The sequence below is a fragment of the Hypanus sabinus genome, chromosome 2 (assembly GCF_030144855.1).
Source record: "Hypanus sabinus isolate sHypSab1 chromosome 2, sHypSab1.hap1, whole genome shotgun sequence".
In the NCBI taxonomy this organism is placed as follows: Eukaryota; Metazoa; Chordata; class Chondrichthyes; order Myliobatiformes; family Dasyatidae; genus Hypanus; species Hypanus sabinus.
The window spans coordinates 126206158-126319953 of record NC_082707.1 but is presented as its reverse complement, the minus strand read 5'-3'; the positions used below and the strand labels follow the sequence as shown (position 1 = coordinate 126319953).

General features: G+C 40.6%; 1 long non-coding RNA gene across 2 annotated transcripts; it reads right to left on the bottom strand.

Moving 5' to 3' along the window:
- Window positions 1–18462: 18462 nt before the first annotated feature.
- LOC132405416 (uncharacterized) lies at window positions 18463–96051 on the bottom strand. 2 transcript variants are annotated; one of them, XR_009515862.1, is made up of 4 exons: window positions 95961–96051; window positions 65851–65952; window positions 33116–33149; window positions 18463–19154 (listed from the first exon to the last, which is right to left on the bottom strand). It is a non-coding gene; the product is annotated as an uncharacterized LOC132405416 (long non-coding RNA). The 2 variants fall into 2 exon arrangements; XR_009515863.1 differs by lacking the exons at window positions 18463–19154; window positions 33116–33149 and adding an exon at window positions 34752–35238.
- Between the last annotated feature and the right edge of the window lie 17745 nt (window positions 96052–113796).

The following is a 113796-nucleotide window of genomic DNA, read 5'->3' as shown; positions in this document are numbered from 1 at the left end:
GTAACATCTCTCTTTGGCATGTTACGCGTGTCCTCCACCATGAAGACCAACACAAGTCTCTGCCATTTCCTCATTACCCCAAATCAATTCCCCCTTCTCGTCCTCCAAGGGACCTATGTTCACTTTAGCCACCCTTTTCCACTTTATATAATTATAAAAAGTTTTACTATTCATTTTTATATTTTGTTCTAGTTTGTTTTCATAATCTAGCTTCCCTTTCTTTTTTGCTCACTTGGTGGTTCTTTCTGGCTTTTTAAAGTTTTCCCAATCTTCCAGTTTCCCACTACTCTTGGCAACTTTGTATACATGAGCTTTTAGTTTGATGCCTTCTTTTATTTCCTTAGTTATTCAAGGCTACATTAATGATCTGGATGATGGGGTGGTAAATTGGATTAGTAAGTATGCAGATGACACTAAGACAGGTGACATTGTGGATAATGAAGTAGGTTTTCAAAGCTTACAGAGAGATTTAGGCCAGTTAGAAGAGCGGGCTGAAAGATGGCAGATGGAATTTAATGCTGATAAGTGTGAGATGCTACATTTTGGTAGGACTAATCAAAATAGGACATACATGGTAAATGGTAGGGCATTGAGGAATGCAGTAGAACAGAGTGACCTAAGAATAATGGTGCATAGTCCCTGAAGGTAGAATCTCATGTGGACAGGTGGTGAAGAAGGCTTTTGGTTTGCTGGCCTTTATAAATCAGAGCATTAAGTATAGGAGTTGTGATGAAATGTTCAAATTGTACAAGGCATTGGTGAGGCCGAATTTGGAGTTTTGTGTACAGTTCTGGTCACTGAATTATAGGAAAGATGTCAACAAAATAGAGAGAGTACAGAGGAGATTTACTAAAATGTTACCTGGGTTTCAGCACCTAAGTTACAGAGGAAGGTTGAACAAGTTAGGTCTTTATTCTTTGGAGCGTAAAAGGTTGAGGGGGGCTTGATAGAGGTATTTAAAATTATGAGGGGGATAGATAGAGTTGACGTGGATAGGCTTTTTCCATTGAGAGTAAGGGAGATTCAAACAAGACAACATGAGTTGAGAGTTAAGGGGCAAAAGTTTAGGGATAACTTCTTTATTCAGAGAGTGGTAGCTGTGTGGAATGAGCTTCCAGTAGAAGTGGTAGAGGCAGGTTCAACATTGTCATTTGAAAAAAATTGGATAGGTATATGGACAGGAAAGGAATGGAGGGTTATGGGCTGAGTGCAGGTCAGTGGGACTAGGTGAGAGTAAGCGTTCGGCAAGACTAGAAGGGCCGAGGTGCTTCTGTGCTGTAATTGTTATATGGTTATATGGTTATAAGGCTGGCTCTCCCTGTCCTTACTGTCCTTGATTTTAATTGGAATACCAGTTGTTGAGCAGCATGAAAAACCTCTTTGAAAATCTTCCACTCTTTCTCAACCATCCTACCATATAGCCTGTGTTCCCAGTCTACACTAGCCAAATCCTCCCTCATTCCATTGTAGTCTCCATTGGCTAGGCATAATACACCAGTTTTTCATCGAATTATTACACCCTTCAGTTGTATGAGAAACTCAGTCACATTGTGATAACTCTTTCCAAGAGGATTCCTGACTACAAGATCACTAATTTTACCCGTCTCACTGCACAGGACCAAATCAAAGACAACACATTACCTTGTAGATTCAGTAACATTCTAATCAAGAAAGCCATCACGGATGTATTCTATGAAGTCCTCCTCAAGACTGTCTCGACCATCTTGATTCACCCAATGTGCACGTTAAAGTCCCGCATGATCACTGCTGTTCCATTCTTATTGCCTCAGATATTTCTGTTAATTGTCTGTTCCACTGTAGGTTATTATTCGATGGCCGTCAGACAGCTCCCACCAGTGATGTTTTCCTTTTACTATTTCTAATCTCTACCCAGATGGATTCAACATTCTGCTCTTTAGATCTTACATCATCTCTCACTATTGCCCTGATCTCATCTATAATTAAGAGCGCTACCCCACCTCCCTTACCTTCTTGCCTATCCTTCCATATTACCTGATATCCTTGGATACTTAATTCCCAATCCTCTCCACCCTCCAACCACGTCTCTGTAATGGCCACTAAATCATACCTCTTTGTACTGATTTGAGCCACAAGTTCACTGACCTTGTTTTGAATACTACGTGCATTCAATTAAAGTGCTCTTACACTCATTGTGCTTTCAAAATCTTGTGAACTTTTACTCTTTTGCACTTGACTTTTCTTCACTCTTTTCTCTTTTTTATTGTTTGCTTTTTCTTTATCTTTATCCACACTTTTCTTCTTTACTTTACTTCTCCAATCTGTTGAACTCACCCCAACCCCCAACTATTTAGTTTAATGCCCTATCCACAGCCCCAGTTGTGTGATTTGCTAGGATCCGGGTCCCATCACAGTTTAGGTGGAGCTGTTTCATTGGAGCAGCACCCTCCTTCCCAATACTGCTGTCAGTTTCCCATGAATTCAAGCCCACTTTTCTCTCACACCAGTCCTTAAGCCACACCCTTAACTCTCTAATCTTCTTGACCCTATGCCACTTTGCATTGCCTCAGCTAGTAATCCAGAGATTACTACCTTTTTGGTTCTGCTTTTTAATTTAGTCCCTAGCTGCTCAAATTCCCTTAGTAGAACCTCTTTTCTCATCTACCTATGTCATTTGTACCCACATGGACCACAATAACTGGATCTTTCCCCTCCCACTGCAATTTCCTGTACAGGTCAGAAAAGATGTCCCAAACCCAGGAGCCAGGCAGGCAACACAGCCTTCCGATCACTCTATCCTCGCGATGGAGAATTCTGTCTATTCCCCTGACTACACTGTCCCCAATTACCAATACGTTTCTCTTCTTTCCCCCCTCTTGAATGGCTCCCTGAACTACGGTGCCACAGTTAGGTTGCTCATCCTTTCTACAGCCCCCACTTTCATCCACACAGGGAGGTAAGAATCCCAGATCTGTTGGACAAGCTCAGGGGCTGAGGATCCTCCAGCAATGTCTCTTGGATCCCACTACCTGACTCACTCGCGGTCACAATTTCTTGCCCCTAACCACTGACCAAATTTGAGGCAACTGATCTAATGGGTGTGACTACCTCCTGAAACAGAAAATCCAGATAACTGAGGTACTGCAGAGTTTGAGGCTCAGATTCCAGGTCATCAACTTTGATCCTTAGTTCTTTGAGCAGCCAACATTTGCTGCAGATGTGGTCACCAGGAACCACAATGGCATCCACCAGTTCCCACATCATGCAGCTACAGCACATCGCCTAATCCTGCATCATCCCTTTATCTAATTAGCTGTAATTTAGTGACTTTTTATTCAACCACTACAAAAGCCTTACCTGCTATTTACCTGTGACTCCTTGCTGAAGCCTCTTGAGCCAAAGCCTCAAGTTCCCACTCCTGCACTGGTCCACTCACACAATGGCCGCTGTGCTTTCACCCTACTTTACTTTATTTGTTCCTGCTAATGAATCGCCAATTGACTGGTCTGCCGCTAATGCACCAAGCCATGCAAAACACACCTTTTTACATTCTTGTCACTGGCCTTTGCAAAGCTCTCTCTCTCTCTCTCTCTCTCTCTCTCTCTCTCTCTCTCTGCAGATCGATCGGTCCACTGCTAATGTGCCGAACCCTGCAAAATGCTCCTTTTTTTAAACTCTTCTCCCTGACCCATGCAAAGCTCTCACTCTCTGTGAATCGATTGGTCCACTGCTAGCTGGTAGCTCTGTCTCACCAAGCTACATAAAAATAGCTAATGTCTTGCATAAACACACGTACATGCACACACACCACACTACTTTTATATCCACTAGTTCAGCTCTCTGCCACTTTCACGATGATACTTTGTGATCCCATGGTCACTGACCTAAGCTATTGTTTGGGACTGCATTTTATATTCACTCTACAATCCACGTCCATGTCTGAAGGTTGGTTGTTGATGAAGCTAACATATTCTGTATGCCCTGACTCCAGAATAGGCTCCAACAAAGTCAACCAGGTTCAGTTTTCAAATCATATATTTACGACATGTACTGTACATCGAACCATACAGTGTGATGTGTCATTTGATTTAATGGCCAACACAACCTAAGGCACCGCAAGCCCCCTAACATGGGTCTGGCCTTCTAGCATGGAGCACAGTCTAGACTCTGGTCTGACCTCTAACTACCCTACATCCCTGTCCCTAAACCACAACCTGACTCTTAACTCCCCTCTCTGTCCCCAAAACTATTCTTATGAACCTAAAAGAAACAACTAAGTCTGAGCCATGACCTCAGTGAGACCCCAGTTTAGCACCATCTTGAACAGAAGACTGGAAACCGAATTTCTGTCTGCATGTACTCAGCAACTAAACCTCAACAGACATCTTGGATAAGTTTCAAAGATTCTCTACTCTTCCTTGAGGAAATTTATTCTCACCTCAGACCTGAAAAGCTGACTTCTTAGCCTTTAGTTCTAAACAGCCCTGTCAGGAAAAATGGCTTCCCCAGATGTGCCTTAAGAAATAAATACCCAAAGAATTTTATGTACGTCAATGTGATTACCTCTTATTCTTATAAACTTCAGAGAGTGTTGGGCCATTTTACTTGGTATCTCCTCATAAAGCATCCCTACTTTTCCAAGAATTTGATGAGCATACATTGCATTCCCTCGCTTCTCAAATCTACTTCCAAAGTGATATTGTCCAGCACAGATACTGCCCCTTAGGCCCACCATGTCCATGCTGACCATTTTGGTCATCGACTCTATTCCCACAGGAGTTCTGCATTCTTCATGCCTTCTCTAGCACTCATTAAATATAATACTTGCGTCTGATTTCACCACCTCCTATGGTACACCTCTAGTCACAAGTTATCAAACAGAAAGTATGATTCCACTTGCCTTATATCACCAAATAGATTTCAGCTTCAGTTAGCCAGATCACCTTGAATTCCATGTGCCTCAGCATTCTGGACCAACCTGCCATGCAGCTTAACAGTCCCTGCCTGCAACCACCTCTGTAATCAGCTGCTCAAAAACTCATTTGACTTATAGTGGAAAGATTCCTCTCTGTGCAAAGGCATGCTGACTGTCCAAAACCAGCCCCAGCCTTTCCAATTAATCCTGTCAATTCTAAGTTTCCCCAATAATTACCCAACACTAATCTAAGACTCACTGTTCTTCAGTTATCTGAATTATGCCTGATACCCTTCTTAATTAAATACCCACTTTGGCTATCTCCAGACTTCCAGCAACTCACCTGAGCCTAACAAAGATGCAAAAGTTTCCATCAGGTACCCAGCTATCTCTGCAGTTGTTTCCTATAGCAACCTGGGACAAATTTCATCCTGCTCTGAGGAATCACCAACCCTTAGGAATCCAATGACAACTAACACTCCTTCCTTCTTAATACTGACTTGCTTCAGATTACTCCTACACTCCTCCCTGAAATTCCATTCTCCCATATCCTTCTCCTTAGTGTGCGTGGCTGAGAAGCATTTATTTAGGACCTCACCCAGTCTGTCTGACTCCTCACAGAGATTACTCATTTAGTCCCTAGTGGACTCACACTTAACCTGGGCTCCTGATTTACTTATAAGATATCTTGAAATTCTCCTGAATTTTACATGCCAAGAATAGTTTGTGGCCCCCTTTCTCAGACATAAGTCTCTTCTTGAGTTTTCTATATTCCTCAAGAGACTCCCTATACTGGTCCTGTATAGTTCCCATGTGCGCCCCTCCCACCCCTGAAGGAGTGCCGCAAACTTAGTTGCTTCAGTGGCTTTGCTCTGAAAGTCCAATCCCCACCTCCCCAAAAAGTATTCAAAAACTTAAACCTGTTTGACAAAACTTTGACCACAGAGGTCTCCTGAACTACCTGCCTGCACTTACTGCCCTGTCTGGTGGTCATCTGTGAACAGGAGACGATGGCACCAGCAAACAATGGGCAATACCCTCAAGATGGTCCATGAACCTGTCTCTTTCACCTCTTTTGCAGCTTCCTTTTCTTTCAAATGTGGTTCTGGTACTGTTGGAGCCTGTGTTGGTGTGTTTGCAGGTCAATCAAGAAATCTGGTGCTTTGTGGTCTTGAGAGGGTTCCGGGAGGCAGTCTCTCTCTCTCTCTCTCTCTCTCTCTCTCTCTCTCTCTCAGGTGGGGGTGGGAGTGTTGATGCTTTTCTTTGAATGGGTTCCATGGCTTTCTTTGTTTCGTCGCTGTCTGTGGGGAATACAAATCTCAGGGTTGTGTACTGCATACATACTTTAATAACCAATGCACTTTGAATCCTTTGAATCCTATCTCTCCAGGCCGGCAGCATGACTAACTCCTGAAGTGTAATGCCTATGACATATTCTGCATCCTAGATATTTTGTAGGAAATCCAGCTGCCATTCCAGCTGCTGCCTGCAGTATGACAGGAGTTACAGATGGACACACTTACTGTCGGATAATGACAAGCGACATTTCACAGCTCATGCAGAAGTTTACCATAGCCGTACTTCAATATCCTTTATCCCAACCCCATCTATCAAAAAAAGAAAAAAAAAATCTTACTTGGTCTTACCCACCTTCCTAACTGAAGCCTGATGCTTACCAAAGACTGCATTTGACCTTAACAGAAGTACTTTGATCTCACGGCCCTTCACAGAATGTTTTGTCCCATTCCGTCCACCTCCCTTTTTTATACCACAAACACAAGGAAATCTGCAGATCCTGGAAGTTCAAGCAGCACACACAAAATGCTGGTGGAACGCAGCAGGCCAGGCAGCATCTATCGACATTTCGGGCCGAGACCCTTCGTCAGGACTAACTGAAAGGAAAGGTAGTAAGAGATTTGAAAGTAGGAGGGGAAGGGGAAAATGCAAATTGATAAGAGAAGACAGTAGGGGGTGGAGTGGAGCTGGGAGCCGGAAAGATGATTGGTAAAACTGATACAAAGCTGGAGAAGGGAAAGGATCATGGGACGGGAGGCCTAGGGAGAAAGAAAGGGGGAGGGGAGCACCAGAGGGAGATGGAGAGCAGGCAGAGTGATGGGCAGAGAGAGAAAAAAAAGAGGAGGGGGAAGAAAAACTAAACATATTAGGAATGGGGTAAGAAAGGGAGGAGGGGTATTAACGGAAGTTAGAGAAGTCAATGTTCATGCCATCAGGTTGGAGGTTACCCAGCCGGTATATAAGGTGTTGTTCCTCCAACCTGAGTGTGGCTTCATCTTGACAGTAGAGGAGACCATGGATAGACATATCAGAATGGGACTGGGACGTGGAATTAAAATGTGTGGCCACTGGGAGATCCTGCCTTCTCTGGCGGACAGAGAGTAGGTGTTTCGCAAAACGGTCTCCCAGTCTGCGTTGGGTCTCACCAATATATAAAAGACCACACCAGGAGCACCGGACGCAGTATACCACACCAGCCAACTCACAGGTGAAGTGTCGCCTCACCTGGAAGGACTGTCTGGGGCCCTAAATGATGGTGAGGGAGGAAGTGTAAGGGCAGGTGTAGCACTTGTTCCATTTACAAGGATAAGTGCCAGGAGGGAGATTGGTGGGAAGGGATGGGAGGGACGAGTGGACAAGGGAGTCACGTAGGGAGCGATCCCTGTGGAAAGCAGAAAGAGGTGGGGAGGGAAAGATGTGCTTGGTAGTGGGATCCCGTTGGAGGTAGCGGAAGTTACGGAGAATTATGTGTTGGACCCGGAGGCTGGTGGGATGGTCGGTGAGGACAAGGGGAACCCTATCCCGAGTGGGGAGGCGGGTGGATGAGGTGAGGGCAGATATGCGGGAAATGGGAGAGATGAGTTTGAGAGCAGAGTTGATGGTAGAAAAATGGAAGCTCCTTTTTTTAAAAAAGGTAGGCACCTCCTTCATCCTGGAATGAAAGGCCTCATCCTGAGAGCAGATGCAGTGGAGATGGAGGAATTGTGAGAAAGGGATAGCATTTTTGCAAGAGACAGGGTGGGAAGAGGAATAGTCCAGGTAGCTGCAAGTCTGTAGGTTTATAGTAGATGGAGGCAGCGCCAATGCAGTCCCCTCTACCACCACTCTCCTCCGTCTAGCGGAATTAGTTCCTACCCTTAATAATTTCTCCTTTGGCTCCTCCCACTTCCTCCAAACCAAAGGTGTAGCCATGGGCACCCACATGGGTCCCAGTTATGCCTGCCTTTTTGTTGGCTTTGTGGAACAGTCCATGTTCCAAGCCTATATGGATATCCATCCCCCACTTTTCCTTCGCAACAGCAACGACTGCATTGATGCTGCCTCCTGTACGCATGCTGAGCTCGTCGACTTCATTAACTTTGCCTCCAACTTTCACCCTGCCCTCAAATTTACCTAGTCAATTTCTTACACCTCCCTCCCCTTTCGTGATCTTTCTGTCTCCATCTCTGGAGACGGCTTATCTACTATAAGCCTACAGACTCTCACAGCTACCTGGACTATTCCTCTTCCCACCCTGTCTCTTGCAAAAATGCTATCCCCTTCTCACAATTCCTCCACCTCCACCGCATCTGCTCTCAGGATGAGGCTTTTCATTCCAGGACGAAGGAGATGTCTTCCTTTTTTAAAAAAAGGGGCTTCCCTTCGTCCACCATCAACTCTGCTCTCAAACGCATCTCTCCCATTTCCCGCACATCTGCCCTCACCCCATCCACCCGCCACCCCACTCGGGATAGGGTTCCCCTTGTCCTCACATACCACCCCACCAGTCTCCAGGTCCAACATATAATTCTCCGTAACTTCCGCCACCTCCAATGGGATCTCACTACCAAGCACATCTTTCCCTCCCCCCTCTCTTTCTGCTTTCCACAGGGATTGCTCCCTACGTGACTCCCTTGTCCACTCGTCCCTCCCATCCCTTCCCACCAATCTCCCTCCTGGCACTTATCCTTGCAAGCGGAACAAGTGCTACACCTGCCCTTACACTTCCTCCCTCACCACCATTCAGGGCCCCAGACAGTCCTTCCAGGTGAGGCGACACTTCACCTGTGAGTCAGCTGGTGTGGTATACTGCATCCGGTGCTCCTGGTGTGGCCTTTTATATATTGGTGAGACCCAACGCAGACTAGGAGACTGTTCCGCTGAATACCTAAGCTCTGTCCGCCAGAGAAAGCAGGATCTCCCAGTGGCCACACATTTTAATTCCACGTCCCATTCCCATTCTGATATGTCTATCCATGGCCTCCTCTACTGTCAAGATGAAGCCACACTCAGGTTGGAGGAACAACACCTTATATACCGGCTCCAACCTGATGGCATGAACATTGACTTCTCTAACTTCCGTTAATACCCCTCCTCCCCTTCTTACCCCATCCCTAATATATTTAGTTTTTCTTCCCCCTCCTCTTTTTTTTCTCTCTCTGCCCATCACTCCGCCTGCTCTCCATCTCCCTCTGGTGCTCCCCTCCCCCTTTCTTTCTCCCGAGGTCTCCCGTCCCATGATCCTTTCCCTTCTCTAGCTCTGTATCCCTTTTGCCAATCACCTTTCTGGCTCTCAGATTCACCCCACCCCCTCTAGTCTTCTCCTACCATTTCGCATTTCCTCCTCCCCCTCCTACTTTCAAATCTCTTACTATCTTTCCTTTCAGTTTGTCCTGTTGAAGGGTCTCGGTCTGAAACTTCGACAGTGCTTCTCCCTTTAGATGCTGCCTGGCCTGATCCGTTCCACCAGCATTTTGTGTGTGCACCTTTTTATACCTCTTGCTTGCTGAGGGTCCCACCTGCTGCATCTTTAGGGCTGAATGTCAAGAAGATGAACAAGTCTTCTAAGTGTTATTTGCTGTGAATTTGCTTCATTGAATTGCAGGTGAATATGCTTCACGCTTCCATTTCAACTATGACACAGTGTAATTTCAACCCATTGTTATTAGCTCCATCTCAGTTTTGCCCATGAGAATGCAATTTAATTCACTGAATTGCTGTGGATGTTTTGTTATAAAATGCATTGACATATCCAATAAAGGAAGTCAACATGTACGGAGATGCAGACTGACTTTTACAAATACTCATATAAAACATTGCCCCACTGTTTGTTATTCATCATAATGATCCCACCATGAAGGTAGAAGAATGATTAGACTTATCATACTACTGTGAAATATAAAGTCAATTCACTTCTTTCAGTTGTATTAATTTTCATCAATCTCTCTCTCTCATTTAGTGCAATACCAGAAGGTTTAAAAAAAGATATTTTTCTGGAATGTGAACATCACTGACAAACCAAGCATTTATTGGCCATTGTTAGCATTTTAAAAATATTTTTTTAATATCTGGATAATATTGGCAGAGCTTGTGAAGTTAGTAGTGAGGACAATTTGATAGCCAATCCCAATATAAGACCATAAGACATAGGAGTAGAATTAGGCCATTTGGCCCATTGAGTCTGCTCCACCATTCAATCATGGCTGATCCTTTTTTATCCCTCTCAGTCCCATTCCCTGGCCTTCTCACCATAACCTTTTATGCCGTGTCCAATCTGGAACCTATCAAGCTCTGCCTGGCCTGGCATCCACAACTACCTGTGGTAATAAATTCCAGAAATTTACCACCCTCCGGCTAGTGGTTTTCTAGTGGTCCTACACCCACTCTCATCTCTCTTTTATTGTTTACATATTTGAAAAAGCTTTTACTATCCACTTAGATATTGTTTGCTAGCTTGCTTTTATATTTCATCTTTTCCATCCTAATAATTCTTTTAGTTATTCTCTGAGGATTTTAAAAGCTTTCAAATCCTCTGTCTTCCCACTAATTTTTGCTTTGTTATATGCCCTCTCTTTTGCGTTTACATTAGCTTTGATTTCACTTGTCAGCCGTGGCTGTTCCATGATCTCTGCCACCAGGAGGTTCAAGAACTACAGGTGGATGAACAAGCTACCTGATGCACCATCAATAACTCTCGGAAACGTGAGGCGAGATATAGGCTTTTATTGGCTGGAAGAAAGAACAAGCAGCAATTGACCACCACACTGCATCCTGGAGACTGAGGCCGGGGCAGTGTCTCCAATCACCTTTATACCGGGGTCCATGGGAGGAGTCACAGGAGCTGTCAGCGGTGGGGGGTGGGGGGGGGGGAGAGTGTCCAGGCAGGTATATGTAGCTCACCACACTACCACCAAAGTACACCCATTTTGTCTTGGGTATACATCACTGTCTTTCATTACTGAGAGGTGTAAATCCTGAAACTCCCTTCACCACAATTGTGCAATGATTCAAGAAGGTGATTCACTGCCACATTCTCAAGGGCACTTAGGCACTAGGAACAACAATTGGCTTTGCCTGTTTCATCCAGATCTCATATAAACTAATTCCAAAAAACTTCTTGTTAAGTACAGATTTCAGAATTCAGACCCAGCAACGGATGAGTATTTTGGAATACATATATTTCCCAATTAGGGAAGTGTGATTTAAGGTGAAACCAGTGGATGATGGCACTCTTCTGCCCCTTTTGCTCCTCTCTTTGTGGGCTGTTCAAATTCAAGTTTGTTATTGTCATAGGCATACATATGTGCAGCATAAATGCCATGAAGTTTAGGGTTTTTTGCAGTAGCATCACTGTACATTACAAGATGAGGACAAACACGTTAACATAAATTAACATAATTAACATAAATGTGAGATATTCACCATCCAAAAAAATATCAGAGTGTATATTATCCTTAGATGCAGAAAAAGCCTTCGTTAGGATTGAGTGGAATTATCTTTTTAAGACTTTAGAAAACTTTAATTTTTGGCCTAATTTTATTCATTGGGTTAAATTAATCTACTTGGCTCCTACCACTCAGGTTATTACTAACTCCCAAATTTCTAAGCCCTTTAAATTACAGCGGGGAACTAGACAAGGATGTCCTCTTAGTCCTTTACTTTTTGCTTTAGCTATAGAACCCTTAGCAATAGCATTTTGAGAATCTAAGGACATTTCTGGTATATTAAGGGAAGGTATGACTCATAAAATATCATTATACACTGATGATATTTTACTTTTTATCTCTAACACTGAAACTTCTTTACCTTTGGTTCTTTCTTTAATTTCCCAGTTTAGTTCTTTTTCAGGATATAAGCTGAACCTACATAAAAGTGAGCTATTTCCTTTAAATGACCTAATGTCATCAAATGCCAGATTTCCATTCCAAGTTGTTACAAGTCAATTTACATATCTAGGTGTAACAATGACTAAAAACTTCAAGAATTTATTTAACGAAAACTTAAACCCCTTATTGAAATATGTGAAAAAGACACTTTCTAAATGGTCCCCTCTTTCTTTATCCCTAATTAGCCGAATCAATTCGATTAAAATGAAGATTCTTCCTAAATTTTTATATCTTTTTCAGGCCTTACCTATTTTTATTCCTAAGACCTACCTACTTTGACTCTTTAGATTCAATTTTAACATCTTATATTTGGAATAAAAAACAAGCTCATTTAAGTAAAGTTTACATACTGTTATGAGTGATGGACAGACCTGATGGACAATGGGGTGCAGAGTTAACCATTTCCAACCCCCCTCCTGAGAACTACGAACTATTGCAGTTGTTATGCTGCTCATGAGAGAGAGATAAAGCCCAGGCAAGAACATTTGCTACAGATAAGAGGGGAAAAGAGACTGTTGATTTACTGTATTATGACTCTTCCTGGATTATTTACCTTCTACTACAAGGACTGTACTTGGCTTGTTAGCATTCCTCAGGGGACAGCAGGAGTGGCCTGATTTGATGGATACGGTCATTCAGAGCTGAGACCCCGTGAGTGGGGATAAAAGACAGTTCTGGGCAGACATCCTTCTGACTCACCCATGGACACTGACTGAGTGTTGGGAACTCACAGGAAAGGTGGGAGTTTCAGAGACCGAATCAGGAGATCGGTCAGTAAAGCTCACAGTGTTACAGCAGGGCCGGTGGAGACTTGTGTGTGTGTCCACTCATGCCAGAGTGACGAGTCCACCACAGAAGAACGGTCTAGCTGAAGACCAGAGGGGTCATAACTGAATGACCACAACGATACGACGGATTAAGAAAGCCACAAAAAGGTTTGGCTGCTGTTGCTGTTACATCTCGCTCGCTCTCTCTCTCTCTCTCCAACGATTTCAACACAACAACCATAACCACCTCAGCATTTATGAACTGAACTCTATACTTTCCTATGACAATTCATTTACCCCTAGACATCGATAGAGCTTGTTTATTATTGATTATTATTATTCCTACACAGTTAGGTTTATTACTGCTAACTTGTTTTATATGTATATTTGCATTTTTGATATTGTATTGTGTAGTTTACTAATAAACACCTTTAGTTTGGTACCACCAGACTCCAACGGATTCTTCTTTCTCTGCTGGTCAGACACCCAGTTACGGGGTACGTAACACTACAAAGAAATAAAGAGATGGGTGGATTAGCCCTACCCAATTTTAGGTTTTACTATTGGGCTGCCAATATAAGGAATATTACTTTCTGGTCCTATTATATTTATCATAAAGATTGCCCATCATGGGTCTCCTTAGAAGTTAATTCTGTAAAAAATTCCTCTAATGTCTCTCTTCTTGGATCATACTCTTCTTTTTCAGCAAATAAAATAACAGATAACATAATTGTTAAGCAAACTTTAAGGATTTGGGCTCAATTTAGGAAATTTTTTGATTTAGCAAATTTTTCATTATCATCTCCCATTCTCCTTATTTTTTTTTTATCCCTTCCATGACTGACAAAGTCTTTAAAGATTGGGTTGAACTAGGTATTAAGTGTTTTTGGGACCTGTTTATCTCAGGATCTCTTGCTTCATTTGACCAATTGTCAAATAAATTTGCACTCCCAAAACCACATTTTTACAGATACCTTCAAATTAGAGATTTCCTATGTTTCCAATTAACTACTTTTCCTATAGGTCCTGATAAAAATTTACTGGACAACCTTTTAAATTTTAAACCTTTTGTTAATGGTTCTATTACTGGTATCTATAACTTGTTGATTGATACTAAACAAGACTTTTTAGATAAAATAAAAAAAGCTTGGGAGGATGACATAAATTGTCAGATTTCTGATGATAGATGGAATAAAATTCTTAAACGGGTTAATAAATCATCTTTCTGTGCTTGTCATTCTCTTCTACAATTTAAAGTGTTTCATAGAGCTTACATTTCTAAACAGAAGCTGTCCAGTTTTTACCCGAATGTTTCTCCACTTTGTAATAAATGCAACTCTGCTGATGCCTCTTTAATTCATATGTTATGGTTTTGCCCTAAAATTGAAAAGTTTTGGCAGGAAGTATTTCATACCTTCTCACAACTTTTTAGAATCCAATTTGACCCATATCCCCTTACTGCCTTGTTTGGTATTATTGCAAATGAAGATATAACTTTAAATACTCCTAATCTACAGGTTTTAGTTTTGACCTCTCTTTTAGCAAGAAGTGAAATCTTGCTTAAATGAAAGGAGTCTACCCCTCCTACACATCTTCAATGGCTACATGATATTATGTCTTATTTAAATTTAGAAAAGATCCGCTGCTCAGTCTTAAATTCGAAACAATCTTTTTATGATACATGGGAACTTTCCTAAATTACTTTTCCAATTTATAAAGTTTAACAGTGGACAAACTTTTATGTATATTTGTATCTTCTCTTCTTAAGCGAATGATTTTTTTTCTAATTATCCATTACCATCCATCAGCTTTTTTCTTTGGTAGTTGGTAGGGGGTTGACTTTTTTTTAATATAAAAAATTTCTTTTATGATGTATGAGTTATCTTTAAATTTTTGATTACAGAGTGGTATACCTTTACATGATATGCTATAACATTTTGATCAATTTTATTACAATATATGAATGTACACAAGTTATGTTGAGATGTATCTATGTGTTGCACTCTGTAAATCTTGTTTTTTTTATTAAAAATATTGTAAAAAGAAAGAACATAAACTTAAATTAACATAAATTATACATAATTTGCACATGTAGAGACTGTGGTTTGTGAAATGTCATTTAAGTATTGTAGAAGAGGAATTATGATGTATTTTGCTACTGGTGCACACTGCAACTATGTGTTGGTGAGGGACAGGAAGTTTAAGGTGGTGGTTAGAATACCATTCATGCAGGCAGCTTTGTCATGCAACATCTAAAGGCTTTTAAATGTTGAACTCGTTCAAGCAAGTGACAAGAACTTGCAGTCCCAAATTTTGCTTTCCAGACAGTGAAAGGCTTTGGCGAGTCTCAAGAGTCTCAATTTGCCAAAATGTACAAAGACTCTATGTCTTTGAGCCTATTAGGTTTCTAATTAATGGTGACTAATTGTAAGATACTGATGGGCTAGCTTGACAATAATAATATTATTGAATGCCAAAGGGTAATGGTCAGATTTCTTGTTATCAATCTTTGCCTCACTGGAGGAAGTAGGCTGCTTTATTATCTGAGATGTTGCAAACAGGTTTCAAGTTAAATAGCATCTCTATTTTCAAAATCATGAAAGAGGGCTACTCATTGAGGAAGCAGTGAAAAATAGTTGGATTTAGGAGATGTCCAACAGACCATAAGCATCCTCATTGTGCTGATGAAATGTTTTCTCCAATTCCCAATTTACTTCAATCTTATCACAAGTCCTATTTTGATAAATGTGGCCATTATATTATATGTTTTTATTTCTGAATTCAGACTCTTATACATTGTTGAATCAAATTTGAAATTAAGTATGGAGCTGAGGCATCCATGCTGAACCCAAACTGAGCATCAGTGCAATGCAAAAGTCCTTGGCAGAGATATAGCCAGGGTGTCTAAAACTTTTGCACAGTACTGTAGAAATTTTATATATCGCACTGTACTGCTACCACGAAAAAAAAACAAATTTCATGACATACATGAGTGATGATAGACCTGATTCTGATATGGGTCTCTATTGTGCACTAAGAGTGGGAAGGGGTAAAGAGCAGGGAATCATGGTTGGGAAAAGGAGAAGGGAGAAGGGAGGGAATGGGAAGCACTAGGGAGACATTCTGCAATGACAATAAACCAATTGTTTGGAATCAAATGAACTTGTCTCGTGTCTCAGGGCTGACACCCAGTCTGCATTTGCACCATCCCTCCATACCATACACTCCTTCTCTGTCACCTGATCCACACCCCTCCCGCAGGGCTCCGTCCTCACCATTCCCAACATGCATTGCTCCCATTAGATTTACAAACTCACTCTCTGCTCCACATTGACAAATACAGTGCTGTGCAAAAGTCTTAGTCACTCTAGCTATTTATGTGTCCAAGACTTTTGCACAGTTCTGTATGTTAGTTGAGCTAGTGCCATTTGTTAAGACTGTCAGCACTTTCTCTTGCTTTTCGCATGGAATGATGGAATGTTGCTTTCGCTGGGTTGGCTTCCTGCTTCTAGGACATATTGACAGCCTTCTTATTTGTTAATTATACACTGATGTTGTAGATGTATTGGCTAAAGATTTGACTTTTCTGGAGCACATTCCCACAGTTATGTCTAGCATGTTGTAAACATCCTGTGTGCTCACTGGTTTCTTTGTATCTCATAGAGTGGTTTGCATTGACAAATAACGATGACAATAAAAGGGATTTGTATCCACAGTGATGATAACCTCATGAGGACTCTGTGATGGATCATCTTTTTGACATATCCTGAAGCCTTGAAATGTGTTCCTAATCAATATTATCAAATACATGTGGGTGTTGCATTGCATTTCCAAAAATCATTAACAGAAGATCTAACTTCAAAGGAATTTTAGAACAGCATATAATACTTAGTCAATTACTATGTGTGTGATTAGTGTTACTGACAAAGGAAGAATTTTTGCCCTTGCCTTCTGCATTTGTGCTTTGAATTTTCATATTTTGGGGTATGATGATGTTCATGGAGCTTCCTCCATTGTGACAGACGGCAAGACTTTGACTGAACTTTTCATTTAATCGCTTCCCCGTGCTGTTTATGGTGTTTAATGTGCACTTAGTTCTGTTTCTTACTGATATCTATTTTTAGCTACACCTGGTGCATCTCCTGGCATCTTTTTCTACATTGAAACAGGCTTGGATGGGCAGATCAATAGACAATAGACATTAGACAATAGGTGCAGAAGTAGACCATTCGGCCCCTCGAGTCTGCACCGCCATTCTGAGATCATGGCTGATCATTCACTATCAATACCCAGTCCCTGCCTTGTCCCCATATCCCTTGATTCCCCTATCCATCAGATATCTATCTAGCTCCTTCTTGAAAGCATCCAGAGAATTGGCCTCCACTGTCTTCCGAGGCAGTGCATTCCAGACCCCCACAACTCTCTGGGAGAAGAAGTTTTTCCTCAACTCTGTTTTAAATAACTGACCTCTTATTCTCAATCCATGCCCTTTGGTACTGGATCAGGTGGTTAACGGTTGAGGTGCAAAATTTAAAACCAAGAAGGTCGTGCTGGAAATGTAAAAATAAACCACAAGCTAGGCCACAGTTAAATATTGAATGCTTCTATCACCATGCTTCAGGGAAAATGCCTTAGCATTAAAGTGGATGCAGATGGATGTTGGCAGATCTGGAGAACTGAGGAGAACTGTGACTGTTTTCTCTGCAATAAGGAGGCAGGGAGTAGATCTTATTCAACCATTTGACATTGAACAAAAATGATTTCTTCTAGTAAAGATCAACAATTTGGAAGTTAATTGGCAGAAAGATCTGAACAAGGTTGAGAGAGCTTTCTTTTCACCCTAAACTAGTGATCAACAACTTGAACTTACTATTTGAAAGGGTAATCAAAACAGAAACATTCAAAACATTCAGAAAGTTTCTGAATAAGGTACACTCAGTCTACTGGGCCACACAGTGAGTATACCTCCATCTAAAGTCAGAAATGGAGAAAAAGTCACATGCCAAAACTGCAGCACTTTTATCTGAGTGCATTCTACATTTGTAACAAGATAGATGAATTAATGGCACACATAAAAATAAATGTGTATGGTTTAGTAGCTATTACAGAGATGTAGGTGGGAAGTAACTGAGTTTGGCAACTATTTATTCTAGGATATTTAAATTTTAGAAGAGATCGGTCAGCTACAAAGGAAAGGGTAGCTCATAATATTGGAAGGAATAAAGGCAATAGAAAGAAAGTCTCTTAGATTTGAAAATCAAGAAGTAGAATCTTTCCGAGTGCATCTAAGAAACAAGGAGCAGACTATATTGGTAGGAGTTGTCAATAGGCTCCCAAGCTGGTGTGGCAATACAAGTTCAAAGTAAGTTTATTCTCAAAGTACATATATGTCACAATATACTACCCAGAGATTCATTTTCTTGCGGACATTCACAGTAGAATAAAGAAATACAACAGAATTAATGGAAACACGGGTGAATCTGCAGATGTTGGAAATAAATAAAAACACAAAATGCTGGCAGAACTCAGCAGGCCAGACAGCATCTGTGGGAGGAGGTAGTGATGACGTTTGGTTTCGGTCCCGAAACATCGTCACTACCTCCTCCCATAGATGCTGTCTGGCCTGCTGAGTTCTGCCAGCATTTTGTGTTTTTATTAGAATCAATGGAAAACTGTACACAAAGACTGACAAACAATCAATGTGCAAAAGAAAATACACTATCCGGATACAAAAAAGTATGTAAATAAATACTACTGAGAACATGAGTTGTAGAGTCCTTGAATGTGAGTCTGTAGGTTGTGGACTCAGTTCAGTGTTGAGTGAAGTTCTTTACACTGGTTTAGGAGCTTGAGAGTTGGTGTTTCCAAGCTTGGTAATGTGAGACCTAAGGCTACTGTACTTCTTTCCCTTGAAGAGAGAATGGCCTGGATGGTGGGGTTCCTTGATGATGGGTGCTGCTTTTTGTGGCAATGCTCTTTGTACAGTAGATGTGTTCAATGGAGAAAAGGGCTTTTTCTGTAATGGGCTGGGCTGTCTCCATCACTTTCTGTAGGTCTTTGCATTCTTGGACATTGGTGTTTCCATACCAGGCCACGATGCAACCAGTCACTGTGCATCTATAGAAGTGTGTCAATGATTTAGATGATATGCTGAATCTGTGCAAGCTTCTAAGAAAGTAGAGGTGCTCTCATGCCTTCTTTGTAATGGCACCTACATGCTGATCCCAGGCCAGTTCCTCTGAAATGATAACACCAAGGAATTTACTGTCACTGACTGTCTCCACCTCTGATCCGTTAATAAGGACTGGCTGAAGAATCTCTGGTTTCTTCCTCCTGTAGTCAATAATCAGATAAAGTACAAATTATGAAATCAGAAGGGCATATAATAGGGATACTAAATAATCACAAAGAAACTTAATCAACATTTAAAATGGGCAAAGCAAGCAAGAAGGAATAGGGAAGATACACTCTTGACATGTTTAAATCGTATGTCGAGGAGCTAAATCGAGATCTGGCTAATGCACATCTAATATTGGGCAATAAATAATGACTGGAAATATGTCTAATAGGAGAAGTTAAAGGAAGTATTTCATCAAAGCAAAAGGTTCATAACGTTGCTAAAAAGAGCAGGAAGCTTTGGGATTGGGGCAATTTCAGATCTCCTCTGAGTAGGGCCTTGAGACTGATAAGGAAAGGTAAAGTAGAAGAGGAGAATAAAATAGTGAGAAATATAAAAACTAACTTCAAAAGTGAATAAACTCTTCTTGGGCTTCAAGCCAGGTACAATATCAATTTTAACCAACGCTTCAATGACAGGTTATGGCCATTGTGAATACAATGTTCTGCAATCACTGATTTATCCAGGTAACCCAAATGGATTCATAATGGCCATAGGATTGACTTTGATGGCACAAAACTACTGTGCCACGTCAATGGCCTTTGGGGCTGCCAGGTGAAGGAAGGTATTGAAATAAAACTAGAGGAAAATAATTTTGACAACGGTGAAGGTCTTGATCTAAGAACTGGAATTCGATTGTAAACAAAGTGAGACAATGGAAACCTGATTGGATGAGGACTAACAAATCAGGAGGGATAGATGATGGGGTATGAATACTACCGGACTAGGTATGCAAAGGCACTTTCCCTGATGAAGCTGGCAAAGTTTGTCTTCGAAACATTGGTTAAAATCGATACCCGTACCCAGCTTGTAGCCCAAGAAGAGTCATATACGCCATATACGCCAGTAAGGCACTAGATCCTTTTTTAACTTCAAAAATGGAAAGATCAGCTAATATTGACCCTTACAGACTGGCCCGAATAATTACAGGAATAAGGAAATGGTAGAGAAATTCAACAAATATTCCGTGATTATGTTTGCAAAAAAAAACACAAATCCCAGAAATAATGGGGAATGTGGCCAAAGTGAATAAACAGCTGGTGAATATGTTTATAGATAAAATATTGTAGAAATTAATGCAGCTGAGATCCAGTAAATCCTGAATGACCTGCATCCCAGAGCTTTGAAAGTGATGGCGTGGGATATAGTGGTTGTACTAGTTGTCTTTTTACAAAAAATAGAGGTGTTAGATTGGCTCCAACATACTATATTAGGATAGAAAAAACAGAGAACTAACAGCCATTTAGCCTGAAATCAATACGAGTAAGGATACTGGCATCATTATTATTAAGGAAGTGATAACTAGACCCTTAAAAATACTAATAGGATTAAGTAGAGTCTCAATGGATTTATGAAAGGAAAATCATGAAACAGTCAATATTCTGACTTTAGACTTTGAGAAGGTCTTTAATAAGGTGCTGCAGAAAAGATCATCAAACAAAATTAGAGCAAAATTGGAGTAATATACCTGAGTTTAGATTGAGAGCTACTTAACGTTCAGAACAAATAGGAGTTGATATGTCCTTTTCAGTTTGGGAGGCTTTAAACTAAGAAGGTGTATGAGGAATGGTGCTAGAGAAGCACTTGTTTACAATTTCGCTTGATGATTTGAGTTAAAGAACCTCATGTTGTAAATTCAGCTTCACCAATGACAGACACCTGGCTGCTTTTGGAAACTGGGGAGAATATGCAAAGGTTTCAAGGGGATAAAGAAATGACAGATGCAATGCAATATGAATATGTGAAGTCACCCACTTTGATAGACAAAAAACAGAAGACACAGAATACTTTTAAAATTATGGGAGTTTGAATGGTGTTGGCATTCAGAGAGACCTGGATGTCTCTGCACACAAAGTACCAAAAAATTAACGTGTAGATACAAGCAGCAACTGAAAAGACTAATAGCATGTTGGCCTTTATTGCTAGAAGATTTGTGTACAATAGTAAAGGCATCATACTGGAATTATAGAAGATTCTAGGGAAAATATATCTGGATTATTGAGCTCAGAACTAACTCCCTACTTAAAACTGAAAAGCTAGCAATACTGAGAGTGCAGTGAAGGCTCACCAGGTTGATTTATGGGAAACTGGACTTGCCTTATAGAGGAAAGATTAAACAGATTGGGCCTGTACTCTCCTGAGTTTTGAATGAGAAGTAGCTTTATAAAAATAGACAATTCTTATGGGATTTGACAGGATAGATGTGGTGATGATGTTTCCTCTACCTGTGGAAGTCACAAACTCAAAATAATCATCCAGAAAAGAAGAATTTTTTTTCCACTCAACAGGTGGTATGTCTCTGGAATTCTCTATGCAACAGGCCTGTGGGTGCTTTGTTGCTGAGTACATTCAGGGAAGTGTTTATAGGGTTTTGGATCTGAATTAATCAAGGAATATGATATTTGTTAAGGTAAAAGGTACTGAGGTAAATCACCAAATGTGATATTTTGAGTGGTGGAGTTGTAGGTACTCCTGCTTCTATTCCTTCTGTTCTTTGTAAAGTGATTTAGCTTAAATTTGGAGAAGTGTTATGTAGATGACTATTGACAGGCTTAGGGCCTGCTCTCAGTAGATACATTTGTTCATCTTGTGCAGCTTCCCCTTATCCAGCTATTTATAAAGTGGCTCACATATTAATTAAGTCAGTCTGTGACATTTATAGTCTTTAGCTGTGCAAAAAAAAATGTCACTAAATAACACTGAGTTAATCAGTAGCAGCAATATTCTGGTGAATACTGAAAGTCTAATGAATACCTTCCAGTTGAGAAATGCCATTCTGAGGAAGTGAGCAGTAAATCTTTCACTGAGCAGGCTGATGGTTTGGATTGTGGGGTCTTTAAAACCAGAGATATCTGAAGCTATCTGGAAAACTGTGAACAGATTCTAAAATCTGCAGACATCCGGAAACCGGATTTTACCCTTTTAAGGCAATGAAAAGACATGCTTTTTAATTGTTACTTATACAAAGGGCAATTTATTCTTAAAGTGGGACATAATATCTCTACGCATTTATGTTAATTCTCAGTAAAGGCTTTTCTTTCTGTCAGCTATTCCTGTTATAACTTTTGTTAAGCATGATACTGTGAAGCATCTGTCAGGTGATTTAATATCAAAATACTTTTGACCAAGAACTTGTGGCTGTGATAATGGAAGATATGAATACACAGGAAATGAAGCATAGCTCAAAAAAAAATCAAAGCTGAGCTAGAGATAAAAAGCTGTCAGTGAGTACATACACTGAAAATAATACTGAGGCTGAGTCCAATATGCGATTTCCAATATTATGTTAATTGTAACAAACTCCAGTAATAACTTTACATTCCTCAATATCATTTTTTTGTTAAATACAAGCAATTCTCTCAGGGTAATTGATGCGGACTGGGGTGTTTGGTGAAGAATGGCCATGAGCTTGCATTGGCTAGTGGTGTGGCACTGAACTGAACTAAATACTACTGGACTCCCGGTTTGATGTAAATATAACACATAAACACATAAACACATATTCTATGTGTTTTCACCTCACTTTTTGCCATCTGCGCAATTTGTTTTTATTTCACATGTTGGGTGTTTGAAGTTTTCTTGAATGGGTTCCAAGGTATTCCTTTGTTTCAAGGCTGCCTGTGAGAGAATGAATCTCAGAATTTTAATCTGTATGCATACTTTCATAATAAATGCACTTTGAGTCTTTGAATCTTACAGTGTCCTTTTAGAATAAAAAGAACCACACATGTTTTAATGTCATTGGCTAAATGTAAATGAAGGGAGGATTTCTGGACCTAGAAGACAGTAAAGTATCTTTTTATCTTTGTTCTACCATGCATACAGAGATGAAAGGGAAACTTTCACACTCCCAGTTACTCAATCATGTAATTTCAATTGGAACTGCAAAACACAGTGATGAAAGAAACAAATGGCAATGAGGTGCCAGGAGCAGCAATAATTAAAATTACAAAATAGAAATAGGGAAGGAACACAACCTAACTCAAGATAACCGTTGGCGACACGTGGTTGGCACAATGTTTTACGGTACCAGTGACCAGGGTTCAATTCCCACCTCTGCCTGTAAAGAGTTTGTACATTCTTCCTGTGACTACATGGGTTTCCTCCGGGTGCTCCAATTTCCTCCCACAGTCCAAAGACGTACTGGTTGATAGGTTAATAGGTCGTTGTAAATCGGGAGTTGCGGGGTGGAGCAGCTTGAAGGGCTGGAAGGGCCTATTCTGCGTTTTGCCTCAATAAATCAGTAAATAAATAGCCAATTTGATCCAAGATGTAAGTGCTTTTCATTCCTAATTGTCCATCAGGTTATCACTCACATCTTCCTGGTAAAAATTACAGATATTTTGTCTCCACTTTGCCAATCAAATAGATCACTCTCTGAAATAAGATGAACTTTCTGGCATCCAGTTTAGGAACCTTTGAAATAGCTTCCTTCTTCCTGAACCATGGCTTTTCCTCTACTCTTCTTGCCTATACTCTTAATCGCTTCTCATCCATTTCCTGAGCCCCTGCTCTTACTGCTTAGAACAAAGATAAAGTTCCACTGGCCATCATCATTCACCTCTCTCCAGCCTCTCCATTCAACAAATCATTCTCTGCAATTTAAACCAACTTCAAACAGATTCCAGCATAAGGTAGATCATACCCCACAACATTTCACAGGGACTATCTCTTTTGCAAGTTGCTGGTTCCCAGTTCTGTTCCCACAACCCACTCTCCTCCTCATGGCACGTTCTTTTGCAGCTGCAGACAATGCAACCAGTGTTACCAGTGTTGACAAATGCTTTCTGAACTGAAACATTAACTTTGTTTCTCTTCCCACCACTGCACACTGACCTCCTGAGTATTTCCAGCATTTTAAGGTAAGATATAAGAGAAAAGAGCAGAACTAGGCTATGTGGCCCATCGAGTCTGCACTGCCATTTCATCATGACTGATCCATTTTCCTCTTCAATCCCAGTCCCCTGCCTTTAGCCCATATCCCCTCATGCCCTGACTAATCAAGAACTTATCAACTATTGTCTTAAATATACCCAATGACTTGACCTCCATAACCACCCGTGAAAATTAATTCCACAGAGTTACCAATCTCTGGCTCAGGTGTTTCTGTCTTTATTTTAGGTTTCCAGCATATTCAGCTACTTCTGATTTTCATTTACTTCTCCTTTCACCTTTTCCTTCTCGCTCTCCAGGAATCCAAAGAGTCTTTCAAGGCAAAGCGGCAATTTACACGCAGTACACTACATCAGAAGAAATGCATTCAATGTTCACAATGTGTTCTCTCCTGTGTTGGAGAAACCAAATGCAGTCTGAGTTACCATTTTACAGAGTACCTGCAATCAGTCCACATGGGCGACCCTGGGTTTCCTTTGGCCTCCCACTTTAATTCTCGGTCTTACATCTACTTTGATCTATTTGCCTGTGGCCTCATTCACAGTACAATGAACAGCATCTCATCGTCCATCTGTGCTTTCTAGACTTAAAAGTGTAACAATTGCTTGTCTTTTTCCTGTTTTCTTTTTTTTGCTCTGGCCCTCTGAGGACGTGGTCAACTTGACCTACTGGGCATATCTTCCTGTTCTGCATTTCTAATCTCCTACGTTCTTTTGTCTATGTTCTTGTTTAATTAGTGAGGAACAGGCCCTTCCAGTCCTTCGAGCCATGGCGCCCACAACCCCCGAAAACCCCCAAATTATCACGGGACTATTGACAATGACCAATTACCCACCAAGTGATATATTTTTCGATTGTGGGAAGAAACTGGAGCATCCAGAGTGAACCCATGCATTCCAAAGGGGAGGATGTACAGAGTCCTTGTAGAGGATGCTAGGATTGAACTCCAAACTCCAATGCCCCAAATTGTAATAGCATCGTGCTAACCACAACGTTACAACGGCACCTGCATCCTTAAGCTCTAGTTGCTCACATTCACACATTGACTAGATAATTATACTTATAGCTTATCTCCATGAGATTTGTTAAAAGATTTGTTAAATCTTTCCCTAAGAAAGATTTTCACAGACAATATATAGAGAGTCCTACTAGAGACTGGGCAGATCTTCACTATATCTTATGAAATGAAATTGGGCAGGTAGTGAAAGTGTCAGTCGGAGAGCACTTTGGGAATAGTGACCAGATTTCCATACATTTCAAGGTAGTTTTGGAAAGGGATAAGGTTAGTCCTTAATTTAAATTCTGGAACTGGAGTAAAGCTAATTTCAATATTGTAGGAGAGTATCTGGTGAAAGTAGAATGAGAGTAGATGCTTACACATAAAACAACAGCTGAGAGGTGGAGTCTTTTGAAGAGAGTTACTAAGAATTCAGAAACTGTATCTTCCAGTCAAGGTGCAAGGCTAAAATAGCAAAATGGGGAAAACTTGTATGACAAAGGATACTGAAGGCTTGATTGGTTACAAAAGAAAATACTTGCAGATACAAATAACCAAGGAGAGGGAGTCTCTTGAGGGAGTTAGAGTGGGTAGGATAAAACTCAAGAAAGAGTACAGAAAAGGATCTCAAAGTACACTTTGTACTAAGGAAAATGTCAAGATATTTTTTAAGGATATCAGAAGGAAGAGGGTGGCCAGTGAAAGAGTGGATCTCCTGAGAGATGAAAGTGGCTATGAGTGGAGCAAGATTTAAACAGATACTTCTCATCTTTATTCATGAAGAAGGATGTTGGAGGTAGTGAGTCCAGTGATGGGAATGTGGGTAACCTGAAGCAGATTGGTAATAGGAAGGAGAAGGTCAGTGGGATACATAAGAGTAGATAGATCCCCAGCACCTGGTTGCTATGGGAAGCAAGGGAGGAGATAGCTGAGGAGCTAATGGATATTGTTGCATCTTCCTTAGTCGTAGATGAGATGCTAGAACACTGGTGAATAGCTATAATGGGTACCCTTACTTAAGAAGGGCAGCAAGAATAAACTGGATAACTACAGGCTGTTGAGCATTACATCGATGGTAGGGAAAGTATTAGAAAAAAATCCAAAGGGGTAGGGTTTATCAGCATTTAGAAAGGTGGATCCTGATCAAAGATAGTGAGCATGGCATGTATGGAGGAAGATTTTGTGTCATTAATCTGATTTATTTTTGACAAATTAACTAAAAATATTGATGATCGCAATGAGGCTGGTGTTGTGTATATGTATATGGACTCTAGTAAGACAATGTCTTGCATGGTAGGCTGATTCAGAAGATTACGGCACATGGCTTCGAAGGTGAGCTGACAAATTCGATCAGCTTTTGAATGACCTGAAACTTGCTGATGTTGTGGATGGAGAGGGTGCTTGCCTAAGGTCGTGCAGAGCACAAATCAGATGGAAATTTGGGTGGAGCTTTAGTAGGTGGAATTTAATTCTGACAAGGATGACATGATACATTTTGGGAAGTCAGATAGGGGTAGGATGCAAAAAGTAAATGATGGATTGCTAAGGAATGTTGATGAACAGAGGGGCACTGGGATTCAAGTCCATGGCTCCCAACAAGTGGCAACAGGTAGACAAGTAGGGAAGAAGGCATATGGTATGTTTGCTTTATAGGTCAGGGCATAGAATACAAAAACTGTTTATTATAATGTATCTTTACAAAACAATGGTTGGACTGCACTTAGAGTATTGTTTACAGATCTGGTCGTCACATTATTGGAAGGATGTAATTGCTCTGCAGAGATTTCAGATTTGCAGGCTCACCAGTATGTTGCCCAGATTAGAGGATTTTAGTTTTGGGCTTTGTTTCCCTGAAGCGTAGGAGGCTGAACAGTGACTTGACAGATGTAAGTACAATACATGCGTAGGGTTCCTCAGTAATATTAACTGCTAAGGCTAATGTAATGGCTTCTCTGTAACGTTAACTGCTGATGTAATGGTTTTTCTGTAGCAGTGATATTTGGGGGTGGCTAACCAAGGGGTGAAATGTTATTCTTTCTTGTATGTCTGAGATCCGGGGTTTTCGCAGAGAAGGAAGAGGAAGGACATGTGTGGAGAGCACTGGTAGACCACCGGATGGTGGAGACCAGAATCCAAGGAGCCTGTGGTTGGCAACGTTTTTGCAGAGGAATACCTGAGGCGTGAGCGCCAATGATTTTGTGCACAACTGTTTAGTAGAAGTGGCACATTTTTCTTTTATGTTTCGTTTCTCTACTAACCACATAGCTAAACTAAGAGTTATAAAGTGTAATCATTTAATCGCATATTGTGTACTGTCTGATATTTTGCATTGTGGGTTTGTACTGGGGTACATTATACAGCACCCACCAAATTTGAATACCCTGTTTGGCAGGGACGAAAGCTGATTCCCCTAGACGAATGTGAGCAGCAAGCCTGGTGGGCTACACATGGATAAGGTGGATAGGATATTTTTCCCATGATGAGGTATCACCTACAAGAGAACATAGATTTCAGGTGAAAGGAAGGAGTTTTAAGGGGGATATCAGGGTGGAGTTCTTTTACGCAGAGATTGATATCTGGAAGTTGCAGTCTGAGGAGATAATGTTAGATATAGTGTCTATGTTTAAGAGACACTTTGATTGCAAGACCTAAAAATGGCAACAACTTATGCACCTGACGGTTGCAAATGGGATCAGTACAGAAGGTTTGACATTTATGTGATGGGCTGAATGGTCCATTGCTGTGCCATACCATTTTGCAACTCTATGACTCAATGAGTGGAGACTCTGATAATTCACACTTGTCTAAGTAGCCTCCTATACAAATTAAACACTATTTCACTGTTTCTAAATACTGTATTCAGAAATATTCTCCTTACAAAGATTAAAGTTCTGTGCAAGATATCAGGACGGAAAGTACTTGCAGGGGTCAAGCCTGTTTGCAACCCTCAAGCTGAAAACCATTGTGGCCTGAGCATATTTGCAGTCTTCTTCTCAGAATTTAAAATGACTGGGAAGTGTTTTGGCTGTAAAATCAAAATTACTGTCTGGTAACTTCAAAAATTGTTTGAATTTCGCTCTTGGACATCATTCTTGGAACAAGCTCTCTGGCAGCCGTTGTTCCAGTTTTTTCCGAAGTGATAGTGGTAGGTACAGAATCCCACTGGAGCCTCTCTGACAGCATCAACCTCTGTGGCAATGAAAACTAGGATGGAACTAAAAAGAAAATGAACCTGTTGCAATGAGACATTGATGTTAGTTCTGGATCCCACTAAAGAAGAGATGTCACCACTACTCAGAACAAGTGAAGTAGTAATGGATAAGTGAGGTTTATCTCTGGAAGGCACCAGACCAGGGACAAGGAGAAGAAACAGGTGACTGAATATTCTGAAGTTTTACTTCAGTGCTCTCAGTGATGGAGAAGTACGTTTGCAAGGGCCTTGTGGAGGAGACCAAATAGACAAGTTGCATTCTCATAAGGCTAAGTTCTTGGTAGTCTATGGAATAAGCAACCTGATAAATAACACTTATTTTTGCATCTTTTGCTGCCAAGGAATGAAATCATTTTGTCTGTTCGAGATGGTACAATCGGAAACTCACCATGTGGGAAATTGCCTGCTTCAAACAAATAATTGCTCTGTCAGTCATGGAGAAAAGAAAATTGGAGACTGAGTCACCCAATGCCACAGCAGAACTGGCATCAAAGTTGTTCCTTTTGGTTGGACTGTCATGTGGTGCTAACAATTGATGCTTAGATTCAACGTGTAATTCTACAAACCGAGCATATAAATCTGCATCTGCCAAACTATTAATTTACACATCACTCAAAACTGATCCAATTAAAAGGGATTGGCAATGTGAAGAATATGTTACCATTCTGCTGACTAACTAATAAGAACTAACTGATGAAAACAATTCCTGTGGTGGAACAGACAGACCCAAAGGCTAATCTACATTATTTCTCATTAATTTATTTCAGATAGATGTAGCTGAATGCCACCAGGCAGCTTGGTAGCAAAGTAGATATTAATATCATGTGGTTGTCACTGGTAGGAGCACTTGAATATATACTGAGAGGTGATGATGGTGATTGGAAGAAAACCCTGAAAATCTGTAGGAACACTATGGTGTCAGCAAGAACATTTCTCCTCTTTCTGATAAGAAATATGTCATCAGTTAGACCTCATAGACCTAAGTACTATGAATATAGCTGGATCAGGATGGGTAAAAATCAAGCTGGCCAACTTCTGAAAAACATCCTAAAGTAGGCACATGGCCCCTCAGTGACATGAGCAAGGGAGTAAGAACTTAGTGCATCCGATTATCCTGCACCTAGCTCACTGACTAGATAAGTAATCTGCTTCCTGCAGCCTGGACTTCTCTTTCCTTGGTGTGCATTGAGACATGCCCCACAAATGAAAGCAGCTCTCAGGCTATGAGTAGGTTTTGGTATTTATACAAACCTTTTCAATGACCTTGAAACAGACTTAACTTATATATGTTCCTTGGAAGGTTCTTCATAGGCTTCCGCAGTTACCTTCCCACTTAACTTGTGTCCTCAGCAACTTTAGTACCTATAACTTGATGCCTTCATCCGAAGTATTTATATAAATAGAAAGTACCAGTCCCTGTGGCACACCGATAAATGTAGACAAGTAGAAAAAGTTCCATCTATGTCCACCGTCTGCTTCCTGTTAGCCAACCAAGCTCTTGTTCATGCTGTTATGATACTTACTGCATCATTAACTTTACTCACATTCCAGCCCCTCTTCTCAGGGGTTTAAAGACTTAGTGGTGAAGCAAGTGTCACAAACACCAAACTGTAGAGTAACGTAATTGGGAGAAATGTACATAATTCACAACCACCGACAATGAGTTGGGGTTTCACTTTAAGAGCCTGGTCTGACGTGATGATGTTATTATGTAAGAGGTTTTTAGCACACGTTTGTTGTGTAGGTTTTGAAGTTCAATAAAATATGTTCCAGGTATTGTTAAAGGAAGTCTAATTTCCAAGTGAGAAACTCTAAGAAAATAATTAAGAACTGTGGGATTGAATTTCAATGAGATTCCTCAACTATTCTAGACTCTGCCCAATGCTTCTTTACATTGAAGCTAAACAAAAAGAGAATTGGTTGAGTGTATGATAGGTTACTGATCTGATTCCACCTCTTTTGTACCCTTATTAAGTTAGAATTTCACTTCTTTGTTATGTGAGGGTACTATATTATAAGATCACAAGATGGTTATAGATAAATAAGACTATTGAACTTGACCTTATTGACCATAGGACTCTGTAAGATCTCAGCCTCTCCAATTAATGGATCTGATTCCAGCATTTGGAATCATAGATGTGCTATTGGGTTAACAAGATACCATTTGGCCTATTGAATCTATGTTGGTCCCGAGTAGACAATTCATTCTTTTACTCTTTCCCCATAGCCCACCAGGTCATTCAGTCTCATGTGTCTATCTAATTCCCTTTTGAGGAAATTGTTTCCAGCACCCCACAGGCAATAACCACAAATGCATCCTGAGAAAAAAAGGTGTTTATCCAAATATTTCTAGTACTTTTATCCAAAAATTTACAATTCTGTTCCATTATCCTTGAATTATTTGTTAATGGGAATGGCTTCCCTTGACCTAATCGACCTAAATCTGCCATACCCTTGTACTTGTCTCTCAAATCTCTTCTCAACCTTTCTTAGACCAATAATATCTAATTACTGCAACAGATCTATTCAGGATATAACCTGTGTTTATAAAAAGAAATTATGAACCCAACCTATCTTCTTTTTCCTCTGAATCCCACTTTGATGTTAATCTTCAAGCAGTAGCCAATAAATTAAAGGAACCACATCTTATATTCCACCTGAGTCATCTGCAACTGAGCAACATGAATGAAGAATTCTCCAACTTCTGATATCTGCTTCCCCTTTGTTCCTTTTCTCTTTTCTCACTCCTCCTGATCCACCTGACCCTATCATCATAACTATTTACTCCCACCTGCTCCTCCCACCATTTCCCCTTCCCACCTCTCTCCCTTTATTCCATTGTCCACCTTCCACCCATCACCTCCCAGCTTCTGACACTTTTGACACTCTCTATTGGCCTGCCAGCCCTCCTCAAATGGATCCTGCTATTGCCTGCCAGCTTTTGATCTATCCCTTCTTGGCACTTTTTTTTTTACTGCCTACTTCCCTCCATCTTTTGGTCCAGATGTATACTCTCAACCTGAAAAGCCAACTATCTGTTTCCACCCTTAGATGCAGTCAGACCTGATGAGTCCTCCAGCACTTTGTATGTTGCTCCAGATTTTAGAAACTGCAGTCTCTTGTGTACCTAGCACAGTCACTTGCTAGAAACTCTATGAAAATCCAAACCCATTATTCTTTAAAAATAAGAGTACAAGTAATAAGCACAATAGAAATGCACCTAACAGTTGACTGAATTTGCTGATGGCAACACATTAAAATGTTAACTCCTGCCGAAACTTGTCACATATCTTGAGCCAAGGCTCAGATCCATTTACAATGAGAGTTACAGCAAGAACTGTAGCTCTAGGTTTTCAATGGAAGTGCAGAAAATGAGAAGTGATCTAGAACATGGTTCTTTTGTATATGACACATTTTCACTTTATCATACACTTAGTGACCACTTTATTAGATACAGGAGTTGAATCCAGTGTGGTCGTCTGCTGCTGTAGCCCATCTGCTTCAAAGTTCGACGGGTAGTTTGTTCAGAGATGTTCTCTTGCACACCGCTGTTGTAACACATGCTTATTTGAGTTACTGTCACCTTCCTGTAGGCTTGAACCAGTCAGGCCATTCTCCTCTGATCTCTCTCATTAACAAGCCAATTTCCCCCACTGAACTGCTGCTCACAGGATGTTTTTTCTTATTTGTTTTTTGCACCTTTCTCTGTAAACTCCAGAGACTGCATGAAAACCACAGGAAATCAGCAGTCTATCTGATGCTCAAACCACCCAGTCTGGCACAAACAATCATTCCACAGTCAAAGTTACTTGGGTCACATTTCTTTCCCATTCTGATATTTGGTATGAACGGCAACTGAACCTCTTAACCATGTCTGCATGCTTTTATGCATTGAGTTGCTGCTACGTGATTAGCTGATTAGATATTTGTATTAGCGAACAGGTGTATCCAGTAAAGAGGCCACTGAGTGTATCGTGGTACTTTCCAATATCACAAGCTTTATAATGGGATAAGTGCCAGAAATTTTCAAAATTCATAGGATTTTGCTGAAGGAACATAATTTTGGCTCCATTCAGCAGATGCCCATTTTATATGTTGATTACACTTGGTGTGAAGTGTTCAATAATTCAATAGTCTGAACTTTTTCTAACATACATGCTTCCAAATTTACCTTCATATGCTTATCTATTATGTTACTATCTTAATGGGTTCATTTTTTTTTCCAATTGCCTTCTTTTGCAGCATAGCAGCTAGGTTCTCCTCCCAATTGAGTCCTAGGGTCATTGGGCTTAGCTATGTAAACATCATCAAAGTTCATAGTAAATGTATTATCAAAGTACATGTACTACTTGGTACATATACTACCCTGGGATTCATTTTCTTGCAGGCATTCACCGTAAATATAAAAAAACACAAAAGAATCAATGAAAAACACATACAATAAAGATAGGCAAACAACCCATATGCAAAATTCTGCAAATACAAAGAAAAAATATAGTATTAATAATAATAACAATAATGTGCATAACACTAAACATAAAGAAATGTGCAATAGAGCTAATAGAATACAAAACAGAGCAGCAGAATACAATACAATCAATGGATGAATATGAAGCCTAAGTATCTGGGTTATCAAAGAAAAAAGAAAATAGATCATATTGTGATAACGGAAAAGCTTTTGACAGAATTTACTTAAAGGATTATGAAAATATGCCAAAGTTCAAACTGTAAAAATATAACATAAAAATAAAATATAATAAAGGAAATAATTATGCTTACCCATAATTTTTGCTTACCCATATTGACATAATATCTTGGTGCAAAACTGATCTAGAAAATTAATAAGAAAAATAAGAACTGAAATGACCAATTTCAGAGAACATTATGTACACTTAAATGCATTTAGATTAACACTACCTAGGACACAAGGAGGAAGAGGAGTAACAGATATTAACAAATTACACAAAAGTCAGAAAAAACTTCTAAGTATATATTTTCATCAATGGAAATAAGATTCAGCACTCTACGTGAGCATAAGCAATTGTGATAAGAAGAACATAGCACTAAACTTAAATGAGAGCACAGCCCAGAAAAATAAAGAAGTTATCACTTTTGAAGTAATTACATAGCCAGCTTTGGGAATGTGAGTTTAGAGTCCTTGGAAGTGAGTCCATAGGTTGTGGAATCAGTTCAGTGTAGGGGTGAGTGAGGTTATCTACTCTGGTTCAGGAATATGATGGTTGAGGGATAATAACTGTTCCTGAATCTAATGGTGTAGGATCTGAGGCCTTCATCTTGATGGCAAGAAGAGAGCATGGCCTGGATGGTGGAGGTTCTTGATGATAGTGAGGTATATCACTATTTTCTTCAGTGGTGATAAATTCTTTGTTTTTTCTGGGCTGTGCTCTCATTTAAGTGTAGTAGAATGACCCTCCATGGAAGACAACTCCATGATCTGAGCAGATTAAAATTTGACAAGGAAGTGTTGAATGCCTGGCTCAGAGTTGGAGACTTCTTCCCAGAAGCAGAGGGGTTCCTTGTGGCAATACAGGACCCGGTGGTTAACACAAAATATTATCAAAAGTATGTAATAAAAGACCAACAAGTTCAAGATGACAAATGTGAAAATGCCAAGAAAAACCAGAAACATTCCAACAGAGTACAGGATCCTGTAGCAGTTTGACACTATTTGATTGCTTACACAGGCACAATCAAGTGGTAAACATTGTTTACCAAAATCTTGTTTTAAAATAGAAACTCATAAAAGAAATCATACCTACCTGATCCGGTTTTAGAGTCAGAATGCCACAAATTACATTATGACTGATCCATAATTACAGATAGGATAATCCATAATAACTGTCTGGATTTAATAATACAGGCTAAAAAAGCAAGAACAACTTATTTAATAGATAGAACCATTACAAGCATACAAGACTTACAGAAATCAATTGTGACAAACATCAGAATTATGCTGAATTAAAAAAGGACAATGTAAGACTTTGAACATGAACAGGATATACATTGTCCCGATAGTAATATCTACAACTGGTATCATCCCAAAGGCACTAAAAAAATAGCATTAAATAATTAGGCCTACTCAGCAATATCTATATAAATCTTCTGAAAGCCACAATACAAAATACCACTTGAATAGTCCAAAAGTTCCCAGCAATTGAGAAATGAGTAGGCTTGTCTATGCCCATATCTCAACTTCACCAGCTTGAGCTGAGTAAAAATAAATGTCAATAATAATAATAATAATAATGATAATGATGATGATAATAATAATAATAATAATAATAATAATAATAATAATAATAATAATAATAATAACAAATAAATAAATAAATAAATAAATAATTATGTAATCAATATTCAGAATGTGAACCCAGAGTCCTTGAAAGTGAGTCCATAGGTTGTGGAATCTGCTCAGTGTTGGGGTGGGTGAAGTTCTCTACTCTGGTTCAAGAATATGATGCTTGAGGGGTAGTAACAGTTCTTGAACCTGGTGGTGTAGGACCTAGGCCTCCAACTTGATGGCCTGGATGGTGAAAGTACTTGATGATGGATACTGCTTTTCTGCTTCGGTGCACCTTGTAGATTTTGAAGATGGTGGAGAGGGCTTTACCAATAACCATAATAAAATCAATGAAAGAATGCACCCAACAGGGCAGACAACTTGTGTGCAAAAGGCAACAAACAGTGCAAGTACAAAAGAAAATAAAACAAATAATAAATCAATAAACAATAAATATAAAGTACATAAGATGAAGAGTCCTTGAAAGCGAATCCATTGGTGTGGAAACAGTTCAGTGATGGGACAAGTGAAGTTGAGTGAAGTAATCCCCTCTGGTCCAAGACCCTGATGGTTGAGGGGTAACTGTTCTTGAACCTATCGGTGTGAGTCCTGCGGGTCCTGCAAATAAATATTAATTCATTTATTGCTTATTGTAAATTACCGCTTTATTATGTGTAGCACTGTACTGCTGCTGCATAACAACTCATTTCACAACATATGCCAATGATATTAAACCTGATTGTGATTCACCATTCACTTCAAGCATCTTCCATAATTGATATGGATTGATATGTTGGCAAGAATTTAAGGATAGTGGACATGATTTTCATCTGTATCTGAACTGAAAAAGGAACAGTATGGGGTGAAGTGCTGATATCAATTTTTTTTTCCATTCTTGTAGATTACATTAGATTTCTACCATGGGAAAATTTCTACGTTTAGGATTCTGTACTAAACTGACATACTTGAAACCAGCAGATATATGGTTTAGCCAGGGGCTAAAGGTGAGCTTTTTGTTGAGAAGTCAGGAGTAATATTTTAACAACAGTATGACCTTGTTGTTTTATGCACTAAGTGCTTGATCTTCAACAGTTGAATTCAGAACATTTTTCATTGGCTGATAGTCTAAACCTTGCACTGGTGATGCACTTTATTTCATGATGAGATGATACTGTATATCTTAATGGATAAATATCATGAGTCCTATTCAAGTGCCAATTCTCATAAACTTGATGGGCAAGTAAAGAAGCTCGCTTTTGGTAAACTGATTCAATTTACTAGAGTAACCAATAGTTCTTAAAAACAATCAGATATTTTTTAGAAAAATACAGGAGTAACATTTTACTTTAAAGTATAGAGGAGTGCATCACTGGACAAGCTATAAAGCCCACGATGTTGATGCCAATTTATATTAAATGGCCCCTTCTTGTGTATTTTCTGTATCCCTCCAGTTTAGCTCAAACTTTAACCAGTTATTCAAAAACATTAAACATGGTCAAAAATTTTTTTTAAAAAGCATATGTATAGTGCATTCTGGTTAATTGGGACACATTGGCGCCGGTATATTTTGACCCAATTAAGTGGCTGCCCAGAATAAGCTAAAGTTTCATGGAAATAGTTATAAAGGTATATAAAAAATGACAACCCACCATTTATGTGAGTAACAAATCATGTACTTAAATGAAATACAGGACAAATTAGAACACCATTAATACAATACTATAAAACTGTGTATTTGTTCCTAATAGTTATCAATGGGGGAATTCATCCAGAGTAGGCTGCATTGTTTCTTTGATTGACTGTAAATGGAAAAAAAAGTCAGCACAGACACCTAGTACTGATAGTAGATTTCCATCGTATAATACTTCCAACGATGCATCCTTCAAATCATTTCATTGGAATATTCAAGATGATTGATGATACCTTCAAGTTCTTCAGAATTCCTAACTTGCAGAAGTAGTGAAACTCTTTTATTTTCACTCCCCGTGGTTTCTGACATCTCCAAGCCTAAATGCTTGAAATTGCAGTGAGCAAAACAGTTCTGCATCGTCTTACTGCATATTTCTTGCCAACTATCAGAATCAGAAACAGGTTTAATATCACTGGCATATGTTGTAAAATTTGTTATGGCAGCAGTACAATGTAATAAATGATAAATTAACCAAAAACTGAACTACAGTAAGTATATATATGTATATTAAATAGTTATATTAGGGTAAGTAGTGCAAAAGAACATACATTTCTTTTAAAAAGTAGAGAGGTGGTCTTCATGAGTTCAATGTCCATTTAGAAATCAGATGGCAGAGGAGAAGAAGCTGTTCTTGAATCACTGAGTTTATGTCTTCAGGCTTCTAAGCCTCCTTCCTAATGGTAACAACGAGAAGAAGACCTGTCCTGGATGGTGAGGGTCCTTGATGATGGAAGTGAATTTTCTGAGGCATCACTCCTTGAAGATGTCTTGGATACCACATAGGCTAGTACCCATGATGGAGCTGAATGATTTTACAACTCTGCAGCTTGCTACAATCCTGTGCAGTAGCAACCCCCGCCCCCATACCAGACATTGATTCAACCACTCAGACTGCTCTCCTTGGTACATCTGCAGAAGTTTTTGAGTGTTTTAGGTGACAAACCAAATCTCCTCGAACTCCTAATGAAATATAGCTGCTGTCTTGCCTTCTTTATAGCTGCAGTGATATATGTTAGTGATATATTCTTTATATGTTGGGACCAGGTTAGACCCTCAGAGATATTGACACCTAGGAACATGAAATTGCTCACTCTCTCCACTTCTGATCCCTCTATGCGGATTGGTTTGTGTTCCCTTTCTGAAGTCTGTAAACAGCTCTTTAGTCTTACTGACATTAAGAGCAAGGTTGTTGTTGTGACACCACCCAACTAGTTGGTATATCTCACTCCTGTACATCCTCTTGGCACCATTTGAAATTCTGCCAACAATGGTTGTATCATCAGTAAATTTATAGATGGCATTTGAACTATACCTAGCCACATTGTCTTGGTTTAGAGAGAGTGGAGCAGTGGGCTAAGCACACATCCCTGAGGAGCACCAGTGCTGACTATCAGTGACAAAAGTCATTAATTTTTGAAGACAAACACATATAATTGACACTATTTAAAAACTTGTTGCTCTAAGCACTGTGTTGTGTCTCACAACCATGCAAGTGCAAGTGACTAATGCTAGTTAAAAACTGTTTGGCAACAGTCTCTTGTCCCAATTAAGTGCCATGTTGTCCCAAGTAAATGAAGACAATCCCGGCTATTTTCTCAATTAGTTTTTGTTCTTTGAGTTTTCCCAAATAAGTGGCTGCTCCAATTAATTGATGGCCCAATTAGGCAGAATCCAGTGTATATATTTTTATTGATACTTTTGGCCATTGCACTTTCCAGTTAACAAAATAGTACTTCTATGTTAAATTTCTAATGGCCCTCACCAACATTATCTGACTGAACTATATATGATTTCCATTTTCATTTTTTTTCCATTTCCAATTTCCATTTGTATTGTCTTTTTCATCTAAATTACACTGGACAACAAAGATTTTGCTTCCTGAATATCTTTAAGTGTATCTTATGAATTTTGGGCTACTGATCATGAAATTTCACTATCACACACCATTTTTTAAATATACTTATGTTTATTATTTCAATTCATATTTCAAGTCAATTAAAATGTTGCCTACGATGTAAGCTGGAAAGTTTTCTATCTTGTCCAGGCATGCTTGGCCATGCTTAGGCTGCTGCATGGCAGGAGAGGTTTTAGTAATAATTATTGGGTTCAGGACTGTAATTTGCTATCACCAGGCACAAAAACTTCTATGAAGGATTTTGATATTTGAGACAGATGCTTCCCAGAATAACTGATGCCAAGATTAAGGAAAGCATTTTTGTTGTCCGCAAATCAAACAGGTCATCAATGACAGGCAATTTGAAGAATTTCTAGTGGGTCCGGAGAAAATCACATGGAAGGCATTCAAGGAAGTTGATGAAATTTTCCTCGGCATCTACAAAACACCAAGCTACCTACAGCTGGTTGAAAGCATGCTTCAAGCATATAAAACCATGAAATGCAACATGTCACTAAAGATTCATTTTCTGCATTCATACTCAGACTACTTCCCTGCAAATCTTGATGCTGTTAGTGACGGTCATGGAGAAAAGATACCAGGGCAACTGAAATCCATAAATGCTTGTTGGACACTTAAATGAGAAGCCTCAGACACTGAGTACAAATGAAAATTATTAACAAAATATTCTTAACTTAGTTGAACTATTGCAAAGCATCAGCACCATTATGCAATTAAACACATTATATTCAACAAAAGTTAATTTGTTATTTCTCCAAATTCCTACGTGATACAAGTAGTCTGAAATTATATTTGTGTTCATCTTCAAGCAGTCTATCATTAACAAAAAAATTCTGAAGCAACACTTCTGAAAAAATTTGTTGTCCAGTGTTATTATTCTTTTTTGTAATTTATTTTTTATTGAAGTTCATCATCAAACAAACATTTCCATAAGATGTATTTCAAACATTGTACATATATATCATATAATCATATATGTCGCAAATCTCCACATAGTATTTATCTGATGTATACACTTATAGAAAAGAGCAGAAGGAAAAAAACAAGCAAAAGGAAGAAACTATGTATTATTCTAAAATATTTCACTGGAGTGTTATTATTCAAAAATTGACCTCAAGAGTCAAAAGCAGGACTAGGGCAGGTGGTCAAATATTTGGTCAAGGAGATCATTTTTAGGAATGCTCTTAAAAGAAGGCCGGGGAGAGAAGTTCTCAAGAACGTAGTGCTAAGGGCTTGCTACCAAAACAGGGTGCATGATATATAAGGATACATTTTTCTTAAATGATCACCGAGTTGAGAATGCCAAAAAGAAATAGAGGAACAAGCCCTTGGTGGCACTTGAAGATAAGACTTTTAAATATCAGCATGGTGCTGGTGTGGAAGCCTTCACTGTTCCAGGAGCCCTAGGTCTATGGATATATAGACTAAATATGCTAAATATGGTTAGGGCAATGGCATTTAGGATGAATGTAAGTTCATAAATGCTTGTACATGCCTGTGAATATCATCCTTGAATTGTGAGGCAAAACGTAAATTCTAACTTTGCTGGCAGCTTTCGGGGAACAGTGATTGTCACTGGATTCACAAAAGAGTTGATAGGCTTATGCTTAACTCATTTACATGGAAACTTACTTCCATGTGTTATACTACACAGAAGAGTTGCCCAGTGTTGTGGGGTGGAATTTCATAGGTCATCCAGACAGGTCACAAGTTAACCATTGTAATTGGTCTTAGGTTCTCAAACAGTTGTTTCTTGTTTTTATATTTATTAAGCATTTTTCTATTGAAACACTTTCTCAATATTATTAATTATTCAGGAAATATCCCATGGGTCTTAATGAACAAATGTTTGGGAAGCATTGCATTGCATCAATTACTTGGATCATTTATCATTTAAAACCTTATTACAGGGCTCAAAGTCCTGAAGGTATCTCTGAGGACAATGGATTTGCTCTAGGGGCCCTACCCAAAGTATACAAGAGTGCAATTTAAATTTATGAATTAGGTTTACAGTGACTGAACAATGTATTGGGCAGGTGCAATGTAGTCTGAAATTAGTAATTTTGGTTTCAAGCAAAACATAGAAATGATATATTCTATATATTTGTTAAACTAAGTAGACAGACGTCACTTCACACATCTGTGAAACACTAACTCAATCTGATTTCACTGCTGTTAATACCAGGCCATATCTATTGAAATTGCTGTTTTCATCTTGTTTCTCTCATTAGATTCTAAGCTGCACTTTATTCCCCTTAGGTCAGAATTTGTTTTCATTTTAGCTCTGTTCAATAACACATCCACAACCAGCAAGATATACTTCTGAACACTATTTGTTGAGAATTTAATTCCCCTTGTGGCCTACTGGCTACAAATCATATTAGTCTCATGACATCTGAATATGAGCTAGGATAATTGTCACAAGAGTTTTGCATGTAAAATCAGATTTATTCCCCAGTGGGGCACAAATCGGGAGTCTTCTCAATTACTAAGAACTTTTGTCCATCATAATTACCTACACTATGGCTTAATAGGTACATCTACCTATGAATGAACAAATAAGGTTACCAAATCCAGTAAAATACCATTTGCCATACTAATCACATGAGAAACAGATAATGTGACAATGACTTGTAATCAAATATGAATGCCTCTCCAATTTAAATCTGTTTTTTAGTGAGCCAGTGATGGGAAATGTAAACTGCCATTGCTGTGCGCCCTTTTTCACCAATGCATGCAGAAGGCTAGCTTCTCCCAGGCTGCTCATATGCAAGATTTATTGGCGCCACTACTCTTACAGCTAGCTTGAACTATTTGTCTTCTGAGAACCCAACTGAAAAACAAGGCCTTGGGCACAGATGGTATCCCCAATTAAATTCTGAAATTTGGCAGTGAAGGGCTTCAATCAGAAATCAACAATTTTATCATGTACTAGGAGACTTCAGAGGTTCCAAAATCATGATGAGATTGAAAAAAGTACACAAGACTGTGGATGACAGAAGAGTTTCCAGCAACACACACAAAATGCTGGTGGAACACAGCAGACCAGGCAGCATCTATAGGGAGAGGCACTGTTGACGTTTCGGGCCAAGACCCTTCGTCAGGACTAACTGAAAGGAAAGATAGTAAGAGATTTGAAAGTAGGAGGGGGAGGGGGAAATGCAAAATGATAGGAGAAGACCAGAGGGGCTGGGGAGAAGCTGAGAGCCAGAAAGGTGATTGGCAAAAGGGATACAGAGCTAGAGAAGGGAGAGGATCATGGGATGGAAGGCCTAGGGAGAAAGAAAGGGGGAGGGAAGCACCAGAGGGAGATGGAGAACAGGCAGAGTGATGGGCACAGAGAGAAAGAAAAAAAAAGGAGGGGGAAAAGAAAACAAAAAAAACTAAGAAGGGGAGGAGGGGCACTAATGGAAGTTAGAGAAGTCAATGTTCATGCCATCAGGTTGGAGGATACTCTGCCGGTATATAAGGTGTTGTTCCTCCAACCTGAGTGTGGCTTCATTTTGACAGTAGAGGAGACCATGGATAGACATATCAGAATGGGACTGGGATGTGGAATTAAAATGTGTGGCCCCTGGGAGATCCTTCCTTCTCTGGCGGACTGAGAGTAGGTGTTTCGCAAAACGGTCTCCCAGTCTGCATTGGGTCTCACCAATATATAAAAGGCCACACCAGGAGCACCGGATGCAGTATACCACACCAGCCGACTCACAGGTGAAGTGTCGCCTCACCTGGAAGGACTGTCTGGGGCCCTGAATGGTGGTGAGGGAGGAAGTGTAAGGGCAGGTGTAGCACTTGTTCCGCTTGCAAGGATAAGTGCCAGGAGGGAGATCAGTGGGAAGGGATGGGGGGAACAAATGGACAAGGGAGTTGCTTAGGGAGCGATCCCTGTGGAAAGCAGAAAGAGAGGGGGGAGGGAAAGATGTGCTTGGTAGTGGGATCCCGTTGGAGGTGGTGGAATTACACGTTGGATCCGGAGGCTGATGGGGTGGTACGTGAGGACAAGGGGGACCCTATCCCAAGTGGGGTGTGGGCAGGTGGGTTGAGGGAAGATGTGTGGGAAATGGGAGAGATGCGTTTGAGAGCAGAGTTGATGGTGGAAGAAGGGAAGCCTCTTTGTTTAAAAAAGGAGGACATCTCCTTCATCCTGGAATGAAAAGCCTCATCCTGAGAGCAGATGCAGCGGAATTGTGAGAAGGGGATAGCATTTTGTCAAGAGACAGGGTGGGAAGAGGAATAGTCCAGGTAGCTGTGAGAGTCTGTAGGCTTATAGTAGATATCAGTGGATAGGCCATCTCCAGAGATGGAGACAGAAAGATCAAGAAAGGGTTTCCATGCTATTTAACTCTATGACAAGTTCAATTGTAGTACTTATAAAGGGGTCTCAAAGTGGAAGTCATCATTAGGGTCTTCCAAGTATCTAAAATCTGCTCTCTGAGCCATGTTGATTACACCATTCACCTAGAGGCACAGTGGATATACTCTGCACCTCGGCAACTTCAAAAGAAATACAGGGAGTAGCATTAACCACTGTGTATAACTGTTTTTTTCTGACTCACTAAATCTTTGACCGTCAATCAGAAAGGATTATTGAATTAAATATTTAAATTCAGCTGCCCACAAGAATTCATTCACTTGGTGCACAAGCAATGATCCTAACCAAAATGTCTGGATAAGTTCAGTGCAGAGCAGTATCCAACAAGGCTGTGCCATTGCTCCAACATTTCTCAATCTTACTCAGTGAATTTCTATAGTTCACCTTCAACAAGCTTCCCATGGGGGCGAGGGCAGAGCTAAGCTTTCAAACAAATCTGAATCTACTTAACGTACCACAACTCTAGAACCAAGATTAACCCCATCCTCAACTTTAAACTGCAGAATACACAGAATGCATCTTGGAGGCCAGCTTCCAAGCCATTGTTAACCTGTTCACTGAAGTATCAGTGGGGGTGGGCACAGAAACTGTTGCATAACAAAGATTCCATATCAACCGACCTCTACTGCACAACATTGTCCTCCATCTATAAAATTTCATGACAAGGAAACTGATCAACGAGCTTCAAAACCTCAGCCTCAGTACCTCCTTGTACAATTTGATCCTCGATTTCCTCATTTGCAGACCCCTTTCTGTTCGGATTGGCAACAACGTCTACTCTACAATCTCCATCAGCATCGGAGATCCATGAGCCAGTCTTCATTGGAGAATCGGAGGTGAAGAGGGTCAGCAAAGTTAAATTCCTCACTGTTATCACGTCAGAGGACCTTTCCTGGGCCCAGCACTTAAGTGAAATTATGAAGAAAGCCCAGCTGTGCCTTTACTTCCTAGATAGTTTGTGAAGATTTGACATGACATCTAAAACTTTGCCAAACTTCTATCGATATGTGGCGGAGAGTATGTTGACAGGCTACATCACAGGCTGGTATAGATACAGCAATGCCCTTGAATGGAAAATCCTATGATAAAGCAGTGGATATGACCCCGCCTATCACAGGTAAAACCCTCCGCACCATTGAGCATATCTACATGGAGTGCTGTCGAAGGAAAGCTCCTTGCAGATGTGTTCAATGGACATCTATGTTGTGAGGATCCCCCACCACCTAGTTTATGCTCTCTTCTCGCTGCTGCCACCTGGAAGAAGGTACAAGAGCCTCAGGATTCACACCACCAGGTTCAGGAGCAGTTACTACTCCTCAGCTATTAGACTCTTAAACCAGAGGGGATTATTATACTCTACTTCACTTGCCCTACCTCAACCCATGCCTCACTTTCAAGAATTCCTCAGCTTATGTTATCAATATTTATTGCTAGCTTATTTATTAATTACATTTTTTGTATTTGTTCAATCTGTTGTCTTTAACAGACTGGTTGTCCACCCTGTCAGGTGTGGTATTATGGATATTGGATATACTGAGAATGCTGGCAAGAAAACAAATCTCAGTGTTATATATGGTGACATACTGTATATGCACTTTGATATTATACTTATTTTGAACTTTGCGCATGGATGGAAAACATAGATTATTTATTTTAACTTAGACAGCACCTTACAGATAAAATAGATTTCAATTATAAAGTCTAACGTCAATGTGCCAGCACAGCCATTGGTCACTTGAGAAAAGGCTGCAAATATGGAAACAAACAGATGGTTTAATGAGCACCGTTGTTCCCTGTCCACCAACGTACTTCTGCAATAGAGACTACCTACAACAGGTATCTCAAGACAATGCAATGATACCACTAATGCTACCTCCAAATCCACATATCATTCTCAATTCCAAAGAATTGCCAGGGAAGAAGAAGAAGAATTAGACTCATCTTGATGCACTTAAAGCAAGGTGTATTGTAGACATGGTAGATACATTCAAAAAAGATCCTTTTCCCTATAGCCTGATGTAGGAGAGCCAAGTCTCCAAGGTTTCTGGACCTGTACAAGAGTTGCAGTGGTATCAGTGTACTATCTAATCAGGAAGTAAGCAGGACTTCCAAATGAACTATCAAAGGAATTCCTGAGATTCAGCACAGAGATGAGGTAGGCAATGTCACAATGCAATGCAGCAATATATCTCATGGCCACCCATGCTTGGTCAAGATCGTTGCTGTATTTCACATATGTACTATGGAATATCATGAAGTTGTGAATGCAAGTATTTATGTCTAAGACCATATAATCAAGTGCCCAGGGAATTGTGTTTAATCTGCATCCTCCCAGATTAATGAACAGTTTAAGAGTGGAATACCATTAAGACTACAGCAAACTGGAAAATTAACCCCCAATTTGTCTTGACTGTTCAAACAGTCCAAAGGCCTTCTGACAGCAGAACTCTTTTGAAAAGTTTATTTTATTGTTGCAAATCAATGGTGATTGATTATGTCATAATGTTGATGTAATGGGAATAACCTGACAAGCAGTATAAATGGAAGTGTTTACGACTGTGTTATGTACTGCTGATCTTTATAAATAAAGTATATTGTGACATTAGGACTTAGATGCATTGCCAGTTCCTGCTCCTAACAAGTAATTCTAGGAATATTAACATTGAAAATGTCCAGTAAATGAGAGTTCCAAATATGAACTGCATATCTGAGATATTGTGCTTCAGTAGATACGTTGCTACAACCTGGTGATAATTCATCAGAATAATTCCTGGGATATAGAAATATTGCTTTGCAAATACACAGCAGAGGCAAACATAGGATTATATATAAAACCTTCTGTGTTATTTGCTGTCAGAGCAATTCATTTACCCAGTAAGAGCTAATAATAAATAACTAGTCCATAAAACAAATCCATTGGCAAAGCAAAATAAATTAATGTTATTTGGAGATGATTCATCCATTGATGTAATTTACCATTCAAATGAACTGTTAAATCGGCTTGCTGTTGATGTGTCCCTTTAAAGGCCTAAGTATTTTTAGATCCAAAAGCCTGAAATATATGTGATATTAAAAAATTATGGTGTAAGTTACTGACATTAAGTGACTAGAGGAACATTTAACAGCATTCTGCTCCTGAAGAAGCCACTTAATCTCAGAAGTTAAAGAAATAAGTGTCATGAATGAATCTGAAAGTGAACACTTAAAGACATTGTAATTTCACAGACTCAGACCACAGTTAACTACAAGAGGCCAGCAGTACAGTGTATAAGTTTATTTCCTTGGGAGTCGCCATTCTGCTTTTTTAATGTTAACTTAACTTCTGAATCATGCGTTAAGCAGCTGTATGTAGATATCCTACCGCATAATTTAAGAACCCTCTTTCAGAGAAATACTTTCAGAAGCTCTTCATTATTTCCGTTCTTCTGTTCTTTTTTGGGTGCAACCTCTGCTTTAAATAGCAACACTGTCGGCTGTGTTATATGGTTTCAGGCTGCTGAGATTTACTTGGTTCTACATCTAGCTGCTGTAATATATTCTCATTAAAGGGACAGTGTCCGAAACTGCTCAGCTGTCAGAATCACTAAAACAATAAGGCAGTGACTAATTCAATATCCCTTCTGGTAGTTTACCTCTTGCATGGTGAGGGAGGGGATATTCTAATTGCTGTCATTTCCTCTGCGCAATAAAAAACGAAGAAAATATCAGCCAGGATTCCTATTCCTGTCCAAGAGGCTCTTAAATACCTCTAATGTTTTAGCCTCCACCACCATCCCTGCCAAGTCTTTCCAGGCACTGACAACCCTCTGTGTAAGAAACTTACCCCTGATGTCTCCCCTAAACTCCCCTCCCTTAATTTAGTCCATTTGCCCTCTGGTGTTTGCTATTGGTGCAATGCTCTGGGAGACTTGTATCATATCAGATATGGTTGCGGAGGGGACCAAAACAAAGCTGGAAAGCGTAAAATAATAAAAAAGTGACAGATATGGAATTTTTTTTTTCTGTGACTCTGAGGCTTGCTGTCAGGGTGATTGTATCTGAGGCTTGCCACTGTTTGCAGATGGCTCTGTCTTGCAGAACATCCAAGCCAGTGACCCCATCAGGACTCTTGGAGTCACATCACTGCAAAAGCTTAATGCAGCTATGGGTTGTAGGCGAGGATTGCGGTGATGGGGCTTGATGTGTGAGCACTTGTATCTTAGGATTTCCTGAAGGATATTAACAAACTCCACTGTTTATAATTGGCGAGTTTAAATCAGTGCAATTACATGAATTTGAGCCAAGCAATTAGGCCATAAATTTTAAAAATACCTCCAGTAAAGTGTAACATTACCCGACTCCTCATCCTCAGTTTCTTCCCCTGGAGCATCATGACTCACTGGTATACAAGTGCCAAATGTATTTCAATACAACCCACTCAAATTGCTCTTGACAGTAGTTGTAAGCAAGCTATTTAATGATGGAGATTTATCATGTAAGGTCCACAAATTTTCTCTTTCAAGCAGGGGACTTCTTCTTCCAGGGAATGTACTTCATACAGTAATAAAATCAGGACATGACATTGCCCTCACATAGGAACTAAATGATCTCCATGTTTCATTATAATTTTTACAACATATTGATATGTCACTGATGTTCCATCTGCAAATATTTCATTACAGAAATGTTGTGAGGTTATTGCACAAGATCCAGACCCTCATTGCCCTTCCCTTCCACATCCCCTTGTGGTGATGTGGAATCCAAGCAACAAACTCAAAATGCTGGAGGAACTCAGCAGGACAGGCAGAATCTCTGGAGAAAAGCACTCTTGTTGTTTTAGGCCGAGACCCTTCAGCAGGAATGGAGAAAAAAGGCTGAGGAGTAGATTGAGAAGATGGGAGAGGAGAGAGAGAAACACCAAACTTCAGTTTTCCTGCACACCTCAGAATGTGCCAGTTGGCAGCGTTGGACATATTCTTGCACCAGAAGACCAACAAGTTTTCAACAGACCAGGGGGGTGTGGGGGGGGGGGTGTGGATGGGTGTCTTTTACCAAGCTGATGATCTTACAGCAGTCATACCTAGCATTAGCCTGTAAGGTCAGCAGAGATCACAAAATGAATCCTGGCTCTCATCTAATCTAAATATAACATTTGCCTTAAGGTTGTCAAAGTTAATTCTGATTGCATGTACCATCAAATTCAGCCCACCAGCTTATCTGAATATTTCTGATCTTAATTCAGTAGAGTGATGGTAAAAGAAAACCCAACCAGTTGTTCACTGCCAATCTCCAGAACTTGTATGTTCACATCTAAATGTTGATTTTATTCATGCACTATGTATGTATTCATGTACAATGCAAAATTCTTAATTAAGCGCATATATGTAGCTAGGGTGCCTAAGACCTTTGCACAGTACTGTATTTGTCAACAAGGGAGCAGACAGGAAGTTTGTAAATCAGGCAGGAGCAAAGGATGTTGGGAATGGTGAGGGTGGACTGCCTCAGGAGGGGTGTGGGACAGGTGACAGAGAAGGAGTGCCAGGTGATGGGGTGGTGGCACGGGTCCAGACACACCCAACCCTGAGACACCAAGCAAGGTCACTTGATGCCAGACAAATTGGTTTATTGACACACGAAAAAATCTGCAGATGCTGGAAATCCAAGCAACAAACTCAAAATGCTGGAGGAACTCAGCAGGACAGGCAGAATCTCTGGAGAAAAGCACTCTTGATGTTTTAGGCCGAGACCCTTCAGCAGGAATGGAGAAAAAAGGCTGAGGAGTAGATTGAAAAGATGGGAGAGGGGAGAGAGAAACACAAAGTGATAGGTGAAACCAGAAGAGAGAAGGATGAAGTGAAGTGCTGGGAAGTTGATTGGTGAAAGAGATACAGAGCTGGAGAAGGGAGAGAACAGAAGACCATAGAAGAAAGAAAAGGGGGAGGAGCACCAGAGGGGGAGAACAACACCAGAAGTTTGAGAAATCGATGTTCATGCCATCAGGTTGGAAGCTACCCAGATGGAATATAAGGTGTTATAACCCGAGTGTGGCCTCATTGTGACAGTTGAGGAGGCCATGGATGGACATATCAGAAGGGGAATGGGAATGGAATTAAAATGGACGATCACTAGGAGATCCCGCTTCTTCTGCCAGATGGAGTGTTGGTGGTCAGTGAAACGGTTTCCAAATTTACATCGGGTCTTACAGATATACAGGAGGCCACACTGGGAACATTGGAAATCCAAAGCAAAGGGTCTCCAACCTGAATTGTTGACTCAGTTTCTCTGCCCACAGACGTGACCTGTACTGTTAAGTATATTCAGCATTTCCTGTTGTTGTTAATTCTTCCCGTAGATTGTCCCTAGTTAGTAGTTAAATCCATGCAAACTTAAAGGGTGGGGTGTCTAAAGGAAATTAGACATGTTATGAGGATGTTAGGAGAATTCAGGGTGACTTGGATAGACTGGGTGAGTGGGCAGATACTTGGCAGATGATGTTTAATGTGAATAAGTGTGAGGTTATCCACTTTGGGAGTAAGAACAGGAAGGCAGATTATTATCTGAATGGTGTAGAGTTAGGTAAGGGAGAAATACAAAGAGATCTAGGAGTCTTTGTTCATCAGTCACTGAAGGTGAATGAGCAAGTACAGCAGGCAGTGAAGAAGGCTAATGGAATGTTGGCCTTTATTACAAAGGGTTAAGGAAGGACATCCTGGCTGTACAGGAAGTGCAGCATAGATTCACGAGGTTAATTCCTGGGATGTCTGGACTGTCTTACGCAGAGAGGTTTAGAGAGACTGGGCTTGTACAAGCTGGAATTAAGGAGATTGAGAGGGGATCTGATTGAAACATATAAGATTATTAAGGGATTGGACAAGATAGAGGCAGGAAATATGTTCCAGATGCTAGGAGAGTCCAGTACCAGAGAGCATGGTTTGAGAATAAGGGGTAGGTCATTTAGGACAGAGTTAAGGAAAAACTTCTTCTCCCAGAGAGTTGTGGGGGTCTGGAATGCACTGCCTTGGAAGGTAGTGGAGGTCAATTCTCTGGATGCTTTCAAGAAGGAGCTAGATAGGTATCTTACGGATAGGGGAATCAAGGGATATGAGGACAAGGCAGGGACCGGGTATTGATAGTAGTTGATCAGCCATGATCTCAAAATGGCGGTGCAGGCTCAAAGGGCCGAATGGTCTACTTCTGCACCTATTGTCTATTGTCTATTGTCTGTAATTGATAGTATTCATCAATGGACAAAAATAATTTCTAATGAAGCAGTGGGAGGACTATGTAGATCCATGTTAACTCCTAGTTTTGTGTCTACCCAGCATTTTTTTCAGTAGCAGTTGAAAGTGGCCACGGATGTATTTCAATCGAAATATATCGACATGACATAACAGTCCATTCAGCCTATTGAGACCAGGTTGACCATGAACCCCTAATTAAACTGATCCTACCTTAATACCATTCTCTCCATATTCTATTGATTCCTTTCATACTCTACCATTTACCTACACACTAGGGGCAATTTGTTGGGACATGGCAGGAAACTGGAACACCTGGAGGAAGAGAGAATGTTCATATTTCATACAGACAACACCTGAGGTCAGGACTGAATCCATTTCTCTGACACTGTGAGGTAGTGACTCTATTACCTGAATCACCACACTGTCTTCTTCAGAAGTGGAAGGAAAAATAGCCAGAACGGAATGAAGGAACAGGGAACTGGGTCAAACATGAAAGCAGGGTATGGGATCGGAGAGCTGGCGAGCTACTGGAGTGAGAGATCGGAGATCTGGGTGAAGGATTGGAGAGCTTTGTGAGAGATTGGTGACATCGAATGAGAGGTTGTTGTTGCGGCATCACTCAGTTAGATTTCCAGTCACCCTCCTATATGCAGATTTGTCACCACCTTTGATTCAGCCTATGATAGACTGGTGGATAAAGTGAGGAATCAGAACACTGGTGCATTCCCCAAAGTATACGTGCAGAAATGTCAAGACATGTGCAGGATTTTGGAGCTATACCAAGGTGCTTACAAATAGAATAATTATCTTGCAAGTCGACAGGATAAAGTACTTAATATTAAATCTATATAAACATAATATTAATATTGAATCTCAGAAATGCACATACAGTGTGTTTTTGTTTGGATAAATCCTGAAAACAGGAGCATAAATAACATAGGTGCCCCTTGTTTAACCTGATTTAGGAAATAGGTCGATGTTGATATCAAGGAATCGACAAAAAATTAGCTGCATAAATTATGTACAGATTGTTTTAGTGGGATTGCTTAGATACCCTGTACGTTAATAGTAGAGAGGTTGCTAGGGAACCATCTGATATAATTTTCAGGCTGAGTGAGCAAACAGGGGACAATTACTTATATTTGTACAGAATGAAAATAAATGAATAAAATTACAGCTCCTGTTTTAAAATGGAGCAGTAATCTGGCAAATGGGGTAGTTGAATGGGATGGGATGAAGAAGTTTGTGAATTGGGTGGACTGAAGAAGTGACTAAAAGAAAAACTTGAATTTATTTAGCTCCGTTCACATCCCTTTAAGGATAGTGCAGGGCACTTTAAATGTAATGATGTTTGTCACCTTTATAATGTTGGAAATATTGCAGTCAATGTGTGTGTAGCAAATAAGTTGGTCAATAGCCAAATCTGTTTTAATGAGGATTGAGGATCATTATTAGCCAGGATCTCTGGCAGACCCTTTGAAACAGGGATCACATACATCAACCTGAGAGAACAGGCCAGTAAATTTCCCAACACATGACGTCCATCACAAGCCATCGGCAGATTCACCTCCCATGCCTGATTTTATGATGATAACAGGATCCAGGCCTAATTTGTGTGAGTAATATCAATCCTGCTACTTTACTGGGAAGAAGATCAATTTATAACTGCAAAGACACGTTATAGTGTAGTTGCACAACCTACTTTCAATGTTTCAGCCATTGTCAGTGCCTCAGCTGTGTTGTGGTATAAAAAGCTTCATTCAGTATGTCAAGCTGCAGAGGCAAACCAGGAATGCAGTACTATTTACTGGAATGATTTTTAAGATTTCCACAGAAATTCAGAGTGTTTATTGAGCACTGCATGATAAGTAATATTGTGGTGTGAAAATAGGTTATCAGATTTACATGGAGATCCTACGTTCTGTTTATCCTCTTTAAAGCACTTCTTGCTACATTCCCTGAAGCAGCCCATTTTCTGTTTACCAGTGGAATTGTGAAAAGATTTATTCAATGCCACATACTCTATTTTCCTCTTACACTTCTGTCAGTTTAAATCCCATATGTATACTAGTAAAGGCCATTACATTATCAGTAGTCTACCTGTTAGCTGTGTGAAATTTGGAAAATGCCAGCCTTTTAGACAAAGAAACCTGAGAAATGACCTGATATCTGATGAACACACTATCTCCATGATTGAGGTGTTTTTCACAATGCTGAAACCAGACATGTTGCATAAAGACTTTGCCAGGTGAATCCAGTCAGCAATAGGGATAGACTGGCCACAAGGTTTTAGAATATTAAATTCATTTAACAAGGAGTGAGGTGATCAGAATTTCCTGAGCTGAAGTCCAAAGTTGGTCAGAAAGTTGCAAGAAAGTGTAGTCTCGACAACCTCCACATCACAGATACAGTATTTGCCAGAATGCAAATGAAAGCTTAATCTAATTAAAAGAGAAATAAACTTTGGAGCTAATGTGATGGTTGTAAAACCTGCACAAAGCTGCTAGCTGTTTAGAGCCATCTGATGATTGGGGACTACTGGCAAAATTTCATTTTGCAGTATATCTGAACCCTTTTTCACCTTTAATCATTGGTAAAGGTGTCATTGATTGGAATGGAGTTTTGGCATAAATTGTTTGGTTTGACTTGTTTATACAAGTGATGCCTGGTGAGGAAAACAAAGCACATCAAAGCAGCACATAGTTGTGGGAAAACCAAGCTACGAACTTCAAGGTCAACAAAATGCCAGACGTAATTGCTTTATTATTTCTACAATCTGTAGTCAAAAGGTTCAGCATGTGTTGGAAAATTACAAGCACATTGCAAATAAGTTATACCATTCCTTTGTGGACTTGGACTTGCAGCCTCTGTGTATTTTCTAGTTTTCCAGGTTTTTTTAAATTATTGTCTAGAAGGTTCTAATTTGTACAGGATTGCTGATGAGGAATCCTCCACCCATCTCAGTACATGTTGTGAGTCTACAAGAAACTAAAAGCAAATCCCAACCTGTATTCAGTTGAATTCGATGAAAGTTCCCTTCTTGTAAATCACTTCTGGATTGCTCATACAGACTGGGAACCTTGACTTAGAAGTTACTGCACTTCATATTTTTTTTCAAATTATAATAATATTGGGAGTCAATTGTTGGTGATTTTTTTGTTTCAAAGATAAAGTTTATTCATAATTTATATATATTACACAGTGCAAAAACTTTTTTTTAACATTCTTAATGCCATTTGGTCAATTGATTAAATAGTGTTAACACTTTATTAAAACATGCCACTCATATGACCCCGCTGGGATGATACGTCCTTTCAATGTTTGAGGGGCTTCACCAAATATTACAGAAAAGAATTATTGTTGGGCTCTGCTGAAGCTGAAATTGGTGGTTTTAGTCCATCTGATGAGTCACGTTTTCTTCAAGATCCAAACAACAGCAAAGTGTGATTTTTACAGTTTTCTCTTAAAGGGACATACAAACAACATACTTCCATCTACAGTTGTTATTAAATGAATAAAAGTTTTAATTAAAAAATTCTGTATTGTGAGAGCCATTCCTTGTAGTCTGAAGGGTTCGATAGGTTGATGTTGACAGAACGTGTAGGAGACATGTTCTTTATACATGGTCTCCACAGAAACTCTCCAGGTACTCCTGGTAAGAGATTGCCAAGAAAATCTCTATAAGGACATTGATGCAGTTTACGTATGTCACCAGTGGAAGCTACAATACATGTCTGTATTCCCACAGCCTGGTTCTATGGGTTAAGGAAAGTAGATGAACCCTACTCTCCTTGAATTTTGAGTTTGAATGCCCTCTGATCACCCCAACATCAGCAATAGTTTGGAATGATAATGAGATGAAAAATCTGAGAATGACTATGACCCTAATTCTATGGACATAAGAATCAAAGCATGCATGTCAGGCTGTGAACTGGGCATTGGAGGTCAGAGATTTCAATAAGGATAGTTTGACTGTCGGTCCTTTAAATAGCCACGTTTCAGTGGAAACTACATTAGTAAAAGTTGACTTCATTTTAGTAAAGAACTATCATTTTTAAGAACAGTGAGGTTGAAAAACTCATCTCAGCAGGATTTCATATTGATACTATCAATATATTGATATATTGGGGAAAATTGACACTGGAAATTATCTGGAGGTAGTGAAAATCTCACCAAAAATTAAGGGATACATTTCCTAATTGGTGCCAAAACCACTAAATATATGTGCAGAATTTCTCTAAGGGTTAACCTAGTTCTTAGCAGCACCGTACCTTGGTTTTGAAGATGTGTGAATGACCTTTTATTCCCTTGACTAAATTTTACAGTTTTTATCCTTAGGGTGCTAATGACAAGTTGAGTTCTGCTCCATCAACACAGACTATGAACTGAACTCGATACATCCTGCCCGTATAATCCTATTTCTCACTTTAATTCATCCTGTAAACTCTGCTATTATGTAGGTTGATCTTCAGCCTTTAGTAACAGAGATTTCCTCTTGTTTGTGAATGACAAGGATCTCCATTTGAAAATATTTGTAATTCCTTTGCTATGAAGTTAAAATTAGTTTCTTACTTTCAATATAATTCATTCTTCTAGCATTTGTATTTGCCTTTCACTTGAAGTGACAAATGCTTTTGCTATTAGGGGTTGCAGTATGCTGTTTTTCCACTGGGAGCTCCAGCTGTAGAATGATCTCAAAGAATCCCTTGTTACCTCAGCTGCTATCTATCATTTTCCTGGGCTTCATTATACCAGTAAAGATATTCCTTATGGATTATCCCAGCACTAGTGAGCTCAACCATAATTCTTTCTCATGCAACATAATTGTATCAACACAAGAATACAATGCTTGAGACAGCAGAATTTGTCTAATTTTTAGAACTCAATTACTGACCGTCTAATGATACAATTTGTATTTTCTTGGGATATTGAGCAATTATTTTAATTCTCCTACCAAGGATTGTGTCCCTGCTCAGACTTAACAAGCTTGCCACCAAAGATGTTATGTAATTGGATTGGAAACTTAAAATCTGTACAGCAGTGCTGAGAGAATAAACCAGCTTATACTACTGTGTGTAATGAAGGACATTAAGGACAAAGTCTACATGGGAAGCAGTACTGCAGAATTTCTGCAGTTACTCTGATACAATGGCAGAAGAACAAAGTGGCATTTTCAGACAGTTCTCCAGAGATTCTGTCAGTTTTCATTGGACCATGCAAGAAATTGTTTTTTTTTCTCCCGTTTCTAATGATCCACTCTGCGTAAACTCATGAGGCTCTCGCCTGGTTTAAATAGGAATCCAAAAGCAAAATGCATCAGATGCTGGAAATTTGAAGTAAAATCATATTTGGCAATATCTCTGGAGACAGAAAATAATGCTGTCATTTCAGGTAAATGGCCTTTCATCAATTCTCCATGCACGCTGCCTGACAGACACAAAGCATTTGCATTGCTTTCAATCTTATTCTTGCTTTTATCAAACTCCTCAACCACAAACAAATCCACAAAAGTGTACCTCAGAAATAGAAAGAAAGTGTTGAGTTCTGAATGTGGGGACATTGCTCATTTTTATTTTGTTATTGCTGAACTATCCAGTTCCTCTGGGCAGGTCATGTTAAAGTACTTGTAGTACACTCACTTTCTCATTAAGGTTGATTAATTCATATTAACCAAGTTTCAGTATCTCAATGACCAGACTCACACATGCTGAGCCAGTTGGAACGACGTAACATTCACTCTGAGCTCCACATACTCTAATTAGTTTACAATCTGATTTCTGCATTGTGGCAATAACATCTTGTCCTTTCAATGGCCTTGCATTCTGCTCCACAAAAGCTGTACTTTTAAAATAGAAAATGTAGTTGGTATCTGGAATGAACAGTTAAAAACATTTAATTTGAAAGAGCAAGTCATAGGTGGATATGGAATTAGAGCAGGCAAATTGGATAAAGGTAGGTGCGATGGGGGATGTAAATGTGATGGGCCACAGTGTGTTTCCTGGCTGTACAACTCATGACTGTATGATGAGCAGGGAAGTGAATGTGTCCTTTTGATTTTTTTTGGAGAATAAGACTGGATAATTTCAATTAGCCTTGTGCTGCTTCCAATTCAGCAGGTGTGATAATGCAAAATCAATTCAACTCGCAATGGGCAATGATGCATAATTAATTAGATTGAAATAGATTTTCTAGTGATCAAATTGATACGATTAGATTTAACCATTAAAAAAGCTGTAGATTATATTTTACAATTATATGTTTCCAAAGCTGGCAGCCAAAACAAGACCATGACAGTAGCCGGGTGGGGTCCATCATTAACTAAATATTCTGGTTAAAGATATTTACACATTTAGTTATTTCTTTTGGCTGGAAACTTAATAACAAAAATCAAAGAAATGAGAGGTATATCGAGTCAATTGATTGCTTCAATTTGCACCGCAGAAGGATCTGCGAATATCCCTAAGTGAAACAGAGGATAATTTCAAATAATAATTAGAAACTTGTGGTGACTTTGGTTTAATGCTGTCTGTGTAGAGCTTGCATGCTCTCCCTATGATCACATGGATTTCTTTCAGGTTCTCCAGTTTCCTCTCACGTTCCAAAGATGTGTATGTTGAAAGGTTAATTGACCATTAAATTTTCCCTAGTATGTAGATGGGTATTAGATTCTAGGAAGAATTGATGTGACTAGTGATGTGCTGTGGGGATCAGTGCTGGGTTCTCCTGTGACTAGTTGTGTGCTCACAGAGAATGGTACTGGGTCCTCTGTTGTTTGTCATCTATATCAATGATCTGGATGATACTGTGGTCAACTGGATCAGCGAATTTGAGGATGGCACTAAAGTTGGGGGTGTAGTGGACAGTGAGGAAGATTATCATGGCTTACAGAGGGTTCTGCATCTGCTGGGAAAATGGACTGAAAAATGGCAGATGTAGTTTAGTGCAGACAAGTACAAGGTTTTGCACTTTGGTAGGACCATCGAGGTTAGGTCTTACACAGTCAATGGTAGGGCACTGAGGAGTGTGGTAGGACAAAGGGATCTGTGAATACAGGTAAATAATTCATTGAAAGTGGCGTCACAGGTAGACAGGGTCATAAAAAAAGCTTTTGGCACATTGGCCTTCATAAATCAAAGGAAATGGGAGATGGGAATAAATCATAAATCAGGAGATGGGATGTTATGTTGAAGTTTTATAAGACATTGGTGAGGCCTAATTTGGAGTATTGTGTGTCGTTTTGGTCACCTACCTACAGGGAAGATGTAAACAAAGCTGAACTAGTGCAGACAAAATTTACAAGGATGTTGTTGGATCCAGAGGATCTGAGTTATAAGGAAAGATTGAATAGCTTAGGACTGTATTCTTCAGAATGTAGATTGAGAGGAGATTTGATAGAGGTATACAAAATTATGAGTACAGTTAAGTTAAATGTAAGCAGGCTTTTTCCACTGAGGTTGGGTGGACTGCAACCAGATGTCATGGGTTAATGATAAAAGGGGAGAAGTTTAAGGGGAAAATGAGGAGAAATTTCTTCACTCTGAGGGTCATGAGAGTGTGCAATGAGCTGCCAGCACAAGTGGTCCATGAAAGTTTGAGTTCGATGTTTAAAAGAAGTTTGGATAGGTACATTGATAGTAGGGGTATCGAGGGATATGGTCCCAGTGCAGGCTGATGGGAGGAGGCCATTTGAATGGTTTCGACACGGACCAGAGGGCCATTTCTCTATGATTCTATGACTCTATAAATGTGAGGAAAATTTACTGATTTAGAGGAGGATAGGAGTTGGGACAACATTTTGATACTATATAGGACATTGGTGAGACTGCACATGGAGTGTTGTGAACAATTCTGGGGCTATATGATAGGAAGCACGTGATTAAGCTAATGAGGATGCAGAAATGATTCAGAAGGATGTTGGTGGGACTGGAGAGTTTGACTTATAAGGAGGGATTCTTTTCCATGGAGCCAAGGAGATTGAGGGATGAACTTACAGAGTGTTTTTTTTAAATCATGTGGGGCACGGATAAGATCGATGTTTACAGCCTTTTGCTCAGAATCAGTAAGGTATACAACTAGAGGACAAAGATAAATGGGAAAGATTTAAAGGGGGTTTGAGAGGCAAGTAAAGCGGATTTGTGTGTCGTGGGAGATGGATGGTCTCTGGCTGTTTGCCCAGAGACCCAAGATCTTTGGGTACAGAGCTTGGAAAAAGTGGCGCAATGGACTTCTAACATCATAATCAGTGAGTTGTTTGTTATGTCTCCCCTCTCGCTGTGAAATGGAGACACCTCTTTCTCCCTTATTAGGGAGAGAGAGAGAACCTGTGGTATGTTGAATGCTGGGTGAACGAGTAGCCTTTGGGGTGCTGTAAGTCTGTGTCTTTGCTGTTGCTTTGCTGTGCGCTTGAGTGCTTGGTGGTGGGTGCCGATGTTTTTTTTTGCTGGTGGGGGGGATCATTGTTTTGCTGCTCCTTACCCATGGGAGGGGGGAGCTGGAGATCTGTGGGGTTCTAACATTTAGCTGTCATTCATTCTGTGGGGGCACTCCTCTGTTTTTGTGGATGGCTGCGAAGAAAAAGCATTTCACAATGCGTATTGCATACATTTCGCTGACATTAAATGTACCTTTGAAACCTCAGAGCATTCAAAAAGAGTGTGGTGGGTATATGGAATGAGTTGCCAGTGAAAATAGTAGAGGTGGGTATAATTATAATGTCTGAAAGATATTTGGATTGATACATAGATAGGAAATATTTAGAGGGATATGAGACAAATGCAGGCCAATATTACATTGGCACCTTAGTCAGAATGGATGAGTTGGGCTGAAGGGCCTCTTTCGGTTCTGTATGAATCTGTGTCTCTAATAGTACATCCAGATTACTGTGCACTGCTCTGGTCCTCTTAACTTAATAAAAGGATGTGATAGGATTGGAAGCACCAGGCTAATAAATCAAAAGAGAGGGTTTCCCTGTCAAGACTGTCTAGGTAGTTTGGTCTGTATTCCTTGGAGTTTAGAATAATGAAAGTGAACCTTTTCAAACATATACAGTACTGTGCAAAGGTCTTAGGCACACATACATAGCTAGGGTACCTAAGAGTTTTGCAAAGTACTGTAGTAATTTTATGTGTTGCATTGACTGCTGCTACAAAAAAAGAACAAATTTTGTGGCATATGTGAGTGATGATAAGCCTGATTCTGATATGGGTCACTATTGTGGACTGAGAATGGGAAAAGGGGAAGGGGGAGGTGAGGGAGCAGGAAGCCCCAGAGAGACATTCTGTAATAATCAATAAACCAGTTGTTTGGAATCAAATGACCTTGCCTGGTGTCTCAGGGCTGGGTGTGTCTGCACTCATGCCATTTTTACCCATGGCACTCCTCTGTCACCTATGCCACACCCTTCCTGCAGCATTCCACCCTCGCAATTCTAAATATCCTTTGCTCCCACCGGATTTACAAACTTGCGCTTCCCTCCACGTTGACATGCACAGTACTGTGCAAAACACTTAGGGGTGCTACTTATATATTGTATATATGTGCCTAAGACTTTTGCATAGTACTGTAAGTTCAAAAGAGAGCTTGAGAAGGGTAGATATTGAGATGTTTTTGCTCATGGGAAAGTCACAAAGAAGGGGACATAAAGACAAAATAAGATGCCAATCATATAAAATTCAAGCTTCTTCTCAGAAGATAGTGTATTTCTAGAATTCTCTGTAAGGGTATTGGAAGGCATATCATTCCATTGATTTAAGGTGGTTGGATAAATAGTTGAAAAGCTGGGGAATTCTGGGTTATGAAAAACTGTTACAGCCAGAAGATAAGCCCAGCATATATCAGCAATGACTAGATTGGATGGTTTGCAGGTTTTGCGTCTTGCTGGCCCACCTAACCCTAACCCTAATCCTACTCCTGTTTTCTTGCGTTCCTGTGTTCGCCCTGCTACCTGCACTTCTCAATTACAATCAAGAGGCAAAAACTTGACAATCCCCTTCAAAAATTGCTGATGTTGCATTTAGTTTTCTAAATTCTGGAGTTCCTTTGCTAAATCTCAATATTTTCTTATTCTCTTTCAAAACATATGTGTTATTTGTGCTGTGTGTTGCATGTAGTGCAATGTGTGCTGTTGGTAATGTATTTTTCAACTTGGCCCCGGAGGAACACTATTTCATTTGGCTATATTCCTGTATAGTTGAATGATAATTAAACTTGAACTTGAACAACTGCCTTTTAGCATCTTTTCATTTAGAGATAGTTAGTTTTTGTCTGATAACATTCCTATGATGCACCTTGAAATGATTTATAGTATAAACACAATCTGTTGCTGTTACTGCAGTTTGACTCGATATACAATATCACACAAAGATAATACTTACATTTACAACTGTGTATGAACACAGTCATGTAAACGACTGTGTTTCAGTAAGTCTGATCTCACAACTTAGAAACCCACATGCCAATGAAGCTGAAGAACTTACGTCAATAAATCTTGTTAATTAGAGGATATTACTATAAGAAATAGGCAAGATAACAATAGGTCAGGGGTGTCAAACTCATTTTAGGTCACGGGCAGGATTGGGCAAAATGCAGCTTCATGCGGGCCGGATCAGTCGGGCGCGTGCGAACGCAGCTTTCATTGCCTCCGTTTTTTCAGCCTGTTCTCATGTGTCTCAGTCTCTGCTATAACTACAAAGTGTTTCACTTCACAAATTCCGTTTCTTATGAAGAAGACTGCTGAGCAAGCATTATTTTTATGATTGGTATTAACTTACAATCATAGGCTTCATATCGCCGGGCCATTAATAATTAAAATAATAGATCCATCTAAAATGACCTCGCGGGCCGGATATAATTGTACGCCGGGCCGGATATGGCCCGCGGGCCTTGAGTTTGACACCTATGCAATAGGTCATTAAAATCTAAATGGTTAACTTGCATCCATCATTTGACTCATGTTCAACCCTGCCTACTGGGCTGCACCTGACTCCAATCCTACATAATTCAGTTGAACAAAAGGATAGATAGTAGTGAGCAAAATACACCCTCCTGGACTGTTAGACATCTCTCGCCATATAGCACCAAAACAAGTGTTCACCAAGTGTACACTAACTGTCATGTGCCCTGATCCAATGATCCTTCACATCCCCATCAACATCCCCAGATTTTACCGCGCATCTACACACAAGGGGCTATTTGAAGTGGACAATGAACCTACCAATGGAGTAACTTTAGAACCCTTTAAACAGGATAGAAATATGTCACCCATAACGCCAAAAGACAGTCGAAGTAGCAAAGAGGAATCAGAAAAAAAATCTAGCTCCATTGAAGTAAGTGAGTCAACAGATGTAGAATAGACCCTTTCTCTTTCTATAATGGAAATTTATTTTACTTTAAGTTAGGTTTCTCAATTTACTTGGTAATTAGTTTATATTACTGAGATACAGTGAAATCTTTATTTTGCATGCCATCCATACAAAACATTTCAAAATATAATTATATTAGCATAACACATTGGAAAAGCAATAACAGGATGCAGATTATATCCTGCATTATATAGTGTTACAGTTACAGAGAAAGTATAGTACAGTTAGACAATAAAATCCCAGGGCCATGACCAGGCAGATTGTGCAGACAGAGTTCATAGAAGAGGCCTGTTCAATAGTGGGATAGAAGATGTCCTTAAGCCTGGGGTGGGGCTTTTGTATCTTCTGTCTAAAGGAAGAGCAAAGAAGAAGAAATGTGCGGATGGGTCAGGTCTTTGATGAATTTGGCTGCTTTTCTGAGGCAGTGAGAAATGCAGATGGAGTCCATGAAAGAGGCTGTTTTTTTGTGTTGGACTGAGCTGTTTCCACAATCTTCTGCAATTTCTTGCTGTTTTGGACAAAGCAGTTGATATACCAAGCTGTAAATTGTAATCTAAATTGGATGTTTTCTATGATGCAACCATAAAAATTGGGGTGGTTCACCTTCAGAAACAGAAACAAGCTGTCTTTCTCTTACAAGCTGGTAAGTTATTTGACCCTTACCCTCACCTTATAAAAACCAAAAGTTAATAAAGATTGGTTTATTTCATGTAGCACTGTTGGCCTAAGTCAGGGGTTCCCAACCTGCGGTCCATGGACTCCTTTGTTAATGGTATGGCTCCATGGCATGAAAAAGTGATTGGGAACCCCTGGCCTAAGTCCATAGCATGACTACAATGTAGTTAGCAGCAGATCAGTATATGGCACTGTTCCTTCCACTGGAAAGACTTGGTGAAAATAAAGAAAATGGGGATCACCAGAAATGTTATCAAAGCAAAAATGAGCCACAGGTATGAGCAACTCAGAACATTGTGTACGTTTTCTAATAGTCATAGTACAAATAAGGATAATGAAATAATTCAGGGTTGATGGAAAGATTGAAGCAACAGAAAGATTACATTAAGTAAATAGGACATTTTTTCACTAGAAAATAGATTAGAATCAATATTATTGGTGCATTTGAAATTAGATCATGTAAAAATAACAAGCTCTAACATTTTGCGTCGAACAATAGAAACACAAGGTACTCTGCATTGGCAGAGAATTGCACAAAACTGATCAATAGAAGGAATATTTCAACAAGCCACTGGTCAGTCTATTTAACTGCTTCCAGAGGTATTGTTGAAAGCAGTTAGAATTAATTCATTCAAACATATAGAAAAATATTGTTTACAATATAATGTATTACAAGTTGTTTAAGACCCTGGCACGTGAAGTATAACACGCTTAGGAGAAGTAGGTGATATTGGCCCTTTGAATTGATTTGAGTCTGATTAGTGATGATAAATTCAAAGACAAAGTCAAAATAAATGTATTGTCAAAGTACATACTACCCTGAAATTCATTTTCTTGCAGGCATTTACAGGAAAATAAAGATATGCAATAGAATTCATGAAAACCATACATAAACAAAGACTGACAAATAACCAATGTGCAAAAGAAGACAAAAAAATACCAGGAACATGAGTTGTAGATTCCTTTAAAGTGAGTCTGTTGGTTGAGGAATCCACTCAGATTCCTCAATAACTATTCCTGAATGTGGTGGGGTAGGACCTAAGGGTCTTGTACCTCTTGTGTGATGGTAGCAACAAGAAGAGTTCATGGCCTGGATGGTGGAGGTTTTTGATACTGCCTTCTTGTGGCCGTGCTCCTTGTAAATGTGCTCATTTGTGGGGAGTGCTCTTCCTGTGATAGACTGGCCTGTATCCACCACTTACTGTAGATTTTTCTGTTCTGGACATTGGTTTTATTCCATACACAACCAATCAGGATATCCTCTAATGTGTTTCTTTAGAAGTTTGTCAAAGTTTTAGATGGCATGCTGAGTCAACACATTCATCTAATAAAGTAAGAAGTAGAATTTCTTTGAAATGATAATGATGAGGAATTTAAAGTTAATGACTCTCTCCACCTCCATTCCCCTAATGAGGACTGGCATAAAGACCTCCAGCATCTTCCTCCTGCAGTCGATAATCAGCGTTTTGATTTTGCTGACATTAAATGAGATGCTATTTTTGTGGCACTATTCATCCAGATTTTCTATTTCCCTCTATATGCTGATTCATTACAACCTTTGATTCAGCCAACAACAGCAGTGTTGTGGACAAACTTAAATACAGCATTGAAGTTGTGCTTAGCCATGCAATCCAGGGTATGAAATAAGTAGAGCAGGGGGCTAAACACAGAACCTTGTGGTGCATCTATACTGATGGTGTTTGTGGAGGAGGTATTGTTGCCAATCTGAACTGACAAGGATGAACAAGTGAGGAAATTGAGGATCCAGTTGCATAGGGAGATATCAATACCTAGGCCTTGAAGCTTAGTGATTAGTTTTGAGGGGATGATAGTATTGAATGCTGAGCTGTAGTCAACAATGACCATCTTGATGTGTCTTCACTGATCTTCACTGTCCAGATGTTTGATGGTTGAGTGAAGAGCCAATGAAATGGCACCTGTTGTTGCCCTGTTGTGATGGTAGGCAAATTGGAGTGGATCCAGTTCATACCTCAGACAGGGGTTGATATGCTTCATGACCATCTTCTCAAAGCACTTCACCAGAGTGGATGTAAGTGCTACTGGATGAGGCAATGAGGCAGATTACCGTGTTTTTCCAGGACATAGATGTGATTAAAGTCTGCTTCAAGCAGCTTGGTACTTCAGACTGCCAAGGTGAGAGTTGAAGGTATCTGTAAACACTCTAACCAGTTGACCAGCATAGACTTTCAGTACCCATCCAAGTACCCCGCCTGGGCCGGATGCTTTCCATGGATACACCCTCCTGAAGGATGTTCTGACATCAGCCTCAGAAACTAAGATCACAGGGTCTTTGGTGGCTGTAGCAGTTCATGAAGGTGTCATGATATGTTGGTCAAAGCGGGCATATAGGACATTGAGCTCATCTGGAAGCGAAACCTTGTTATTTGGTTTTGTGTTGTAGGAGACGATGGCATTCAAGCCCTGCCACAGCTGTAGAACATCCTTCTGTAATTCAAGTCTTGTTCAGAACTGCCACTTCACATATGAGATGGCTTACCTGAGGTCATGCCTGGACCTCTTGTACTTTCCTGGATTCTCGCCATTCACAAAAGTTGCACTTTAGTGTTTTTCAGTTTGTTCGTTCTCAAATCTTTCAGCTACAAGCGGCAGACTTCAGCAACAGCATGCCACCTTGCTTCAAGTTAGGTCAGCTCTAGCAGAGGACCTTTTGACCTTCAACAATGGAGAGCATTGAAAGTTTGTTCTGCAATAACTTCCCTAACAGAAATACTTGTTTAAATCACGGAGTTTGCATGTTTACATGTGACTATTAGGATGGGGGAACTGTGGTCTAAAGTCACCTGCTCTGGCAGTGGCATGGGTGCCTGTATAATTTAGACTCTTTAAAGTTGCCTGATATGTCATCTTTGATTTCCCTAAGGCCAATCAACAACTATTTCATTGTGCTTTCTGCTACATGCTTCCTCACTGAAATATTCAAATGTGTTTACTGAGACAGAACTGATGCGTCAAACAGGCATTTGGCATCTCTCTGTCCTGGGGACGTGAACAACTGGCATTTCACTTTGTCTAAGCTAGTGTCTGTAGGATGCAGTTGGTATTAAGTTGGTTGCTACAATAGTCAGACCAAGTAACAAAATATTTTCTTCACCACACTTCTCAGGTGGAGTTGCCAGTGCTGCCTGGTGAAGCAAATTTTTCGTTATGTGCAGGAAGGCACAAAGCTGAAAAATGATGCCTGGGAGTGGAATGAGTTCAAGAAAGAGCTCCTTTGTACCTGCAAAATCAGAAGGGCTATGAGTTGAGGTGGAAATGAGGTGAATTACAATAGTTAAGGGATGGCCATGGTATCTTGGCCCCTGCCCCATAGATGGACAAAGATGGTCAGTCCAAAAATGTCAAGCTTCTCAAGGGTGGTTGGGTACATGTAGAACTGAACGCAGTTTGCTTCTGCTGTTGTGACATGTTACACTATGTTCCGCTGCAGAAAGGGAAGTGTTATAGAGCATGTACAGTAGAGAAACAGCCTGGTTGAATAGATGCAGGCCATGAAATGAGAGTATAAAGTTTACAATGGTGGAAAGTGTGTGAAGTCATTGGAATGTTTGATCATATCTTTAATTAAGAATTGAGAAGTTTAGCTACGTTGCATTAGGCAATGTTTGGTTATTGGTGCTGTTATAAGGAGATGGGATTTTATGTAATCACTGACCTTCATCATGTATGATTATTGGATTTTGTTCATGTTACTGTAAAAGAGAAAATGTTGGAAACACACAACTTTCCGAGCGGCAACTGTGGTAGAGAAAACAGAGGTCATGTTTCAGGTCCAATACCCTTTATCATAACGGAGTTTGTAACTGAAATATTAACTGAACTATTGTGTTTCCAACATTATCTATTTTAATTCAGATTTCCAGCACCTTCAGCATTTTTTTTTGTAGTTGGTTCTAGGGCCCTGACTACCTACGTTCACCTCAGTACCTGTCTCAAGATGGTGCTTGACTCTGTACCTGTATGTCTTCTTGATCACTGTGGATGGATGACCTTTTTCTTCTCCTTCAGTTGGTTGACCATTAAGACTGGACTACCTGGATGCCTTTCTCCAGTAACAGCTGAAAAACAATTAACAAAAGAATTTTAGGCTGGCTTTCATCATCACTTGGCCTTGTTGAGTACATAGACCAAGTGCAGTTAGTAACGTAATTGGTGGAAATATACATAATTCACAACCACTGACATTGAGTTGGACTTTCACTTTCAGAAGCTGGTCTGAGGTGCTGACAGAATTACATAAAGGGTTTTTTAGTGCACTTTGTGATTAGTTGTTTGGTGTTCAATTAGTGAGTTGCTATGGCTTTAGTGAAAACCTACACTGGTCACACCAATGCTCTAGGATGATTCCAGAGTTATTGAACATGTTGGCCAATACAGTTGTGTTGAAACTGCCAGAGTTTTGGGAGCAAATACCATCGCTTGGTTCATACGAGCAGCAGCCCAATTTGCACTTCAAGAAATCTCTGCTGACAACACCAAATATTTCTATGTGATAACTTCACTCAGGAACTCTACGGCTGCAAGAATAGTTAGTCTAATTGAACATCCACCTTAACATGATAAATAGCAATCACGAAAGCCCAACTTTACAAACATTTGGACTCTCTTTGCCCAGCTGCAGCAATACCAGGCTGTCAAAGCTAATGGGCCACCTGTTGTCTTGTCTGGGAAATCGTCATCCTTGTTTTATTTTTTAAAGAACTCTTTGCAGAAAATGCATGATCAAGTTCACATAGCCGTCACTAATTCACCAAGTAAGGACAATAGGGAGCTTGCTAAAGCAGCTGATAGTCTACTGTGAGCATGGCAACAATGCATCAATCCTCCTCCCATCTCTACCTCAAGAAGCCCAGTCAACAAGGCCCCCAATATAAGGATGCCCGCAGCTGTAAAACAGACAATACTGCATTTGTGTTTTTACCATCACACTCGCTTTGGTATGAACGCTGGGAAGTGTCAACTGCCTTGCAACTTAAACAGTACCAGCACTTTGGGTCATTAGAGGTCTATGAACACCGTGTGTTCCAGCAGTCAGGGTTGTCTACTGTTCATTACAGGCCCCATTTCAGCTCAACACTTCTTCTTGACATGTGTGTTCAAGTGAGTGTGCTGCCAGCATTGTCTATGGATAAGAAGCCAAAGAGTGATGAAACTTTGCTGGAGGCCACCAATGGCAGCAGGATCCAGACTTACAGGACACGATGAGTCAGCTTCAGTGGGTGACGTTACACATGGGACTTCATCCAGGCTAAAGTGGCTAGACCTCTGCTCGATGCAGGTTTCCTGTGTGAGCAAAGTTTGTTGGGCAATCTTAAAAACTGCTGGCTCATGGATGTTAATGACTTTGAGCTGTTGTGCTGCTCCCCCCAGTAAGTTCTCCACAATGACTCTGTCAAGCAAATGCACCTCCACATGTGAGTTTACTCGACTGCTGGGCAAATTCTTAAACCTCACAAAGCCCACATTCTCCACTGCAGTCACAAATCATGTAATCAGGCACCATATTTCCACAATTGACCCTCCAGTCCATGCCCGCATGTAGACTGGCCCTAGAAAAGCTGGCAACCGTGAAAGCTGGTTTATGAACATGGAAAGATTTGGTATTGCACACGGGTCAGATAGACCCTGGCTTTGCCCCTCCGTATGGTCCCTAAGTCCAATGGTGGTTGCCACCCATGTGGCAAGTACTGGCAATGTAGCAAGGTCACGTCCTTCAATTATTACCTGGTCCCACACATCCAAGACTTTTCGGTATGTTTAGCCAGAAAGCTAATATTTTCCGAAGTTGATTTAATAAGGAACTGCTATGTGTGGTATAAGGAAAGCCTGTGTGCTTGGAGAACATTCCCAAAACAGCTGTGATAACCCCATTTGGCCTCTTTGAGTTTCTCTTCATGCAGCTTGGTCTGAAAATGCAGCACAGACTTTGCAATAGCTGATGTACTCTGTATTAAAAAACTTACATTTCCTTTTTGTTTCCCTAGATGACATACTTATTGCCACTGCATCCCAATTCTAACATGTATTCCATCTCCACACGCTTTTCAAGCATTTAAGCAAACATCAGTTGATTATTAACCCTACTAAATGCCAGTTTGAATTGTCAACCATTGACCTTCATGGCCATCGCATCTCCACAGAAGGTGTGAAACTCCACCCATCAAAAGTAGCCGCTATTATTTCCCGTCACCTCACACTGCTAAAAAACTACAGGAGTTTTTAGGCATGGTGAAATTCTATCGCATCTTCAGTCTGTGAGCTGCTGCTTGCTGTGAGTGGTGTGCATGAGCAGTTGGTCAGAGGCGCGTGGTTGCCACTCGCCTTCTTCAGCCACCAGCCGTGAGCTTCACGGTCTCCATCTGTCTGCCTACCATTTTTGTTTTCTTCTAGAGAGTTACCATTTTATAGTGTCCATTGACCACAAACCCCTCATACATGAGATGGCCGAAATATCAGACCCTTGGTCTGCACGGCAGCAATGCCAGCTGGCCTACATATCTGAGCTCACAACACATCAAGTGGAAAATAATGCCGTGGACGATTGCCTCTCACGGCCAGCCGTTGAGGCTGTACGCTTAAGGGTTGACTATGCCAGCATGGCAGCTGACCAGGCTACTGACCTAAAGGATCTAGGCTTATAGAACAGCAGTCACTGGCCTGCTGTTGGCAAGTTTGGGGAAGGTGTGGTGTTTATCCTGAGTGCTGTCTCAACCAGTCGCCCTTGCCCCACTGTGCCCGCAAACTGGAGGCAGACTGTTTTTGACTCCATACATGGCTGGAAGACCTCAGAGAAACTGGTTGCACTGAAGTTTCTGTGGCACAGCCTACGAAAGGATATGTGTGATTGGACAGCGGCCTGCGTGGATTCCCAGTGGGCAAAGATTAACCGTCATGATCAGGCGCTATTGGCACCTTTTGAAGTCCCAGAGTGATGGTTTGACCCTGTCAATGTGGACTTGCTTGTCCTATTCCCCACCCCACCCCCGACCCACAGTTTCATGCACCTTCTTACCTCCTGGTGTACTGTACCACGAAGTGGCCAGATCTCATCCCCTTAATATCACTGATGGCCACAGACATGGCTCTGGCACTCATTAGCAACTGCGTTGCTCGGTTTGGCACTCCATTTGGTATTTCCCTTGACCATGGTCCCCAATTCATATTAAACATCTGGGTTGCGATGGCCCAGAACCTTAGAGGTAAGCTGAATCATGCCATGGCATATCACATGCAGTCCAAAGGCCCATACATGTGGTTTCACTATTTCTTAAAGATTTCTCTGAGGGCTTCCTTCACTGATGAACGTTGGCATGATCATCTCTCATGGGTCCTGCTGCAGCTCAGAACAGCTGGAAAATAGGACCTGCAGTTGTCTGTGGCAGATTTGGTATACGGGCAGCCATTACAAGTACCAGGTGATTTCATTCCTGATGCCATGACCACCTGGTCAGCCTCTCTACAGTGTCCTTTCCTCCTCAATAAATTCAATTCCTTTTCACTTAATCCTACCTCGCCTCATGGGATACAGCACTCTTGGGTTCATACTGAGCTACATTTCACCTCGTTTGCTTTTGTCCGCCGTGACGCACGCCAACATCCCCTTAGGCCCCCTTACAATGGCCTGTTCTGCATTTTGGAAAAGGGAGAAAAGATTTTCGTAGAGCAAACATGAGGAAATCTGCAGATGCTGGAAATTCAAACAACAACACACACAAAATACTGGTGGAACACAGCAGGCCAGGCAGCATCTATAGGAGAAGCGCTGTCGACGTTTCGGGCCGAGACCCTTCGTCAGGACTAACCGAAAGGAAAGATAGTAAGAGATTTGAAAGTAGTGGGGGAAGGGGGAAATGTGTAATGATAAGAGAAGACCAGAGGGGATGGGATGAAGCTAAGAGCTGGAAAGGTGATTGGAGAAAATGATACAGACCTGGGGAAGGGAAAGGATCATGGGACGGGAGGCCTCAGGAGAAAAAAAGGAGGGGTGGGGGGAGCACCAGAGGGAGATGGAGAACAGGCAAACAACTAAATATGTCAGGGATTTTCGTCATGGGTAAGAGGAGTAAACCTGGATGTATTTTTGGTACATTACCTAAAAACTGGCCCACCAACATTTGGAGAATTCCACTGCCAACACAACTTGACCATAAGTGCCAACATACCTCTGGAAGAGCAGAGGCACCTGCCGTTCCTCCATCTTTGGAACATAGTACCCAAGCCAGGCAGCTCATCCGAGCTCCAGACTGGCTCACAATGAGGGTTTTAGTGAGTTCTGGGAGGGGGGTGGGGGTCATGTAACATAATTGGTGGAAATGTATATAATTCACAACCACCAACATTGAGTTGGGGTTTCTCATTAAGAGGCTAGTCTGAAATGATGATGTAATTATATAACAAGTTTTTTAAGTGGATTTTATGTTCAGTTTTTGATGTTCTGTAAATGAGCTGCTAAGGCTTTTCTGAAACATAAGAATGCCTCCTCTATTTTGTTGGTAAAAACCTACAATCGTTTATTGGTGAAATTATTTTGATGGATCACACTATGAATCTTGATTGTGGCCTGCATATGGTCAAATAGGCAGAAACTGTGGATCAAGATCTCAATGCACATTTTCTTGTGACTTTCGTTTTATTCTCCTTCATCGTTCAAAAATTATTCGAGGGCACAGTAATGCTAAATAGGGTTAAGAGGACAAACCAGGAGCATTATTTTAAGATAAGCAATGCCATTGGAAAGAAGTGTCCTTGGCTCTCACTGGTGAATTCTGAATTTAGAAATGAGATCAGAAATAATTTCTTCACACCAAGAGCAGTTTATTCTTAAAATAGACTTGTATATCATTTTGTGGGTACAGGATGTGACAGGAGATCTTTCTTTTTAGACAGATGGATTAAGATAGTTTAATTACTGCCCTTTTTTCTTATAAACATTATCTGGGAAACTTAAGAACTTGCCAGTAAGTTGTTTATCAACTAAAAGCTTTATCCATAAACTTGCTTGATGGCATGTGGAAGCTGAATTTCAAAATCTGTTTGTAATTTATTAACACGCTCAAAAGTTCAGCAATTTAACTTTTTTGTCACTTAAGCAGTTCAAATAAAATTGGCATCAAATATAAGATTATGGTTTCAGTGAACTATTTCTCTTCAAATTGAGCTTATGGGAAAAGAAAGGACAAAATGAGAAGGTCGTTGTGAAGACTGTCAGAAGCAATCTTTCCTTCATGAAGAAGAGGAGAGAACGGGCATAAAGGAATGATTTGTTTTTGCAGAGAGAAGTGATGGACAGGCTATGACTTGTCTTGCAATAGTTGGCTGATATCCGGCTTGTGGAAATTATGTCCATTGTTGACAGATGTTTGAAAACAAATAATATTCTAACAAATGTGTAATTATGTTAGATGACAACAATTAAGGCTGCATCCCATATACAGGTGATAACGTTACCTTTCAGAATGCAAATATTCATATTGGAAAACAGTTTTCCCTCTGGCCAGTGGATGTTTCATTTCTGCATGAATACAATTCCTCATAGATCACTTGCATTTCTTGAGTTGGGTGTCTGATCAGCTTGTCGCTTTGTGCTATTCAGTTGTCAAAACTCATTCTGTTTGCTTAAGCTAAGCAATGCCGGGAATTTGTGAGTTCTCTGTGTTCAGAGTACTTGCCCAAAACTTGACCCGCAGCGAATGATGCAAAGAACCAATGTTATTGCAGTGAGAATGATGTTGTAGTGTACTGGGAGATGTAAGGGTTATGGGAATATCATGCTGCAATACAGTTCAGATGAGAGTGTCAGCTACCTCATCTCTGTACTTGTAGAGGAACTTTGTGCTTGCATGATTTAATCCATACAAATATCTCCTCTCAATAGCTTTTTATTTTAATGAAGTGTTTTTGCAGGCAACCTGCATCCATTAATTGCGATGCAGGCAGCATGCCAACTTAGTGTAGTCTGTGCATTTCAATGGCTTTGCAGCCAGTCACTATTAACCTTTCTTTTAAGTTAGAGCATTTGCAGTTGTTTTTTTATATCCTATCCCACCGCTTACTCCTTCATTGGCTAGTTGCTTCTGATCGGAGCCAATAATGTGAGTGGCCCCTTCCAGTTAAAGCTACCCCATATCTCTTAAAGAGAAGGTCAGTATACCTGAAGCAGATGCTGGCAGCTGTTCTGCAAGATGGTAACAATGAAAACAGGGTCACGTACTATCATCCACACAACAAAAAGCCAGAAGCCAGATGCAGACACTGGATGTGAATTTGAGGGACAGTACTTTTGCATGTGATGATGATACAAGCACGAGGACTGGTCAACCAACGAGCCCAGAGTTCCAGTCTGGACTTTGGGATCCCATCATCAGCTAGTCTGGGGTTTGATATGGAAGTTCAAAGCCAAAAGGTTGATCTGAAGTCTGGAAGTCAAAGCCTAGGGACAGAAGAATTAAGACTGGAGTCCTGTCCTGGAGTTGGAGGACTGTCTGTGTTTTGGTGGGTGGGAGAGAAAGGGGGCATGTTCTGCTGTTGTTCTGTTTTGCTCTGTTCACTGTTGTTCTACCGAGCATTGATGGCATGCTACGTTGGCTTCAGAATGTGTGGTGATACTTGTGGGTGTGTTGGTTGTTAATGCAAACAGAACATTACTCTGAATGTTTCTACATAGATGTGATAAATAAAGCGGAATCTCAACCTCGTGATCCTTTCAATATTATAGGAAATATGCCATTGGCCTGAGGGGTTTACCCACCTTCATGCCTTTCAGCCAATCCAGCACTATCTCCTCCTTAAACTCAAAATGTCCTAACACATTAGTATGCCCCAATTTGTTTAAGTACTGTATCCTCAAAATCCTTCTCCTCATTAAATGCTGACATAAATAACTTACTTGCACTGAATCCAACTATAAACCCATTCTTTTATTCTTGAGTGGATCTACCCTATCCTTAATTATGCTTGTTTTCTTAATATAAGTTTAAAATTCATTGGTATTCTCCTGGATCCTGCTCACCAAGGACATTTCACAGCCCTTTGTGACCTTCCTATCTGGCTGTTTGAAGCACTTTGCTGCTATCTTTATATTCCACAAGGGCCCTATCTGATTTTAGCTTCCGAAAGCTTACATATGCTTCCTGTTTCTTCCTGACTATATTTAGTCACACTTACAACATCTACCAATATGGCACACAAAGCACTTCGTCCAGAGTTTGTTCCAGGAAGGCATTTTGGAGCTCCAAGGATACATAGCATCCAACAGAGGTTACAACAATCCCATTTTCTTACCAGTACTGTTTGAAGATGGTGAATGGAGCTACCTTGATCAGCACTCAGTCATTAAATTTATTCTGGCACAAAGACCATTTCTTAAGTTCCATTTCTTCGGATGCAAAATCAGGAAGCTCTTTATTGGTCACAGCTCAGCATTCAATACTAACATCCTCTCAAAACTAATCAATATGCTTCAAGATCTTGGCCTCAAATCTTCCTTGTGCAATTGGATCCTCGATTTCCTCAATTGCAGAGCCCAGTTGGTTTGGACTGGCAACAACATCTCCTCCACAATCTCCATCAGCACAGGTGCACCACAAGGCTGTGCGTTTAGCGTCCTACTCTACTTGCTTTACACTTGCATATGTGAAGCTAAGCACAGCTCCAATGCCAGATTTAAGTATGCTTATGACACCACTGTCATTGGCCAAGTCAAAAGTGGTGACAAAGCAGATTATAGGAGGCAGATTGAATATCCAGCTGAGTGGTGCTACAATAGCAACCTCTTACTCAATGTCAACAAGATCAAGGAGCTGATTATTGACTTCTGTAAGAGGAAACTGGAAGATCATGACTTAGTCTTCATCAAAGGATCAGAGGTAGGAAGGGTCAGCAACTTTAAATACCCCGATATTACCATTTCAGAGGATCTTTTCTGGGTCCAGCACGTAAGTGCAATTATGAAGAAAGCAGGGCAGCACCTCTACTTCCTTAGATGTTTGCGAAGATTCAGTATGACATCCAAATCTTTGACATACTTCTATAGAGGTGTGGTGCTGAGGTGGAAACCCTCACATTCACTGGAAGAATGTACAAACTCTTTACATACAGGGGTGAATCCAGGTCGCTGGTATTGTAAAGCATTGTCCTAACCACTATGCTACTGTGCTGCCCCATTATTATTATTTCCTTTTTTGTATTTGCAGTTCATTGCCTTTTGCACATTGGTTGTTTGCCTATCCTGTTAGATGTGGTCCTTCATTGATTCTATTATGTTTTTTGACTTCACTGATTATGCCCACAAGCAAATCTCAGGATTATAAATAGTAGCATATACGTACTTTGGTAATAAATTAACTTTGAACTTTTAAAATCCTCCCATCCATACAATACTGAAAAAAAGCTCAATTAAACTGTCATTTAATTTTTATTAGTATTTTTCTGTTAGTACTCATTTAAATTTAAATTTTCTCTGTGTTAAATATTAAACTGAGGTAGATATCAAGGTGATTTGTGTGATGGATCTTGAACTAAACTTTATAAAAGCAGAATTTTTATTTTAAAAGATAAGCCTGACAAAAATATATAAAAAACAGCATTCATACCAGCTTTTCATAAATAACATTGGTTTGAACTAAATACTATATAGGTGATATCACACAATTGGTCATCGCTGATTCCTGTGTTTCATTTCTCCATCCACTCTCTATGTCAAAGTCAACTTTCCATAAAGCCTTATTATTTTTGAAAATGTCTCCTGAGTTCTTCATTGGTTCTATTAGTTTTCGGACTCCTGTAAATTAGGGCAACCTTTATACATTTTCTTTTATACAACAGGTAGCATTGGCAGGCATCTTCATGGACCCATTCTCCTGCCTGAATCACTGTCTAGGATACCTGCACACTGCATTTACCTGGGTGAGGTGTAGGGTTTCAATCTAGCTGCTCCCCTGAACCTGGGAGCCAATCATCTTGAGAGTAGCAAAGTCCAATAGTGACTGCACTTTGGGTAGCTGAACACTGGAACATTCATTCCCCTTGGGAATATTGACGGCAGTCAATATAATTTAGCTCACAATATGCATTCAAATCCTATGATTACATCAACAAATTGAATCTTAAAGTAAACAAATAATTTGATACGAGAATTTAAAGCTCTGATAGAATTGTAGATGTACTTTTCATAACTAAAAATGGTACTCCTTTAGGTTTTTCAGGTGAAGCATTTTTATCAAAGAGAGCGCTTGATGATAAATTCCTTACAATTAATTTTGCTTGTTTGCACCTCTAATTTAATTCACTCTTTATTGAAGCTATGACCTTTTGCTGTCATTCAACAAATGAACACATTAATGACATGCTCCATGAACTTCCAGTAAACATATGTATATATTTGCTACAGTTGCCCCCTTGACAGTTATAGACACTATAAATATTCGAGTGCATGGCACTTACAAATGCAAATTAAGCATTTTATCTCCATTGTCTTGAATCTGAAAAGGGAAAAAATAACAATAGCTGTAATGAGGTTGATCACAGTTTTCAGATTAGATGGAGTGGTTAACAGTCAGTGGAATAGAAAGCTCCATGAAATTGTTAAAACCTTTGTCAGCTGTTTACATTTGCAGAATACTTACTGCAACTACTAGTCTGCTGAGGAACTCAGTGGGTCTACCAGCATCCTACATACAACTATGTGGTTGCAAGTTTGTATTTTAAAATGAATAGAAAACACTCAGCAGAGGACTAGGTGGAACAGCAGTTCCACATAGATTAGTTAAACCAGGAGTCTATTTCTGTGCTGTAGTGCTCTATAACACTATGACTCTACGATTTCACCAATTATCATCATAAATCTGACAAGTTAATTTAATATGACTAATGGAAGTCCCAGTAACAATTGAATTTATAACCGTGTTATGATGGAAGTTTAGCCTGCAATTTTAAAAAATCTCTATGCATATTACATCAGATTAGCATAATTTATTATTCAGTTTTCTTATTTGCATACTAGATTTACATAGAGGTTTTTGCAATGATGTTTTAGAATAATTGATTAAAGTGCTATGATGCTGAATTTATTGGGCGATATAGATATGTAGCAAAGGAGAAAATATGGTCCTTTGAGCCTGCCCCTAAAGATGCTGTGGTATTTTCAATTCTCCGAAATAATTAATCCTCTCTCAGCTGTATACGTTTTGCTTTCAAATTCAAATTCCTCCTGCCAGATATGTCTTTTGTGGTAATGTACCAGATTGTTTAAAACAAATTCACAAGGAAACTAAAGACGGGAATTGACACAACAATACTTAGATTCAAAGGAAAATGATAATTATGGCAAATGAGTTACAACTAATTGTTGTAATGGATTTGTTGCCACTCAAATCTGTATGGAAAGTTACACTTTCATTCTTTTCCAAGCTTTTACACACAGGCTGCACTTATGCATGTATTTTGCTTGTTCATTTTAAAGTAACCTTATTTAGCAGATTGTCACAAAAATTAAGCTAAAAAGTTTTCCTCACTGACCAAGATGATGCCCTTAGTTCCCCAAAAGCCTTCATTAAACCAGCCGATACCATGTGTGACCCAGTCTAGGCACACCCAGGCTCGTTGATACAATGCTGGTGAGACTGGTGATCAGATTGTCTACATCAAAATTAAGTAAATTCAAAGGATATCAAAAAAACCTGCGGTAGTGTCAGCTGAATTCCACAAGTGAATGGATGTTTTGTAAGTCAAGAGATATTTTCAAATATTGGTATGTGAAATGTGTTGTGCATTTTCCTATACCATTCTAGTTGGGTATCACTCTAACTCACTTAGACATTGAGTATTAAGAAAATATGACTATTTATTGAGACAGTATAATCTTATTTAAACTGGTGCAAACAAATGCTACAATAGGTAGCTCACCCTGCATGTCATATTTTATTGTAGCAACCCACTAGTCTTAATGAAGCAATTTTTCTTCGAAATTGATAGCCTTATACTACATTAACATCCATAAGGTAACAGAAAATGACAAGAGTATCAAGAAAATATAGCTGTTTATTGGGTAGAGAAGGGTAAGATTTAGCACTTGGAAAACAGGAGCTCAAGGTGAAATATTTGAACTGGCCTTGATGAATGAGGTGAAAAACCATTGACCTAAAATATTAAATCCATCTCTTAAGAGAAGCTGAAGCATGGTACAAATAGATGATGTATCCATTTATATAATTTATATATAACAAATGATGATTGAAAATAATATCTCTTCCTTTCTGACAATCCACATCGGCAAACCTCAAGGATGCGATCTTAGCTCTTGACGCAAGTTGTTGGCAATAAAAGGACATTTTGCCGAAGTGAGATACATTGGGTTGCGTTCTGTTGCAACAACAACCTTGCACTCAACATCAGTCAGACTACGGAACTGATTGTGGACTTCAGGCAGGGGACATTGATGGCAGTGGAAAGGGTAAGCGCTTTCAACATTCTGGTTATCAATGTCTCAGAAGATCTATCCTGTGGCAAACGTACTGATGCAATGATGAAGAAGGCGCATCGGCAGCTATGTTCCATTAGGAGTCTGAGGATATCTGGTATTTTGTCAAAGACTCTAGCAAATTTCTGCAGATGTACCAGGCAGAGCATTCTAACTGGTTACATCATGTCCAGAATGGAGGGGCCGCTGCACAGGATTGGAGTAAGCTGCCAAGGATTGCAATCTCAGCCAGCTCCATCTTGACCATGAGTCACCCCACCATCAAGGACACCTTCAAAAGATGATGCTTCAGAAAGGCAGTATCCATCATTAAGGACCCCCACCATCAATGGTGTACCCCTTCTCATTGCTGTCATCAAAGAGGAGTAGTTAATGTTGTTCCATGACTCAAGAAAGGAAACGAGGATAATCCTGGAAACTAAAGGCTGGAGAGTCTAATGTCACTGGGGTGGATGCCTCAGGGTAGGATTTATGAGCATTTGGAAAACTTTAGCCTAATTAGAGGTAAGCAGCATGGCTTTGTATGGGGCAAGCTGTTTCATAATAACTTGATTGAGCTTTTTTGAATGTGCAGGAAATGGAAGGACATTCAGTCTGCAAAAAGGATTAGTTTAATTGGGCACTTGATTACTAATTAATTTGGCACAACACTGTGGGCCAAGGGCTGGTTCTTTTACTGTAGTATTCTATGTTCTACTTTTAGATTAGGATTAATACAACAAAAAAATGAAAAGAAGAAAAGTCCTGCATCTATTTAGCAAGGAGCCTTTCTGAAATAATTGAACTTGAGCTTAAAGGACTGAAGAGAGTTTGTTTGAAATGATTGTTCCTCGAGCCATTGAGTTTTAGTAAAAAGAGCATTAGAAGTCAGGTGGGACTAAGAATTAGAATGGCAAGCATTCATAGGCTCTGGATCAGGCATGCAAGCTGAAAAGAGGTAATCAGTAAAATAATCATCACATGGATAGTTTTTAAAAGCTGCAAATGCTAAAAATAAGAAGTAGAAATAATTACTAGAAACATTCAACAGGTCAGGCAGCCTCTATGGAAAGAGAAATGGTTAACTTATTAAGTCAAAGATTTGTCTACAAAACTAGGAAATGGAGAAATCATGTTGGTTTTAAGTTAATTGAGAGTGAGGGTGGGAGGAAAGGGCAAAGGGGACATTTGTATTAGAGTCAAGCCTGGGTTGTCATTAGGAATAGCTTAGATGCAGCAATGCAAATGATAAGTCAATGAACAGAGAGACTGAGAGAAAAAACTGAGAGAGGCGTGAGATCCTGTTGCTGTAGGAAATATGTCCAGCATATCAGGCTGCACTAATGAAGAATGGAAAAGTAACCAATATTGCAGATAGGTGATCTGCAGCAGAATAGGCCAGTTCTACTAGCAACAGAGAAAGTGAGATTTCTGAAGTTAAAGAAATTTGAGATTGAGTCCAGAACACTAATAAGTGCCAGGTGGAAGATGCAACACTGTTTCTTGAGCTTTGACTTCAAAGATCCAATTTAATGTGTACAATATACATCCTGAAATGCTTTTCTTCACAAACATTCATGAAAACAGAGAAGTGCCCCAAAGAATGAACAATAGTTAAACATGAGAACCCCAAAGTCCCCCTAGCTCACCCTCTCCCGCGCATAATGGGCAGAAAGCAAAAATCCCCCTCCCCCCACCGGAAAAAAAGCAAGCATCAGCACCATTACCAAGCACTCAAGCGTGATCAAAGCAATAGCAAAGATACAGACTTGCAGTTACCCCAAAGGTTTCATGTTTCATCCAGTATTTGACATACCGCAGGCTCTCTCTCTCCCCCCCTAATAAGAGGTGTCTCCATTTTCCCATTGAGCGGGAAATATAACAAGCAGGTCACTGCTTTACAATGTTAAAAGTCCGTTACCTCGCTTTTTTTTTTAGCTCTGTGCCTGAAGATCGCAGTTCTTGGGTCTTCAGGCACACGGCAGTAGATTTTCCGACTCTCCCAATGACACACGGGTCTTCTGCCATGACACTGACACCTGTTTCCAGAGCCCTGAGATCTTAGGCTTCCAAATCCGAGCCAGACTCTTAGGCCGAACACTTGGTATGCCTAATAAAGGCCAGTCCTGAAACCCTGAGAACAGCTCCCATTCTTATAAAGAACTTAAGTCAGCGTATAACTTCAGGTCAGGGTCTTCAAAAGAACCCTGAACAGGAAAAATAAAGATATTAAAGATGGAAATAGAGCTATTTCTGAAGATACAAGCAAAGGAGTCGCCATTTAGCGCCATCTTAACTCCACCTCCGTTATTCATGTCAAGAGTCAACAGGAATGGATCAGAGGTGAGGTGGAAAATTAAAGCAGAAGGCAACAGAAAGCATGGAGTTGTTCCAAAAGACTGACCTCAGGTGCTCTGCAAAGCAATTAAGCAATGATAAAGGGTCTTGGCCTGAATCGTTGACTCTCTATTTCTTTTCTTAGATCCCGCCCCCAGCACTTTGTGTGTGTTACTCTGAATTTCCAGCATCTGCAGAATCTCTTCTGTTTAAGCAATCACCCAATCTGTGTTTGATTTCTTTGCATAGAAGAGACCACATTGTGAACACCAGGTGCAGTACATTGGATTGGTAAAGTGTAAATCAATCACGCTTCACCAAACATCCTGGACCCCCTGCAAATTATCTACCACAGAAGTAGGTAAGTAGGTCTAGAACTGTTACACTTTGTAACTTCAAAGCATTAAACTAACTGAAAAGAGGACATGGGAGTCCAAAATGTAAGTCTAACTTTGTGTTTACTTTAAACGGGAATTTTTGCCGGAATGGGAACCGCTCTCAGGGTTTCACAACTGTCCGTTATTCTGCACACCAAGGGCACAGCCTAAGAGCTTCGCTTGCCTTCGGAGATGGTGTGGGGGGTGGGGGGGGGAATCAGAGTTCGGTGCCCAGGCAGGAGAAAAGTGTGTCATGTGAAATGAAAGATCTATGGCTGTGTGCCCAGAGACCCGAGATCTTTGGTCACAGAGATCGGATAAAGCGATGCATTAGACTTTTAACATCATAAACCAATGAGTTAGTTGATATGTTTCCCTGCTCACTGGGAAAATGGAGACACCTTCCTCTCCCTTATTAGGGAGAGAGCGAGCCTGTGGCATGTTGAACGCAAGTGTGAAACACAAAGTCTTTGGGGTAACTGCAAGTCTGTGTCTTTGTTAATGCTCTTCTCACGCTTGAGTTCGATGCTTGTGCTTTTTTGCTGGTAGGGGGAGGGAGGATTGTTGCTTGTTGCTGCTTACACACAGGAGGGGGTAGCTGGGGGTGACTTGGGTTCTCACATTTAACTGACATTGATTCTTTGGGGCACTTCTCTGTTTCCATGGACGTTTGCAAAGAAAAAGCATTTCAGGATGTATATTGTATACATTTCTTTGACATTAAATTGGACTTTTGAATCCTTGAATATTAAATACACAACTACAACCGATGCCATCTCCCTGGCAGTAAACTCACTTTGCTAGGCAGAGGATGCTGTCTCTGCCCCTTACCTTACTTCCAAAACACACGTGACTGTACCGTCAAATTCTGTTCCAAATCAATCTACAGATTCACATATGACACCACTGTAGTAGGTAGGATCTCAAACAACAGTGAGACAGAGTAAAGGAAGGGTAAAAAAAAGCCAAGTGGCATGGTGTCAAGACCACAAGCTCTCTTCAATGCCCGAAGAGCATAAGAACTGGTTATCGACTTTAGGAAACTGGGTGGAGTACATGGTGTTGTCTGTATCAATACTGCTGAAGTAGAAGGTGGTTGAGAACTTTGAAGTAGCTGTAAATATCACCAACCATCAAGGATATTCGAAAGCACAAGAATGCCAAAGCTTTCGCCGAAGGCTAAGAAAATTCAATAATTTATTTTATTTTATGTTAGAGATACAATATGAAGTAGCCCCTCTGGTCCTTCAAACCATGATGCCCAGCAATCACTAATAACCCTAATTTAATCCTGACTAATCATGGGACAATTCACAATGACCAACTAACTTACACAGTACGTCTTTGCACTGTGGGAGGAAACCAGAGCGTCCGGGGAAAACCCAGGCATTCCACCGGGATGACATACATAGACATAGACTGTTATGGTCCAGTCCGGAGCCCGCATTCCGAGTCCTGATCCAGTCTGCGGACACCAGACTCCAAGTCTTGTAGCCGTCCCTCCTTTCACCCTTAAGCCTAAATAGGATCAACTTGGCTTAAGGAGGTGCACCTGATGCCTATCGGCTGGCAGGTATAAATAAGGGGCTCTGGGGAGAGAGTACCTGCTGTTTTGTCTGACTATCCTGGTTTTGACCCTAAGTTGGAGTATCCACTGTTAATCATCTAGTTCTGTAAGTCTGTTCTTGTAGTCACCCTGGACTGAGCTCCCTTCTGATCCATTGCCTCTGTTGGGTAAGCAGGCTGGACTGCTGTTGCCTGGTGGGGGACTCTGACCCTTTCCTACCCCTCTCTTCTGATGGGTTGTGCCCTGTGACCTACCCAGGCCACTGTGTTCCTGCCTGGGAGGCTGGGCTCTGCCCAGAAATGGCCTGCCCAGGGGGCTATCCTCCCAGCATTCCTTGTTCCCATAGACCCATCCTTTAGCCTAGCCAGGGTCCTGCCTTCACCATGAACTCCCTAAACCCCAGGATCACCTTTACATGCCATGGTCTCTCCATCTTGTTCTATCCTTCAGTTGTTCCTGTCCTTCCCCTAGTACTTCAGTGCCTGTGTCATGCATTTGGGTCCAGTCTCCATGTTCCCTTGTGACAGAATGACCCCCCAGCATGGACCCAGCATACAGGCATTGGAGTCTATTCCTGTCACCCTGGGGTTCCCTCTTGTCTGAACATTCCCCCCCCCCCCCACCCACCAGTATCTTCAGCTCTAGAGACCCTCCTTGGTTGCCTGGAGGCTCCCTTTGCTGGGGGGTGGGGAGAGTACTGTTATGGTCTGGTCTGGAGCCTGTATTCTGGGTCTTGTAGCCATCCCTCCTTTCACCCAAGCCCAAATAGGATCAACTTGGTTTAAGGAGGTGCACCTGATGCCTATCAGCTGGCAGGTGTATATAAGGGGCTCTGGGACTGAGTCTAGTTGGGGGTGTTGGTGTTCTTTGTGTTGGGGAGGGGAGGTTCTTTTTTTCTTTGTTACTGTTGGGAAAGAGCTTCTTTGTTTTGTTAAAAGCAGGAATGTTTCTTTGTTGTGAGAGAGTGCTGGAAGCTTGTTTGGGTTAAAATTTACTGATAATGAGAATTGTATTCCTTTGTAAACTAAATGGGGATTAACGTTCTTTCTTCTGAGTCTGTAAGCTTTTGTTGACGGGCTTTTGGGCAGATCGGCGTGAGGGGGTTGAGAAAGAGGACGCAATGCTGTAAACTGGGCGAGGACCCCCAAGCGGGGGTCCGAGGCCAGGAGGTACTCTGAGGAGGGGGGATGAAGCTAGATGTGCTTGGTTGACCACTCGGAGGTCCTGAGCTGTGAGTCGGAATTTGGAGGGGATCGAATGGTGGCCAGAAGACTTCAGTAATTGAGCTCCAATGGTTGTGCACGAAGTGGTTTGGAATTTGATAAGTTTGGTGCATTTTCTTTATTTTTTCTCTTCATATATACTGTATCGTTATTAATCACTTAGTTATAGTAACCTTTATAAATTGTACTCCTTTAATCGCTTATGGTGTACTGTCTGTTTTTGGGCGAGGCGGGGACATCACACAGCATCCACACGTATCTCGTATCCCCCATCTTGTTCTATCCTCTAGTCATTCCTGTCCTGCCTCTAGCACTTCAGTGCCTGTGTTGAGCATTTGGGTCCAGTCTCCATGTCCTCTTGTGACATAGACTCTTTCCAGAGGATGCCAGAATGTGTCCTAGATGACCCTGAATGTTTATAGGTGCATGATAGAAACTACCCCTGCTTGCCATGGCTAGTGATCCTCCCAAGAAATTGTGGAGTTATGAACACAGCACAAAAGCCAGCCTTTCATCCCTTGATGCTGCTTATACTTCCTGCTGCATTGGACAAGCAGCCAACAAAATACAGGACTCCGCTCACTGCTGTCATTCTTTCTTTTCCCCCTTTCCATTGAGCAGAGGATAGAAAAACTTAAGGATGTATAGTTCCAGGCACAAGGACAGTTTCTATCCCACAGTGACAAGACTCTTAAAAGGATTTCTTACATGCTAAGGATGAACTCTTGATCTCTTGATGTACCTCTTCATTACCTTGCACTTTATTTGTTTACCTACACTGGTCTATTCTGTAACAACAACACTATATTCAGCATTCTGTTCTTTTTTTCCTCCTTTATTACCTTGATGTGTATGAAATGATTTGACTGGATGGCATTGAAACAAAGGCTTTTCACTGTATCTTGGTCATGTGACTATAATAAACCAATTACCTAGATAGAATCTTAAGGTCCATGTAAGGTAGGAAAGAAAGAGTTTGAAGGAAAGATGTTGCATCTTTAACCATTGAGAAAGTGTGATGAATAGTAGAGTGGTTAGTGGTGATAAAAAAAAAATAGATGAGTGAGTCACAGGTAACAGTCCTTTCAGAATGATGCAGGGGGTTTCTTGGCCAGAAAGAACTACAATCTACAAATCGGTGAACAGGAATAAGGAGGGCTATGGAAACAGACAATGCAAAAGTCTTTGTTCTTGCCATGTGTTTGCAGAAATGGATGTGGCCATTTTGTGAGACTGTCCTTGCAGCTACCTTTTCGTGAACTGTTTGGTGAACTGTTCTTGCTCTGGGATAATGTAATCGGAGCACTGAGTTCTCTGATGAGCCCACTTACATATAAAACGGGTCACCAACCTTTTTTTGCACCGTGGACTAGTTTAATATTGACAATATTATTGCAGAACAGCTGATGGGGGTGTTAAACCCAACCGGAATACAGCAATACTCGAAGGAGCTTCCTTGTGACCAGTCTATTCTGCAATTTAGTTTACGTGGCTATCAGCACTTGCTTCTGTCCCGCTTGCTCACGTTTTTTCTGCTCAAAATTCTCAGTGGGTTTGTCTTTAAATGCAGGGAGCTTGGACTCGTACCAAAAGAGTTTTGAGGGCTTCATTGCCTCATTAGACAGCCTTTATGCCGGAACTCCAGCCTCCTGCCTGCCTGCCTGCTGCCAGATGCTTTGGCCAGGTGCAGCTGGTCGTGGGTGGGGTGAGAGGACAAGGTCAGGGCTGGAGAGAGCGACCGAGCAAGGAGTGCAACAGGGCATGTCCCCGCCCCCCCCCCCTAACTTGTAGGTAGGTAGCATCTATCGGCCTACAAAAGTTTGGTTCGAGGGATGACTTTCAGTAAGTAAGCAAGGTAGCTGCTTTGCTACTTACCAAACCCTGAGCCCAAATTGGGTCATCTGCAAATATTTTAGCACCAGGTTCCCGACAAACATTTGGTGTGGTAAACAGGTTTAGAGGCAGTGCCCATCTGTCTGCGCTCCAATCCAGCAGCAATGGCACTTCTCACCAGCCACGCGAGGTGGCCAGTTACCCGAAGCCAACCAGTGATTCCTGCCGTGAGGGTGTCACTGCGTTTAGGGGACTGATGACCTCGCGTGGTAATGACCGCGTGCGTGCTCAAGCTCAACAGTGGGCGTGACAGGGAATGAGGAAAGGTACAGCTAACTCGTATCGTTTCATATCTCCAAATCATATCATTTCCTCACGGCCTGGTATCGGTCCGCGGCCTGGCGGTTGGGGACCACTGATATAAGAAGGTCTTTATTAAGTAAAATGCAGCTTTGCAGAAGGAACAGCCTGTGATCTCATTGTCTGGACAATGTTTGGCTGGTTTGAACCAGTCTGTGCTAGACAGAAGAAAAGACATTACCTACGTCACAAGGCTGAAGCATGAGCCATAAAGCAAAACTGCTAGTAGCCCTAGGCCATAGCCAATGAGAACTGACACAGGTCAGTCAGATGACTTGAGCCAACACAATTGAAACATCATACATTGATCCGTTAAGAAAAAATACAGGATTTGGGGAGTACAGGCAGTGACAACTCTCCAGACTTTTTCCCAGGTATTATTTTTTTCTCTTCTTTGACTGTTCATGGTCAGGAAGATCTAGTAGGTGTGCACATAGGTATTCAATTGTGTAAATTCACGTGCCTGTGAACTGAGCCAATAACGGTACTTGTCAGTAAATACAGATCCTCCCTGTGCTGAGCTTATCATTATCACTGAAAGGTAATCCTTGCAAAAAGGGCAAGATGTGTCTTGCGATGGAATCATCTTTAACGCAACAGATATTCCAAAAGGTGAGTTAGGTAGGGTAGAAAATGAACCCCAGGGAAATTATTTGCTTTCTATGTCCAGGAGGAGGTGAGGGAAATAGATGAGATGTGCCAAAGGTGGTGGACAGGAAGCAATGGTTCAGGAACAAGGTAAGCATCACAAAGGAATCAACCCTTCTGCATTTAATCTTCCCACAGTGGAGATCAGCAGCAAAGAATATAACATGTGAAATTGAAAGTAGAAATGACTTACAAGAAGATGGGGGGAGCAGGAGTGGAAAAACAGCTTTTGCTTCTGTCGCTCTGTTCACTCTGACCTGCTGGAAATTGCCTTCATTTTCTCCTTTTAGAAATTGTGGTTTTTTTCCCTTATGTACAAGTACAGATGGTGTATGGAGAGAGAAACATAACACTTTAGCAACAATTCATGGGTGAAAAATGCACTCATAATGAATTATCATCATATGGAGGAAGTCATTTCTAGTTCTGTGCTGAAGAGGGACATTTAAACTTTGCCTTCTTCAGCTAATATTAACATAATGCAACAACTTGAAGCCAGTCTCTCGGGCAACAGAAGGACTCTCCCAAAAGCAACACTTTACAAAGTACTGTTTTTAAAAAGGAGACTATTTTCTGCAGCTAATATTGCGCATCATTTCACCACCATCTAAATAATCTTGTGGATCTAGTTGAGTTAAAATAAACAAATAAAGACTATTAAGTAATAGAAACAGCCATGTCCACTGATTTGAGAGTGCTTAATTGCTTCTTTGGATAAAAAGAAAACAAGAGATTCTGCAGATGCTGGAAATCCAGAGCAACACACACAAACTGTCGAAGGAACTCAGCAGGTCAGGCAGCAGCGATGGAAATGAACAAGATGTTAGAATAAAAATATGGAGGGAGGGGAAGGAGGAGAGCTAGAAAGTGATAGGTGAAGCCAGGTGGGTAGGAAAGGTAAAGGGCTGGAGAAGAAGGAATCTGATGGGAGAGGAGGAGGGAACCCAAGGGGAGATGATAGGCAGGTGAGGGGAGGTAAGAGGCCAGTGTGGGGAATAGAAAAAGATGGGAGGGGAGGGAGGGAAATTTTTTTATACTGGAAGGTGAAATTGATATTCATGCCATCAGGTTGGAAGCCACCCAGATGGAATTTAAGGAGTTGCTCCATCACCCTGAGGGTGGCCTCATCGAGGCATAAGAGGAAGCCATGGATTGACATGTCGGAATGGGAGTGGGAATGGGAATTAAAATGTTTGGCCACTGGGAAGATCTACTTCTGGCCGATGGAGCGGAGGCACTCGACAAAATTGTCCCCCAACTTACAACAGGTCTCATCAATGTAGAGGAGGCAGCACCAGGAGCATTGGACACAACAGATGGCCCCAGCAGGTTCGCAGGTTAAATTCTGCCTCACCTGAAAGGACTGTTGGGGGACCTGAAGAGGGGTGAAAGGGCAGATGTAGCACTCTGACCACTTGCAGGGTTATATGCCGGGAGGGACGAATAGACGAAGGAATCACAGAGGGAACGATTCCCGCAGAGAGATGAGGAGAGTTAAAGATATGTTTGTTGGTTGGATCCCTTTGAAGATGACTGAAGTTGTGAAGAATGATACATTGGATGTAAAGATTCATGGGCTGGTAGGTATGGACAAATGGAGCTCTTGATTTATATCAAGAGTTACTGCTGAGGCAGTGGGAAGATGGGGTGAGCATGAATGTTCAGGAAATGGAGGAGCTGCAGGAGAGGATAGCATCAATGGTGGAGGTAGAGAAACCCCATTCTCTGAAGTTTTGAAGAAGGATATATCTGATGAAAGTACTAACTGTCTTCTATTTTGGCATTAAAGCCATACCCTCAATGGCAGAGGATAGTTTCCTTTGCCTTTTCTCTCCATGCCAAGCAACGTGCCTTCCTGTAGATTTGGTAGAAAACTCAGTGCTATATTCAGGAGGCCAAGAGCTAATCCCAATGTTCACGTTCCAAAATCAAAGCGTATTATGGTACATTAGTGATGTTTCCGTTTATCCTGAACTAATGATACTTAAATGAGTTCAAATCCCACCTCAACATCTGGGAAAATGAAATTCTAGGAATCATTTTTTTTACAATATTTTAAAGCTGGCATCAGTTGTGTGAAGCTACTAGATTGTTATATAAATCAATCTGCATCAGCACTGTATCCAGGGAAGGAAAGATGCCAACCTTATCCAGCTTAACCTTTCTCCTGATTTGGTTGACTCAGCTAACTGCTGACACACCTAAAAAAAACAACACAAATCTTTGGCTAATTATGGACAGACAATGAAAGCTACACTTGTCAGTGAATCCACATACTGTGAACAAATTTTAAAGTGTTGGATGTGAAGTTAAAAATAGCAATTTGATTTAAAAATCTTACAGTAGACGGATAGATCTTTCAGCTTAGAAACAGATGATGCAATCCAAATGATCTGTGAGACCTCTCCCTGACCCAACCGAGCAGCATAAATGGAGTGTATCTGTGGCAAGCACTGACAAGTGTTCTGGATTTCAATCTAAATTGCTTCTCTCTTTTCCAGTTCTGATAATGAGTAATGGACATGAAACATTAACTTGGCTTTTCTTTCTGCAGATGCTGAGTTTTTCCAGTGCTGAGTACTTTAATCTCTAGATTCTATTTTAATCTGGGAGGTACTGAAGTATAGCATAATGAAGCTTAAAAACAAGCTCCCAGATTTTCTGTTAAATTCAGGGGATCTGTTCCAACTGTGATGAAGATCACCAGAAAGACACCGAAGTCACAATATAGAAGCCTTTATTCATCACAACTAAGCGGACTTCTGGAGATACCTTGGGTAGGATACCACAAATCCAAAAGTACATCACATTTTTATATCCTTAAGATCAAAGGTGATTCAATACAATTTCAGAAGTTACAAGGACATCATTTCCTTCAATATTTTGAGTTGGTAATGCTTCCTTTGAATTATATATCTACAGTGACAGATGCCTCTGAATGTTTAAACGCCTTTGTAACAAAATAGCTTCTGGGGACATAAATCCCAGACACCCAACATTAATGCTGTCAGGGCTGTCTCCGTGTACACTAATATCATAGGTACACACAAAAAAACCATTGATTGCATTTACCTGTGACCATGTCTGATATGTTAAGTTGCAAAATCAGTCTAGTTCACCAGACTGAACTCAAGTCACAATGATACAATTAATCATGTTACCTGGTTTGATGCAGGCCAGTTAACACAATCCCATTTTCTTAACATCTGGCTCTGCATATGCAAACGTCTCATGACTTCCATTTTGCAAACCGCATTTCTTACTTTGTGGACCAGCTTGAGCTCCACAAACAGAGCGAAGGTGTTTTTTTAACTTCAATTTACTGCTTGCAATTCACAATCCACATTAAGAACTGAAGGCTGGTTCTTGCCTGAATTCATATCTGCTTTTTCCAAATAACTCCAAAATACCCCCTAACATCTCCAAAAATGTTCTTCATATACAGTGGGTATATTCAATGATCTTTTATCCTAAGGTCAGAAACAGAGCTGTTTGCTGATAGATGCACAATGGTCTATTTAATTTGCATATCATCTGAAAATGAAGCTCTATGCTTCCATGTGACAAGATATGAACAGTATTTAGGATGTGAGCTGATACCTAAGTAATACCCATAACACAAATGTGTCAAATAATGACTATATCCTACATGAAAGAATCAAACCTTTGACATTTAATTACATTTCCAAATCTATCCACATTATTAATATCATTGATGAAAAATTCAGCTGGACAAGCCACATTAAAACTATGGCTACCCAAAAGGCAAGAAGCTGACTATTCTCCAGCCAGTGACAAATGCGTGCACACCCAGTCATCTCTGCAGCTAATTCAGAAATTGTTAGTTGCAGGCCACAGCATCAGTTCAGTGCAGAGATGAGTAAACCTCATGGGACAGTGAGCTGTACACTGGCCTGCCTCTTGCCTCTGGCCCCAACACCCTGACCTTTTCAATCTGGATGCTGGCCTAACATCATCCCATTCCTTGTCCTGACACCCATGACCTGCCACTTCAATTTGGCCTGTCTCTGACCTTCCAATTCATCTCAGCACATAAATCATTCAAACCTTTGGGTCTTTCCGCACTGTCGGGCTCAGGCTTTGTCTCGCCTCCACTCGCTTTGCCTCAGTTCTGCTGCATCGTATTGCTTCCAATCCTATCAGTGGCCATACATTGGCTCATTTCCCACTCTCCACCCAGACCCTTGATTCCTTGATTCAGCCTATAATCACCACACCGCAAGACACTTCAGTTCACACCACACAACTGCCAGGTCTTACCGACAGTTCAAACCTCAACTCTGACAGGAAAGTTACAAACTATTGTTTGCAGTGATCATTTACCAGAAAAATGTGATTAATAAAGTAGTTAGTTGTTTTAGGTGAGGACTTTGATGCAACTTAAACAGTAAAATAGTTTGGGAAACGCCATAATGTCAAGAAGAATGGAAATGTCCAGCAGCAACCCTGCACTACACTGGGGTTTGTACAAATGCTGATCAGTGTAGAGGTGATTACCAACTCTGTTAGTACACTTGGGACCCAATCATATGCACTGTCAGATGGACAATGTCTCATTTTCAAGATCTTTTAATGTAATGTCCAATCATCGTCATCATTATGCACCATGATGTACGATGTAGGCTAGTGGTCACCAACCTTTTTAAGCCCAAGATCCCCTACCTTGGCCTTAGTGAAAGGCAAGATCGACCCCAAATCCATTAGTTACACGCATGTGCACCGGGGCAGAAAAGACCGGAAATAAAACCCCACAGCCCGGAAGTAGAAATAATGTATGTACACCGGGGGTCACCCTTTTTGTGCACCACGGACCAGTTTAACATTGATAATATTCTTGAGGACCGGCCGACGGCGGGGGGGTGGGGGGTTCTTAAACACGACTGGAATACAGCGATCTTGAAGCAGGTTCCTTATGGCCATTCTATTCCACAATTTATTTTTCACGGCTCTCGGCACTTAGCTGCTGTCCCACTTGCTCACGTTTTTTCCACTGGAAAAAAACTCAACGGGTTTGTCTTTAAGTGCAGGGTGCCTGGACTCCAGGTACCGAAGCAGTTTTGAGGGCTTCATTGCCTCATTAGACAGCCTCCCGCCTGCCCGCTGCCTGATGCCTTGGCCAGGTGTGGCTGTTCCCGGGCCAGGGTTGCGGTGGTCGCAGTCCAGAGAAGCAACCGACCGAGCAAGGAGTGCGACAGGACACTTGCCCATCCACCCCCCCTCCCCGTAGGTAGGTAGGATCCATCGGCTGACAAAAGTTTAGCTTGAGGGATGACTTTCAGTAGATCGCAGTGCGGTAGTTGCTCTGATACTTACGGAATCCTGAGCCTGAATTAGGTCATCTGTGAATATTTTAGCACCGGGATGCCCATGAACATTCAGTGTGCTAAATGGGTTTAGAGGCGGTGCCCATCTGTCCGCGCTCCAGGCCAGTAGCAACGGCACTTCTCGCCGGTCGGTTACCCAAGACCAACCAGTGATCTCTGGCGCGCGGGTGTCACTGTGTTTAGGCGACTGATGACTTTGCATGTGTTCAAGTTCAACAATGAGCGTGATAGGGAAGGAGGAATGGTGCAGCTGACTCATATTGTTTCTTATCACCAAATCATATTGTTTCCTTGGGAACCACTGAAGTGCGTGGCGGGGGAGCTACACGCATGCGCACGGGGCAGAAAGAACGGAAGTAAAACCCCACAACCCGGAAACAATCTCTCAACAGTATTTGTGTATTTGTTTTTCTTTTTTTTTGGGATCTACTGGGAAAATGTCGAAGATTGACCAGTCGATCATGATCGACGGGTTGGCAACCACTAACGTAGGAAATCATGGTCTATGATTATGATTGTTCTTGACAAATTTTTCTGCAGAAGTGGTCTGCTATTGCCTTCTTCTGGGCAGCGTCTTTACAAGACAGCGATTCCAGCCATTATCAATACTCTTCAGAGATTGTCTGCCCGGAATCAGTAGTCGCACAACCAGGACTTGTGATATACACCAGCTGCTCATATGACCATCCACCACCTGTTCCCATGGCTTCACATGACCCTGATCGAGGGGCTAAGCAGGTGCTACACTATGATTAAGGGTGACCTGCAGGCTAGCTGAGGGAAGGAGTGCCTTACACTTCCGTTGGTAGAGACATATCTCCACCCCACCACCCATGTCATTTCCAATACACAAGTATAAAGGAGAACAAAATAATTGTTGTTCTGAATCTAATGCAACACACAAAAAAATTGCAATAAATATAAATACATAACATTGGCTTAATAGATAGATTGTATGTCCATAAAGTGACACCAGGTCCAGGAGTGTCTGTACATAAGGCGACTAACAGAAATGATAAAGTAGTGGTGGTTGGGGGTGTAGAGGAGTGAGCTAGTAGGTGGAGGTCTTGATCAGCCTTACTGTTCGGGGGAATGTAACTGTTTTCAAGTCTGCTCCCCCTAGTGTGGATGCTATGTAACCTCCTCCCTGATGAGAGTGGGACAAGCTGTGTGGGATCCTTCATGATGTCACTTGCCCTTTCCCAGCACCTTTCCATTTATGTGCCGCATCCTTGATGGCAGGTAGGGTGGTGCTGGTGATGCATTGGGCCTTCCTGTCCGCTGCAGTGAATCTTCTGAACCACGCGGTGATGCAGCTAGTTAGGATGTTCTCTACTGCACATCTGTAGGACAATGAGTATGGATGTGCAAAGACCAGCTTTCTTCAACCTCTTCAGGAAGTAGAGTCATTGGTGAGTTCTCCTGATTGTGTAAGATGTATTTTGGGACTGTGAGAGGTTGTGCGAGATGGGCACTCCCAGGAGTTTGAAACTGCTCGCGGTTTCCACTGCCGTGCCACTGATGTAAAGCGGGCTGCGAGGGGGGCAAGTTCTCCTGAAGTCACTAGCCATTTCTTTTGTCTTCTTGACATTGTGGAAGAGGTTGCCTGGCATGACCATGATTGTTCCTGCCAGTCTTTTCTTACAGTTGTGGTTTACCATTGCCTTCTTCTGGGTGATGTGTTTACAAGACAGGTGACTGCAGCCATTATCAATACTCTTCGGAGATTGTCTGCCTGGCGTCAGCGGTCACGTAACCAGGACCTGTGAAATGCACCCGCTGCTCATATGACCATCCATCGCCTGCTCCCATGGCTTCACATGACCCTGATCAGGGATGGGGGGGTGGGGTCTAAGCAGGTGCTACACCTTGTCCAACCTGCAGGCTAGTGGAGGGAAGGAGCACTTTACACCTCCTTTGGTGGAGATGTATCTTCACCCTAACACCCTTAAGATATCTACTGCACTCTGTATAAAACAAAAATTACCAATAAAATCACCTTTAAATTATTAGTTTAAAAATTATCCCCTCTGGGTTTTAGTAGCCCTAGGGCTTTCTGGCTAGAGAAAGGAAAACGTACAGGGACTCTCTTAGTACAGAGAGTTACTGGAACAATACAAGATGTTATACATCCCCTCCTGCTCCATCTCAAATAAGCCTAAAGCCTAAAAATTTATTGTGTCTATTACCCTAACGGCCATTGATTTGAGGTCACAGAACATAGAATACTTTAGTACTATACAGGCTGGTCGGCCACAGTGTTGTGTCACCTTTGAACCTCTAACCCTTCCCTCCTACGTAACCCTCTATTTTTCTTTCATCCATGTTGTTAGGGATTATCAAGGAGTTATAGAATTATGTGAAACATCAGACATTAACTCAAACAAGAACCAGTCTTCAGTTCTTAATATAAATTGCAAGTTGTAATCAGTTTGAAGTTAAAGGGATAAACATTTCAAATAAAGAGCATTGTCTGCAGAGTAGGGATTGGCCCTCAGCAGAGGTCTGGCTGTTACATGTTAATTAGCTCAGGCCTATTAATTACGGACTAAGTTATTTACACCATCGTATAAGTTCAAAGATGCTTGCAAATCAGACTGAGTTTATTACTTAGCACATCAAATAGCTGATCTATTAATAGTTGCGTACTCATTTAGTCAGCCTTCCAATCTTAGGCATCTGGCTCTCTGTCCTCAGAAGTTTTACAATATCTGTGCGAGTCAGTTTGTCCCAGCAAAGGTGATTGAACCTTTACGTGTGTCTTATCATTTACAGTGTAAATATGCACATAGCTCGAAGAAGCCATTTGCCAACACAAAATATTGAAGTAAGCAATGTCCTTGTAACAATGGGAATTGTATTGAGTCACCTGGTGTACCTTTGATCTTCAGGGTGTAAGAATGTGATCTACTTTGAGGTTGAGTACTCCACTAGGAGTCTCTTCAAGAGAAAGTCTGTTTATTGTGATGAATGAGGACTTCCATTTCCAGCAACTTCTCCCATTTCTCCAGTGATTTACTGACTTTTTTCTCCAGTACCAGACACAGCACATGCACCAATCTTAAATGTTCCGAATGTATCTACCTCTACCACTACCCCTGCAGAGCATTCCATACACACACCACTCTGTGTAAAAATCTTACCTCTGACATTCCCCCTCCAACTTAAAATTATGCCCCATCATATTAGCCATTTCCTCCTTGAGAGTAGGCCTCGGGTTGTCCACTCAAGTTATGCCTCTTATTATCTAGCACGCCTCTATGAAGTCATCTCTCATCCTTCTTTGCTCCAAAGGGAGAAGCTCTAGCTCACTCAACAGACTGTCATACGATAAGGTTGTTGTGGTAATTGCAGCAGATAGCTTATTTCAGTGAGGATGTCCGTACTAAAGAGCAGAAGGATGTGTGCAACCTTACAAGAACCACAGTAAGCATTTCTCCCAATGTGTTGTTATTGTACTGGGCCTAAAACAAATGAACGAATTGAGGAATAAGAAAGAAATCAACAAACCCAGGAAAAGATTGTAGATGTGTTTAACAAGGATGCAAAACTTAGAAAAATCAAATGTAAACTGTTCTCATAGCTTAGTTCATTTCCAACCTCCCTATTCTAAAAGATGACTTATTATTAACTTGCAGATGAACCAGATTTTACTGAACACATTTCCATTGAAACACCTGCTTAAGGGATTAGTATTCAACCTTCATTCTTTTTCTTCTCTGAGTCCTGTGACTTTATGTAGCTGATGAATACCCATTAAAGTCAAGGCCATGATCTCAAAATCTGTATCAGTTCTCACACTTTTGCCACGTTATTGTATTTGCGGGATTATCCTGGAGTTGCCATGGAGTAGCAAAGGGATTTTTTTCTGCATTACTGGCCTTCCTGAAATGTAGACGTACAGAGACTGCACTTATACAGTGTTCCTCCTTGCAGAGGCATCTTGGCAGTCTCATATCAACATGAATGTTCTCGATGGCTCCTTTGTATGAAGATCGTGCCAATTGCCATCTCACCTCCAGTCTCCTTGGGTCCCTCCGACCATGCTGGGGCACCCTCCCACTCAGTACTCATTATGGCAACATGCATTCATTAAACTGAACCTTCCCTCACTGCTGGTACTTGTATTTGTGCTAGCTGAGAGCCCAGTACAAAGTTCACATCCTCAACATCAAAGCCATTAAGTGCCAGAACTCGCAGTAAATCAATGCTGCACAGAGAAACCATACAATGCTTTTATTGAACCTCATATAATGTTAATGGGACTTTCACAACCTATTTTCAAGGTCATTAAGAGCAGTGAAGTAATTTCTTGGCTTATTTCTCAGGGAATAGCAGAGAACATGGTCATAATCACTTGGGAGACATTAAGGATATTTAACATGGTTCCTGCAGTGACCCAGACTTTGCTTCAAATTCCCCAGAGAAATAGTAATTTTCAGAAGTTGTTTGATACTCCTGATCAAACCTAAAGAATCCACACTGTACCTTTGTACACAGAATATGTGCTTATCTATGTGGGGATAAGCTAGAGTATTACTAAAATGCTGATTGATACCATGATTTGTTAATTCTGCAGAATTCAGGCACCTATTAACTATGGTTTTCGTTTTACATTCACCAACACGCTATTTATCTTAGGCACCACTTTGGGATCAATTTGTAACCCACGGCATCCAAAATAACCACATTACACATCTGAATTTTATTGCTTTTGTCCCCATTCAAAGAAAGTCATTAAGCATTTATTATAAATAGTCTGATGATATTGTTGAAATGGAGAAAACAGCTGTAAACAGGCCCATTAAGCTATACACCAAACATCCAGAAATGGTGAAATCCCATAAATTACACATTATACATTGCATTTCCACATGTTTAATAACTTTGTGCATCTTATTTCTCAGTAAGCATTTACTTACCAAGTTTATAGAACCAAATTTCACATATCAGGAAAGTATGAATTGTGTTCAGGAATTAATTTGAACAGAACTGATTTTCGTCATAAAACTAATCAACATATGCTTACGAAATAACCTGTTTTAAGTCTGCTTGCGTGTTTGGCCAGCTGCCTACCTTGAATGTTCTGGTTTCCAGGCAACCTGCTTTGCTGAGATCTTCCCTGAAGGGTAATGATTTCTTACACACAGTGACAAATTCAGATTTCTATTTACTGTTTAGGTGAAGTTATACTCAGTCTTCCCCCCCCCCCCCCCGCCCCCCGCTATCTCTGTTTCACTGCTGATTGTTCCTTTTTGCGCCTTGTGGTGCATTTTTACTGTTTCCGTAGCATTTGGCTGCTTCTTACGAGGCTGAATTGCTAGCTTGACACTCAAACTAGCACAGATGGAAAGTGTGCAAGGGGCCGCTGGATTCGAACTCAAGACCATTGGCCTCGAAATCCGCTGTTGTTGCCACTACACCACCAGCCGGCTAGTTAACTGCTGGTTAGGGTTAGTTCAGGTTTATTTTTAACAAACATATGAATTCATGGCTTGGCTTTTGGTTAGAGGTATCAACTGTTCTGAGTGGAACTAACTCCATATGTGCCATGGAACTCAAAGTTCCCTTATTTGCAGTGAGATATCCCTAACTTGCTGGCCACATTTTGCCAGGCTTCCCTGATTGCATTCTGACCCCGAACTCCTCATAAATGTTGACTTCCTCAAGCTATTGCTTTGATGTTGTGGTATCCTGAGATGTTTTTAATGTTGCCAAGATTTATAAGAACCAACTTGCCAGAACAAATGAGTTTGCTTTTATAAAAGCTTCTGCTCAAATAAACTGCTTTGCAACAGGCAGTAGATATTTGTAGGCATTTACCTTAGTGTGCACCATGGCAGGCAAGCTCACAGATGTTATGGAAAACCAAGAGAAGATGCTGGATTAGTGCATTCAGGGGTTTAATCTACTTTCTCAAATTTCGACAGATGTGCCTTGAAGAGCATTCCAACTGGTTGCATCATCATCATCATCATCATCCGGTAGGGAGGGGCCACTGCACAGGACTGAAAAAAGCTGCAGAACATTGCAAACTCAGCCAGCTCCATCATGGGCTCTAGCCTCCCGAGCAAAATGGACGTCTTCAAAAGCCAATGCCTCAAAAAGGCAGCATCCATCATTAAGATCCTCAATTATTCAGGGCATAGGCTCTTCTCATTGCTACCATCAAGGAGGAGGTACAGGAGCCTGAAGACACACACTCAACACTCAACTCATCATCTTCCCCACCACGATCAGATTTCACAATGGACAATGAACCCACATACACTACCTCACTATTTATTTTCTTATTTGTTCTTTTTTGCACTACTTGTGTAATTTAATTTAGAAACAACATATATATATTTCTTATTGCAATTTATAGTTTTTTTAAATTATAGATTGCAATGTACTGCTGCCACAAAACAACATATTTTGTGACTTATGCAGGTGATATTAAACCTGATTCTGATTCTGAAAATCAGACATCTTCCCACAGCTATGCACCAGGACAAGCAAAGGGCACAGACAATAGGCATGAAGTGAGTATGTAAAGGTGATTAGCTGTTTGTATGATATTTAACATCATTTTATAAACTTACTCTTAAATTTGCGTTGCCTTTTTTGGTATCTGGACTCAATGACTATAAAGTACAACAGGGATTATCAGTGATCAGAGAATGCAATCTGTCTCTATGGAATATATTTCAATAATAGCATGGTCAGCAAAGACTTGTCTTGTTTCTTTACTCTTCCTCCCCCTCTTTTCTCTACTCATCCTGACACACAAATGCTGGCCACACAATTGGTGCTAAAGGTCACATTCGCTCAGGGTCTTCAAGGAGCAATCTTTTGAATGAATCAGCGCAAGGAACAAAATGTGACATGTCTGCACTTTATGCTCATTAAAATGAACTACATGCTTCTGATGCAACTGACAGTGATGAAAGAAACAGGCATTTTCTATTCCAAGAGATTTTCCATTTTGCTAGAAAGTAGAAGGCAGAGAAAGCAGGTGCCTTTTTGACACGATGGTGTAGTGTGTCACTGACAAAATGCATGTTGTTTTGTGAGTGCTAGAAAACAACTCACAGATTCACCACAGCTAGGAGGGAGGGGGAGAGAGGGGGAGGGAGAAAGGGGGGGAGAGAGAGGGGGAGAGAGAGAGGAGGGAGAGAGAGAGGAGGGAGAGAGAGAGGAGGGAGAGAGAGAGGGGGGAGAGAGAGAGGGGGGAGAGAGAGAGGGGGGAGAGAGAGAGGGGGGAGAGAGAGAGGGGAGAGAGAGAGGGAGAGAGAGAGAGGGAGAGAGAGAGGGGAGAGAGAGAGGGGGGAGAGAGAGGGGGAGAGAGAGAGGGGGGAGAGAGAGAGGGAGAGAGAGAGGGAGAGAGAGAGGGGGGAGAGAGAGGGGGAGAGAGAGGGGGGAGAGAGAGGGGGGAGAGAGAGGGGGGGAGAGAGAGGGGGGGGGGAGAGAGAGAGAGAGAGAGAGAGAGAGAACATTATTATCTAGCATCCAAGCAGTTAAGTTGACTTCATTCCACAGGCTATTTTGCTTGTTATATTCAAAACTCCATGATAAACTAAAGGACTGTTAATAGAAGACAAGGCCTTTCTCAAACCACAAACCTCTTGATTCTGTTATGCAACGTATGTATTAGAGTTGACATGTAAATATTCATTTACTTATTTACTTATTTCATTTTAATTATTTAACAATACATCATGGAGTAGCTTCTTCCAACCCTTCGAACCACACAGCCCCAACAATTAACTCTAACCTAATCACTGGATAATTTACAATTAACCTACTCTGGGAGGAAACCAGAACACTTGGAGAAAACCGATACATTCCACAGACAGGACGTAGAGACTCCTTTCAGATGGAGCCGGAATTGAACTCCGAACTCTAAAGCTCCCTGAACTCTGCTAAAGCAGACAGTGGGCAGATCCAGACAGTGATTCTCCAACACCGATTGTTTATCCAGGAAACTCCGGAAGAAGTCTGTAGCATTTACCAGAATGGGTTTCAAAACTCATGGTAATGTTTTTGTGTTGAAAAATCAAATTGTCATAAAACCTCAGCTCTTACCACCATTTATTTTGTGGAGGAGAAAAGGAGAGAAAAACAAACCGACCCTTTTCTCGCCAAGCTGTCCTTGACCCATTCGTCTGACTGTGTTATAACTAAATACACTCCCAATTCCCAGCTGTATATTCCCTCAGCAGTTAATCATTATCACAATGCCAAAACAAAGTCGAAACAAAATTAAAACCAGACTTACAAAGCAAAGCATAGAATATCCTACAACTAATAAATAATCTTTGTGATTGCTGTGACACCTGCCTCCTGCGTGTCTTTGCCCATCCTAGAACTTCTTAGCACTGCTAGATCAAATGCTAAAAGTGGACTTACAAGTTGACTTTGTCCAAGTTTGCATTTCAGTGCCATCTTTGGTCTGCATTTTTATGGCAATAACTTGGACTGTCTGTGAAGTAACCGCAAAGGATAATGTGAATGAGACAGTGCTGCGCTTGTGAATGACTAGCTTCAGTCATGATTTCTGTTGTTATCTCCTTCTCCCTGTGAAAACATGGGTTGACCTGGGAATTCCAGTTTCCTCCTTTAAAATGGGTGAAAAGCAAGGTTAACTGATGATTGTAAATTGCTCCTAGTATGTACATTAATTGTAGAACCTCTACCTCTTAGCTCATTCACATTACATAAAGTCTTCTCTTCTAAACTGCTTCCTCCAGTTCACTCCAGCGTGACTCTTCCTGTGCTGCCTGGCCCACTGAAATGGAAAACTAGGACTGATGGAGGGGGAAGAAGAGGTGCTCAAATACATCACTTGCACCTCATATAATCAGTAGGCCCTATGTGATACAGATGATATGAGAAGATATTTAATAGACATTTACATAGGTACATAGATAGGAAAGTTTTAGGGGATTTGGCAACTGCAGGCAAATGGACTAGCTCAGGTGCATGCCATGGTTAGTATGGACGAGGCAGCTGAAGGACCTGTTTTTGATAACCCTATGATTCTACAACTTAAGAATTATGTACAAGGAAACTGTCATCTTCAATGATCCGAAAGTTGGTCTGAGAACATTATGGATGACGGTGTCCTTGTACCAACTTACAAATCATGATTCACTGCTGTAGAAGTGTAAAGTAAGGTATCCTGACCTGATCCTATCACTTCTGGATGTTCATCAAATGGCCCCGCAAAGGAGAGGCAAACTTCATGCAATGTGTTTGGATGAATAGCTGAAATTGTTTCAGGTAAGATTCAAGTTACTAAAAACATTTACAATTAAAATATAAAGCATTTACTCAAACAAATGTTAATTAAGTTTAAATATAAATAAATGTTCAGAGAAATAAGCATAAACAGAAAATTAGCTCAACATACCTTTTCAATGAAACTTTGTGAGCACTATTCAAACAAATATGATGGTGTAACACACAAAAATTGCTGCAGGAACTGGTCAAGTCAGATAGCTTTTATGGAGAGGAATAAATAGTTGACATTTCAGGCTGAGATCCTCCAAGAGGTCCTGATGCTGGGTCTTGACCCAAAGCATCAACTATTTATTAGTACTAATGAAGGGTCTCAGCCTGAAAAGTCAATGGTCTATTCACCTCCTTAGATGCTGCCAGACTTGCTGAGTTCCTCCAGCATTTTGTGTGTGTGTGTTGCTCAAGATTTTCAGCAGCTGCAGAATCTCTTGTGTTTAAATATAGTGAATCCAGCCATTTTCATTTAGTAAGTTATAGAATTCATGGTGTGAGAGATGAGATCTTTGTTCACTGACCTCCAATACATTTTCCACATCAAAACGTCAGTTAAAATCGATACCTGCACCCGGCTGGAAGCCCAAAAAGAGTTTATTTGTCATAAATGCTGGAAAAGCATTAGATCCTTTTCCCAATACATTGTCTTTTTTTTAAAGTGAGACTTGTGAAACCAAAATGAATTTTAGAATTTTTTTTCACAGGTTCAGTTGCAAGTCTACTTGTAATTTCCTAGAATCAGATTGCGTTAGCTTCTGTAACTATAGTATAAGGACAGAAACGCACACAATCTGATTCTAGGAAACTGCCCTGAAACTTGGTGATGGGATAAGTAAACATCATTGAAGAGAAAAGACAGCACAACTATCTTTTGTTTCCCGGCATCCCAATGAGAATTGCTTCATTTTGCTTCAATGTTTTCTATTCAAGTTATATATTAAGATCATTTACTGAACTTTGTTTTAACAACAGTTTTTAATCAGTTTGACTAAATAGAGACATTCCCTTAACTATCAAGGTCTGATAAAGTATCAATTATCTGGGTGGTTTGAGGCAGATAAGCACAGTGAGTTGGAGAACAAGATGGAATTTTGTCATGGTTACCTTTTCATTCAACGCCAGTTTACAATGAGGCCAAAACAAGCTTGAAAGAAGATCGCTGTCGTCATACATATAGGCAGGTTTCTCAGCTCCTTGTCACTGTTGCTTAATTGAAACTCTTAAAAGTGAGCTTTTACCACACATTGCTTAGTGTATTCAGATGCTGGCGAGTCAGTTCTTGACCTTCAGGCAAATGGCACAAAGAGAATGGAACAATTTGTTGTTTTTTGTCTTTCTGTTCTTTACATGCATAGTTTGTTAGTATCCCACCAACTTTTAGTGCATTACCATGTCTCAGAAAATTTTCACATCCAAGAGTGAAAGGAAGTGACTGATTTGCTTTTTCTTTTGTTGTGAGGGAAGCTCATTTATATGACTTGTCAGTGTGAGATAGCCGAGTTCTTGGTCAAATAACTGTTGTCAGAAGAACGTGAATCTTTGCCAAGAAGCCAGTGGTATCTCCTCACTGATCTCATGAAACATTGCTAATAGAAAATGTAGCTTCTGAGAAAGTATTTAACACCATTACAGTTACTATCAATAGCTACAATAAGTGAGAAATTCTGTCCCTCCAGTTAGCTTGGTCATAGAAAGTTAGGTATTGCAATGTAAGTTATTAAACTTTGAATATCAGATACTCTTTTTCTGTGTAGTTCTATCACAATTTTATTGAAAATGTAGGGCTCTTCTACAGCAGAATGGCTGCATTGAATATTTAATCATACAAGCAGTCAGCTCTAGACTTTTTCCCCTTTTTACGCCAATGTTGCTTTTCATTGTAGTTTATGTTTCTGCTTTCATTCATTATTGTTTTTTTTCATTTGACTCAACTGAGTATTGTTTTTTTTACACAGTTAACAGGAGACCACATTGCAGAGACTTGTTTGTCTACTTTTGGCTGACTCATCCATTACTTGTCTCTCTGAGACAGACTTGGACTCTTGATAAAGGCAATCAGGAATCCTAATCTAGTGGATAATTTGACTGGGTTTTACAGGGGTCTATTAATGTGTCATTTGACTGGATAATCTTACTTTCTTGCTGTTTTGTTGAACTCAGATTGTCCTTAAGTTTAGTTGTGTCAGTAAAGAGAAATGTAAAACTTTTAGTTAGTGTTATTTATAAAACTGTTCAGTATAGCTTGGCTAGTAGCGAACCTAGCACAGAGTCAGGAAAGTGGTGGGGTTAAGCTCTACTGCAGTAACTCAGGGAAAGAAATCCAGGTCGACACCAGGAGTGTTTTTCTGTCTTTTTTCAAAACTGCTGTGACAGAGCTCAGAGTAGAGTGGTTTTCTCAGGAGTCTGCTGTCAGTATTAAGGCAATGTGATCCACTCACCAGAGCTGGTTGAACATTATCAAAGCCTTGCTGCAGGAGGCAAAGGCCCTCAAAGGATTTGACTTTGGTTTACCTATCTGGTCGATGGATATCAAGGATTCTGATGTTTGAAGGGATCACTTTGGATGAGATACAACATCTCCTCAAACACCTAATGAAATACAGCCACTGGCGTGCCTTCTGCATGCCAGCAGCTATATTCCATTAGGAGTATGAGATTTTATATGTCACCAAAGACTCTAACTGTTTCAGAGATGTACCATGGTTTCATCACTGTCTGGTATGCAGGGGCCACTGCACAGTATCAGATAAGGTTGCAGAGGGTTGTAAACTCAGCCAGGTCCAAGGACGTTGCCAAAAGACGGCATTCATCATTAAAAGGGTCCCCAGCATCCAGGACATGACCTCTTCTCATTACTACCATCAGAGAGGAGGTATAGGATCTGATGACACACACTCAACATTTTAGGAACAGCTTCCTTCCCTTCGCCATCAGATTTCTGAATGTACAAATGAACCCATGAACACTTCCTTAGTATGTTTGCTTTTTTATTGGTCCTGCTTATTTAATATACTATATAGAATATAAATAAATATATATATAGTAATTTATAGTGCATATTATGAATTGCACTGCTGCAGAACAACAATTTTCAAAACATATGTCAGTTATAATAAACCTGATGCTGCAGGTTGTCTCAGGAGTGCCCAAGAGAAATGAAATCTCTGCTCCTTCATAGATCTGAGGTGTTGCTCTGCAGGATTCCTTATCTGCAGATGCTGAAAATCTGAGAAACACACACAAGATGCTGGGGGAACTCAGCAGGCCAGGCAGTATCAATGGAAAAGAGTACAGCTCGACATTTGGTTGGGAGCAATGCTTTTTTTGCCATACTTTAGCAAACATTGAATATAATGAATTTCTGAGGACAATTTAATTTGTTATAGTTTCTCCTCAGTTGACAGAATGGAAATCTTTTGTAAAGTCAATAAAGGTTTGTGTATAGTGGTTGAGTTCTTAATTTTTTCAAATATTTTATCAGACAGAGTAAAGATATTGATTGCACCTCTTGATAGATTGAATCAGCATTGAACCTCTAGGAGATATATTTCTGCCATGGATGGGGGAGTTGAAAAGTCTCAATGGCAATAATCCTTGACCCTAAACTTCTCTCCTTTATTGAAGATAGTCACTTTTATGGCATCTGCAATATGCCATGCTTCCCAGGTGAGATGAGGTCAAGGATTTGCACCAGAAGCACTTTAACATGTTTTTGTATTTCATCTGAAGTGTTGTCCAATCAAGAAGCCTGGCTGTTATTCAGCTACTGGATGACCTTTTTCAATTCCATTCCAGGTTGGGGTGGTACTAAAAATGATGTGGATAGTGCACTGTGGGGTGAAGTGGAAGATGCTTGTACCAAAGACAGAGTCTAGGCTGAGAAGACCTTTATAGTGCTTCGTCCAATGGGCACTGATAAGCTCTCATCAGTTCTTGGCTCTCTTTGGGATGCGGCAGTGGGTATCTGAGCCACAGCTGGGTTCAACACTAATGAAAAATCCATAGATGTCATGGTTGTGAGTTATTTTCTGAATCTTGTATGCTTGTTCTATCTACCATCTGTTCTTTAGGTTATGATTCTTTTTGTTGGACTTTTGCCTTCAGACGCAGACCTATTTTTCCACATGGAAGCATAATGATGTTTCCAGTCCAAAAAAAAGCCTTCAATTTTAGTTTCTGGATTACCTGGTAAAGTCTAATGGTAGACTTCAGAGAAGACCAGGCACTACAGATATCCTGTGGATCGCTTTGATTGCGTAATAAATGAAAGAAGTTTGTGTGTTCCCCAAATTATAATATCAACTATACTTAAAAATATTTCACTGACTTTAGGAAATCTTGCCATTGTGTAGGTCACTACAAAAATATACCTTCCTTTTATATGAAATATCCATAGAATGAATAATTACACCTATTGTACAGTACAAAATAGATTCTGAAGCAAACTGAAATACCAAGGAAAATGTCACAAAGAAATAAATGTTTCTCTCTTGGATATGTTAGAGCCAAAGACCTGCTGCTGAAACACTTCATAGCTAAAACTGGGTCAAAGGCCATCTGAAAATACAACAAATAAACCTCCTTGAAAATCATGTTTGTTTATACAAAGTTGCCGGATATGAAACCAATCAAAAAATTAGTACCATAAATAACAAACAATTCAATTAGACTGATTTACCACTGTCAGTGTTACACTGAGACTGCTGGGGGATCTGAACCATTCAGACATTTCCCTGCTAAACTGAGGAAATGGAAAAATGAAGTTACTTAGGGAAAGAAATTATTGCAAGATGCCCAGGCAATGCTAAATTGGTAATAGAATCCCAGAAGAGCATTGAATGGTTACAGTGCAGAAGGAGGCAAGTCAGCCCATTGTCCCTGTGCCAGCTATCTACCTGAAGCATGCAGTAAAGAAGGATGGTATTCTTTGCCTGTAACAAGCAATGTGTCCTACTTTAACCATCCTGTTCAAATCTATTTTGTAAGTTAGTTTTGAATCTATATCTATCTTTCAGTCAATGCAAATCAAATTTGATGGACAAATGTCTAAAAGAAAAAACCATAATCTCTTCATCTGTTACTTTTCACATTTAATCTGATCATGAATCTACCCGTCACTAAATATATCAAAGGGTCTGAGGCACCAGAGTCATCCTGAATCCCACAAATCTCAAGTCTGCTATGGATATTTTGGGTTCAACAAGCTTCACAGGTTGCAATGAAATGTAAAAGTGAGAAGTGAGAAGTGTAAAAGCTACTCTGAACCATCAAATGGATCCTAAAGTAATTTGTAGACAGTTGGTAGCCAGGAGAGCTCTTCTATATTAATAATATATTTTTAATGTTGTTCTGATGTTATTTTAAATTCAGTAAAGATCATGCTTTCTTTGCCCCGATGTCAGATGTGGCTCACAACTAGATTTCTCTCCTCTCCTTCATTGGTTTTGGGTTGAAGAGATAAAAGATTCCTCTGTGAATCAGCACATAGGAGGACAATTGAGCATCAGGCTGAATTGTGCCATAACAATAACCTCTCAATGTCAGCAAAACCAAAGAGCTGATCAGTGACTGCAGGTAGAGGAAACCAGAGGTCCATGAGCCGGTCCTCGTCAGGGGATCAGAGGTGGAAAGAGACAGCAACTTTAAATTCATCTGCGTTTTCATTTCAGAGGGTCTATCCTGGGTCCAACATGTAGAAAGAAGGCACAGCAATGCCTCTACTTTCTTACAAATTTACACAAGTTCAGCAAGTCACCTAAAACTTTGACGAACTTTCATAGAGGCGTGTTGGAGAGTATACTGACTGGTTGCATCATGGCCTGGTATGGAAACAAAACTGCCATTGAACAGGAAAAAAACTACCATGATTAGTCGATACAACCCAGTCCATCACAGGAAAAGCCCTCCCTACCATTGAGCACATCTACGCATCTACATAGAGCACAGTCACAGGAAATAGTATCCATCCTGAAGGAACCGCACCATCCTGGCCATGTTCTTTTCTCATCAGTACCATCGAGAAAAAAGTTCAGGAGCCTCAAGTCCCATACACCAGGTTCGGGAACAGTTATTACCCCTCAACCCATCAGACTCTTGAACCAGAGGGGATAACTTCAATCACCCTAACACTGAAATGATTCCACAAACTCTGGGCTCACTTTTAAGTTCTCTACAACTTGTGTCCTTGGTATTTATTGCTTGTTTATTATCGTTTTTCCTTGCTTTTTCTATTTGCACAGTTTGTTATCTGTTGTACATTGGTTATTTGTACATCTCTGTCATATGTGGCTTTTCATATTGTGTTTCTTTCTGCTGACTGTGAATGCCTGCAAGAAAATGAATCTGGTGCCGTATGTGGACTTTGATAATAAATTTATTTTGAATTTTAAACTTCAGTACTAAAGTTAAAAGGGTTGCTTTTGGGTGAGGGGTTGAACCAATTCTGATTCATAAAAGTTAAAGAACTGAGCTCAGAAGATTATTGGATGTAAAAAGTCCTGAGACATAGAACAACAATTCCCTAAAAAAAAATCAGGTTATTTATGTAGGACTATGCAGTATGCAAATTGCTAGCCATGCTTAAATCTGGCTAATCAGAATAACCTCATTGCCTATCAATCCTGAACCATCTAACACAGGCCTCAAGTGAATCATCAGTAATGTTCTGCTTAAATAAGAGAATGTTTGTGACAATTTAGAGTGGATTTAGCATATTGAATTGAGTTTGATGAAGGAAAATGTCTTCTGGCCAATGTTCAATGAATGGTTATGGATACCCTAGGAATTTCATGAAGCATCTGATTATCCAGGATGAATCCTTGCTGTAGCAAAAGATGTTTCCTTCCATGACACAGATAAGAACTGTCATGGACATAAATGGGAATTAAATGTTGCTATGCAGGATTGACTCTAAAGATGGAATGAAATATGATCTGTTGAAGGAACACTTAAAATGGCTTCACTTATCAGCAAGTTATATGTCCAGATAGTGATTAATCATTTGCACCATTCCTCTTCATTATCTATTGGAGAAGAACCATTGATTCTCTATAAAACTATCACCATAGTATCAAGAAGGAGTAAAAAAATAGGATCTGAAGACCTCCATTTGGGAAGTCAAGGTTCAGGGCAGGAGACAATGGTGAGGAATGTATAGATTACCATATGTTATAGCTTCCTCATCTTCAAAATGATCAGCCAAGTATAACAATAATACCAGATCAGTTTTGAATCCATGTTGCTAAACCTAATCCTGAAATACCTTGTGACTCATAGGATCAGGGCAACTGTGAGCAGTTATGTCAATCCTAACTTGCTAATAAGCTACAGGAACTGGAAGACTGACCACAGACAAGTTCATTGTTATTCCATATTCAAAAACACTATTTGTTAAGTTTCAGATAAATTGAGCAACCAGTTCAACAAAATTAATTTGTGATTTTTTTTAGAGTGTAAGAGTATGCATACAAAGTAATTCTACGCCTCAATTTAGTTAATGTAGTTTAATTAAGTGAATGACCCTAAATTGATTAACAAATTAGCAAGAATATAAAGAAGTTCAACCATTACAAATGCTGCAGGGGAAAGAGTAAGGTGTACCCAGAACTAATATAATAGTATTCAAAGTTAACTATATGGGCAAAATTTCAAACTCAGACTTGTAGAAAGCAGCTGCAAAAATAAAAACATGACAAAAAATATTGCTTGCTATTTTAGCATTCAGAGGAGAGATAAAGATTCAAAGTACATTTATTATCAAAGTATGTATGCAACATTGAACCCTGAGATTCCTCTTCCCGCAGATAGCCACAAAACAAAGAAACAACCTGGAACCCAATCAAAGAAAAACATCAAACACCCAATGCACAAAAAGAAGAATGAATTATGGAAATGGCAAAAAATGAGTGAATAACGCACAGAATATTAAGCATCCAATCACAGTGTCCTTGAAACAGCCTAGGAATGTTCAGACTGGTTCACCTCAGTTCAATTTAGTGCTGTGCCATTCATTAACTGCAGGCTGAAGAGCCAGGCCGTGGCTAAGTGCCCCAATCAAAATCGCACAAAATAGCAATAGAAGCGATATAACAGAATCTAGAGACACATATGACGCGAACTGCAGAGTCCTCTAAAAATGAGTTCAATACACGAACCACACTGATCAAACACCTTCCTTGAGCAGCAGCAAGTGAGAGGAAGAGTAAGACCTGTCAAATGCAGGTGAATAATGATGGAAGATTCAAATGGACATGAACTAAAGGAAAAACATAAGAAAAATTACGTTAAGCATGATTACAAGTGAAAAAAATACTGTATATTATGCCCTGCCTATATACTGTTAACCTAAGTGCAATTAATATGTTTTCTGAAAGGGAGTTGGATATTCTACACAACATAAAATAACTAATAACAGGTAAATGCCCAATAATTCTTGAGATCTGATTCGAACTTCTGTAAGTGAATGCTTTTGCTCTCCTTCCTTGATTTATTCATGAAAACTGGCTGAGAGCATAGCAACGTTGGAGAGAGGCCTTGGGAATTAATAGACAGATCAGACAATGAGAACAAAAGAGAGCAAGATCCATACCTTCACAACTGCTTGCGTGAACAATTGAGAAAAATTCTAGTTTAAAATAACTGGCGTTAAGAGATAGATGAAAAAAATCCTTTGTAGCTAATTAAAGATAAGTTTGTGCAGTTTGTAATACAGTTTCTAAAGACTGGTTAGGTAACACAGTGAACTGCACTTTTTGCAGCTCTCTTTGGTCACTTCAGTATGAGAGCTACTGGACTTGGAGACTCAAAGGAGGACCAGGATAAACATCAGCAAGAGGTCCCAAATGGTCTATGTCCAGAAGCAGAGATTCCCTGCCATCTCTGAACGATTGTGTTTTGGAAAGTGTCAAGGGATCACATATGGTGGATGCAAACCCAATTGGTCCATCAGAACCAAAGAGTCAGTGCCTGTGAAAGTCATTATTAACCCAAAGGTCTGGGCCTCTGGATTATTCAGGGGTTTTGTATGAAACTTGTATAGGACTGTGCAGAGCCCAATTCCACATCGTGCAAGAAATCAATGATGTGAGCTTATGTGGCTCTGAAAGCATGCCTGCTTCGCCGGTGAGTATCCCAGAAATCACTCTTACCAACATAGAGCTGGTCTGTAATTACAAGAAGATCTCTTTGCTTCTGAGTGCAGGTCTACCAAGAGATGCAACCTTCAGCCTTTGGAGTTCACCTTAGCTGACCTCTTTTCAAAACAGACCAGCTGGATGCATAGACATATGATTGGTACCCTGTATAAGGATAGCAAGAATGCAGAGTTCTGCAAGAAAGGGTCTCTAACAACCAGATGTCTCACTAAACAAGCTAGAGCCCTTCAGGTGCCTTGAATGCGCACCTACCTGAACCTGTGGAAGAGGAACCTGCTTAATTCCCCCACTCAGGGTCATGAGAAGCCATGGGAGCAGGTGGTGGATGGTCATATGAGCAAGTAGAGCATATCACAAGTCCTGGTTATGTGACCACTGATGCCAGGCAGACAATCTCTGAAGAGTAATGGCTGGGGTCACCCATCTTGTAAATGTACTGCCCAGAAGAAGGCACTTATGTAGAAAGATTTGCCAAGAACAATCATAGGGTAGGCAGCTGTCAATCCCAGGGGATCATGGATTTGTGCTTCTGGTGGACTTTGTCCTCTCCAGGGTGCAAGCCTGGGCAGGAAGATTTGAAGAACCGGCTGTTGCCCATGCAGCGGGTTCCCCGTCTCACATCACTGATGTATTCCAAGGGAAAGGCAAGTGCCAATACAGCTTGGCACCAGTGTTGTCACAGAGGTTGCCAGAGTGAAGTTGTAAACAACACCAAACAGCCTTAGGGACCCCAGCTCTGGATTTCTTCCTTGGGGTTTACTCCTGAAGCCTTTCTCAAGGGTGGCTATGGCCGCAAGGCAGAGGAGGTTTAAAATCAGAGTTTTCCTTCTCCTAGTTGGCTGCTGTCCAAAGCTGACGAGCCCCACCTGCCCAAAGCAACTGGTTTTGAGGCACCGTGATCCACCTTTGCTCTTTCTCTTGTCAGTAGAAACAATTCTGCCAGGTCTAGTAGCTAAGCCACATGTGAAGGCCAAATATTGGACTTCATTATCTGAGCTGTTGGAGACACATGCCATTTCAATTTTAAATCCAATTACCTTATTAGATATTGCTCTGTGTTGGTTGGATGCACTGAACTTTAAGTTACTTGGATAACTTCCATGGAGTTAAATGTACAAAAAAGCTGGATGAACTCAGCAGGTCAGGCAACATCCATTGAAAGAAGCAGTCAACGTTTTGGGTCGAGACCCTTCGTCAGGACTAAAGAAGGAGGGGGCAGGGGCACTATAAAGAAGGTGGGGAGAGGGTGGAAAACCAATCAGAGGAAAGATCAAGGGGTGGGGGAGGGGAAGCAGGGAGGGGATAGGCAGGAGAGGTGAAGAAGGAATCTAAGGGGAAAGCACTATGGGTAGTAGAAGAAGGCAGAGTCATGAGAGGTGATAGGCAGCGTGATAGGAAGAGGAGACAGAGTGAAGGTGGGATGGGAGAAGGGAGAGGGAGGGAATTACCGGAAGTTGGAGAATTCGATGTCCATACCAAGGGGCTGGAGACTACCCAGACAGTATATGAGGTGTTGCTCCTCCAACCAAAGTTTGGCCTCATCATGGCAGTAGAGGAGGTCAGGTATGGACATATCCAAATGGGAATGTGAAGGAGAGTTGAAGTGAGTGGCAACCGGGAGATCCTGTCAGTTGTAGCGGATGGAGCAGAGGTGCTAGACGAAGCGGTCCCCCAATCTGCATCAGGTCTCACCAATGTAGAGGAGGCTGCACCGGGAGCACCAGATGCAATAGATGACCCCAACAAACTCACAAGTGAAGTGTTGCCTCACCTGGAAGGACTGTTTGGGGGCTCTGAATGGTGGTAAGAGAGGAGGTGTGGGGACAGGTATAGCACTTACGCTTGCAGGGATAAGTGCCAGGTGGGAGATCTGTGGGGAGGGATGTGTGGACCAGGCAGTCACGGAGGGGACGATCCCTGCGAAAAGCAGAGAGGGGTAGAGAGGGAAAGATGTCCTTAGTGGTGGGGAGTTAAATGTGTTACCTGTTTTTCTCATTTAAATGCGGGACATTATATCTGTTGTCATTTTAAAGTGCATCTTTCAAGTTTTACTCTCGTATATTTTCCAACTAAACAGGAGTCCAGAGTTCTGCAGTATGTTATCAGCAAAGTCATACTTTATAGGTAGTGGGAGCTTATCCCCACTAGCACCCCGGCTATGACAACCTTAGGAACCAAGAACAGTCGTGTTCATGGAAAGACCGTGATCACCCATGTCATACAACATGAGACAAAATGAATATATGAACATTATTGGATAAGGCAAATTCTGCCAGCTTCTGCATGTGTACTGTACTTAACATGCAGGAGACTAAATCTATGACGTGGTGTACAGTAGGTGCAGTCAGAGAAAGTGACCTCCTCAAAGAAGAGCTTTCGTTGCTCTGCTACGCATCCTCTACGATTAATTGCATGAAGTATAATTTTCATGTTAAGAAAGTGTAAGGTTATCATTGTGCAGATAATCATATTTCATTTGCTGTTGACATCATGACATCATGAGGGAACACTGTATGAAACGTGTCTGGATGAAATTGGATTCTATGGCAGTGAGATCTCCATGTGCCTGCCTCCACAGGCCATAAATTTTCTTAAGTCAGTTATTTTTTCTTCTCTGCAGGAGTTATTGCAAGATTACTCTGCCTTTCCCTGATAGGAGAAAAAGAAGAGACCAGAAAGTGAAAAGCATGGAACAGTGGATAGGGAACATTTGTTGTTGATGACTATGAGGGAATAATATGACTTTGCTGATAACATACTGCAGAACTCTGGACTCCCAATTAGTTGGAAAATATACAAGAGTAAAACTTGAAAGTTGCAAGTTAAAATGACAACAGATATAATGTCCTGCATTTAAATAAGAAAAAGAGGTAACACATGTAACTCCATAGAAGTTATCCAAGTAACTTAAAGTTCAGTGCATCCAACCAACACAGAGCAGTATCTAATAACACGAGGAAATCTGCAGATGCTGGAAATTCAAGCAACACACACAAAATGCTGGTGGAACACAGCAGGCCAGGCAGCATCTATAGGGAGAAGCCCAGTCCTGATGAAGGGTCGGCCCGAAACATTGACAGCGCTTCTCCCTATCGACGTTCCCTATAGATGCTGCCCAGCCACCAGCATTTTGTGTGTGTTGCAGTATCTAATGAAGTAATTGGATATAAAATAGAAAGTGCTGCAAATAGTCAGAAGGCTAAGCCATATCTGAGAAGGGCGCCCCAGAGTTAATTTTTCAGGTCATTAAACTTCCATTAGGGCAGTAATCTGAAAGCTCAACTGTATTTTGAATAAAATACAATGCGAACTAGATGCCCATGTTTTGTAAAGCAAATTTTAGATCATTCAGGTCAGTGAGGTACAAAGAGATTTCATTTACAAAAACAGCTCAGCATGAGATGTGAAGATGGTCCCCTAGTGGGCTTAACTAATTAAAGAATACCAAGAAAACTTACACTTTTCAACCTGAAAATGAGGTAACTGACAGAAGGTGTTATGAAGATGTACAGAAAAGTAAATGCAGAATATTATTTTTAACTAATGCAACAGCAAGTTAAGAGGCCTCGGAATTCACCTAAGTGGGGCTAGGAACAGAGCTCTTTTGGAAAAGATGAATGCAGTAGCAGTAAATAAAACCATAAACTGATAAGATAGGGTGGATTCCAAGTGAAAATAATGTAGACTTATAGATGAAAGGAATAGGAGAGGAAGATAAGGATTAAGGAAGAAGGTTGCCATTATGGAACAGGAATAGAATATAAGTATAAAAATGACTTTAAAGGAAAGGGGAGGATTGAATAATAAGACTATATTGTATACCCAGCAATATGCACAGAAACTGAAACAAAACAGAGGAGTAGGAATACTGATCTGTGTTGAGGAGCCAAATATATCGTGAATGACTAAAAATGGGTTAATAAATTATTGTAAAATATTGTGAAGTGCAATGTATTTTGAAAGATAAAGAAAGAAAGAAATTGTAAATGCTCTAATTAAAGACACTAATAACAGTAGAGTTAGGGGTATTACTGAGGATAAGGTAGAATTTGACACCTTAAAACCAGTCACTTTAGACAGCTGGGGATCGTCAGCCATGGTTAACAGTCATCTAAGAGAAGGGAAACTCTGATCTCAAACCTCCACTGCTTTGCAGCTGTACCCACCCATGGGAACAGCTTCAGAGTAAACCCTAAGGAAAACTCCCGAGCTGGAGTCTCTAAGGCAGTCCAATGTTGAGTTCAATGTTGACTGACAACTCCAAGGATGCCATTGGTGCCAAATTATATCAGTCTCTACCTTTGAATCCATCAGCTCTGTAAAGAGGGGG